Source organism: Megalobrama amblycephala, linkage group LG3 (genome assembly GCF_018812025.1).
Source record: "Megalobrama amblycephala isolate DHTTF-2021 linkage group LG3, ASM1881202v1, whole genome shotgun sequence".
NCBI classification, from domain to species: domain Eukaryota; kingdom Metazoa; phylum Chordata; class Actinopteri; order Cypriniformes; family Xenocyprididae; genus Megalobrama; species Megalobrama amblycephala.
In genome coordinates, this window is record NC_063046.1 from 58070841 (window position 1) to 58177561 (window position 106721).

Genomic DNA, 106721 nt, shown 5'->3' on the forward strand with positions numbered 1-106721 from the left:
CCCGACAGAACAGCTTTGGGATAAATTAGAGCGGAGACTGTGAGCCAGACCTTCTCACCAACATCACTGCCTGACCTCACAAATGTGCCTCTAGAAGAATGGTCAAAAATTTCCATACTAAACCTTGTGGAAAGCCTTCCCAGAAGAGTTGAGGCAGTTATAGCTGCAAAGGGTGGGCCAACTCCATATTAAACCCTACGGATTAAGAATGTGATGTCATTAAAGTTCATGTGCATGTAAAGGCAGGCGTCCCAAAACTTTTGGCAATATAGTGTATATAATAAACAGGCAAAGTGCCAAAACTATTATGTCCTGAAATAAAGCTGATGATGGCATTGATAAGCCTTCAGATGGATTTTGGTATAATGTGTAATAATATTGATATTGTGTGTTTGATGCTAATGGAATGTGATAATAATGACGTTTCCCTTTTTGGAAGAAAAAAAAAAAAAAGATCAGCCTAAACTTGACAGCACGTTAGTTAGACAAGTTAGCTAGCAGTCAATGAACTTAACTGAAGTTAAATGAATAAATGGATTATGAATTAAAATTCTCAAATGTGACTAATTTGGGAAAACAATGTTTCGTCATGATAGCCTTTACTCTCAGATCATGACACACAATCTTAAAATTAATGACATTTCTTATTTTTCAAACTGTCACTTGGATGTAGTAAATTGTATTATACTGTATATATTATAGTATTTACAACACTTTGTTAATGAATGCTACAGCATACTGAAGTATTAACTATAGTGAACTGCTAAACTGTTATAAATACTGTAGTATACTTTAGTTTTTATTACAGTAAACTGTAGTGTATATTGTAGTATAATATACCCTATAGTTGTAGAAAACTTAGTACAGTAATGTTTATATTACTATAGTTATTACCACAGCAACTATAGAATTTCCACAACAAATTTATTCAAGTACTTTAGTATTTACTATAAATTACTATAGTATTTTTTCATGATGCAATGACTGCAGTTTCAGGGACACCAATTGTTATTGTGCACATGAACGTCAAATAAATTGAAATGTGATTTCTAAGCAAGATTTATTCTGATTTTAACATTATTTAACAAGTTTACATTATAGATGGGAAGTTAAAAGATCTGGGAATAATAGGTATACTGTAAAACAAAAATACAAATAATAAATGGCTCAAAAAGTGAAGCTAGTAATGATATAATCTGTGTGCAGGTGCCACTTGGTTGATATTTGATGGTTTATATATATATATATATATATATATATATATATACACACACACACATGATAGATAGATAGATAGATAGATAGATAGATAGATAGATAGATAGATAGATAGATAGATAGATAGATAGATAGATAGATAGATAGATAGATAGATAGATAGATGGACAGACAGACAGACAGACAGACAGATAGACAGATAGATAGACAGACAGACAGACAGACAGACAGACAGACAGACAGACAGACAGATAGATAGATAGATAGATAGATAGATAGATAGATAGATAGATAGATAGATAGATAGATAGATAGATAGATAGATAGATAGATAGATAGATAGATGATAGGCCTGTATAATTAAACTAATTTCAAGTGTGAGCCACTGCATATAAAAATACAAATATGTGTATTTTATGAAAAGGTACTTTTGTAATATTTAAATATGTTTTAACGTAACTTTAATAATCATGTCAAATAGTAAATGGATCTTTATTTAAAGATGGAGTTATAAAAAATGAGTGCATACATATACACTGTGATTCAGTGAAAATGAAGAAGAGGCAAATGTTACTCATGTATTTAATCATCTTATAATAAATATATCATGTTTAAAGAAGACAGTTAGACATGAAGAGATTTTAAAAATACAGGACACGACAATACATTCTCAATTAAACCTTAATACTGTAATCAGTAACCTTAATTTATTGATAAAGACATTTCTGTAAAAATATGCTAGAGAAAAAAAATCAGGATGACTATAATTTAGGAAATTATAAATGGGTGAGAGAGACACACTAATCATCATAAACACAGTTTGCCGAGACTTGAAACTGTTTCAGAACAAACGCATAACTCACATTTGCTCTCTGTTCGGTACAATGTTACATCAAGAGCTGCTGGGAACATTTGGACATTTAGAGATGACACAAACTAAATGTTGATCAAAGCTGCAGATATTTATTAATGCAGCATGAGATAAATCAAATGAGGGAAGAGGGAAATGATATCTGGTATAAGACCGTCCCTCTTCGTACCCTTTCACTTAAAAGAAATTCAGTGCAAACTATGTTCATTTAACCTCACGCACATCTTATTGATTCCATCCCAACATAAAGTCAGTCAGGAAACTAGTGTATTGACGGTTTAACGGTTCAGGTATCCATAAAGTACAAACAGTACTGTAGTTATTAGACAAACGCATGACATTTTCTTAAGACTGATTTGTTTGACTGAAAGGCAATTTGAATGGCATAAAATCCCACTAAGCTGCCTCAATTAAATAGACATACTCCATTTAAAACCATTAACAGTGGTTTGGCTTGACTAGGTCCAGGATACTAACTGTAACAGTTACAAATCTCCTACATTTCCAGGCTCAGAATGTAATACTTCCCTCTGTCACGTGGCTAAAACGAAAATTAGAAACAAAAACACAATATATTAAGTTCAAAATCAATCATTTGGCCATTTCAAAACATCACATCCAAATGTAAAGAAAGGAAAATTGCATTTGAAATGCTAAAATAAGTCTTAAAGGGATAGTTCACGCAAAATGAAAATTCTCTCATCATTTATACACCCTCATGGATATGATTTTCCTTCTTCAGATGAACAAAAAAGATTATTTTTAGGAAAATAATCCATCTCTGTGAGTCCATATAGTGAAAGTGAATGGGTGTTGCTTGGTTGACGCTAGAAAAACCACATTGGATGAATCAATGACTTCTGAAGGGAAATGATTTGTGTGTGGAAGAAAAATACTAATATTTTTAACTAGAAATCATTGCTTCCGGCCTACTGTTATATGAGCGTTCATGAGAGGGACGTTGTGACACTTGATGGTCTTAAATGCATTGTGAAGTTTGCGCGAGATCTAACAGAAGCACGGAGAAACGCCACTTGTTGTGCGAGCTTCACAACACACTTACAACTATCGTTTCACTTCAGAAGACATTGGCTGGGGTCATGCATCATGATCACTGGGTGTGGTTTTTCACCCATCAATCAAGCGACACCCAATGGCATTATATGGACTCCTAGAGATGGATTATATTCTGAAAAATCTTTGTTGTGTTTATCTGAATTAAAAAAACATTGCAGTAAATGATGAGAGAATGGGTGAACTATTCCTTTAATTGTTTAGTATGTGTGACATCAGGCTATTCGTTCCATTTATTTTACTTCAAGTAACCTGTTATATTAAGGCAAAACCTTTCTAAATTCAATCTACAGTCTTGATCTGTAATACTAATGTGGCATCATCCATATTTATCAGTTTTAGGTCTATAACCAGAGCTAAGCGCTATCATCTACAGTCGGCAGCAGTACGCAGGGCACTGTTAAGAGACCGTCCATTCAGATCCCAACTGCAGTCTCAGCTGGCATAAGAAATAAAGATTAGAGTTAGAGAGAAATCCGTAAACCCACAAAGCACACCCTCGAAAGGTTTCATAACACATTTGAATATTAAATTAGCTGTAAGACCAAAGAAGTCGATGTTGGCACTTTCCATTTTAGCTCAGCAACTTCGGAGGGAGTGAAAACGTCTCTTCCAGTGTATCGCACATTAATCATTGCCGTTTTGCGGAAAATATTGAGAAATTTCACATCCTCTGACTGAAGACATTGATGTGGAAAATATTGCTTGATGCTAATGATGATAGAATTTTCATCCCATGAAAGTCCTGTCCAAACAATGGAAGGCCTGTCCTGACAGCCACTGGCTGCCCGTCGTATGACAAAATGAGCGCTTGCCGTACATGCATAAAGGAAGAGAAGAAAGCAAGGAGAGGTTTGTAGGACCAGTATCATTCCTGAGTTGAATCAAGCAGGGGTGGAGATCTCTATTCAAGCTTCTGCTGAAGTTTCTTCTGAAAGCAGACGGGCAGGATGGAGACAACAGCTAAAACGCCCAAGACGATAAGAGAGTTCCAGGACACGGCCTCGCCAGCCGTGGTCAGTTTGTACAGCGTCGTCCCTGCGTTTATCGCCACAAAGGATGGAGGAGCCACTCCTGTAGATCAGACAACAGCTATTAGATGATTCACTTGTCAAATGATAAAATTTAACTCTCTTTTAGAGCTGGACGATTAATCATTAAAAGATCGCAATCTTGATTCAAACACTTGATTTATTACATAAACAGTTTATACATAGAAAAAAAACATTTTTGATTCATCAAAATATCCAGCATTAGCAGCTATCTGACCTAAACTGGGTTCTGATTGGTTCATTGTATTCTAAACTTAATTGGCAATCAGTTGTTGAAGCTATTAAGGTGTGCTGACCCAAAAATCTTTTACAAACCTGGGCCAAGTTTAAACCAGTAACCAGCAACACAGCTGGCAAAGGGGCATGTCTGACTTTGACATGTATATATTGCAATTATTATGTAATCAAAATGAAAATTATTATTGCTGGTCTTCAATGATAATGTCAAGTTACTCTAATGTACTTGCACCAAAAAATAATAAGGATTTATGCTGATATCGTCCAAAACCACACTTTGCTAGGGGTGTTTTCAAACTTTTGGAGGGCAGTGTAAGTATTGGGATAAAAGTTTATAGTTCAGATATAAACACTGATGTCTACGGTAGCGAACAAAATAGAGCAAATCAACTTTTGAAAGTAATGACGCTTCAAATAACGATTGTATCAATTACATTGTTACACCAGTAGGTGGCAACAAGTGACTTTAAAATGTATGCATTGAATCATTCATTCAAGAGACTCCTTCAAAAACGCTGATTCATCTTGTAATGAAACAAGTGAAGTATTTATGAGTGAGTCATTGAATCATTCATTCTAAACGTTTTTAAAATAATTCATTCAGATCAATTACACATTTTAAATAGACTGAAGCAGTTAACATTTTGTCAGAACATTGTAAATTTCGTTATTGTTGTCTGTTGAGAATCATGCAAGAATCGCGATCTCTGTTTAAAACAAAAAAAACGTGATTCTCAATGTATCCAGAATTGTGCTGCTCTACTCTCTGGTGGTCTTCAGTTATTTTAGATGGAAAAACTGCAAGTTTTGAATTTGTTTTTTTGTTTTGTTTTTTGTACTTTATCGGAATGGTACAAAAATAGTGATCTTCGCAATCAAAAAATGATCAGCATAGTAAATTAACTGGAATATGGTGTACAATCTAAAATGCCTAAATATATATACAGATGCAAAACATAATAAAAGCAATTATGTCTGAAAATATTCTTATATTTTCTTCCCTAGTTGCTTAAAGGTGCCTTAGAATTAAAAATTGAATTTATCTTGGCATAGTCAAACAACAAGAGTTCAGTACATGGAAATGACAAACAGTGAGTCTCAAACTCCATTGTTTCCTCCTTCTTATATAAATCTCATTTGTTTAAAAGACCTCCGAAGAACAGGCGAATCTCAACATAACACCGACTGTTATGTAACAGTCGGGATCATTAATATGTACACCCCCAATATTTGCATATGCCAGCTCATGTTCAAGGCATTACACAAGGGCAGCCAGTATTAACGTCTGGATCTGTGCACAGCTGAATCATCAGACTAGGTAAGCAAGCAAGAACAATAGTGAAAAATGGCAGATGGAGCAATAATAACTGACATGATTCATGATAACATGATATTTTTAGTGATATTTGTAAATTGTCTTTCTAAATGTTTCGTTAGCATGTTGCTAATGTACTGTTAAATGTGGTTAAAGTTACCATTGTTTCTTACTGTATTCACGGAGACAAGAGCCCCAAAATAGGCAGTTAAAAAAATTAATTAAAAAAAATCTATGGGGTATTTTGAGCTGAAACTTCACAGACACATTCAGGGGACACCTTAGACTTATATTACATCTTGTAAAAAAACATTCGATGGCACCTTTAAAAGAAAATAATTGAACAAATTAAACCCTAATTGAGGAATACCAGAGGGTTACATTTTATATTGAAGTTTTTTTGGCTTTTAAATCCATATTTGTCAGATTTAAGAGCATCCAAGTTGACAAAATGTACTTTTAGCAGATTTAGGGTGTGTTCACACTTGTAGTTTGGTTCTCTTGGTTCTTTTGGTCTGGACCAAAAATTAAAATGGGTAACACTTTTTTGATAGTCCACAACAGACTACAAGTAACTTTGCAACTAGATGTCAACTTATTCTACTAACCCAAACCCTAACACCTGTCCCTAACCAAACAGCCTACTAATACTCTAATGAGAGTTAGTTGACATGTAGTTGCAAAGTTACTTAAAGTTAGGAGAATGTCTAAAGTGGACTATTGAAACAAAGTGTAATGAAATACATTTAGTCAAATACACTGCTTTTATGACGTATTTTGTGACAGAACATCCTAAACAATGCTGTGTGCTGGGCTAAATGCGCTTGTATGATGGTATTTTTACCAGCTGAGAACTTGTGAGGTGCTTATAAAATGTGTAAAGAAGTCAAAACAGCAGCAAAAATTCCTTCGTCACACACAAATGAAGATCTGCTTCAAGGGGATGCAGTTCAGACGCCTGTACCGGACTGTAATGGGCAACATCGCGACTGATATGAAAACAGGTATGCTCGAGCATTCTGTCCTTTTAAGGGTTGTATCTTGTGACATCACATCCTGTTTTTGGTTTGTTAGGATGTCTTTGGTCTGTATTGTGTTCATATTTCAGGCAAACCGCACCAGAGTTCGCTTGGAAGCGGTCCTAGAGCCACCTTTTCAGCAGTCTCGGCCCCGTTGTTTGGTGCGCACCAGGGTTCAGATGTCAGCGTTCACAATTATTCAAATGAACCACACTAAGAGAGCAATCGCACCAGAGTTTGTTTTAATCAAACCAAACCTGCCAAGTGTGAACACACCCTTAAAGTCAACATGATGCCATTTAAAAGCCATTTTACCTCAGTAATGTAATTTATTTCCATGTCTATTTGGAGGGACATGATATTATCTATTGGCATTTAACTGGATCATGTTCTGTAGATTCCTGAAACACCATCAATTTTCCAATGCTCTTGACTTTAAAAAATAAACAGGGTGAATTTTGATTGCAAGTTGACTCTGCATTCTTTCTCCTCCAACAAAATGGGCCAAAGTTGATGTCGTATACTCTTTATAATGAGAAAATGGCATCTGACAAATGCATCTTAAATGCAGCAACACCACACAAATGTGTGCAACTGTGAATCATTCTTTGTAAAAGTGATCTTGTTCGAAGATTAATCTTACCAAGAAAAGTGCCCAGGAAGAAGACCCCCAGAGGTACATTAATAACCGGTGAGGTGATGTTGATGAACCAGTTCGGAAGGAAGGGAGTTATTCTCAAAAAAATGATGTAATTAATGAGGTGCTCTCTGTGCTTGTCCACCTACAATGACATTAAACATCGGCTCAACATTACAGCCAGTCAATTTACATGCAAAAATGAAAGTTTATGATGTGAAAATGTCACCTGTTGAGACCATTTCTGAGCTCTCTCTGTGAGGTACTTGTAGACCATCGGCCTCCCGACTAAATAAGACAGCATATAGCAGAAAGACGCTCCGAGGCCTGAACACTGTAAAGCATAAAACAGACATAACTTTTCATACTGAGACAAAGTCTGGCAGACAGACAATTTTGAAAGGAATCTGCATACAAACAAGGAACTTACCAGACAGACGAGGAAGAGAGCTAGAGGAAAAGGGTAGAGATAACCAGACAGTATACTGAGGAATATGGAGCCTGGGATGGCAAACGTCTGAAGGCTGAGTAAGGCTTAGTTAAGGCCTTAACTAAATAGTGAATAAATACAGAGCAGGCTGGGACAAATCTGTTACATACTATAAATGATATTGAATCTAACAAACATGAATAACAAATACTCCAAGCAATTATTCTGCCAACAGGGTCTAAGCTAACTTGTTAGTAAAGATGTTGTGTGTTATTCTGTCGATCATCACACAAAATAATTTTGACCCATCCATCGGTTCGCAAAAACAAACCAAAAAAATGAGTGCAATAATGCACTTACAACTGAAGTCTAAAGACCTGATATACTCACAACAAAGTTTTTTTCCGTTCTTCGCTTAGGGGTAAAAAGAAGTTAGAAATATGTGACCAGTGGTTTACTGTTAGGGAACATCCCAACGCCGCCCACACTGCTGAGAGCGACGTTTAGACATTTATACAACTTTATACAAAAGATAATTTAAAAGCAAGCAGCTTTATAGTATTAAACATGAAAAACACTGTCTCTTTTGATTAGAATTTCAGCTTAATTCTTCTACTATAAAGCGGCTCCCCATTGTGTTCATGTTTTTACTCACGGACATCAGACCTTGAGGGACTGAACAGAAGAAATGAACTGGAGAAGACACCCATGTCAATAAAGGCCGAGCCTAAGAGCCACACCCACCTATTACATGATCGCCATGATTGCACCAATAGGAGTTTGAAGGTGTTTACCAGCATTTTCTGGAAAGTTTGCTTTGGCAAACTGTTTCAAAGTCCAGAAACAAACACCAAACAAACTTCGTTTTGGCCTGATTTTGTTCGAAATGACATCACACTGTTCATTCTTCAATTTCGCTTGAAGTAAATCAGGGCCTTTAGGGGAAAGACATTTCGGAAAGTTAAAAATTGGAATAATAAAGTTCCAATTGTTAGCTTCATTAGTTAACATGAAGTAACAGTTAAAAATACTTCTAAAGTATTTCTTAATTTTAGTTAATATTATTTTCACATTTATATCACACTTACATTACTGCATTAATAATACATTATTAAAATCAAAAGCTGTGTCTTTTAATATTATATACGGACCTAAACTAAAGTGAACTACCAACAAACAGCTGTATTTTATTAACTAACGTTAATAAAGATTAATAAATATTGTAACAAATTGAGTAACATTTTATTTTCAGTGTCCTTGTTACATGTAGTTACTATAGTAATAACTATAAATTTTGCATAATTACATGCAACTAACCCTAAACCAAACTTAATTCTATAGTAAGTACATGCAGTTAATTAGTATTACTCAGTACTTAAATGTAAAATTACAATGTAACAAAGACACCTCAAAATAAAGTGTGACCCAAATTGATTGCTCATTGTTAGTTATTGCATTAACTAATAAACCTTATTGTGAAGTATTACCAGAAATGTGTTATTTGGAGTGTCCTGTTAAAGGGGTAGTTGATTATTATTTCACTTTTTTAACTTTAGTTAGCGTGTAATGTTGCTGTTTGAGCATAAACAACATCTGCAAAGTTACGACGCTCAAAGTTCAACGCAAAGGGAGATATTTTCTTTCACAGAAATCACTTTTTAAGGACTACAACAAATGGCTGGTAGGGACTACAACAAGCTTCTTCCTGGGTTAGTGACATCACAAACCCTAAAATTTACATAAACCCCGCCCCTGAGAACACACAACAAAGGGGTGTGGCCATGTTGGGCTGCTTTAGAGAAGAGGAAGAGTTGTTGTAGTAGAGTGTTGTTGTCATGCCGTCATTTTACGTCAGACTGCTTCACAAAGGAGGGTCAATTCAACACTGGATTTGCACAAAAGATTAACATGACGGCACATGCTAGTCGATGAGTTGAATCAACTCCACAGCAACTACATAAATTTATCCACTAACCATTCAGAAACATCCAGTTTCATTCTAAAAGTTGTAACTTCTTCCTGAGTCTCTCCATCAGTGTCGACTCCGGTTTGAACAATGTAAGGCTGAACACCGTTACTGACAATCCTCATTTTGGCTGCGTGAGATTCTCCAGCTTTGTTGTTGTTGAGCTGTTAAAGCTCCGCCCTCTTCTGGAAAGGGGGCGGGGAGCAGCAGCTCATTTGCATTTAAAGGGACACACACAAAAATGGCGTGTTTTTGCTCACACCCAAATGGGGCAAATTTGACAAGCTATAATAAATGATCTGTGGGGTATTTTGAGCTGAAACTTCACAGACACATTCTGGGGACTCCAGAGACTTATATTACATCTTGTAAAAGGGCATTATAGGTCCCCTTTAGAGGTCAGAATACTGTTCTAAGTTGTAAGCTATTTTAATCACCAGTCCGATTCATAAATATTCAACATTTTCATTTGATTTACTGAAAGATCTGAATTAAATGAACAATTAATTCTCAAAATGTATATCGCTAGGTGGAATGTGAGGTCAACTACCAAATTTACAAGTCCCAAATTTCAGCTTGTTCTTTTCTCAATCAGTCCCTTGAAAAATCCAGATTACTCATGGCACAAAGGATACAAGATATATGTAGCAAAGTATGCTAAAAGCACTTGGGTGTAATATGTGTCCTTGTATTTAGACAGCACTGTGCCCAATGCCTTTGCATCATCCATGTCCTTAGGAATTTTGATTTTTCCCCTCTCGTCTCTGCAAGACATTAAGAAAAGCATCAAACCATAAAGCATCCATAAAAAACTCCTTCAGTACAGAAAACTACAGTCAGAAGGGGAGGCAGACTTACTCGCTCAGCTCTGGGAAATTTCTGAACACTAGATACATGACGCAAGCAGAACAGGCAAAGATAGAGACGAGGAGGAGGATTGACATGCGTGCAGAGGCTCCTCCTGGTGACTGGGCTCCTTAGAGAATAATTCAAAACACATCATGAATAACCTCTCAAATCATCTGTGCAATGTGTTGCATACATTTGCATCACTTGTTCACAGTCCTCAGGGAGATTCAGACCCGTGAGAGAGGTCCTATGTGGTGAGCTAGAGAACGCCAAAAATATGATAGTATGATTAGTATGATAATGTGACATCATCTTAAAGGAGCAGTGTGAATATTACTGACACCAAACTGGTTTACAAAAATAACTTTCTGAGGAAGATCTAGGTGGTTTACAGGCTCAATCCTTGCCCAAGTCATTGACATATATAATATATATTAAATATAAATAAAAAATTTTTTAAAATCAATTATTATCAGGCTGAAGATGTTTTTCACATTTAAATATTAAGTTTTTTATTAAATCCATCTTTTTTGTTGTTGTATGTGTGTTTAAAATAACCTGTTATACTATCAAGTAATATGTTTTATTTGTTCATACAAACCCGATTCCAAAAAAGTTGGGACACTGTACAAATTGTGAATAAATAAGGAATGCAATAATTTACAAACCTCATAAACTTAGATTTTATTCACAATAGAATATAGATAACATATCAAATGTTGAAAGTGAGACATTTTGAAATGTCATGCCAAATATTGGCTCATTTTGGATTTCATGAGATCTACACATTCCATAAAAGTTGGGACAGGTAGCAATAAGAGGCTGGAAAAGTTAAATGTTCATATAAGGAACAGCTGGAGGACCAATTTGCAACTTATTAGGTTGGGTGTGGGATTGGGTATAAAAAGAGCCTCTCAGAGTGGCAGTGTCTCTCAGAAGTCAAGATGGGCAGAGGATCACCAATTCCCCCAATGCTGAGGCGAAAAATAGTCGAGCAATATCAGAAAGGAGTTTCTCAGAGAAAAATTGCAAAGAGTTTGAAGTTATCATCATCTACAGTGCATAATATCATCCAAAGATTCAGAGAATCTGGAACAATCTCTGTGCGTAAGGGTCAAGGCCGGAAAACCATACTGGATGCCCGTGATCTTCGGGCTCTTAGACGGCACTGCATCACATACAGGAATGCTACTGTAATGGAAATCACAACATGGGCTCAGGAATACTTCCAGAAAACATTGTCGGTGAACACAATTCACCGTGCCATTCGCCGTTGCCGGCTAAAACTCTATAGGTCAAAAAAGAAGCCATATCTAAACATGATCCAGAAGCACAGGCTTTTCTCTGGGCCAAGGCTCATTTAAAATGGACTGTGGCAAAGTGGAAAACTTCTGTGGTCAGACGAATCAAAATTTGAAGTTCTTTTTGGAAAACTGGGATGCCATGTCATCCGGACTAAAGAGGACAAGGACAACCCAAGTTGTTATCAGCGCTCAGTTCAGAAGCCTGCATCTCTGATGGTATGGGGTTGCATGAGTGTGTGTGGCATGGGCAGCTTACACATCTGGAAAGGCACCATCAATGCTGAAAGGTATATCCAAGTTCTAGAACAACATATGCTCCCATCCAGACATGCGACAAAGAAGACCTAAGACAGTTGAGCAACTAGAAGCCTGTATTAGACAAGAATGGGACAATATTCCTATTCCTAAACTTGAGCAACTTGTCTCCTCAGTCCCCAGACGTTTGCAGACTGTTATAAAAAGAAGAGGGGATTCCACACAGTGGTAAACATGGCCTTTTCCCAACTTTTTTGAGATGTGTTGATGCCATGAAATTTAAAATCAACTTATTTTTCCCTTAAAATGATACATTTTCTCAGTTTAAACATTTGATATGTCATCTATGTTGTATTCTGAATAAAATATTGAAATTTGAAACTTCCACATCATTGCATTCTGTTTTTATTCACAATTTGTAGTGTCCCAACTTTTTTGGAATCGGGTTTGTATTCCTAGTCAGCATTAAAAGTTATCACATCAGACTCTCCGTTCACTCCAAATCATTACGAATCAGAAATGCTTGAAAAATACGATTCTTAGTTCAGTGAGAACAACTCAGACTAGGGGTGTAACGGTACACGTATTCTTACCGAAAATTTTCGGTACGTGTCTTTCGGTTCGGTACATCTTCCCTATTCTACTTACGGAAAAAAACAAAACTGGCGCCGCATTCGTTCCATAAGTTGAATAAGGAAGGCGTAGGACATACAGCGTAAAATGACCAATCGTTTCTCTAGATAAGACCCTTATTCCTCATCTGGTATCGTTTAAAGCCCTTTGAAGCTGCACTGAAACTGTAATTTTGACCTTCAACCGTCTGGAGGCCATTGAAGTCCACTATAAGGAGATTGTGCCCCAAAAAAACTAAATAACGACTTTTTAACAATATCTAGTGATTTCAAAACACTGCTTCAGGAAGCTTCAGAGCGTTATGAATCTTTTGTGTCGAATCAGCGGTTCGGAGCGCCAAAGTCACGTGATTTCAGCAGTTTGGCGGTTTGACACGCGATCCGAATCATGATTCGATACAAAAGATTCATAACGCTCTGAAGCTTCATGAAGCAGTGTTTTGAAATCGGCCATCACTAGATATTGTTAAAAAGTCATTTTGGTTTTAGAATATTAATAAATATTTTGTTTTCGCTTTATAATATTAATATTGAACCACTGTACTCACATGAACTGATTTAAATATGTTTTTAGTACATTAATGGATCTTGAGAGAGGAAATGTCATTGCTGGCTATGCAGACCTCACTGAGCCATCGGATTTCATCAAAAATATCTTAATTTGTGTTCTGAAGATGAATGAAGGTCTTACGGGTGTGGAACGGCATGAGGGTGAGTAATAAATGACTTTTTTTTTTTTCATTTTTGGGTGAACTAACCCTTTCAAATGTTTCAGCCAGTTTAACATCTATTGAATCAACAACAAAATTAAAGAAGTATTCTATAATATACAAAATTAGAATTTATCCAGTTAAGCATGTTTTGGATATAAAAATATGTGTATTTGATGTGCTTTATTTATTTTCAGAACGGCATTTAGGAATGTAATAAACAATTCATTAGGCAATTATTTATTCATATACATAAAAAGAAGCAGCTCTTTGCAAAAAAAAAAAAAAAAAATTTAAGTGACTTTAAATTATACATAAACCTTTTGGAAAAACACGCTGACAAACATGTAATGTACTTTCTTTCTCTCTATTATTTAATGTTGGTAATAATGTGACAATGTAAACCCTCTTGTTCTTGTGGCATTAAATTAAAAGAGAAGTTTTGATCAGTTAAGAGGCTGAACTCTGACTTAAAGCATGAGTAATGTGAAAGCAAACACATCATCAGAGTATTACACAACACATATGGTCAGATAAACAGTGACATTCACAGTCCATCTCAGTTTGCTGTACATGCCTTATTTCTTCCCTTGTAAGACACACTTTAAGATAAGAAATAACACAGAATCGATTAATATCGCTGAACTGTAGTATATTAATTTTATATTAGTCCTAGATATTCAAGTTCCAGCTGTCATATTTTCAAGTCGTGTTTAACAACAGTTTCTCAGCATATATATGAATTATTCCGACTCTGAATAATCGTGGAAAACGTACATAATAACTGTGTGAGACTGATATCAGTGTGAATGATTACCTTTATTAGTGTGGCTGGAGGGCCTCGGTTCCTGCTCGACCAGAGGACTGCTCTCGGGCTCACGGTTTCCGCCTCTCTTCTTGGCCATGATGATCTGTTTCAACTAAAGAAAATAACGAAGGCAGATCTCAGATGTTAACTGAGATCATATGTCAATGTAAAAAGCTAAACGCGAGGTTTCAGCCGGCGATCTCCTCCTACTTTCTCAGGATACCGGTGACCTGTGACTATCGTCCTCTTCCTCGGTGCTGTGCTGTTCAGTTCAGATGACACCGGCATTGTTCGAGCGCTACTGCCATCTAGTGTCAACAGAAACACCATGACTACAGGGATAATAACCACTAACTTACTGCAACAAGATCACTGTAACTACTTAACCCTCAACAGGCCTCTGGGACAAATGGGGGCACCCATAGGAAATTAATGGGAAATACTATAATTCAGAGCTATTTTTTATTATTATTTGTCCAATAATAAAAAATAAAAAAACAATAAATCAAACACAACGCAGATCATACATACACATAAATGAAGGGGTGAGCCACATTCACACACGCATATCCACAAAAGCATTGTATTGAAAGCCATTGAATTGCTCTGTCTCCTACTTTGTCTTTTCCTTATAGGTCATATTTGTCTATAAGTATATTTTGGCACAAATGTTTTTTAAAACATTCTACAAATGTAACTTGTGATAAAATCTAAAACTTAAGAGGTTCATTACAACACATATTTTTATACCATCATATTTTAATAGATGTCACCAGAGTCACCATATTTTTAGCTGTCTGAACTTTCTGAAATTATTTTGAATTATTACTGAAGTAAAATAAATATTAAATGTAACATAAAAATAAACATATTTTACATAAAAATATGGTACTTTTACAGGTACACTACCAGTCAAAACATTACTATTTTTAATGTTTTTGAATAAATACACTCATTAAGGCTGCATTTATTTCATAATGAATACAGAAAAAACAATAATACTGTGAAATATTATTACAATTTTAAATTAAGGTTTTGTATGTTAATATACTTTAAAATATAATTTATTTCTGTGATGCAAAGCTGAATTTTCAGCATCATTACTCCAGTCTTCAGTGTCACATGATCCTTCAGAAATCATTCTAATATGATGATTTGATACTCAGTTATTATCAATGTTGGAAACAGTTGTGCTGCTTAATATTATTTTATAACCTGTGATACTTTTTCAGGATTCACTGATGAATAAAAAGTTTAAAAATATCAGAATTTATTTAAAATAAAAATCTTTTGTAATAATATACACTACTGTTCAAAAGTTTTTTTTTAAAGAAATGAATACTTTTATTCAGCAAGGATGAGTTAAATTGATAAAAATTGATAGTAAAGATTTATATTGTTAGAAAAGATTTCTATTTTGAATAAATGCTGTTCTTTTTCTTTTATTCATTATAAATCTTTTATTATTATTTATTATAAGGTTCTATCTGCGTTCTGAGCAGTTCTGAGATATTGAGTTTCAAAATTGTTGTGTTCCACATAGCAAAAACTATATGGGGAACAAGTTTCTTTCATGTAAATGACAGAGACCCTAAATGTGTTCTAAATGTACTCAAAATCCTCTCAAATTTGTAAATAGGGATTTTTGGAACGGGATTTTTTTTAATTCTTCACTTGGAATTATAAAGTTCTATCTGGCAAAAAATTAATGGAAGCAATAATTTTCAAGAAACACAAACAGTTTGCTTATAATTTGTTTTAAAACATACAATTAGTGTTGTAACAATGTGTTGACATACATGAGAAAGTTAAATTTAATGGTTTTTATGGCATTTATTTTATATTCTAAATGAATTTTTTTTTTTCTTGTTCAAGTTAAAAGGCAGTGCTAAATCTTTTGTCCAGTGCAGATGTAAAATTTAGGTAGGAATATAGTGGGTAATTTAACACATTTCAACTCTTGTTTATAAACAGAAAGCAGCAACTGTAATTCATCTGACAGGACTTTATTCCACAGAAAGACGGACAGGTGAAAAGACTTTCTTTCTAGACATCAGTATGGCTGAAATAACATGCTGACGTTTATTGTTGTAATTAAGACCCCATCATATAAACTATTATTTATATGTATTTGACCTTTAAGGCTTAATATTGTACAATTTAAGACATTTTAAGACTAAAAAACTGCAAGAAAACAGACAATGCTTCAGCAAAGGTGTTTAACAAAGTTAAAAAAATGTTAAGAAAAATGTTTCACTGACTATATATAATTTAAAATATTTCACATTTAAAATATTTAAATTACTTCAACTATGCAACAACTCAGTTTTTACCAACAATGTAAAATTTAACATTTCATCTCACTTAATCTAGTATACACTTTAATCCAATGTGCAATAGCATAAAGCTTTATAGATATACAGCTCAATTCAACACAGGATGGATCAAGGTTAAAACATAACCTAATATACATAACTTTCCCTCGTATGACAATGACATGACTGGAAACAAGCAAATAGACTACAAAACCTGGATCTATCCTCTTAATAGCGCTGCTGGCTAACGTTAGCGTGTTGTCTAACTGAAAATAACTCCTCAGCAACAGATACAGCAAAACACACAAAAAGACTGGAATTCCCTGAAATTCCAAGTTAGAACCAAGTTAGAGTGCAACTTTGTAGAAAGAACCTTTTTGTTTTCTAAAATGTACACAACTTAAAAAAAGAAACATCACATAATGCAAATAAGTTTTCACAGAATATGAATATGTTAATAACTTAATTTTGACAACAATGTCAGATAGAACCTTCTAATTCCAAGGGGACGATTAGTTAAAGCACTGTGAACTAACATGAACAAACAATGAACAACTGTATTTTCATTAACTAACATTATTGAGCAAAACACATGAAGTAGCACTTCATTTTAACATTTACTCTCCTTTAACAATCAGAAGCAAAGCATGCTGGGAACTAGAAGTCTGTTGCAACCACTGATTGCAACTCATTTCATGAATGTGTGTATATGTGTGTGTACAATACATTTAAATGTGAACATGTATGTGCAATATATGTACACAATAAAGGATAAAACTGTGAAAATTACACAAAATGCTATTTTTGTCTTTATATTTTATATGTATCAGTACATATGTCACGTATGCTCTGAGACTTGCAGGTAAGATCCAAGTGCAGCTTTATTAAGGGAAATCCAAAATCGTAGTCACAGCCAGGCAAAGGGTCAAAAACCATAAATCCAGTCCATACAATAAGCAAGAAAACAAAACAAGACAGAGTGCTCAGAAGTGCATGTAACAATATTAACACTCGATAACAGAGAGAAACAAACTGGGTATAAATAGACAGACACTAACAACATAAGTGAGTCATTCCACGAAACCGGTACGATTTGGACTTAAACATTTTTAGATTTTTTACCAAAATGTATTACTTTTCTGAACACCCCACAACATTAATGACATATTTAACTTCCAGAAAAACATATTTTCCCATCTCAGGCATCAAATCCCTATTATTATTGGTCATTATTTTAAGTTATGGACACTATGGGAGCTCTCTGAATATTATTATAAAATGTATTTGTGATAAAATCAACATTTTCCTATTCATCAGATGTCCCTCACACTAATTCAGGAATTGCAAATATAAAAGTTACATAAAATCTCACACTTTTGCTATACTAAAGCCTGAAATGAGCACTTTTTGTGACAGCAACCTCATGATTTTGATCAAAGGCTTAACTTCAGAATTTGAACTAAAATCAGTATTCTTATGATTGTTCTGAACATTTCAGACAGAGTTCAACTAACTTTAAATTACTTTTTCATAAATTTAATAATAATAATAAAAATGCAGGTGTGACGGGGATAAGACTTTTTGCCCAAATTGGCCACTGCTCTAAATCTAGTGAATAAATGTAGAGCACATGGCATGCATGATATTAGGAAATCATGAATAATGTTGAAATAACAAAGATAATTTTCACAAGTAATAGTTTTCTATCTTTAATTGATGTAACAGGGTTGAGTCGTTAAGCTTGACAAACACTATTTCACAACATAATTTAGTTATAATTATTAAAGAAGGTGGTAACTTGCCTGTGTCTGCTCACAGTGTTGTTCAGAAGACTTATATGATGTCACTTCCTATTAATGATGTCACGTAAGTATCAGTTCATTACGGTTTGTGTAACGGGGTTGAGGGGTTACTGAGGTAGAGAACTAAATTATGTGATTTTAATGAATAATCATGAATTTACTTAGAAAAAAACATTACCAGCAAAAAAGCACAGATGGATATTTATGGGAATGGCAAAATGTATGGACTTTTTTCTCATTGTATTATTCATATCCCAAGTACACTTTCATAGAAGGCCTTGAGGGACATGACAAAATAGGTGGTGTCAACTGAAAAAACCAAAATAATTTCTAATATGAAGAAAAAAATGTATGTCATGTTTTTAAACATTATTAAAGGAAAACATTTCAAGTAATACAAAAAGCTTTTAAAAATATATTTTAGTGGCCCAATAGATAAAATAGAGAGGGACTCAAATCGTACCGGTTTCATGGAACGACTCAAGTGATGATTCCGGAACAAAGGATTATGGGAAATGGAGTCCTATGAGTGATGCAATAGTCCGGAGTGGAGTGTCCTCTGGTGGCTAACCAGGGCACTCCAACTGATGATCATAATATATCCATACATGGTCAATGCATATTGCAGTATATTGAAAAATATACGCACTATAGTTCCCATATATGGAAATGTATTATGTAATATATCGCATTATATTTTGCAGTATATTCGTATTTATTTTTGCTGCTTACAGCCCCGGCACAAGCGACTAAGACACACAAAGTAAAGTTTTAGTCACAAAGGCTCAGTTAAAATGTCCAAATGTGTCTCACAACAATTCCAAGAAGCATTTCTGGGTTCCAAAAAGTCAATAATGAGCAGCTTGCAAAAAATGCAAACATACAATTTTTCTTGTCCTACGAACCATTATGCAGGTGTTGTGGGTAACACATTACAAGTAACGCAGGTTATGTAATCAGATTACTTTTTTCAACTAACTAGTAAAGTAATGCATTACTTTTAAATTTATAACAAAATATCTGAGTTACCTTTTCAAATAAGTAACGCAAGTTACTTTGTTTTCCCATTTATTGACTGACAACTCTCCTGTCCTTGTGTTGAGAGTGCAGAGGGGTTTGTGTGCGCTGTGTAGACTAAATGAGAGCATAGATTTACTCATTTATTTCTGTGTCCTATTCTTCTGTATTCCAGAATTGCAGCACAGCTGAAAGGTTTGTTTGTTTAAACTGCGCCCTCTAATGTACAGGCGTGAATTTGCATTTCCTTCAGCCTGAGTCTTATTCATTTCACTTTTGGTGTGAAAGGGCCTTAAAGGAACACTCCACTTTTTTTGAAAATAGGATCATTTTCCAACTCCCCTACAGTTAAAGCTGTTGTCCGTACCTTTTTTTGTGTTCAAAATTTACAAAAATTATATAATGAGAATGTACAACATGAATCCATTTTCCAAACCATGTTTTTGTCTTACCCTGAATCATTATGGTACACTTATAATAAGTGTTTTTATATTCAGACTATTTCAGACCGGACTGGTAGGACCCGCCGCAGAGTATCACCGTAACTGCGTGACTCGCCATAGACATGCACAGAGAAAAGTAGCTCCGGCTACAATGTTCTTCCGTAAAACGCGTGCAGTTCTGTTTATTAACCGCTAGAGGGCCAAAAATCGCGGACTGCATCTTTAAACAGTTGAGTTTTACGAGTTTTCGAATCCATTCAGCCGATCTCCGGGTCTGGCGGTACCACTTTTAGCATAGTTCACTGAATCTGATGCGTAATATCATTGCGCCTGCTGCACTCATGATACGGCAGCTCCTTGATTATTATGCCGGAATGAGAGTATAGTTCCTAGCCAAATCGGCCTAGAAAATCGCAACTTTTAATTTTCCGTCAGTCTTAGTACATGATGTAACTGCAGAAGAGTCAAGTTTTAAAAAGAAAAAATATCTAAACTCTTTGGTCGCTCTCTTTTGAGTGAGATGCTAACGGTCTAATCAGATTCAATGAACTATGCTAAGCTATGCTAAAAGTGGTACCGCCAGACCCGGAGATCGGCTGAATGGATTCAAAAACGGTAAAACTCAACTGTTTAACTCTAGGGGAGCTGGAAAATGAGCCTTTTTCAAAAAAAAAAAAAAAAAAAATGGAGTGTTCCTTTAACATTTGCCAAAAATAGAACTTTTTTGTTGTTATAAAAAACAAACAAACAGGCCAGCCCAGATGAAAAAAAAGTAACGAAAAAAGTAATGTAACTCATTACTTTCCATAAAAAGTAACTAAGTAATGAAATTAGTTACTTTTCAGGAAGTAACACAATATTGTAATGCATTATTTTTAAGATATATAGATCATACCATATAATATGTTTTTTTTATTTCCCAGAACCTTACGTAAATTGGTTTTATTAAAGCAAAAAACTACAAATACAATGGTTAAACTATGGTAAGTGTAGTTAAACCATGGTAACCACGATCGTTTTACACTAACCATAGTTTAATTATGGTATTTGTAGTAAAACTGTGGTTATGGTAATCAATCCGCCAAAAATACTACACTTGGTTCATTTTCGTAAGGGTTATTATTGTTCTTTTAAGCTTTTTTAAACGTCCAATATATTAAGACGATTCTAAACACCGAAATTGTTATTGTGTACACACAACTACAGTCACCATGGAAACATGTATTGTATTGCGTTAAGTAGTTTGGAGCTCTTTTAGTGAAACGACAAAAACTACAACTCCCTACACGTCCTACTCGTGGAACGGAAATTCGCTGTGGAGAAATTGGCGCTGATCTATCCGGCCCATCTCGACTGCTCTTCCTTTCGCGCCGGTAGCAGAAGAATCGAGCGTCCATGTGCGCAGCGACCGGGACTTCATAGATCACTGAGCCTTCCGAATCCGAGCCAGACCGCGACCTTGTAATGGATCTCAACTCTTTGATCGAGGCCCTTCGGGGCACCATGGACGCAAATTTGCGTGAGGCCGCAGAGAGACAACTGAACGAGGTAAAGTGATCGAATGATGATGATGATGATGATGGTGGTGCGCCTCGGGCCTTGCGCAGCAGGAATGCTGAAGCTGTTATTTAACTTTATTAAAATGTATTTTTGAAACCATTTTGTTGGATTATAGCTCTTCAGTAATATGTAACATGAGTTGATAATGTATTAAAGGGTCGAAATCATATATTTTTTACGTTCTGTATCACGCGCTAGCAGCTCGTGTCCGTGTACTACGTCACCGCGATAATGGCTCGCGCAAATGTGATTGTGTTAAACAGACGATACGGCGCTTAAATGTAACATAGCTTTGAAAAGTTGATCGGAATGGAGAAGGTTGTGTACGTCTTAGTGTTTTGAGGTCGAGTGCTTAAATGTGTGAGCGTGTTGAAAGTGTTTATTTGGTGTGCGCGCGAATGTGCTAGCGCCCGAGATGCTAGGCGCTAGTGTCTCACGTGTCAACATGAGGCAGGAGGCTTCTTGTCATCTCGCGCTCTTTATAAAGCCCTTCAACAACTTAACTCTCATATTTTCTGTGGTCACACTTAAACCAGCACGCGGACAGGTTTCGATTCTTCTTAAGGTGTAAAATCGCTATTCTGGCACTATTTTAGGCCCGTTTCTTTAGCGAGCTGCGTCAGTATTTAAAAAGTACTGTGGTACCAAGATGTGTCAGATGGTGACATCATGATAATTTTATAAATATGTTAACATTAGTTAATGCTTTAGCTAACATGAGGCATGTTTTATTACGGCTTTTGTTAGGTAAAAATAGATCATTAATAAAAAAAATAATAGTTCATTTGTTAGTTCACAGAGCATTTACTAATGTTGATTAGAACAATGTGTTAGTAAATGGTTAATAGATGTAGAAACATTAATAATTATACGTTCATTTTAACTAATATACTATACGAAACCTTTATTGGAGAGTTACTGATTAAAAATACTGAATACTATGGATATACATGGTACTCCAGGGTATTTACCATGGTACATGTAGAGATGTGCAACGATTAATCGCGATTAATCGTTTGCAAAATAAAAGTCTGTTCACGTAATGTTGTGTATAATAATTATGTATATATAAATACACACACACATACGTGTATATATTTAAGAAATATGTGCATGTTTAAATAAATATATTTATATATAAATCTAACATTTTTCTTAAATATATACATGTATGTGTCTGTATTTACATATACATAATTATTATACACAGAACACATATTACGTAAACACAGACTTTTATTTTGCAAACGATTAATCGTTGCACATCCCTAGGTACATGTCATTAAGTCATAGTTTATTTTTAGGATAGTCATAATAGATGGTGGTTTCAGTTTTGGTTGCTACCTGAAGTCTTTTTGCATATGTAATTGTTACTTTAACTTTTTTTTACATAGCAGTACCTTGGTTTTGGGGGCATATCAATGGTAATACCATATGTTTTATGCCACTGTACAACTCTTTTTCTTCATACGTCATGGTATTATCATATAATGTGTGTGACGCAAGGATAGTTTTACTTTTAATAACTAGATGTATTGTAATAGCAATAAAAGATGTCATTGGGGCAATTGACACGTACTATGAAGATTCATTTGTCTCATTCACTAATATCGAGTGTCGTGTTTTTAATAACCAAGGCGTTGCTTTTGATTTCTGGAGTGTGTGTTGGTTTGTCACCACTCACTAGATATTTTTGGTAGATTTGTTAGTCAGTTAAATCCCTTTTTTGCTTGCTTTGCTTCATATGTCAGGATTAGTCAGCTATTAGGTTGTTAGTCAACTTTTATTGTGTGGTATCCAGGTGCTTGGGTTTGTTTATTAGGATTGCGAGACCTGCGAGTCTCATTTATTGGTAATCTGTATACAGTAGTTGTTACTTGAGCAACATGAGTAAGATAATACCTGAGCCCATAGACCTGCCAGGAAGCCCTTTGTTTTTGCCCAGTTTTCAACAGTTTTGTTAAGTTTAATGTGGATTTTGAAGAAGTCTCAACCAGGAGGCCGCAGGATGACTTAAAAGTATTTCAAATAGTAAATTATTATTAATATATTAAAATATTCTAGCTCTAATATAAATTAAACTGCAAGAAAACAGTGGCACTTTATTTTACAGTCCTATTCTGCATGTGCATTTACTTATAATAGTAATTACTACTGTAAAAAATAACTGTTGGTTTAACTTAAAGTTAGTTACCTGGTTGCCTTAAAATTGAGTTCATTGAAATTAAAAATTTGAGTTAATACAATGAAGGTGACTGGTTTAATCAACTCAAAATATTATGTTATCTGAACCACAATAATTATTGAAGTTGATTTGACAAAAGAAAAAAATATTTTGATAACAAATCATGAAAATAATTTTTTACAGTGTAGGTACTAACCCTGAACCTACCCCCAAACCTAACCCATAGATGCCTTATTACCTAGTACTTTCCTAATATGACCAATATTTTTATTGAAGAACATGCAGTTATGGAATACACTACTATTTTATTTGATATTTTGTTTATACATGGTGCATGTGATTTGATTTAGTCAGTCAGCCATTTAGTTAGTTTATAGTTACTTTATTTTAAAGCTGCAGTTCGTAACTTTTAGCGCTCTAGTGGTTAATAAACAGAACTGCATGCATCTTGCGGAAGAAAATACTACTTTCTGTTTATGTCTATGACAAGTCATGCTGATACTGGGTTAATCTGCAGCAGTGCAGACCAGTCTAAAATAGTCTGAATATAAACGCTTATTACAGGTGTACCGTAGTAATTCAGGATAAGACAAAAACACGGTTTGGAAAATGGATTCATGATTTACTCGCTCATTATATAAATGTTGTAAATTTTGATCTCACAAGTTACGGACTGCAGCTTTGTGTCCTTTTTAGTGTAATTATACACAAGTTGTGAGTAATATTAATTAACTACATGTACTTAGGATTAGGATTTGGTTTATGGTTAGTTGTAGACATCGACCGATATATCGTTTTCCAGATATTTTTCCCTTTATTTAAGCATTTTCCCAAAATCAGGTATCTGTTTTGTAACATTAGTGTCACAGATAAATGGCGCCACCTTGTGGCTGTTTTGACGATTGCGCACTCAAAACATTCTCAATTCTCAAAACAGCCACAAGATGGGGCCATTTATCGGTGAATCAGATATTACAAAACCGATAACTGATTATGGGAAAATGCTTAAATATCGAGTAAGTAAAGATCGCCTTTAAAGATGGAGATGAGGCAACAGTGGTGTTCAAAGGTACAATAACTAGCGTCCCTTAATTAATAAACTTTATTTAACATAACAGCCATTAATGCACAAATGAGATGTTACGTTAATGCTTACGTAGGTTAAACTTGGCTCAAAAATATAGAGACGAACTCACGGAGTCACGTTATCCGTCAGGTCCTGTCCCAATAAAGACGAAACTTTACATGAATTAAATAAAACAGCCATGAATGAGTGCATGTTGGAAATAAAAGTGTTGAATTTAATTCTCTCTGTTGTCTATGCTCATCATTAGTCTCGTGAAGTTATTCATTACCTGTTTGTTTTCCTTATCAATGATTTTATTTATAAAAGACACTTTAGTGACAGTGCACTCGAATTATTTTTGCACTTTCAGACTATTGATGTAGAAGTGTTTTGTATGTAAAGAGGGAGTGAAATTGCAAAAATTACAGTATTTATAAAGTGTTAAATAAAACAGTTTGTTCAGTTCAGTGCTGTTATAATTGTCAAAAACAAAATAAAACAAATATCAGTTCTATATATTAGTTTTCAGGCACATAAACATGCAATAATTGGTAATAGAAAATCAATATTGTTCGATCTCTAGTTGGTTGCATGTATTTATGCATAATTTATAGTTATGTCTATAGTAACTACATGTAATGTGGAACAAGCACACTGTGAAAGTGTTAGCATTTATTTCGTTTTATCTGTGTATCATTTTTTTTCTTGTATGCTTCTGCCAGACTGTAATGTCACTATTCTTTTTATCATTCTATTGTTTTTATTCAGCTATTACTGTCTTTAGTTTGGCATTAATTCACTTGCCCACCCACATTGCTCTGATCCATTCATACATGTATATATTTTTTTAATTAAGATGATTTTCTTAGGGCTTTACATGAATTCTTTTGACAGTACATCATTTAATTACAGGAGTAAATTAATAAAGTTATCAAGGTCATTTTGGAATTTTCGCAAATTAATTGTCATGCAATTTGGGGGCCTATGAGTCAAAAAGGTTGCGGTTTCCTGTGACACAGTCACTGTCTGAGCTGGCCGGGCTCCAGCGGCCCATGTGGACGGCAGGCTTGGATTCCTGTGTGCTGACGCTTTTGCTGGTCGGGTGAGAATGCTGTCATGGCATTTCGGGCTGCGTCCTTTTATTCAGAGATTGTTACGATGGAATCATCACAGGACATGTTATGGGGATAGTTCACCCAAAAATGAAATTTATCCCATGATTTACTCACCCTCAAGCCATCCTAGGTGTAAATGACTATCTTCTTTCAGACGAAGAAGTCTAAAACAAGAAATTTTAAAAGGAAATGTTGGGATATTTCTCTTTTAAAATTTCTCATTTTAGACTTCTAATTCGTGACCGGTGTTTTGGTTTGCTCTCTCCTCTGCGCTTCCACATGCGTCAGGTCAGAGATTACGCTTCCGCCCACAAATCGATGTGTTCGGTTGTTCGGAAACTAGTTTATTATAGTTAATAAAGTTTTAAATATGGATATTTTTCGTACAAAAACCCATCGCTTCGCTTCAGAAGGCCTTTATTAACCCCCTGGAGCCGTATGGATTATTTTTATGATGGATGGATGTATTTTTTGGGCTTCAAAATCTCGCCCTCATTCACTACCTTTCATAAAGCATGGAAGAGCCAGGATATTTTTAAATGCATCTCAGATTGTGTTTGTCTGAAAGAAGATACATATATACACCTAGGTTGGCTTAAGGGTGAGTAAATCATGGGATAATTTTCATTTTTGGGTGAACTATCCCTTTAATCTCGGGGCACTCTGTTTTTGAAAGAACATATTCAAAGGAGGGAAATCACATTGAGATGACTACAGTTTTTGATGCGTCACCATTTACGGTCAAGTTAACTAGATGTCAGTCGTTTTTTCCACAGAAATCTCAGCTGACTAGTGCGTTTTGTTTATTTATGGTGTTCCGTATCAGATACCAGAAGTAGATGTGGTGTTTGTTTGGAAATGAACTGGCAAGTGTTTGTTCATCAATGCAGCAATACAGGTCTATTTGTAAACCATTTACACTGGCAGTTTATACAAAGTCTGTTTCATGACGCACGCTGCAACGTTGCGCTTTGTACTGACCGAATTTCTGTGGTGTAACCAAACTGCAGCTGTATTTGGAAAATAAAGTGATTTCTCCATTTCCATACTGAATATTTCCTTTAATAAGAGCAATGAATTAATTTGGGAATTATCGCACAAGTCGTGCAACCTAAATCACTCTTACACCTAAATGGTTATTAATCTACACCAGGGTTATCATAATAAACTAAAACTATTAAAAACATTTAATTGAAATAATGCTGACACAATAAATTAACCATTATTTGAAAAATTAAGTGCAAATTAGAATTAAACTGAAATAAGTTTGTTGAAGCACTAAAATTAATTCGAAATAAACTAAAACTGAAATAAAAATAAACCTTTTTAATAGCATAATTTAAAAAATAAATAGTAAAATGACAAAAGCACATGACAAAATTACTAAAAATTAAACAAATTAATAAACTAAAAATAAAAGCTAATTCAAAATAGGAATTACATTACATGAACTGTAATAACACTGATCTACACAGAACTGTAGCTTAAATCATCCAGATTCAGTCAGACGTGTTAGGCAAGTGAAATTGTGCATTTATTACATTCTTGACTGTTTTTTCTCTCCACAGGGCCACAGCCAGGTGAACTTTGTGTCTACACTACTGCGGGTGACCATGTCGGACCAGTTGGATTTGCCTATAAGGCAAGCAGGTACGGTTACGACTCTTTAAGATCTACATCCTCGTCCCCTCCTCTGCAGAATTCAGTGTTACTCCGAATGCTACTGTCATACTATTCAAGATGTTCAGGCGGTGAACTGCACATTCACACCTCCTTCTCACTGTCACTCCGTGAGCGTCCCTGTTCCGCCTTTAGTATCAGATGTCATATGTTGACACAGAGCTGAGACATTCTGTCACTGTGTGTTTGAGTAACACACACACAGACTGCATACATTTGCCATTGAAGCCAGGGATGTAGTTATTACATTACATAGAAATTTCTCAGCTGTTCCAGGAATTTACATTAATAAATTAATTTGTCATTTAATATTACTACTTTTCAGTTGTATTTTTTTTGCTGGGTGACTGATTTGAAAAGTTAGTAATAAAATGAGCAATAAAATAACCCATTACATAGGAAAAAGTGGCAGGTGTATTATTTTTGGATTTGCACTACAAGACTTGAAGAGTTTATTTGCAAAAACATAATAAACTTTGTTCAAAGCGATTGCTGTATCATGCGCTCAATATGACCAGTCATTTCGCCATCATCACCCGGGAGTTGAAAGTGCACCTGAACAGCACGCGTCGCTATCTGCATTTAAATTAAACTCATTTAAGCCTTGCCAATTTAAACATTCGAGTGCAAGGCGCGAAAGAGAACTTAAGCGTGTGCTGTGAGAAGAATTGTGCACTCATCCGAAGCGCGCAAATACTAAGGTCTCCTTCAAGTCTTGTGCTTGAACGGACAAATTCACACAAAATTGTCAACAACCCGTCTTGGCGCGTATCCTAGCCAGCATAGTCGGTTATGTCTTAAGTGAACTTATACACTCGAAAGAACGCATGTGTTCAGTATCTGTACCGATCCGTGTATTATGAATGTGTCTGAATGTCTGAATGTGTTTTTAATGTTAATCAAACAACAAAACACAAGTAAATCACGCATTGCTGATGACTGAATTGTAACTTAATAATTAAAAAATGATTGATCTTTATTTAATTTATACAGTGAAGATTACAAGCAGTGTTGTTTTACATTTTATTAGCTACTTTATTCAGTTTCTGTACCTGAAAACTGGATGCATGAAAAAGCTTTATTTATTTGTATCTTTGCTTTCCTGTATTTGTGCCGTTTGATTATTTGTTCATGTTTTCTTTATTTTTGTTTGACAGTAGTAATCATTTACCTGAACATAGCACGTACCAAAACCGTGAGCCCACGCTGAACAAAAACTCCACTGTTTTGAGCGGTGTTGAGCATATTCTAACTAACTTAAATCCGTCTGATCTGCCATCATGTTCACATGATCAACAGATATGTCTGTGATTGGCTACAAAGCTCAACACTGCAAAAACACGTTGTAAATAGAAACCTTCACAGAACACTTACACAAACACAGGAGTGTTTTCAAGTGATTCATTGAAAGTTAATGATCAAGAAAATCGATGGTGGTTGCCAAAATATTTTCAATGCAGGAAAATCCCTGTTAAACTTTCTTTTCTGACTGCACAACATAACCACTATGAAGAAAAACATTACTGAGTTAGGAGGAGCGCGCTCAGTACATTCTTCAAATAGTTTGTGTCCTTAGTGTTGTAGAAGAACTTGATGGATACTATGTCGTTCTTGAGTGAGCTTTTTTTGTTCTTCGTCACAGGAAAAGCAAATGCAAAAGATCGTGGACCGAATCGTAACATCCAGTCATTTAAAACACAATTTACTGTAAAGTTGAATGTAATGGAATTTGTACTAATAAATCAAACGCAAGGCTGTACAATTAAATTATGTGACTCTTAAACTGCAAAAAGAAATATAAAGTCTATGCATGCATGTCTCTGTGTGAATGAGCGGCACGGTTTCATTTCTTTCTTTTTTTTAACCATGTTTTCAAGGAATTAGATTAGATTTGTTTTTCCAACTTATTTTAAGTCAAACAGCAAACCTCTGTTGTGCAACAGTTTATTTGACAAGAAATAAAAACAATTATGTTGTGAAGGAGTAAAAGTTTTATGAATTAATTTGATTATTTCTGTTTAAATGCAGAAACCAGAAAAAAAAAAGAAGAAAAAGAATTTGGGGAAAATGAAATTTGAGAAAAATAAAACGGATTTCTTAGAGATCCCTATTATACTGCTTATTTTAATAAATTATTAATTGGTAAAAGTTTTATTACAATTGATTAGACATGCTTTTTGATTGAGTATTTGGTTAAACCATTGAAACCCAGTCTAGAACAATTAAAACAGAAAGCACAATTTGGGAAATTATACACTGGATTTAATAGGACTCTTTCTGCACAAAGAAAATGGTAACCGTGAACCCAACTGTCAGGTGGTTGACAAGAAAAATTCTTCATACTCCACTCAGGGCTTTTATTTATTGCATTGCGCAGCATGTGACGACGATGCATCATCTGACTTAAATTTACTCCAATTAAATTGAAGTGGCTGGATGTGCTTGTCGTCACTGTATTAAGAGCTGCGCTCTGACCACCAATCCCTCATCATAGAATCAAACTAAAAATAATTAAAAGGGTAAGGGGGGACCACCTGACCACTGTTTGTCAGTTCAGTGATCACATGCCCAGTTGCAGATCATGGCGTAGATTCGGGGTAGAGGGAGGCATGAGAAGAGTTGCTGATTCAGCAGCAGCAGGCAGGATTACTCTCTTCCGGCTTTATGAACCCCGTCTGCCATGAGTCTGCTGTTTGATTGTCTCTGGTCTGACTCGTCCTCAATGTCAGCTAATTCTGGTTACGTATTCAGCACTTGCGCTGACATCTTTGTGTGCTTAAACCATTCACGGACTGTATTCCACGTACGTGGTCAGGCTGTCTGTGAGGAACGATCGTTAATTTTACAACCAGAAGAGGCGGAGTCTCCAGATGCTGCTTCTGTATTTTAATTTTTGTGGATTCAAATTTAACGGTTAAATTAAACGGTAGTAATCAAAAACCGTGTCTAATAAATTGAAATCATGAAATGTTTTATTTATCAATTTATTAAAAGTTTATCAAAAAATACACTTAAGGCCATACTTTTTTTTTTTTTTCCATATTCCATGTATTTTGATCTAACTTCTGGATTCTGTTTTAAAGTTAATTGAATTTCAATGATCAAACCAATTGAATTCATAAAACTTAATTTTTTTTTTTTTTTTTTTTTTGGACAATAATAGATAATAGATGGAAAATAATATGAAATGTTTTTGTTTTTTGTGATTTAATTTTTCTGGATTGATGATTTAATGAAAATTTACTTTCAAAAATGGTGGTAATTAAATGAAGGCATAATTTAATTTTATTACATTTTAATAGATTAAATGTTTTGTTTTGGCAAACAAAATGCTGCACAACAGAGGTTTACTATTAAAATGAAATTATTATTTTTTACTTTGAGAGGTACATTCTACTGTACAATTGTAATGTTGTTTTTTACAATTTCAAGTCAAACTTTTTTTAACAGGTTGTCATGAAGACCTTTGAGTGTTTGTGTATATATGTAAATGATATGATTATAGTTTTTCTCAAATAGAATAGTCGCAGCTCTGGAAATGAAGTTCATGTGTTCACATAGTGAGATGGCAGACGCTGAAAATACCAAGATCATCACACGCATCAGTATGTGTAGTTGACAAAACCACGTCATTCAGTCACACAGACGTGCAGACTTTATATTTAAATGGTCTTTTTGAAGTGTAACGTTCAGACTCGTGACCATATTGCAGTTTAATTAAATGTACAGCCCTACTTTTGATCTATTCATTCAAAATGTTCCAAATTCTGTGACATTCACCGTTACACAGTAAATTCCATTTTTATGATTTGGATTCCAAGTTTTCCAGATCGTGGAAATCATAGAGCCCTATGAGTGCCCTAATGTATGAGCGTATGTGGTGAATCTGTGTGAATGGAATTAAAGCGGCTCTCTGGCGAGGCCTCAAGTACACCTGCTGGGGTTTTTCAACAGATGCACAGCTGCATTGAGTTCCTGACATAGCTCAGGCTTTCTCGACATCATGTGGGCATTCAAGCATGTTAACCTCAGCCTTACTTTGTGTTAGCTGGGCTAGGTTTCAAGGCCAACAGGTTTTCAAATATGTTCAGAATGACGTGCTGTCATGCCACTTATATGTATTTTTCAGAATGCATTAAGGTGCGATCACATTTACTGTTGTTCTGTGTCTTTTTGTGGGCAAAATGCGATTTGATGTGTGAAGGTGATCAATTTCCCCACTCCAATTTCGCTTTGGGTTGTAAACGCGAACCGCCACACTGACCAACAGAACGTTGCCTGATTTGAAAGTGACTTCTGGGAGTTGTGCTTCATACATTAGACATTGGACCTTTTTGCCCAGCAAATATTGGCAAACATGATCGCACCTAATTGCTAATATTCCAATCCAAGCATAATCTTTGGGACTGAAGTGGCCTCAAGGGATTGACACTTATTTTTCCCCCAGGGAGCATGTGTGCTTCTCAGTTGAAACAATTTAGGAGCATTTTCAAAGAAATGATAATGTATCTAATAATGTGATATATTTTTTTTTTTTCCCTTTAATAAAGGGATACAAATAGACATTTCTAAGCTCATTCAAAAAGATGAGGGAGATACTCTTAGAACCATCTACAATATTAACACCAAGTAAATAATGTCATAAATCATCAACAGTAGATCATAAGCAATCGTTAGACATAAATGTGCAGTATTCCCTGATGGCGAACTGATCTAAAAACCGCGAGCCTGTAGGGTGCGCAGCAGTGCTGCGTTTTGACATTGAATGTGCAGCGCTCCTTTATTTAATAAAACCATAGCCTTTTGAAGTTTAACAGTCAGCTTAGACTGAATCGTGATTTCAACCCCATATTTAAGACCTCTTACAAAGATAATTAAGACATTTGTTACACCATTTGAGACCATTGAAACCCCCGGTTTCACAGACCAGGCTTAAGTCTAGTCCCAGACGAAAATGCATGTTTGAGCTGTTTTAACTGAAGGCAACTTGCACTGACATATCTTAAAATATGTCAGTGCAATTGTTTTGTCTCAAAATTCACACCAGTAATGTATTTTATAAGGCGTGTTTATGAAAGCTACTTAAATGGCCTAATCCTGGCTTAGTCGAAGCCCTGTCTGTGAAACCATGCCTAAATTTCGTTTTTTTTTTTAAGGACTTATTTTTATTCCTAAATGCATTTTACAAATGCGACTAAAATTCAGCCCTGGCCCTGCTGTCTCTGACCTCTGTCGTTGTCGTTCAGGTGTGATCTACCTGAAGAACATGGTGACACAGTACTGGAGTGAAGGAGATAGTGCAAACACTGAAGCGCCTACCAGTAACATCCCCGAAGAGGACAGGCAGTTCATTCGAGACAACATAGTGGAGGCCATCATCCAATCCCCAGAGCGCATCAGGTGACACACCGCTACGTGTGCACGGGGTGGGGAGGGATGAAGGATCACTTTCTTTTCTAACCCTTTTTTTCCTCCTCACTTTCACAGAGTGCAACTCACAACTTGCATTCACCACATGATCAAGCATGACTACCCCAGTAGATGGACAGCTATCGTGGACAAGATCGGCTTTTACCTGCAGTCTGACAACAGTGCATGCTGGCTGGGCATCCTGCTGTGCCTCTACCAGCTGGTGAAGAATTACGAGTAAGAGAGGCATGAAACACTCACAGGTGGTGTTCAAACTGAGCACTATTTCTGAGAAACCTGGCTTTGACACGGAGTGTCTGATTTGATTTTACAGTTGCTCCAGTCGTATTTGTTAGTGCATTCAGTTTCTGTTGTAACTACATTACACTTCACTAGGGCTGCACAATTAATCGAATTTAAACTGCACATGATTTGGCTAAGGCAGGAAATATATTTTGATTTTATTTAATTTTAATTTTAATGCGCAGCTTGTCAGTGAAGCACGGCTCTGTGATCAGTATGCTTTTCCGTCTGAAAGCCAGAGGGCGCTCTCACGCAGAAGTACGATAACTCGCCTCAATTTAGGAAATTCCTATGGGCGTCGTACTACCGTTTTAGCTGAATAAACAGAAGATTGAAACGCTTTGACTAATAAACACATGACTACAACAATATATCAATAGTAACAATAGTACTTTAAGTCTTCTCGGGTATTTAAATGGTGATAAAGTATATTTATACTTCAATGCTAATTGACGTAGCCTTTATCACTGTATAGAATACTATGTTGTGTGCCTTATTTTGTGTGAGAAGTCACATCATCTCAGAGAACGATGTTTTCAAACACTCAAACTGTCATTATTAAGTGAGTTAAACATGCTATTAAATGTGTTTTTTTTTTTTGTTAGACACGAGATTCGTAAATGCTTCTCGTGTTTGGAAAGGATTGACACGTATTGCTTTTTCAAATGTACATTTATAAGTGCCTTAAACATGCAGTGCTTTCAGATGGAGCAGCATTTACCACTGATCACAGAGCTGTGCTTTACTGACAAGCTGCGCATAAAAAAACAAAATTTGCAGCCTTTGCGATTTCACAATTGAATTAAGCCAGTCGGTTCAAGTGTGATTTCATGTTAATTGTGATTAATCGTGCAGCCCTAGTTTACGCTTTACAAGATTGTCAAATTGTGCTTTTCTATTTTAACCAAAATATTGACACCTGCGTCTTGAATAAGCCAATACCACATGTATCGGCTGTTCGGCCAAAGAAGAATTAAGTTAATGGCCAGAAATCCAAGTCATCTATTTGGGTTTAGCCACAACTGTTGTGACATTTTCTTGATAAAAGGATTTAAGGCATTTACATAATACTTTACATGCACTTTATTGAATTAATTTTGCATGTCGCTAGGACTGTCACAATTCTGAAATTTGGCTGACGATTAATAGTCAAAGAAATAAATGCAATTTATGATGATTGTCTGTTTTAGGGCTTTGCCGTACATTGTTTTACGTGCTTCGTTCATTCAATATTAATTTATTTCGTTCTATAAATAACTGAAACTCCCAACAAACATGTAGCCATACTCATTTTTGTATTTCATATTTTGTATATATTAGGGATGTCAAATGATTAATCGCGATTAATCGCATACAAACTAAAAGTTTGAGTTTGCACAATATATGCGTGAGTACTGTTATTAACGTATATGTAAATACATACAAATTAATGTATATATTTAAGAGATGTTATTTATGTACAAAATATTTTTATTTATATATAAATTATATAAAAATATAAATAAATACATGTAAATATTTCTCAAATATATACATGAATGTGTTTGTATTTATATATACATAATAATTACACACAGTACTCACATAAATTATGCAAACTCAAACTTTTATTTTGTATGCGATTAATCGTTTGACAGCCCTAATATATATATTGTAGCTGTAATTGTGTATCTCCCAAAAAAAAAAAAAGAAAAAAAAAAAAGACATCAAATCAGATTTCAAACCACATTTGATATGGGTTTGGTTTTTTTCTGTGTGAGCTGCGGCACTACCACCGGTTGTGGTGTCCTGTTGTAAATCTGTATTTTTAAAATTTAAAGGTATAAGAAGCCTGAGGAGCGCCAGCCGCTGGTCGCTGCCATGCAGATCTTCATGCCCATGCTGAAGGACCGATTCATACAGCTGCTGCCAGACCCCTCCGGCGACTCTGCCCTGGTTCAGAAACAGATCTTTAAGATCCTTTATGCTCTCTTCCAGGTACTACCATCATTTCTGTTATATTGAACCTGACAGTTTATCCAGAAAGTAGTTTTTTTTGGTTTGGGTTTCGCATTAATTGATTGGTCTTTTTACAGTACAACCTCCCACTGGAGCTGATTAATCGCCAGAATCTGACTGAGTGGATGGAGATTCTGAAGACTGTCGTGGACAGAGATGTTCCTCCAGTAAGGATGTGCTTCTGTTTATCATAATTTGTCATTTTTGCAAGTGATGTTCACATTTACACATTTGTCTTGTAACAAATTAATTCTCGGTTTTGGTCTAAACCGTTTTGAAGACAGTAATGTTTAGTTAGTAATGTTTTGGCTGTGTCGCCATCTATTTTGTGCACACATCGTGGATTAGCTAGGATCAGCTGTACTAATCGGGCTAGTTTGAATGTATCGATTTCAATCTTCATTATGATGAACTGAGATCTTTAAGATTTTCAGTTGACGCATGAACAAAACTTCATTTGTTGCGGTCCTGCCGACCAATAGTTGCAATAAGCTTTGTGCTTTGACAATTTGAAAGCTCAGACTTTTTCATATCAAAAATAACAATTTTATAATGAAATTTAATGGGTAAATGTCTTTGACACTCTAATGTTGTGTGACATTTAACTGATCATCTTTTCGTCTTTACTATTAGTTATAGAGCAAAATTAACATTAATGAACATCAGAGAAGGCATTTTAGAAAGAAACGACATCAATAAAACAGCTTAAATAAAATATGTAATGTTACATTTACCTCATGAAAGCCATTCAATGTCCATAGCTTGTTAGTCAGCTAGAAAACATCATTTTAAAGAGCATTTTGCTAAAGATACTCACTAATTTACATTATTACTTAATGTATGTTTTATTGCAGACACTATTTAAATGTTAAATGAATCAGAGTAGAAACAATTGTCATTAAAAAGTTGATATAAAAACTGCCTTGTGTGCAATTTAAGTGTTTATATACAACATTGTTTGAGTGTTAAAAGGGTTAGTTCACCCAAAAATGCTAATTATCCCATAATTGACTCACCCTCAAGCCATCCTAGGTGTGTATCTTTCTTCTTTCAGACGAACACAATCGGATATATTTAAAATATCCTGCCTCTTATAAGCTTTATAATGGTAGTGAATGGGGGTGGAGATTTTAAAACCCCAAAAAAAAGCATCCATCCATCATAAAAAATAATCCGTACGGCTTCAGCGGGTTGATAAACGCCTTCTGAAGTGAAGCGATGGGTTTTTAGTAAGAATACTATCCATATTTAAAACTTTATTAACTATAATAACTTAAATCTTTAGTTTTGGTTTCTGTAATAAGTGCATCACTATTTTTTGCCATTTGCGTTTGGGCTCACATGGGTGTTTTAGTGTAATGGAAGGGTAGGTTATAAAGTTCTCAAAGTGTCCGTCATTGGCTGTGGGTGGACGGTGTGCGTAGTGTCCGTCTGCGTTTAGTGCCGTCTCCGGTCTGTGTCTTACAGGCTGTGGGACGGTTCTCATGCCACACTCACAGCCACAGAGCCACTGGAGATCATAGTACTGGCCCAGTGACGTCTAAACGACAGTCCACCACTGACCAGCCTCCATAGTCTCCAACAAAAGCCAATAAACTCTACCTAAAGATCACAAATAGAAGTTCAGAATAACATACTAAGTTTGTTCAGTTTCACATACTTTTTAATAGTATGCAGTGTTCAGTTTCTTCTAAATTGCTGCTTTGTGGCTTTGCAGGAGACACTTCAGGTGGATGAAGACGAGAGGCCCGAGCAGCCCTGGTGGAAGTGCAAGAAGTGGGCGCTTCACATTCTCGCCCGGCTCTTCGAGAGGTACGGTACTAACATAACATCACTTCCTCCCAAGAGCGCTGCATATGAAGCTTTCGCAGATGACTCATGGTCCATTTGAATTTCAACCCACGCTGAGCAGTTGGAAACACTCGATTAGTTATTTTCAGCGGAAGGTCTTGTGTGTTTGAAACCGTTACTGGATTTTCATGCATGTTTTTTGCCCTAAGGTATGGCAGCCCTGGCAACACAACCAAAGAGTACACAGAGTTTGCAGAGCTTTTCCTCAAGGGTTATGCCGTGGCTGCACAGCAGGTAAACGGGAGACGTCAGTAGATTGTTCAGTGGGTTGTTGACATGACGTGTGCTGATAACTGATGAACTTTGTATCTGTTTGTTTCTGATAGGTACTGTTGAAGGTGTTGTATCAGTATAAGGAAAAGCAATACGTGGCTCCTAGAGTCTTGCAGCAGACACTGAATTACATCAACCAGGGAATCGCACATGCCGTCACCTGGAAGAACCTAAAGCCACACATACAAGTATGTAGATGTTTTACATGATGCAAAGCATTTGTTTGACTTGGTACAAATGAAAGGGTTTTTTCATAATGAAGTTCTTATGAAAAATTATGCAAAATAGACAGGTCTGGGCGATTAATCAATCTGAATATCAATATTTATATTTCTCTCAATCCTCTTCGCACACCTTGGCAATAGAATCGCCATTGGCTAGTAAATTTTTTTTTGTTTGTTTTTGTTTACTCGCCAGACAATATATGCTGAGTTCATGAAGAATAATCACGTTGTCAGCATTTGCTCAAACTGATTTGCTGAAAACAAAACGGGGACAGTAATAGATGAGCGCCAACCAATGAGATTGCCGCATGCACATTAGTTCCGCCCACTACCAGAGAAACGGCATATCTTCTGCTTGTTCTTAAAAGCTGAATAATTCCAAATGAACTGTTATTTTAACAGGAAAACACAAAAAAAATATATAATTTACATGTAGTTAAAAAAAAACTTATGTGCAGAAATGAATTTGTGAGGTTTTTCATAATTCTGTCACAAATTAACTAGCTAAATTAAATTGTGATGCTAACTAAATCATTGTGACTTAATTATTCAATATCTTTATCACTGCTTTGCGAGTAACAAGCCATGAGTGACTGCGTTGCAGTGATATTTACCGCATGGGTTCTTACCTAAAAACCTCCTTAACCATGTTAAAATTACCATAAAGCACTGCCTCATGTCACACACCTTATCAAAGTTCTTGTTGTGTCTGGTTTCAGGGAATCATTCAGGATGTGGTGTTCCCTCTCATGTGCTACACAGACAGTGATGAAGAGCTCTGGCAGGAAGACCCTTACGAGTACATCCGCATGAAATTTGGTTAGAGCACCACCATATTTATTTGAACCACCAAAAGATTCTTGCAGAGAAGACCAAAACCAGATGAATCTGCTCATGCTTTCTCTTTCTGCTTCCTCTTAGATGTTTTTGAAGACTTCATCTCCCCAACCACTGCAGCTCAGACGCTTCTCTTCACCGCTTGCAACAAAAGGAAGGAGGTGGGTGTTTGGAAGCGCCATCTGGCACTTTGAGGCCTATGATGTGACTGTTTGGCTGAATTTCGTGTATATCTTACTGCCAACACTCATGTATCCAATCAGCGCCCTGCTGCTCCAACAGTACTGTTAGAAGCTTCTGATGCCAGGTGGAAAGAGCTTGTCTGTCATCTCAAAGAACTGTGTGTCTCATTCAGATGAAGCTCTTTCCTTTCTTTGTAATGTGATATACATATACAAGGTTCAAGCACAAACTGCTTGTGTAGATGATAGTTATACAATGGCCATGTCTCTTTTCAAATATGATATGAGTCTTTAAGGGTGCTTTCACACCTGAGTGTTTGTTTTGGAACCTGGTGTGTTTTCTCCCTTGGTTCGGTTCATTTAGGCATATGTGAACACAGCAGTCACGCTTGGATCCGCACCAAAACAATCGCTCAGAGACAACATCGTTCATGCCGATTACAAACAAACTCTGGGGCGGTTCATTTGATATGTGAAAGCAATCCGACCCAATGAACCAAACAATATCATAATTCATAAAAGGAAATGTGTTATATAAAATGCAGCAGTGTCTGATTCTGTGAGTGAGCACATTAATTACCGCAGTTGAAAACCAAAGAGTGCCTCTTCATCTTAAAATGTTGTGTAATTGTGCTTCTCCGTGCAAGAATGCTGTCCCGACGAAGCCTTGATTCATGCTCTGCTGCATTATAACAGTCATATAGTGTTTGCGTGTGTCTTGGCACAGCCTACTAGACAGTGCTGGGAGATCCAGAGAGAGCATGTTTGAATTTACAGCAGCATTAATATGAATATAGTATATCCGTACTCGTACTTGTTCACTGAAGTTTAACGGAGACTCGCTTGCTTTCAGATCCTCAAATCTTTATGCAAAATGGAAATACTCATGGGATATTCTAACTTTTACGGATAAGGGATATAACTGTAAAATGTAAAATTTGCATGGAGGAAAACTCATCTCCAGACACATGAACTCTCTGGAGTCGGTAACGCGCCGGCGCGTTTTGCAGGATTTTTTTCACATTGCAGCAAAACAGACTTAAAATACTCCGTCATTTTTTGTCATAGAGACATAAGTAATATATCAATCGAAACTATAGAATATCTTCTTTTATTTGTGTACACTCAGAGTAAAAACAAAATGTTGTGCTTTTTGCAAAATAAAGAAAACTAACATGATGCGTGATCTCTCGTCTCCCTCTGAACAAAGTCCAATCTGATAGTTCTCAGAAAATGAACTGTAACTTAGTGAATACTAATGACACAAAAATGAGACTTATGTCTAAAAAAAAAAAAACGTTGAAATGTCAGGTTTTAAATTGTGGAAGTCAAATCGAAAACAAATATTCTATTTATGTAATCTGTATGAAAAGAGACACATATCAGACCACCGTGATTCAGCTCATTATCTGCTAATGCGGCCACGCCCACGGAGCGAGCGCTATTCAGACGCAAATTCTGAGGCATGTATACATCGTCTCAATTGTGTATTTATTGTCTTCAAAAGTGTTTTGCATAGCCATAGTTGGCGATCTCTGGAAGCCTGTTAGTTCCTGGATTGTCACATGGCCTTTTCTTCTTTAGGAGGCATTTGTGGACTAAAGGTGCACAGAGCACCCTCTGGCTGCAAGTATGAATTGAAAACACAGTATCCAGCGCTCGTAGTGATGACAATAAATATTGAATAAATATTACTCCTCTGTATAGAAAATTGACAAACATGAGAATACATCAATATTTCTCCAAATGTGCATGCTTTTAAGCTAAAAGGCTATATGAAATGCCATAGAGGTAACATAATTGTTCAGACACTTTGCATCACAGAAATACATTTTATAGTATATAATAGAATACCATTATTTTAAATTGTAATAATATTTCACAGTATTGCTGTTTTTCTATATGTGTGATATACACCATGATGAGCTTGAGACATGATCACAGAGGGTTTTTTCACAGCCTACCTGACTGAAAGGCCTCATTAATATGCAAGTCATTACAACTCATTATGTGATTCTTTTGTCTTCTCAGGTGTAAATGACCCATTATTCATGATTCACGCCTCCACGCATACTGTTTCTTGACAAAAAGTGTCTTACAAAATTTAAATCTCTCTATTGTTTTATATGAAGGAGTAGGCAGGATACTTTTTACATAATTTTGAAGCAGAAACTCTAGTCTACAACCTCCAATACCCAGAAGTCTTGTGTACACATATATAATATTATATTTTTGGCCTTATTTCAGTGACTTAAGTTTTTTTGTTTTTTCAGTAACCACTCATAAACATTATTCCTTCAAAAACACAAACATGTACATGTTCCTCGCATATTATGGTAGCCTAGTTTGTGGTGAATACAGTGTAATGACACTTGTGTCATCAATATGTTTATGAACAACTGAAAAAAAAACTTCTCCAGGCCCCAAATCAGCCTCAGACTCCAGAGGCCGTTAAACAGCAGCTGCCAGAGCTTGTGATAGGTCAAGCTGTGTTAAACTGAATGCTAGCAGGTTTGTTTGGAGATTAATGTGATCCGTTCTCATGTTTTGGATAACTTGGCTTGTGCACATTTCAGCTCGCCTTGTGTCCTCCGCTATACTTCAGATGCGTTTTGTTCATAGAAAAGCATTTTTCACACAGTAAAGTGACGTGACTGGCGGATGTTTTCACGCACAGCCTGCGGAAACAATCGAGTCATTTTTTGATTATTTTCATTATCGGTTAGTTTTTACAGCCCTAGTTTTTATTATAATTGGTAAAAATTACCTGACTAGAGTTTACACTTTCTTGATTCATTGATTTGAAACTCATCCAACCTCAGTTTGGACCTTGCATATTCATGCTCATGCTCCGTTTCTCAGGTGTGTAAGCATCCTAAGAGTTTGAGTTCCCGCCAGTTTTTTTTTAAATGTCAGTCGATTGGCTGTGGGTGGACGGTGTGCGTAGTGTCCGTCTGCGTTTAGTGCCATCTCCGGTCTGTGTCTTACAGGCTGTGGGATGGTTCTCACGCCACACTAACAGCCACAGAGCCACTGGAGATCATAGTACTGGCCCAGTGACGTCTAAACGACAGTCCACCACTGGCCAGCCTCCATACTCTCCTACAAAACCTACACATGACATGAATCATGAGATGTTTAGAATCATATGTTAACTTTCTTGTTGTATAACAGGTGCTGCAGAAGTCCATGGGCTTCTGTTATCAGATCCTCACTGAACCCGCCTCTGACCCCAGGAAAAAAGATGGCGCTCTTCATATGATCGGCTCGCTGGCTGAGATTCTTCTCAAGGTGATTTTGCATTATATATAACTTAGTTATTTTAATTGTTTTTTCTTATGTTTAAATTTAAAAATGCAGCCTAGAATAACCAATGCAGCTTTTTGAGTAGTTGTATTGATCATTTTTATTTTTTCAATCAGAGGAAGATCTACAAAGACCAGATGGAGTTCATGTTGCAGAATCACGTCTTTCCTCTGTTCCGCAGTGAGCTGGGTTACATGAGAGCCAGGGTGAGAGATGTGCTCTTTGCACTCACTAACTCTTACGTTATTAAAGAATAATTCAGTCTTGAGTGGTGCAAACACTGTCGACTTGTCTTACTTCATGGTAACTCTGCCCATAGGCCTGCTGGGTGCTTCATTACTTCTGTGAGGTCAAGTTCAAGAATGACCAGAACTTGCAGACAGCCCTCGAGCTTACCCGCTTGTGTCTGATCAACGACAATGAGATGCCTGTTAAAGTGGAGGCTGCCATCGCCCTCCAGGTCCTCATCAGCAATCAGGAGAAAGGTGCAGATTTCACTCATCTCTTTTTCTGTCTCCTGCCTCCATCTCCAGCATTTATTTGAAATGGTTTTGTTTTGTTCTTCCCATCAGCCAAAGATTACATCACCCCCCACATCCGGCCCGTGATGCAGGCCCTCCTCCAAATCGTGCGTGAGACTGAGAATGACGATCTTACCAACGTCATCCAGAAAATGATCTGCGAGTACAGTGAGGAGGTCACCCCAATCGCTGTGGAGATGACTCAGCACTTAGTAAGAACTGTTTTATGATTCATTTAAAATGGGGTCCATGCAGGTCCTTAAAGTCTTAAATTTAGTTTTATAAAATTTAGGGTTAGTTCACCCAAAAATGAAATTACTGTTATTAATTACTCATGTTGTTACCCTCATGTTATTCCAAACCCGCAAGACCTTTGTTCATCTTCAGAACACAAATTAAGATATTTTTGATGAAATTGAGGTTTTTTTTTATTTTTATTTTTTTTATCCCCCATTGAAAGCAACGCAATTATCACATTCAAGGTCCAGAAAAATAAAGGCATTGCTAAAATAATTAACGTGACTACAGTGGTTCAACATTCATGTTATAAAGTGACATTTTTTTTTTTTCTTTTTTTTTTTTTTGCGCAAAAACAAAAGTTGAATAAAACAATTGTTGAAAACAATTGAATCGTTTTTTTTTTTTTTTTTTTTTTTTTTTTTTTTTTTTTTGCACACAAAGTATTCTCGTCACTTCATAACATTTAAGGTTGAACCACTGTACTCATGTTGACTATTTTAACAATGTATTTACTTTTCTGGACCTTGAATGGTATAAAAAGTATTAAATATATTTTCAAGAGATCTTAAATTGGGACGAAAAAAGAGGAATCACAATATGGCTTAATGTGGTTATTAATTTCAGAAGGCAATTTAAACATGAACGCTGCATATTTGAAAGTAAAAACACATTGCTATTGCTCGTTCTACAGGCTCGCACTTGTATGGCATTTTATTTTCATATTATCTACATATAATAATAATAATAATAATAATAATAATAATAATATTGTAGTGTTTATAAGTGTATCGTTGCTTTGTGTACAGAGGTAACCGGGGTAACCGCTGTATTTCTGCTGTCCCATAAGTGGCATCTACTGTCAGAAATTGAATTTCAATTTTCATTCTGCCGTTTTTGTGAAGATCAACATCTGCAATTGGCTACAATAAACATATTTTTTAATAGACATCTTTGACGCTCTTCACCTATTGCTACACAGATACACATGGGAGCGTTTGAAAGCAGGCGTCTATCGGCGGATCCATCTGATCAGTGGATATATTAGGGATCCGCTGAGAATCGCTCCCCTGTGTATCTGTGTAAGCGCACTATGAAGAGCATCAAAGATGTCTATTTACAACATGTTTTTGAAGTGTTTTGAACCTGATCATTGTAGCCAATCACAGACGTATCTGTTGAGCACGTGAACACAATGGCCAATCAGAGGTGTTTAAGAATCCACTCAAAATGCTAGGGGAAAATGCTGGTATCGCATATTTTTAAAATTTCAGTACTGACTTGGTACCAAAGTCTGTACTTTTGACAACCCTAAAACTAAATCATATTTTTTACAAGAATATAAATCTAATAATTTATAATTTAACTCATCCCTTTTCTTAAAAATGGCTTAAAGCCTGAAGTGTTAGGGGTATATATAATATTTGTAAAAATCATCTCAAAAGTAAACATTCAAGCTCTGTTCCTCTCTCACAGGCCATGACCTTCAACCAAGTGATCCAGACGGGGCCTGATGAGGAAGGGGGTGATGATAAAGCCGTGACCGCTATGGGCATCCTCAACACCATTGACACACTGCTGAGTGTAGTGGAGGACCATAAAGAGGTGAGAAAATAGAAACATGGGCTGCAGAAGTTCCTCCTGTCTCTCTGGCCTGTAGCACACTGCTGAATTAGTTCCAGCCGCCCACAAACTCATACAAAAGCAGAACTGTCTTTAAATAGCCTTGTGGAAATCTATCCACATTTTATATTTATATAGCAGATGCCTTCTTTGCACTGTATACAATTTCATGCTAATCCCGTTGATATGAATTTGAACTGAATGCATGTTTTAAAATGTATGTCATTTATTTATGAAAGATAAGCCATGTGGAAATTAGGGAGAGATTGCACAATTATGCTTTCTTGAAGAACATTATATATATAGTATATATACCGTTCAGTATATAAATATCACTAATCACTATATAAAAGGCACAACTAAATCTGACATTTATTCACCTAAATTAGGTTATGTTCTATGGTCTGTAATTGGTAACAAATGGATTAAAAGGCCTGCTACTGTGCAATAACACTGCTGTTTGACTGATTTCAGATTACCCAGCAGTTAGAGGGCATTTGTCTGCAGGTGATCGGCACAGTCCTGCAGCAGCACGTTCTTGGTGAGTTTCGCACACTAGTGGGAGCCTGTTTTGTGTGACCTTTTGGGCTGTGTGTTCATTGTTTCGGGTTAATTTTCCCAGAGTTCTACGAGGAGATCCTGTCACTGGCCCACAGTCTGACGTGTCAGCAGGTGTCTCCTCAGATGTGGCAGCTGCTCCCTCTGGTCTATGAGGTCTTCCAACAAGACGGATTTGACTATTTCACAGGTAATGCAGAGACTAGTGTTACTTTGCGTGTTCAGTCAACGAACTGTAAACAATGTCAGGGAGATTATACAGTTTTCCGTTGATTAGGAAATGTGACGGTTTTTTACTACAAAAGGGGCCTATTATTCCCCTTTTCACAAGATGTAATAAGTCTCTTTAGTCCCCAAAAAGTTTCAGCTCAAAATACCCCACAGATCATTTATTATAGCTTGTCAAATTTTAATTTGGGTGTGAGCAAAAACACGCCGTTTTTGTTTGTGTCCCTTTAAATGTAAATGAGCTGCTGCTCCCGGCCCCCTTTCCTGAAGAGGGTGGAGCTTTAACAGCTCGCACTTCGGTTGCTCAACAACAACAAAGCTGGAGAATCTCACACAGCCAAAATGAGGATTGTCAGTAACGGTGTTCAGCCTTACATTGTTCAAACCGGAGTCGACACTGATGGAGAGACTCAGGAAGAAGTTACAACTTTTAGAATGAAACTGAATGTTTCTGAATGGTTAGTGGATAAATTTATGTAGTTGCTGTGGAGTTGATTCAACTCATCGACTAGCATGTGCCGTCATGTTGTGCAAATCCACCACTGAATTGACCCTAGTTTGTGAAGCAGTCCGGCGTAAAATGACGGCATGACAACAACACTCTACTACAACAACTCTTCCTCTTCTCTAAAGCAGCCCAACTTGGCCTCACCCCCTTTGTTGCGTGTTTCAGAGGACAGGGTTTATGTCAATTTTAGGGTTAGTGATGTCACTAATCCGGGAAGAAGCTCGTTGTAGTCCCTACCAGCCATTTGTTGTAGTCCTTAAGTGATTTCTATAAAAGAAAATATTGCATTGAACTTTGAGCGTCGTAAATTTGCTTTTGTTTATGCTCAAACAGCAACATTACACGCTAACTAAAGTTAAAGTAAAATCATAAGCAACCATCCCTTTAACTCCATAGATATTAAAGATTTGAGAGTAACAATTCATGTACCTTTTGTTTCAGATATGATGCCACTTCTCCATAACTACATCACAGTTGACACAGACACGCTCCTGTCCGACACCAAATACCTTGAAGTAATCTACAGTATGTGCAAAAAGGTACAGCAGTCCTTCTACTTTAATACAAACCAAAACAAGTCAGTTGCAATTGGTTTTATTTTTGCATGTACTAAGTAATATAAGGTAACTGCTTGTACTTTATTTGGATTAAGGTTAGGTTTAGGCTCAGCTTCAGGGTTAATATCCTGTTATTATAGTAAGTATGTTCTTGTAAAGCAGGACTGTAAAATAAAGTGCTACTGAAACGTCCTTGACTTTAAGAAAGTGTGGCAGAATGGCTTTGTGTGTTAATTAGACTGTGTGTGCGCCTAATCAGATTTTGTCAGGAGACCCAGGAGAGGACCCAGAATGCCATGCGGCCAAGCTCTTGGAGGTCATCATTCTACAGTGCAAAGGTCGTGGTATTGACCAGGTGTGTTTCTTGATCTTTTTATCCATGTTCAATTTGCCTTTCCAGTAGTGATATATGAAAATCAGGGGTGCAGAGAATTTTTTTTTTTCTAAAATGGCTAACCATCTTCTGCATAATAATATGACTAACACAGTAAGTTATTATAAATAATAATAAAAATCAAATGAATGTAAAATGTCATGGTCACTGAACTGTTACCAATTTCTTATGGCCTCAATTTTATTAGAAAACTATAACTTTTTTTTTTTTATATATATATAGAAAAATCATGTTCAAATGTGAGTCATAAATGATCCATCAGGCCTCTGAGGAATGTTTATTATTTGCTTATCTCTAAATCATCATTGTATTGCATTGTTTTAAACCTACAGAGAGATTTGATCATAAAACTAAGTACTTAAATATCATCCGACTAAGTCATTATTGGTAGATATTAAGTGATAACTGATGATTATGTGGATTTTCTGAAAGTAGTCTGTTATAAAAATGGAGTTATATATTACAAGCTATCAGAATTTCATCTTACTTTTTGGCCACAAATATCAGCAATTGGATACTGCTGCTCATTTTAGGCCTCTGAATAAAATTGAGGGTTTTTTTCTTAAGTATGAGCTCCATTTTCTCTTATCTTACTTTATAAGCATAAAAGCCTGATGTATCAAATATGATACTTAACAAAAACATTTTTAAATATTTTGTTTAAACTGTTCAAAAGATTAGATTTTTCTGACTGTTGTTTCACATTATAGAGTTAATTTGAGTTTGGTGTCCATTCCTGCAGGTGGTGCCCTTGTTTGTAACGACCGCTTTGGAGCGTTTGACGCGTGAAGTGAAGACCAGCGAGTTGAGGACCATGTGTCTGCAGGTGGCCATCGCTGCGCTCTATTACAGTCCTTCTCTGCTCCTCAACACGCTGGAAAATCTGCGCTTCCCCAACAACACCGAGCCCATCACCAACCACTTCATCTCCCAGTGGCTCAAAGACATCGACTGCTTCCTTGGGTACGCGCTTCATTCTGGGGTGACACCTGAAGAGCTGCTTGCTCTCAAACATTTCTCAGGGCAAGAGTAACATGCAATCGCTGTTGTTTGCAGGCTCCACGATCGAAAGATGTGCGTGTTAGGACTCTGCGCGCTCATGGATCTGGACCAGAGGCCACAGGCTGTTAATCAGGTTGCAGGTCAGCTCCTTCCTGCAGCCATCCTCCTGTTTAACGGCTTGAAGAGGGCCTACGCCTGCAGGGCTGAACACGAAAATGATGAGGATGAGGATGAAGAGGAAGGAGAGGAGGAAGAGGAGAATGGTGAATGAGTTTTTGACAAGTCTTTTATCTGTTGCAGCAGCATTTCAGTCTTCTGAATTAATGGTTTTAAGTTTTAATGAGATTGTGTGGTTTTTAAAATCAATTAACACTGCTTTTGTCATTTTTTTTTTTTTTACAAGATGGACAAAATTGACAATATTTTCAAGCAATGCTAACAGGCTGATATCTAGCTAGTTAGCAAAAGGACAGTCAAACATTTTATATTTAGTAAAAGTTTTTAAAATATTACAACATTTTCCATGTTTTATAGCGGTTGTACCAAATGACGTGACGTTTCGGGACATGCGTATGAGTAAGTGAAAACATGAATTTTTCAAATGGTTAAGAGAGTTAGTTACTTTGCTTCACGACTTTGAATGATGTCACATCCTGTCACATGATATTGACCGCATGACTCGATCCAAAATGATCCCTTTATATTGGTTACTCCGAACGACATCAATAAAATTCATTTTTCCGGACGTTCTTTCTCATAACAAAGCAACGACTTCTACACATAATTTTAATACCATAATTACAAATACAAATAATTTTAATTTGGTCGTTTAATCCGAATGACATTTTGACACTTTAAAATACCTTTTATATGTAGCAAAATATAATTAAAACCTTTTGGATTCAATAGAAAAGATCTAGTTGTACTACCTTACTTTGGATGTTATATCTTTGTTTTTTGTTTTTTTTATTATTATTAAGGCCTTTGGACAAAAAAAAATTACCCGTCACATCATTGACCCATATATATGTCCATCCAATTTGGATTCAAATATCATAATTGATGATTGTTGGCTCTCTGATCAAATAAAGAGTCAAACTTCTATTAAATCCAGTTAATCCATCACACAGGAAATGGAATCAAGTCGGGCGAATTGGTATTTTTGATATATTGATATTTTTCTCAATGTAATGAACTTGAATGTATAGTTTTGACATGAGGCTCATTGTGTTCTTGTGCAGCGGAGTTAGGCAGCGATGAAGATGACATAGATGAAGAAGGCCAGGAATACCTTGAAATGCTTGCTAAACAAGCAGGAGAGGATGGTGATGATGAAGACTGGGAGGAAGACGACGCAGAGGAGACCGCTCTCGAGGGTTACACGACCTCGGTGGACGACGAGGACAACCTCGTTGATGAATACCAGATCTTCAAAGCCATAATACAGAGTATGAGTTACAGTTTGTAGTAGGGCTGGGTATTGACACAATTTTCACGATTTGATTCGATTACTATTCACATGCTTTCGATTTACGATTATTTTGGATGTAGTATTTCAGTTACAGTACATGGGAAATTTTCTAGAGGAATAAATCTCTCAACTAATGCTGTAAACTACACACGGGAGTCAGTTGGTACTACTTTAGGTTAAAATTAACATATTTATATACAAACACTTAAGTTACACTCAGTGTTTTTATTATAAATAAAGTTTTGAATTACATAATCATATTTCTACTCCAATTCATTTTTTGAAATAGAAACATTTAAATTGCGGCTGTCATAACTGATTTATCCAAACATGCATTAAATATTGAAGAAAATTATAATATGTAACGGTGCATAGCTATATTTATCAGAATGTTGCTTTCTAGAGTTCACTTTTATAGCTGACTAATGAGTTTATGAATGTTTTTCTGAGGTAAATGTGACGTTACGTAACATTGTTTACATTGACGTTTTATTGACGTCTTTCCGAGGTTGAAACACTGATTGAGCGATTACACGAGACATGATACAGATTTCAGTAAGATGTACTGTATATTTTAACATACCTTCAGACGTTCATGCATGTTTATTTCACGCTGTAACTGGTATTAAAGCGGAGGAGAGGATGTTCACATGCGCTCGTGCCGCTTCTCTTTAACTGAGGCACTAAAGCGATCTCACGCCACATTAAACGGCACCAAAACGGTATTTATTTTTTGAATCTCATAAAATGAACGTCATTTGAAATCTGAGACTTTGCTTCATATCAGACGTAACAAAGCACAAAGATTATTGCGATTTATTGGATGGGAGGCGCTACATGTTCTGTTCATTCATCAACTGAAAACAGACTAGACTAATGGATTCTTGGGATTTAAGAATCGATTTCAGTTTGTAAAAATGAGAATCGATTAAAATTGAAAAATCTATATTTTTTTTTTTACCCAGCCCTAGTTTGTAGTATGTATGAAATAAATACTTTTAAAGAGTGTTTTACTGAGACTGCCCTCTTTCCTCTAGATGTCCAGGCCCGTGACCCAGCATGGTACCAGGCGCTCACACAATGTCTCGATGAGGAACAAAGAAAACAACTTCAGGATATTGCAACACTTGCAGACCAGCGGCGAGCAGCACATGGTGAGGCAAACAGCTGTTTGAGTAACTGATTGCGCAGCAATTTTTTTGTTCCCCTCTTGACATAATACCAAAATTACCAAAAATGTGGGTAGTTTCCTACCAAGTGTTGGACCCAAAACATGCTGAAAGGCTTGAAACTCTAAATATTCTTCCAAAATATTACCGGTTTGTTCAGCTTGCTGACTTCCCCCCCTTTTGTTTCTGATTTGTTTTTAGAATCAAAGATGATCGAGAAGCACGGAGGATATAAGTTCACAGTTCCCGTGGTGCCATCCAATTTCAACTTTGGTGGCAGCGCCCCTGGGATGAATTGAGTCCTCTCTTCCCCCTTCCCCTTTCTAACTGTGACTGAATGTAGTGAAATGAAAACACTTGTGTTGCTCCCTGAAGTAGTGGTTCCAGAACTGGTTCTTCTCTCTCACTCTTCAATCTGACTATCAAATTTAAACAGCACCAGAAGATGTGGGAAAGCAACCAAACGCAACCAATGCCTGGGAAAACAAACCAAGAACTTGAACGCTAAGCAAGTGGGGGGGAAATAAAGCTCTGAACAATGTTGTCTTATGGAATCCAAAAATTAAGAGCGATACTCAGCTCCCACACACATACGACGGGGGCTAATGAATTGAAATTGAGACATAATGTCAAATTCATTGTCACTGTATGGGCCAAAGGGCCTTTTCAAGATTATACCTCTGGCAGTAGTGTGTCAAAAGTTTTTCTTCATCAAAAAAAAAAAAAAAAATTCTCATATTGTACATAACTAGCCAAGGCACTTGATTTTTAAGTTGCCTGGTCAAACAACCAGAGGCATTTGTAAGGTGTCAACGTGTATTCAAATGTAGCATATTGGATACTTGTCATAGCACTATGTGATGCCTGATCTCTGTAAATTAATGACTAGCACTTTCATATTGTTCAGGTCTCTTAGCCTTCTGTATCAGACTGCAAATTTTTTAACTCAGTTAAAAACTATTTAAGATTTGGAACATTGTTACCTGGACGGTGACTTCTCCTATAACGGTTGGTGTTCAGAGGGCTTCAATAATAGTGTGTGGCAATCATTTGCTGCTTGTAATGATGATGATTTAGGCTCCAAACAAAATGCACTTGGTGTTCAATCTGGATAAAGATATTGTTACAAGCACTGTAAGTCATTTAAGTCATTGGAGCATGAATTGAGGAGGTCTCAAGCATTTGGTTGATGTATGGATGAACCATCAGTATACACAACATTAAAAAAACAAACAGCTTTAAATTTGAGAATCGGTTTGATTTGGTTCGCCTTCTCCAATAATTTCTTATTAGTTGTGTTTCTTCACTGTCAGGGTGATTGACTATTCTTGCAATATTATTAGGCCCCATGTGGGGAAAAACTGAAGCAAGCAGCAATTATGTGGCCAAGTACGCCAATACCATGCACGTTGTAAGGTTGAGAACAAAATTTATTTTAATGGGGTTTTTTTTTTTCATGAAACTGTGAAGGGTCCCTAAGGCATGGTCTTCTTGGTAATACCACCAAGACATCCTAACTTTCTTGAAAATAAACATTTTCAGGTTTTATGACTGTGTGAAAACAATCTGAGCCAGGGTTTTTCAAACTATTACTGGACATTATGGATGTCTCCCTTATTTAACGCTCCATGACCTGACTGGGGATGTCCAAAATGTGCAGTGCTGGTGGGGCTCCTTGAACATTTTCAAACTCCTTATCTGAGCAAACTTTGGGAAATTATTATAAGAGTAGCAAAAACTGGTGATTCCATTCAAAATGTTCATGCCATTGATTGCAATTTGTAATGCATTGCTCTGCATGCCTCCAGGAATACAAGGAGATAAGCAGCATGATTTAAAGGGTTAGTTCACCCAAAAATGAAAATTCTGTCATTAATGACTCACCCTCATGCCGTTCCATACCTGTAAGACCTTCGTTCATCTTCAGAACACAAGATACTTTTGATCTCAAGTCCAAGAGGTGTTTTTTTTATCCCCCATAGAAAGCAATATAATTACCACAATAAAGGTCCATGAGGGTGAGTAATTAATGACAGAAATTTCATTTTTGGGTGAACAAACCCTTTAAGACCAAGTTTTGATGGTTCTGTGGTGCCTGACTACTTAGATATCCTCAGGGCATTGTGACAGACAATTGCAAAATTTTACTTAAATACACCAAAGCATTAAAATATAGCCTTACTTACTGGTTGCCATCCCTACCTTCACATTTGTTGATGTGTTTCACCAGGGAACCTCATTCTTGGTCCTCGAGAGCCACAGAGTTTAGTTTCTGCTCTTAATTAAAAGCAACAACACTAAAGACAGAATCTGATTAGGTGATTCAATGCAAAATATAAAACTATATTATCGGCCGGCAATATATTCAATGTTGGATAAATAGTACATCAAACTTTACCTGCATACATACAGTACACTCTTGTAAAGCAATAAGTGTATTTATTATATTGCAAATCTCGGCTGCATGCTTAATTATATTGTCAAATGTAAAGTTGGATTGATAGTATATAGTACATTTGACATGAGTTTAAAAAAATCTGCCAGGTAGAACTAAACTGTAGGAAAGTGGCTCTCCAGGATCAGGAATGAGGATAACTGCATTATACCAAAATTGTTTTGGTTATTCAAAAAATGGCATCAAAAGCCATCTGTTTCTTCTGAATTCTCTACTACATGTTTGTGTAGGTCAGTACTCTAATGAAACACTGAAATAAGATGGTTTCATTTGCATTAGTGAAGTAATAATGCATAGTATCAAACTGATGAAGCAGCAGAACGAAACTAGGAAAGTGGCTATTCAGCATCAGGAATGAGGATCTGATCTATCAAAAAGTTTTAACTTTTGAGAGATGTTGCAAGATTATCTTACCTAAATGTGGAGAAAATTAGATAAGAGCTATAGGATGAGTTCAAAATGGCAGAAAATCTGCCATTTCAGGTTCACTGAACAGGTTCTGGAGAGATTAAGACTCAAAATGGCCACAATTAATGTCCTGTCCAATAAGAGTGCCATATTTCACAACCATTTTGTATTTGGTTCTAGAGCAGGGATGGGCAACTCCGGTCCTGGAGGGCCAGTGTCCTGCAGAGTTTATCTCCATCCCTGATAAAAACTCACTTGCCTATAACTTTCTACTAATCCTAAAGACCTTGATTAGCTGGTTCAGGTGTGTTTGATTAGGGTTGGAGCTAAACTCTGCTGGGCAGTGGCCCTCCAGGACTGAAGTTGTCCATCCCTGTTCTAGAGGCTGCCATAGACTCTCCAACACATATTACAGATACTGATAATTGCAAAAGGTTTGTGGCCGGACACCAATGAAAAGAGAAGTCTTGTGTTCCAAACTTGATTATTCGTAAGACTGACTGATTTGGGTTTTTTTGCTGTCTGGTACAAGAGCCAGACATTTATAATGGCTGGGCACTCACAGGCCTTTTTGTTCCTTCTTTTTTCATGGTTATGTGAATGAGCTTACTGTCTACAAACTTACTGTTAAAGTAATTTGAAGATGAGACCTGAGAAACAATCACAGGCCGCTTTTTAATAGAAGTCATTGAGTCAACTGGTATTCTGGGACTTATCCTTGAACACGCTATAGCCTGTGCATTAGAAAAATAGACTCAAGTGAATGGCAACAGCATTGTTTATGCCGCAGGGATTGGTGTTGTATATGTTTCAGATCCCTTTGTGTGTCAATACTTGTATGCAATGTGTTCAATGAATTAGTTGAAACAATTTCCCAAATGGTCATTTTACATCACATTTTGTTCTAGAATTATGCCACAAGAAAATTGTTTTCGTCTGATATCCACTCAGAAAATCTGACTTGTTGATAGATGTAATACAGTGATATAGTAGGACAAAAACTTTTAGACAAAGAGTTCCATATTTCATGCTTAATATTTGTAATAATAGCAGTGACAAACATCCCAACTGACCTAATGGAAACATTCTGCAAGATAAATGGAAAAAGCTTTTTAAGATTATAGTAATGTTCAAGAACAATTATCAAGTATCCAAAGACCAAGAGGCATTTTACATTGACTATCACATGGTAATAAAGACGAGCATCATTTCTAAGATATGGCTGAGGCTGTAGTCATGGAAGCATCTGCATCAATTTGCTTTTTCTTGCACTTGATGCCAAGGAGACTGCAGATCTTCATCAGCATCAGGTCTACGATCTCCTCTTCTTCAGAGGGCTGAGGGAAAAGAGATGAACATTAACTGGTTTAGAAAGGTGAAAAATTTAGCACAGCACTGGATTCATTGATTATGAGAGATTTACAGTGGGATGAAGTTGCTCTTCATTGAAAGCCACCAAAATCACAGATATAAAGAGATTGAGCACTACGAATGTCATAAAGATAATGCAGGATCCGATGAGGAAAGCACCCAGAACTGGATTGTAATCCAAAACCTGTAGGTAGAAGGAAATGATGCAATGAACAAAGTTCTTAAACAGACTGGCAGAGAGTAATTCAGTTGAAGGCCAGTATACTTACCTCATCATAGTTAAAGATACCTAGTTGCAGGCAAATAATGGTCTGTGCAGCCTCAAGCAGAGTTCTGTACGAGTAGAGCCTCCAACCGTACATCAAATTGCACTAATGGGATACAAAATTGAAACATTTCGGACAAACATAAATGTGAATTGCAATCATGTACATTGCCAGCCTAACACGTAAATGTCCTTGTGCATTTTCAAAATTGGCATGGCATTGGTTCTTGTGTCTTGCCACCAAACTGAATGTGTGTGATATGCAAATCAGAGCTATGATGGCAATCAAGGTTTCCAGCAAATAACTGGAACAACTTGCCTTTCAGTCTGTTCCTCATGCTATCGTGTGACTTAAGACGGGTTTTCAAACCTGTCCTGGAGGACCCCCAACCCTGCATATTTTGTATGTCTCCCTCATCTAACACACCTGATTCAACTCATCAGCTCATTAGTAGAGACAGCAAGGCCTGAAGTGGGTGTGTCAAATAAGGGTGACATACAAAATGTGCAGGGCTGGGGGTCCTCCAGGACAGGTTTGAAAACTCCTGAGAAGACTTGTACCATAAGTCAAGGTTCCTCAAATCTTGCCCTGGAGGGCCAATGCTCTACAGAATTTAGCTCCAACCCTGATCAAACACACCTGAACAGGGCAGCAAGCTAATCAAGGTCTTCAGGATCACTAGAAAATCACAGGGTTTGAGCTAAACTCTGCAGGGCAGTGGCCCTCCAGGACCGGATTTGAGGAACCCTGCCATAAGTAGTATGGACAAGCCCTGCACATTTTGTATGTCTCCCTTATTTGACACACCCACTTCAGGTCTTGCTGTCTCTACTAATGAGCTGATGAGTTGAATCAGGTGTGTTAGATGAGGGAGTCATACAAAAGGCTTACAAAAGGGTTGGGGGTCCTCCAGGACAGGTTTAAAAACCCTTGTTCCAGGAGCTTGTAGGCCAGTAGTGCCAAACTCACATCCAGGAGGATCCCAGTCCTGCAGAGTTTAGCTTCAACCCTAATTAAAGACACCTGGTCCAATTAACCAAGTCCTTCAGGATTACTTGAAAACTACATGGAGGTGTGTTGGAGCAGGGTTGGAGCTAAACTGCAGAACTATGGGCTTCCACTATAATCTGCTATTGGCCCTGATTATAGTCTATTTTCATGGTCTACATTCCACAAATTGCGAGAGAGTATGATACTCACAGCAATGGAATAGGCCAAAAACATGATGGTCATGACCACGATGAAGCCAGAGATATCTGTCCATGCTCGCTGCAGTGTAGAGGTGATCATGTGTAGCTTGGGGTTGAGTCTCAGTAGATGCCACAGCTTGATGGTGGCCAGCAGAACTAAGAAGGCTATCAGATAGCCCAGTACAGCATCTGCCGTGGCAGTCTCATAAAAACTGGCAAACCTGTTAGAGAAGCAGTTGTATTAATTGTGTTTCAAGTAGTTTCAAGTATAAAGTGTATGTTGTGTAGTATGTAGAAGTCTACTATTCCAATCTGAACATAGTGATTGATCTGTAAGAGTTTATGGCTTCCACTCACATGTCTTTGTTATTTTGGTAGTAGTCAATGTCCCGGTTACCCAGTATCGTCCTCTTGACAAACACAGATAATGCACTCCAACTTAGAATAATAATGGCCAATTCCAAAAGATTCCACTTGCTTCTGAAATATGTCCATTTCTGCTGCTTCATCAGTTTACCCTATAAAATCCAGAGGATATTGTCCATTATAGCTTCACTAATGCAAATACACCATCTTATTTTAGTGTTCTATGAAAGAGCTGACCTGCACAAACATGTAGTAGAGAATGAAGAGGAAATAGATGACCTCTGATGCCATAACAAATACATGAAAGCCACCAGTGGACTGATAAAGATGGACAGTCTGCACCTCACTACGATACTGAAATGCACCTGCAAAAACAAAATTACTGCGAGTCCAGACTTTGAGAACATGAGGATCTCATGAGAATTTAAAAAGGAGATGCCTCACCTACTCCTGTGGTCTCAAATATGAGAGTCACAATGCAGAAGAGGTTCACATTTGCATTATAAACTGTGAACTCCACAAAGACCGCCCGTGTATACACGTCCAGCCAGGTGTTGTTGAGAAGATACTGAAGAAGTCTGTTGGATGGGAAAGACAAAAATCAATTGTTCTAACTTCTACTTTGAAACTAGATTACATATTGTTACTAGGGCTGGGCGATATATCGCATGCGATTGTCACCCGCATTTCGTCAGTAAAGCCGGTTCCCTGATTACCGCTAAATCGCCATCACCTGCTTTCAAATGGAGCGCCATTTAATAGACAGAGCCGTAGATCACTGACAAGCTACGCAATATCACGTTCATTATCGCAGATGAATCGCCTTCGATAATGAACGCGATATTGCGTAGCTTGTCAGTGATCTACGGCTCTGTCTATTAAATGGCGCTCCTTTTGAAAGCAGGTGATGGCGATTTAGCGGTAATCAGGGAACCGGCTTTACTGACGAAATGTGTGTGACAATCGCATGCGATATATCGCCTAGCCCTAATTGTTACACGTTATGCTACCTGCTTGCATTCTTTTGATCCGGGCCGAGGTCCACCACAAATCCTCCACCCTTATAAAGGGCCAGTCCACCCCAAACAGGATTTGCCCGGAGTTTGGCCTGAGTTTGGTAGTGCCACGGTGTGAGTACAGCCTTAGAGCCATTCACATTTTTAGTCTGGTTCCAAGCTGGACCATAAGAGCTCATGTCCTCCGCTTCCCAGGAGTATGGGGCATGGCAATCAGGAATAGTGTACTGCATGGGCTTGGCAATTTTACAAGAGTCTTTTCTCACCCTAACCTGACGGAGTCGAGCGTTGCCAACAAGTTTTGAGTTTCCATCTGTTATGAAGCCTGAAATGTAACATACAACAAAGTGCATTTGGGTCTAGAGGTAAAATAAACAAGCAGTGTTTAACCTTGAAAAAGTAGACCAGAGGTTTTCAAACCTGTCCTGGAGGACCCCCATCCCCACATTTTGTATTTTTCCCTTATTTGACACACCCACTTCAGGTATTGCTGTCTCTACTAATGAGCTGATGAGTTGATTTAGGTGTGTTAGATGAGGGAGACATACAAAATGTACAGGGTTGGGGGTCCTCCAGGACAGGTTTGAAAACCCCTGAAGTAGACAATGTAGACAATACATATTTTAGGAATACCTGGATATTGCCCAAACAGATTACTGAGCAAGGAGGATTTTGCCCAGTTGAATATATTTTTGTGGTTCATACTCTCTGAAATGCCATTGCTGAAGCTCTGCCGGATGTGCTGAGTGAGGTAGTACGCATGTGGATCTCGCTGACCATATGCGACCAAAAGAAGCATCCACAGGAATCCCACATAAACTGCAATGTAAAAGGCTGTGTCAAACAAGCTGATCTTTCCATTAATGAAAGAGTAATTGTGTCTTTCTTACTGAGAATCTCCCGGATGAGTGCGAAAACTTTCTGCTCCTTGATCATGTTGTTTCTCATCCTTTCTATGTCGGTGGGAGGAGGAGGCTGATAGAAGCTACATGTGCTGTCTCTCCTGGCAATTCTGACTGCATCAGGATCATCTGTGGACAGGCGTTTCAGCTGAAGTTTTGCCACACAAATAACATGAATATCAAAGAAGATACTGTAAATTCACTCGTTACCTGTGTTGGGTAGAGTCCCATCAATCGTAACATCTCCATACTCTTCTTGATCAACAGTTTTGAGTACCAAAGCAAAAAAGACTGCAAAGCCCAATACCTAAAGAAAACAATACAAGGTCATCAAGTCTCAGTAGCGGACACTGTTATGTAACCACTAGTTGCACAGGAAGTGGTAATGTACAATACAGATAAATATACAATCATAAAATATAAAAAGGAAGGTCTCATGAATTGTCTTTCTTATTCCGTCTCTTACTTTTACAGGCTGAGTGATGAAAAGGCTTTCAAAGAATGACACCACCATTGAGATGAGCCAGCTAATGGAGCGATCCTTCCCATAGGTCAAGCCATAGATCATAGTGAAGTATGCTGAAACACCACTGGTGGCTACAACAAGAAACCAACCAATGAACACAAACCACCAGGGCAAGCCTTTCTGACAACACTTTTTGTTGTCTCCACTGCTGCCCTCTGTTGGGCTGGAGCCACGAGTATGCAGACCACTGGCAGAACAGGAGGAGACATGAGGTTCAAGTAGGTTCTTCATGCCTTGGACCTGCAACACAGCCCGGTTGTAGCTGCCTGGCTTAGAAAAGGATGAAGGCCCCAGCAGTTTCAGCTCTTTATCCACATTTTGGAGTTGTTTGTAGAGATACTGGCTGTAGATGCTGTGTTTTTCATTTCGCTCACAAACACTGCTCTCTGCGATAGGAACAAAAAAGATTGTTTCATATATAATAATGTATGTATGCTGAGCTCCATTCAAAGTCGTAGGAGGGAATACTCAAGTTTCCACTTCATACTGCATTCCAGACAACTAGGAACTTGGAATACTCTCCTACTTCCACTTGAAAATAAGCAATGGAATATTGACACTCACCAATTTCAGGGTTGATCTATCCAACCCAACTTTACAAATTCCGGTGGTTTTCTTACTGAAGTTTTAGTTGACATTCAAGTTTCACATTGTCTGGAACTAAGAAATATTATACAGGCTGGTATGCATGGACTCACCTTTCAGATTTACACCCCCAAGGGAAGCCACAAGAGTTTGCTCCTTTTTAGAAGAGTCAGTGTAAAACTCATTTCCAACTTGATTGTGTTGACAAATTATCTCTTCAACCAATGACAGCAGATTGTTAATATCTGTTTTGGTGGAGTCCAGTTCTATCCTTGGTACAGGTTTTCTCATGACCTTATAGAGTGAATGTGCTATTCGTTTGATGTCCTGAAAAAAAATATATAAAAAAGGTCATAAAACCACAATTGTTATGAGTGATATAGAACTATGCTGGGTCAAATTCTTGAGTAGGACTTGCCTTTATCACAGCATCAGGTGTGATATCCTTGTGATTATAGTGTGAAGGCTGATTTGGAGACACACGTCCAGTTTTGCCTTGCTTTGTGGGATCTATCTTTGATTGCTGCTTTGAAGACGATTCAGGCTTTTGCTCCCTTGAACGAGCATTTCTGAAGATGCTCACAATAAGGAGATTGATAGGAAACATGATAATGGAACTTTGGATGCCAATCATGACCTGTTGCCAGGTGAACTCAATCTGACCTGTAGCCCATGCAAGGATAGAAATCACATTGTTATGAAAGTAATTATGTTTTGAGTCAAGCAAAGGCTTTAAGTTATGTCTATAAGTGCTGTTTCCAGAATGTAAATGAGGGAAGTGATGACAATCCCAAAGGATATTGTACTCTCAAGTAACTTGCTGCAGATACCTTTACTACTCTACACCAAATCAAGGTCTAAGTACCAGTGCTACTGCCCTCAAATGTTAGTCTGGAGCCCTGCAGTGGTTCCCAAGGTCAGAAAAGTAAATAACAATGTTAGAAGAATGTTGTCTGTGATATATTTTCACTGCAAAACAACAAGAAATCACTGCAAGTTTTGAGAAAATTCTTGGTTCAAATGTTGACATATCTTACTAAGATGTGATTTTATAGATAGTTTATATTCTGCATCATCTGAAATGGGACACAGCTATGGATGGACATGTTCTACTTTGCTGATAAGAGCTTTCTAGTTGAAGAGATTGTTAGATTAATGTTTTATTGGCCATACCTAGGTCCATGGTCTGCTCCGAGGGGTCTGACGGGATACCCCAGAACATGATACTGGTCAACATGGTGCAGAGCAGCAGCGAAAAACAGCAGGAGACACGCTGTACTCGTGTGAAATTACTACTTGGGGGACGACTGATTACAGAGAACCAGATGTGACCATCACGGAAATCTTTTGCAGTCTTCATGAAGAACAAATTACTGTAACATTTGAAGACAATAAGTTGAGCATTAACGAGAAAATACTAAACATTTTGTACCACATTTTGTAAAAACTGTAATTCTTTTTGTTACCAAACATGTCCCAAACATTTTTGTCATCTGACAGCTACATACCTAAATCTTTTTAAGTCCATCTCCGTTGCAACAGGAAAAACTTTATCTAGTGTGCATTCTCCCAAGTCAATGGCCAACCACGAGCTGCACAGGAAGTGCCACTTCTGCCCAGTCTCCAGATCCTGTACCATTACTTTGTTAACATACCTGTAACAATTCCAAAGGGTCATATACAGGAAATACTGAAATTACACAGACGAAAACATGCCTCCCATATAATCTGACTGTATGACATATTTCCCATTCATTTTACCAAGAAGGATGCTGTCCTGAGTTGTCATGCCACAGCCTGATACTTTGTAGCTCTCCCAGTGAGAAAGGGGCTGTCAACAAGAACATATCCAGTCCTCCCCTTTCAAACACTGGCTTTTCAGGGTCAGTCAAATGATGAGGTTCGCTCTCTCCCTCTGTGCCCTGTAGAATCACTGTCACCTGGAACAATGTTATGGCAGAGTTAATTGCACACAAGTGTCCCTGAAAAAATGCTGCAACAATATATGGACAGCACTAACCTGAGAAGAAGTGGAGGCCCCACGACGATGTCCTGTGTTGATAGTCAACAAGTAACGATATTCAGCTAAGGGATCATTGTCCTCAAGTACTGTGACCTTCACCTGCATCTGCATCTACAAAGAACATCTGCACTTTAAAACATACTGTACATATACCACACTCAGGCATTCTACAGTAGTACATCTGTATACAAAAATTTAACTTAAAACTTAATGGAACACTCCACTTTTTTTGAAAATAGGCTAATTTTCCAACTCCCCTAGAGTTAAACAGTTGAGTTATACCGTTTTTGAATCCATTCAGCCGATCTCCGGGTCTGGCGGTACCACTTTTAGCATAGCTTAGCATAGTTCATTGAATCTGATTAGACCGTTAGCATCTCGCTCAAAAATGACCAAAGAGTTTCAATATTTTTCCTATTTTAAACTTGACTCTTCTGTAGTTACATCATGTACTAAAACTGACGGAAAATTAAAAGTTACGATTTTCTAGGCCGATATGGCTAGGAACTATACTCTCATTCCGGCGTAATAATCAAACAACTTTGCTGCTGTACCATGAGTGCAGCAGGCGCAGGTACTGCCAGACTCGGAGATCGGCTGAATGGATTCGAAAATGGTAAAACGCAACTGTTTAACTCTAGGGGAGATGGAAAATGAGCATGTTTTCCAAAAAATTGGAGTGTTCCTTTAAGTTGGCAGATTAACATCAAAGTTAAACAAAGAAGATTTTCTCATTAATAGTAATGTTAGTTTTTTATTTTTATTATTTTTTTCTTTCAATCAAAACATGGGATTATCTATAAGTATCTCAAATAGGATCTTCAAGAAAAACACGTTTCTAAAAGCAAACCTTGACTGCATCCTGAATGTCCTTTCTTCGTGCCCACATCACAACCAACAGGTAAGCCAGGATAATGGCACCTACAAAACACACCACCACTGGGTTGTTGACGAATGTGCTAAAGAGTTCAGCAGTGCGGGACACATCAACCACGTTGGGCATTACGAAGAAAGAGCTTCCAAAGAAGGTCAAATGGGTACATAGGCATTGAGTTACCAATGTTGTAGTACGAGGGCCAACCTGAAAGAAAAAGGTATGGCTCTAACCTCTGTATAAATTACATGCTTATTCAGTTTAAATGGATGTTCACACCAAGTTTAAATGGATGTTCACACCAAGAGTGACTGCACCAACAAAGCAATTAGAAGTCACTTATTAGAGTTGGCAATTTTCAATATCAGTGATTGTTGACAATGTAATATGGGCGTTTCCAGTGACCCAACAAAATATAAAGACTTTATGATATGAGGAGTGACACCTCAAAACCAACAGTACAGCCATTTGGTGACCTCCAGTGATAAAATCACTGTCAGTGATAATAGATATTAATAGATATTGGTGGTTCAGCTTACCCTACAGTCATCACCACTCCAATTGGCCTTCGTCTCATCCCAATACAAACAGTGAGCAGCAATGGTTGTGATGAAAACTGAGGCATTTGTCGAATTCACCCCCGCACCAACAACAGGCCTTACCAGAAGATAGTAAACGCCTACTTCTACTGTCATCTCCATAGGGTTAAGCACCCATGTGTACCTCTCCTCTGTGCCACAAAAATAAAATACTTTTCAATGTTTTGCAAACAGTATTTCATAAATTGAATTGTTGAATTGTTTATATTTTTAATAACCTTGAGAGTTGCCCCCTTGAGGCAGTTGGATCTGAGCCTCATAATATGTATCATTAGGGTAGTCCTGAAAACCCAGGAGCAACTGCAGGGGGGTCTCCTCTGAGGGGTCTAACTTGAAAACCAGAGATATATTGGGTGAAGTCACATTAATGACCACAGTGCTGAAGCTTCCCAATTCCAGAAGAGTTTGGTTAACCTCTGCCATCTCTGTCCTTGGTAGGAGAATCTAGGAAATGAAAAAGATAGATAAATTCTGGATGTTTTATATTTACAGTAGCCAAGCTTTTGGCCTCTCATGTTCATGGACACTTGCTGATAATCTCTTTTTACCTCAATCTCCTCAGTGAGATTTGCCACTGGAATCACAGAGCCATTCATTTTGGTAAGAGAAAGAGACCCCACTGATCCACTGATACGGTCACCCTCACACCATGAGAATGGATTTATTCCAAAACTTGTCATCTGTAATATGTTCAAGAGTAAATTAACATTACAGAAATCTAATATTTGAATCTCACCTTTCAGGTAAGTCTTAGTTTCAAGGTTGCCTGGAGGGGAGAGGTGTCCAAAGTACATCAACTGGTCACGGGGTACCTCAGGGGCCAGTGCTTGGCCCTTGACTAGATTAGACTAGATTGACTAGATTTCTAGATTAGACTATTGTAATGCACTTCTGGCTGGATGTCCAACGTGTCTTCACTGGCTTTCGGTTCAAGTCATTGATGCCTGAATACAGGCCAGCAATGGGCTAGGTATCCTCTTTATCTCACCTCCCTCTTACAAATTTACATCCCCTCCAGAAGCCTGAGGTTGGTGACTGAGTTGCACCTCATGGTACTATTGTAAAAAAGCACAACATCACTTTCCTAAACACTTTACTAGTTGAATGATCTCCACAGTCCTTCCCAGCCAAATTCCTTATAATATTCAAGAAACAGCTAAAACACAAAAACAAATATTTTCCTTGAGCACTGAACCATGTCTTGCTTAAGTTGACTATTTTGTTATTGTCGTCTTGGGATGAATCACATTTGTAAGTCACTTTTTTATGAAAGCAAAATGAATAAATGCGCACAACTCACCCGTACATCTACTGGTTCATCTGCAGACAGAACATTTGAGCCCAGAGACGGGAGCATAAAACTGGCAGAGCTGTTCTTCTGAATGTTAAAGTGCTGATTCTGAAGACCATCTGATGAAATTCTGAAAGAGCACAGCAGAATGATTCATCTTATTGCTTAGGCTGCAATGTCAAGACCCCATAAAGTGACCATCTTTACGCTTGTGTACAAATAATTTGTATTATTCTCTTACCTGTTGACATATAAACCAAAAACTGAAGTGCTCAGTATGATGGGCTCCTGGTTCACCTTTTTCCCAGCCAACAAGGCACTCTGAACATTGTCCACAGTGTTTAGTAAATGACTAGAGATCTCATTCTGTAACAGATGGGTATGAAAACAGCGTCAAGAATAATGGTTTTGAATCAGCACGTGGAGCAAGGCTCGAGTGTTGTGTAGTACCTGTTCAGATGTATTGGAGGAAACTTTGATGATGTTACTAACAGCATGAATTATTGGCATCGATGCTTGCAGTATCTTTTCAGAGCACTCCTCACCAGAATGCGTCAAAGAGACTAGGGACTCGCTGAGGTTTGTGAGCAGAGAACTTGCCTGTAACTGTAACCAGATGGATGAGTTAGATAAAGAGTATTACTACTAAGGTATTGCCATCTAAATACAGTCGGACTGTTACAAAGTACCTGCGCAGTGCCTGTCAGCTCATGACCTTGTGTGGTAAGGCCTGCAACCACATTAGCACTCATCTGCACCTCTGCTGGATTCTTTGGGGGGATGGAGCTTGTGGCAACACTCAAACTCAGCAACATCTGTTGTCTCAGCTTTAGTCAGAAGATACATACGGTATCTGGTTATTCAGAATTACAACAGAGGTGTAAAAGAAACACGGAATATAAAAATAAAATCATTACAGAATGTGCATATTCCCTATAGACTACCTCTTTTTTGACACTGTCATGCTGTTCTTCAGGTAATGCATCATTCAGTCTGTCGGACACAGTCTTGAACATCTGTGCCAGCGCTGCCCCATTGAGTCGACCTTGTTGCTGCAGCTGAGACACCTGATTGGAAACCAGTGCCTGAAGATCTCCAACTGTGTGCTTAGTACTGGTGTCCTTTACCTGGAATATGATGCACAATAATTTAATTTCTACAATTCTGTCGTTCTTTCGGTCTGTATGTCACTCTGTCATTTTATCTATCTGACTAAAACCGTGTATCCACCACAGGAACTTTCCCCAGGAACTAAGAACTTTGGGGTGGTACTCGGTGTGTTTCAACAACAGGGACCAGGGTCTAAATGAAGTTCTGGGTAAAAATTTCTCCCTCAGAATGTCCCTGCTCACGAGGTAGTACTTTTTCAAAGTTCAGGAATTGGTTGATTGACTCCATGCAGCATTTTGTGTCAACCACCATTTTTAAAAGTCTGTTGCGGTGCGTGTAGTAAGATTTGTTTGCTATTCGAATCAACAATGGAGTTTAAAAAATACGACTGATGGACTGACGACGAGGTTCAGGCTTTATTAAGCTTATATGCGGAGGACGAAATCCAGCGGGAACTGAAAAGTCGCGCACAGTCCTACATCACCTGACTTAATCTTCATGCTACTTTAGACCATGTAGGAAACCGCAGACAACAACAGGTCTTGGGGGTGGGGGGGAGTTCAGGGGAAAACATTTCTGGGACAAATTGTTCCGTGTAATTTCAGAGGAAACAAGACTTAAAGGTATAGTTCACCCAAAATTAAAATTTGATGTTTATCTGCTTATCCGTCATCAGAGTGCGTTTTCAGACCTCACACACCAGATGCTCAAGGCATTTGGACATAGTGGTGTATTAGAGGTAAAAAAAATTATAGTTCAGTTTCTCGCACAAACCGATCGTTTCATGTCTTAGGACATCAATGTGTCGTCACGAGCTGCAGGGTTTAATTTGGATTTGTCTGTGCATGTTTTTTGACTCTTATAGATTGTGTTGCCATTGACATGTATTATATGACTGAAGTTGGAGTTAAAAATCATCATTTGTGTTCTACTAAAGAAACAAAGTCTCCTACATCTTGGATGTCATGGGGGTAAGCAGATAAACATAAAATTTTCATTTTTGGGTGAACTATCCCTTTAATTCTCAGGAAATGGCTACATGGTCCCCATAACCTAGTACTAATATTGATTAACAAGAAAAAACTTATATAAACCTATAATTAATATAAACTTATATAAACTTTACATTACATCCATTGATAGATTCAACTGTGTTTAATAATGCTAAATAAAATATAAACATTAATTTTATTTTTGTTCATCACTATTGCCAATTTACATGTTCCCATTCATCACAATAACACATTATTATCATTTATTTATTTATTTTTTAAAAAAGGAATTTGTTTAAAAAAGTTGACTGGTTGACCAAAATTTTGCATTTATTGAATTTACCAAATTACAATGTCATAATTTACTTTCTATATAGTTTGTTATGATCATTGATTATTGTTCATTACTAACTACCAGAATTTACTCAGATATCTATTCATATTATGAAGCATAAATAATTATACAGATTCCAAACTTACTGTGTTCATGACATGAATTAGGGTCAAGGTCAGTAATGATAAAAAACTAAAATTACAGCCATATATTTAGGATTGTGGGTAATAATTTAAGAGCTGGTTATTGAAAAACAAGTATTTGTTATATTATCTGAATATTCATCCTTCTTTGCTGGTCCCTCACTGTGTAGTGGTTACAGATTTGGTATTTTTGGCCTGAAGTGGAAGAATATATTTTCTTGAAATTTGACAGTGATTTTTTTAATTTTTGAGGCACAAATGGCACAGTTATATAAGAATGAGCCATCTGTCTTTAATTCAGCTGAATGTTTGAAAAGATGTTCGTAAACAAATGAATTCAACTACAAACCCAAGTGGTTACAGTAGTGTCAGCAGTAACGCCTGCTGCGTTCTTAACAGTGATGTCCACCATCAGAATGTAGTTGTTATGTGCCTTCCCTAGAGGGAGATAAAGCGACTCCACTGTGGGCTCAGAGCCACAGTAAAAATAATTACCTGCAAAATAGGTCAAAGTACAAGAAGTTAATTTTTATATGGATAGGCTGACTTTACTTTTATCAGGAAGAGCCAAATGTAGAATAAAGATCACATTTCTCACCACTGGCGGTTTTGAAGCAGAACACACAGGGCCCAGCTCTGCAGAAAGATGGATCCACAGAGCAGCTAATCTTAAAGGGAGAGAGAACATCACCCACAGGAGGGCTAATGATGCAGGAGGGCGGACGCAAGACGATAGGGGGCGCTACAGTGTTGAGTGATTTGTCAGTAGTATGAGAAGATGGAGGCACAGTGGTCGGCAAAAGTGGCGGGACTTCTGTTGAGTCCTCAGTATTGGATGCACCAGCAATGGGAACAGTGTATCTAGCAGATCCAGATAAGCTGTCCTTGGTACCTAAGAGAAAACACAGATTTGGCATTAATCAATTGGGGTCTCAAATTTGATTGGTCACACAAATAATTTGAGGTTACACTCTATTTTAAGGTTGTTACAGTGTAATCACACAAATAAGTACTGAGTAATATTCATTAACAGTATATATGGTTTAAGGTTAGGTTTAGGATTGATTACATGTAATAATGCATAATTTATGGTTTTTACTATAGTACGTACATCACTGTAAACCCTAATGCTCAAAATAATGAATTGGTTTAAGTAGGGCAAACTCAAATTAAACAAATTAGTTCAATCAAATTAACTTTTATGAGTATGAAGAACTTTCTTTTTCATTTGAGTTCACGAAACTGACACATTTTAAGTAATCTGAATTGTTTCATTGTTTTAAGTTTCATGAACTTGTTGCTTTTAATTTGGACAAACTTAAATTTACCTGAAACTGGGCTGGGATTTCTATTTCCCTGCATGCTTTGCCCATGGCACTCGGAAGGCAGAATAAATGCTAAAATTAAGTGTTAAATAATGTTTTTGTTGTTGTTGTTGTTTTTGCACGAGATTAATGTTAAGTGGGGGATTTCGTAGTGTTTAATGCTTTGCTATCCCAATCTAGAAGAGTTTCTGTTATTTTGGGGTTACCATCATGGTGACAAGTGGAGCATGAGCTTAGTTTGAGAAAAGGTGTATGATACATTTTCTATATTGCCGTACTCTTTCAGTTTTATCAAAGCATTGTGTTACCAATTAACATTTGCTGAATTACCAAATTATAGCTAACTCAATTTCCATAACTAACAATATGTTAAGATTACATGATAATTTTAAGTTAATTTACTCAAAAATTTCAAGTCAAGAGCAATTAAAAAGTATGAGTACAAAACTGAAATCTGCCAGTTTTGCCTAATTAAACTTTGAATTTATTAACTTAAAAAAACTGGTGTAACTGTTTACCTCAAATATTTTGAGTTTTGCAAACTTATTCAGGTTTACAGAGTGACACTGTAAAATAATGTGTTACCTAATTTGGTGGTCGCAAAAAGTATTTGAGCACTTTAACCACAGTTGAAAGTATGAATATCACTGCATTAGATAATAATATTAACCAAGTGGCATTTATTTATAATTAAAGACAGCACAAATACTCTTTTCAAGCAAAAAACAGATTTGTAAGGTTTCAAGTGGAAAAATAACAGATTAAAATGAACAAAGAAAGTATTTGGGCACTTTCTGGTTGTACTAAGCCTGCGTGATCTTGAGGAGAACTGACTTTATACATCCACTTCAGCCATTATAACAGCATTTATTTAGAAATAACCAAATATGGTGTTTACAGGTGCTGCTTGTTTTGAAATGTAGTTATCTGTGCATTGAAATTCTTATATTTTTAAATGTGATTTCAGTCACTTTGGGGGCCACTCTATATTTACTCTTCAGAAGAATGGATACAATTTACAAGTAAAGTGACTCCTACCATAAACCACCACTGTGATGTCCTGCTTTGCTTTCTGTAGTGTGTCACTCTCTATGGTATAAGAGCTGCTGCCCTCTGCCTGCCATATCAATGGCTTTTTCATCGACTCGGAGTAACAGTATTTTAGCAAACCCTGTGGGAAGGTAATGTATCAGTTGTATTTTAATACACCATCCAAGCACATTATATTATGTTTAAAAAGACTAAGGTGGGTCCCTTGTGAAAAAGAAGTGAGATTAATTGTATTGAATGTGCACTTTTTAGTGTACTTCAAATTGTACAATTAGATTTTTGTTTTTTAAAATAAATCTGTACATGCAGATAATATTATAATGATATATTATATATATATCATAATAATAATAATGCTAATTAAATAAAAGGCCACTTAAAGAGAGTACACTTTCAATACTTAACACACTTAAGTACACTTTTAAAAATTACACCTTGTAATAAATTTCTAATAAAATAATAATAAAAATAAAAAGATTTTTTTCTAATAAAAAATATCTTATTTCTAACTTTTTTTCTCTGAATTGTGAGATGGAAACTCTTAATTTCAAGTTATAAAGTCAGAATTGCGAGAAAAAAATATATTCAGAATTGTAAGATATAAACTCATAAATTGCAAGTCATAAAGTAAGAATTACAATATATAAACATACAAAAATAAAGTCAGAATTGTGAGATATAAACTCTTAATTGCAAGTCATAAAGTCAGAATTATGAGATATAAACTTAAAAAAATAAAGTCAGAATTGCAAGATATAAACTTACAAATACAAAATTAGAATTGCGAGACATAAATGCACAAAAATAAAGTCAGAATTGTGAGATATATACTTGTAATTGCAAGTCTTAAAGTCAGAATTGCGAGATATAAACACAAAAATAAAGTCCAAATTCTCAAATTAAAAGTTTAAATTTGAAAAAAAAAAAAAATAATAATCTTTTGTCATGCTTTAGTGAAGTACATTTGTTTTAATGTGTTGGCACTTAATTATACTTAAGTACTTAAGTACCTAATTATAATTTTAACTACAGTGTTTTATTCAATATTACATTTATTTTAAATGTACTGAACTGCAACGTTATCATTACAAATGTGTAATTACAAATACATTTAAATACAAGTTTAAAAAGAAACAACATTACAGTAAATTATAGTCTAACATAAATGCTTTCGGCAGTACACTTTCACCATAATTCAACGAAATATAGAAGTAAGAAGTACTTAAGTAGGTCGAAAAAGCACTCTAAAGTTCAGCATTTAATATACATTTTACTATAATACATTTTCTAATAATTGCAATTAACATGCATTTAAGTGTCTGTTAAACATTACATTCAGTTCACACTTAAATATATTTATTTTTAAAGTATATTTTCCCATAATAAGTACTTATTTTAAAAGTATGCTAAAGTGTACTTCTTTTTCACAAGGGGTTACATGCAAAACTGGATTGATTTTCAGAGAGTTGTCATGGCATAACACAAAATAAAAACACTTACAGTAAAATCCTTAGTGCTCTCCAAGTACCAAACAATTTTTTGACATCCTTCACACTGGACCTGTAGCGTAACACTGTGAGCAACGTTCACTGGATTGCAGTTGGAGCAGCTAAAGAGAGAGAGGAGATGAAGTATAGTCCGGTTTCAAAGCAGCACAAATGACGACAAATCCAAGAATGCATTTTGATCAAATTAATACAATCAGTTACATTCTTACGTAAGAGTGAGCTTCATATTTTCCCTAGGAATGACAGTGATGCATCTGAATCCAGATTTTGAATGATCACTTGACTTAGTATGTACAGTATACACTGAGAAACTGTACACCGGTGGAAGACAAGCTGCCGGTATCTCATAATCTCTATTTTTCACTTCATCCGGACAGGGGCAAGTTTCACCTATGAAGAAAAGGGGGGGAAAAAAGAAACAACAACAGTTTCTTATGTGCTTTGAGGAATTAATGGATCAATTGGATGGTTATCATGGGACTGTTGTTCTAACTACAGACTTGATTAAAAAGATATCTTTCTCCACTGATGGCTATTCAAACGTATCCATGTATTCTGACTGAATAGATTGTAAGCAACATGAACCAATCATGCATAACATTATGACCACCTTCCTAATATTGTGTTGGTCTCCCTTTTGCTGCTAAAACAGCCCTGACCCGTCGAGGCATGGCCTCCACTAGACCATCAGACCAGGCCACCTTCTTCCATTGCTCCGTGGTCCAGTTCTGATGCTCACGTGTCCACCGTTGGCTCTTTCGGCGGTGGACAGGGGTCAGCATGGGCACCCTGACTGGTCTGTATTATATCTGACACCTTTCTATCAGAACCAGCATTAACTTCTTGAGCAATCTGAGCTACAGTAGCTCATCTGTTGGATCGGACCACACGGGCCAGCCTTCGCTCCCCACGTGCATCAATGAGCCTCGGCCGCCCATGACCCTGTCGCCGGTTCACCACTGTTCCACTGGATAAAACACATTATTTGTGATTTAACTATAGTGAAACTTACTGCATTTCCAGATAGCATTTTCATCTTCCAGTCCCTCAACATACAGCTTGACGCTGGTCGTGCCGATGTACGGGATTTCTGGATCAACAGTGATGTGCAGATTATTGTTTCTGGCAATTCTCACGTGCTCACCGATCTGTTGAAATTATAGATGTGTAATGGATGTGCAGCAATGTTCTGGGATCAATAAAAGTTAAACTATTGACAGCATCTGTGGCATCCAGAAAACAATTTCAATACCATCAGTTTGTAAAAAACAAACAAAAATGTGCATACAGTAATGCATTAACAGTGAAACTCTTTGGCGCAAGACCTTGCACTGGAATTATGCTAAATTACACATTATTTCGAAATACAGCCAACAAGTAAAGTTATCATTTAAACATTTACATGATATGTTCAAGGATATCAGAAAAGTATTTATAAGTTGATATAAAGGAAATCCAACCAAAGGAATTATGTCAGAAATGCATAACAAGATGTTCAAGTAATCCCACCACAAAAGAACAATTTAGATGACTTTACAGCTCAAATACAAGACTTTCATGAATTACTGTAAGCACGATTTACGTTTTTACACATTAATGATGTTGAAATTATGTTCAGTGGTAATTAACAAAATCTCTCATAGACCTCTCGAAATTGAGCTTAACTTGTATTGTATGCTTGTAATGAAGTGTATGTGTTTATGTGTTTGATCACATACTGTATCTCCATCTTGTTGGTTCACTGTTTCATTGTGACAATAAACTGTTGTGTTTCCACCGTCCGTTTCCATGCTTGAGAAGGAATTCTCTGCTCTGACCACAACATTTAATTTGCCTAAATGATAGGATAGAGAAATAATCAGATTGAAGAAGCTGCAAGTTATTTCAAGCTACGCTATCAAAATATACACTACCTGACCAAAAGTATGAAGATATTTTTTTCTTCATTATAATGTATGTTTTAAAGGCGACCTATAATGCCTCTTTTACAAGATGTAATATAAGTCTCTGGTGTCCCCAGAATGTGTCTGTGAAGTTTCAGCTCAAAATACCCCACAGATCATTTATTATAGCTTCAAATTTGCCCCTATTTGGGTGTGAGCAAAAACACACTATTTTTGTGTGTGTCTCTTTAAATGCAAATGAGGAGTATGTAAATGAAAAGTATGAATTAATGCAAATGTTTTAAAATTAAACATCCACTTTTGGCCATGCAAAGTATGTGTCTATCAAATGTGAGCACCTTGTATTGAGTTTGAGATGAGGAAAACCTGTGGACCTCCATGCAGCAACTCATGCATCTCAGAGGAGGTGTGATTGGCTCCAGACACCAGGAAATGCAGTTGCACTGGAGCCCCCCGAGCCAGAGTCACATTGACAGATAGGGCATGGACCGGACACTGCTCATGCTCAAGTTCCACGTCGGCTATGAGGCCTTCCACTGGCTCCACCAAGCACAGCTCCAAGACGGTGGAGCCATTTATTGCCGTCACCGCATTGAGAGCCACAAGAGTAAGCTGGTGACAGCCTGGTCCTAGCTGCTGCTGTACCTCTGGAGATACAGTGATGTTCTGGGGAACGATCCCTCTGATAGCAGATGCGGAGACCAGCTCTGTATTTCCATGCTGAATTTTGTAGGTTACATTTGTTCCTGGCGGAGGTAAACATTTATTTAGATTTTGTCAGTTTTTATCACTTATATTATGTCCTTTGAATCACAATACATATTTCTGTCATCTGGTGGGTGAAAAATTGTAGGTAAATGGATAATAAAATCCCACAGACTCCATGCCATATCTAGGGACAACAGTATCATAGACACTTGGTTGGGGGCCAGTAAGCAACTTGTTTCCACCATGAAATAATAAAAAAAGGCAATTGTGAATTTTTTTTTATCTCTTATTGCGAGTTATAGACATAGAAAAATAAAGTCAAAATTGAGAGATATAAACACAATTGTGAGGGAAAAAATAGTCAGCAATAGTCTGCTTGCAATTCAGACTTTATTTCTTGCAACTGCAAGTTTATATCTCACAACTGCGAGAAATAAAGGAAGAATTGCAAAATTCACATTTCTGACTTTTTTTCTTGCAGTTGCAAGTTTATAACTTTTGTTCTTTGAATTTTGAGATGGAAACTCTTAATCGCAAGTTATAAAGTCAGAATTGCAAGATATAAACTTACAAAAATTAAATCAGAATTGCGAGATATAAACTCGTAACTGCAAGTCATAAAGTCAGAATTGTGAGATATAAACACACAAAAATAAAGTCTGAATTGTGAGATATAAACTTGTAATTGCGATTCATAAAGTCAGAATTGCGAGATATAACTGTACAAAAATAAAGTCTGAATTGAGATAAAAACTCGTAATTCCGAGTCATAAAGTCAGAATTGCAAGATATAAATGTACAAAAGTAAAGTCTGAATTGAGAGATATAAACACACAAAAATAAAGTCTGAATTGTGAGATATAAACTCGTAATTCCGAGTCATAAAGTCAGAATTGCAAGATATAAATGCACAAAAATAAAATCTGAATTGAGATAAAAACTCGTAATTGCGAGTCATAAAGTCAGAATTGCGAGGCATAAATGCACAAAAAATGTCAAAATTGTAAGATATAAACTCATAACTGGAGTCATAAAGTCAGAATTGCGAGACAAACTTACAAAAATAAAGTCAGAATTGAGAGATATAAACTCGTAATTTCGAGTCATAAAGTCAAAATTGCGAGATATAAACTTACAAAAATAAAATCTGAAATGAGATAAAAACTCGTAATTCCGAGTCATAAAGTTAGAATTGCAAGATATAAATGTACAAAAGTAAAGTCTGAATTGAGAGATATAAACACACAAAAATAAAGTCTGAATTGTGAGATATAAACTCGTAATTCCGAGTCATAAAGTCAGAATTGCGAGGTATAAATGCACAAAAATAAAATCTGAATTGAAATAAAAACTCGTAATTGCGAGTCATAAAGTCAGAATTGCGAGGTATAAATGCACAAAAAAAAGTCAAAATTGTAAGATATAAACTCATAACTGGAGTCATAAAGTCAGAATTGCGAGACAAACTTAGCAAAATAAAGTCAGAACTGAGAGATATAAACTCGTAATTTCGAGTCATAAAGTCACAATTGCGAGATATAAACTTACAAAAATAAAATCTGAAATGAGATAAAAACTCGTAATTCCGAGTCATAAAGTTAGAATTGCAAGATATAAATGTACAAAAGTAAAGTCTGAATTGAGAGATATAAACACACAAAAATAAAGTCTGAATTGTGAGATATAAACTCGTAATTCCGAGTCATAAAGTCAGAATTGCAAGATATAAATGCACAAAAATAAAGTTTGAATTGAGATAAAAACTCGTAATTCCGAGTCATAAAGTCAGAATTGCGAGGTATAAATGCACAAAAATAAAATCTGAATTGAGATAAAAACTCGTAATTGCGAGTCATAAAGTCAGAATTGCGAGGTATAAATGCACAAAAAAAAGTCAAAATTGTAAGATATAAACTCATAACTGGAGTCATAAAGTCAGAATTGCGAGACAAACTTAGCAAAATAAAGTCAGAATTGAGAGATATAAACTCGTAATTTCGAGTCATAAAGTCACAATTGCGAGATATAAACTTACAAAAATAAAATCTGAAATGAGATAAAAACTCGTAATTCCGAGTCATAAAGTTAGAATTGCAAGATATAAATGTACAAAAGTAAAGTCTGAATTGAGAGATATAAACACACAAAAATAAAGTCTGAATTGTGAGATATAAACTCGTAATTCCGAGTCATAAAGTCAGAATTGCAAGATATAAATGCACAAAAATAAAGTCTGAATTGAGAGATATAAACTTACAAAAATAAAATCTGAAATGAGATAAAAACTCGTAATTCCGAGTCATAAAGTTAGAATTGCAAGATATAAATGTACAAAAGTAAAGTCTGAATTGAGAGATATAAACTTACAAAAATAAAATCTGAAATGAGATAAAAACTCGTAATTCCGAGTCATAAAGTTAGAATTGCAAGATATAAATGTACAAAAGTAAAGTCTGAATTGAGAGATATAAACTTACAAAAATAAAATCTGAAATGAGATAAAAACTCGTAATTCCGAGTCATAAAGTCAGAATTGCAAGATATAAATGCACAAAAATAAAGTTTGAATTGAGATAAAAACTCGTAATTCCGAGTCATAAAGTCAGAATTGCGAGGTATAAATGCACAAAAAAAGTCAAAATTGTAAGATATAAACTCATAACTGGAGTCATAAAGTCAGAATTGCGAGACAAACTTAGCAAAATAAAGTCAGAATTGAGAGATATAAACTCGTAATTTCGAGTCATAAAGTCACAATTGCGAGATATAAACTTACAAAAATAAAATCTGAAATGAGATAAAAACTCGTAATTCCGAGTCATAAAGTCAGAATTGCAAGATATAAATGTACAAAAGTAAAGTCTGAATTGAGAGATATAAACACACAAAAATAAAGTCTGAATTGTGAGATATAAACTCGTAATTCCGAGTCATAAAGTCAGAATTGCAAGATATAAATGCACAAAAATAAAGTTTGAATTGAGATAAAAACTCGTAATTCCGAGTCATAAAGTCAGAATTGCGAGGTATAAATGCACAAAAAAAAGTCAAAATTGTAAGATATAAACTCATAACTGGAGTCATAAAGTCAGAATTGCGAGACAAACTTACAAAAATAAAGTCAGAATTGAGAGATATAAACTCGTAATTTCGAGTCGTAAAGTCACAATTGCGAGATATAAACTTACAAAAATAAAGTCAGAATTGAGAGATATAAACACATTTGTGGAAAAAAATAGTCAGCAATAGTCTGCTTGCAGTTCTGACTTTATTTCTTGCAGTTGCAAGTTTATAACTTTTGTTCTCTGAATTGTGAGATGGAAACTCTTAATTGCAAGTTATAAAGTAAGAATTGCAAGATATAAACTTATAATATGCGATTCATAAAGTCAGAATTGTGAGATATAAACTCGTAATTTCAAGTCATAAAGTCAGAATTGCGAGACATAAACTTCCAAAAATAAAGTCAGAATTGTAAGATATAAACTCTTGAATGCAATTCATGAAGTCAGTATTGTGAGATATAAACTCGAGATTTCGAGTCATAAAGTCAGAATTGTAAGATATAAACTCCTGAATGCAATTCATAAAGTCAGAATTGTGAGATATAAACTCTTAATTTCAAGTCATAAAGTCAGAATTGCGAGATATGAACTTACAAAAATGAAGTCCGAATTGTAAGATATAAACTCCTAAATGCAATTCATAAAGTCAGAATTGCGAGATATGAACTTACAAAAATGAAGTCAGAATTGCGAGATATGAACTTACAAAAATGAAGTCAGAATTGCGAGATATGAACTTACAAAAATGAAGTCAGAATTGCGAGATATGAACTTACAAAAATGAAGTCAGAATTGTGTGATATAAACTCCTAAATGCAATTCATAAAGTCAGAATTGTGAGATATGAACGCACAAAAAAAAGTCAAAATTGTAAAATATAAACTCGCAATTGCAAGGAAAAAAGTCAGAAATGTGAGATAAAAAGTTGCTATTAACTATATTTTTTTATGCCATGGTGAAAACAAGCTTTCATAAATTACGTCAGAAAATAAATAAATAATAACAACATCAACAACTGTAAAACATTTCTTTTTACCTGCATCTAACTCCACTTGGATTTTTAGAGGGTTATCATAAAGTGCTTTGCAGTTCTTATAGTCTGTGGATTGATTCATGCTGTGGCACTTCATAGTCCCGAACTCTCCAAGAGGCTCCTGGATAGTGATGCTCTTGTGGGCTGTCACATGCCATTCACTAGTGCTGCACTCCACTGCCACAGTGTATACTCCAGCATGGCTGTACTTATGGACCACATTCTCCATCCTAAAAAGAGTTTCCACAGTCAATCATCAGTCAGTCAAGTTCCCTTCTGAAAAAGACGTGTGCTTAATTGTATTGAATGTACTCTTGTAGTGTACTTCAAATCTTAAAGGTATATTTTATACTTGAAAGTATAAAAAAAACTGTACTATACTAGATAATATAATATTAATCAAATAAAAGACCTCTAAAGTGCACTTAAAGAAAGTACATTTTCATGACTGTTTCTTAACACACTTAAGTACACTTTCTTGCACATTTTTCATGGCATTTTAATCAATCAGTGCTATTACGTTGCATCATGACATACAGAAGGGCGACACTCACTCCTCTGGACTGTAATTATCAATGATGTGTCCATCCCCAGCATTCAAAGTGCACGTGAGGTTGCCTTGAAATGGATGCAGCAACCACTTCACTGTAATGGTAATGTTGTCAAAGACAGCAGCCAGTTTGCTCATCAGCAGATGAAGAGCTGATAGCAAGACGTGCAGTATTTAGGGAAAAAAAAAAGTTCAAGATTAGAGTAGATGTTAAGAAATTTTTTAATGGGGAATTATTTAAACATGGCCAACTTTTGATTCATAAAAGTCTCTAGCGGTTAAAAAAAACTGCATGCATTTTGCGGAAGAACATTGTTTTGGTTGTGCTTTAAGCTCTGCATTTCTGTGCAGATGAATATGACCCGTCAAAATAGATAATAATGCTTTACAATAGGGTGGGCGATATACCGGTAGATACGATCAACTGGTAGAAATTTGTCAACCGGTGGAGATTTTGGGCTATCGTCTTGCAGTATTGCGGTTATGCTCACGTGACGTTTCTGTGTTGCGCGGTCACAAAAGCTTATCGTTTGCATGCGTTTTTAAGCACTGCGGTTTAAAAACAGTTAATTTTAAACCATTGAAGCACAATTAGCATCAAAAGACAACTCATTTAAGTATATGCATGAGCTCTCTGAGAGACACGCGACATGAAGTCGCTGCTCATAGAGCTCGTGAGGACTGAACTGAGTGCTTTTTGCCGCCTAATCGGGCTTAAACGGCTAAATACACATACCTATGTATCAAAGTGGCGTGTATTTGCAAGTAAACAGAGTAATTTATGTCTTACGTCAATGTAAATAGTTGATAAAGAACTGAGAAATTGAGAAAGAACAATGCACGAATATAATGGGACCGTTCAGTTGGTCTTAAAGGGACAGCATCCAAATTTACCTGCTGTCATTAATGCTAATCAAACAACAACAAAAAAAGAGAAAGTATCTCACTGCTTTTGACTGAATCACTTTTGTAAATGTAATAAGAATGAATGTATATTTAATTTACACTGTAAAGACTATGCAGTGTTTGTTTAAACATTTGATTACTTTATATATTTTATGTAGTATTTCTAGTACTTGATGTTTTTTTAGGTAGATCTATTTCATTTGTGTCTTTGTTCTGATGTAGTTTGCTTTCTTTGCTCTTTCTTTATCACTGTTTATTTGTCTGCAGTAAGCTGGAGAGTTTTTTTTAGGATAGTATTAGTTTTGGTCCCACTTTATATTAAGTGGCCTTAACTACTATGTACTTACATCAAAAAATAAGTACAATGTACTTATTGGGTTCATATTGAATTGCAATTATAAATGTAATTACAGAAATTAATTACAGATGTAATTACATGCAGGTGTTTTTTTAAAATACAAGCACAATGTAAAAACATGTATGTACACAATAAGTGCATTGTATCAAATGATTAATTTAAATGTAAGTACATAGTAGTTAAGGCCACTTAATATAAAGTGGGACCTTAGTTTTTTAAATGATATTGAAAATGATAAGAATTATGAAATTTCAGTGTATTTTTATATTATAAAAACCTTGTTTAAAGCAAAAATAACTATATATCGTGAAATAAAATTTATCATATAGTGATATAAGATTTTGGTCATATCGCCCACCCCTACTTTACAATAAACTCTGTTAGAGAGTTACATAAGGCATTTCATCTGTTCACTAAAATACCTTTCTAACCTGTTGAGTAATAAAAACACCATCATCTCCGCCAACATTTCAAATCCCTTCAGTACTCATTATCTCCAAAAAGCCAAGCCAATGTTGATTCTTGTTTTATTACGAGCTCTGTCGCGTTCTCTTTTTGCCAACAGACTCTTCTTTGTTTGGCGTTTGTTTTAAACAGGTGATTCCCCAGAGGATCGAGATTTAGCTACTCCATGTCAACCTTTCTCACTCGTTGTGACAACTAACCTATGCCACTCCCACACCAGACATGTGTCAAAGTAGCCGGAGAATCTTTTCTCTATTTACGGATATGACAAGATACGCACAGGCGAGTGACATGTACGTAATTTCCCGCCAACAAAACACTAAAATATAAACACTTATAATAGGCTTACCATAGTGAACCAGGGTATGACAAAAACACGTTTTGGAAGAAGGACTGACAATGTATTGACTCATTATTTAAATTTAGTTCATTTTGTTACATAGTGTACCTTTAAGTATTGCTTGTGTAACTTAAATGTTCTTTCGACCGACAAGTCTAAATAAATGGAGGATTGTGCAACAGATAAGATGACAGAATCCATGCAATCAGTCACGTACTGGGGTAATAAACAAAGTGTCTAAAGGCCACAGTGTGTAATACATAAGAGACAATAATGCACCATATTATCAACATCAGATACGTTGCTTTTTCATTTAATGTTACATCATGTTTCATACTAGGTGGGGACAAAAGAGTTCTGACCATCTTTGCAATGATATTCCACTGACAAGTAGCTTCCCAGTGCAGGGCACGGCTCTCCAAAAGATGATATATCGGCAGCAGCCTGACACACCTGCAGCCCGTGGCAGTGCTCTTAACAGAAAACAAGAAACAGAACAGTTTTACATTCAGTGTGCAAATAATCACTAACATTAATCACTATATGCTGCTGAATGCACAATTGTACATGCTCAAATAAACTATTGTGTGAGTAATACCACTGTAAATATTGAACTCGTGCATACAGTTGGGCATAATTTCCTTTTTATGGCTAAGAAGCATGTAATCTGATAGTTGCCGAGTATGTGCTTTTGTAAATGATGAAGAAGCTTTTTGCGCTTTATTGCCCTTCATGGTTTCTGTGTCACAAAAAAGAACGCTTTGCAAAGTCCATATGTTCCCCATTAATAATAAACTGTATACGTTTGGGAGTGGTTGCATGAAACACTTGCAAATATATAATAAATCATCCCCCGGTTTCACAGACAAGGTTTAAGACTAATCTCAGACTAAAATGCATGTTTGAGCTGTTTTAACTGAAAGCAACTTGCACTGACATATGTTAAAATATGTCAGTGTCATTTTTGTGTCTCAAGATGCACACCAGTGATGTTTGTTTCTTAGGCACATTTATAAAATCAACTTAAATATCCTAAGTGAACTAAGACCTAATCCTGGCTTAATCTAAGCCCTGTCTGTGAAACCGGGCCTAAAAGTTACAAATGGACTTTATTGTTAATGGCACTTTCCATAAATACAGTGAGGTTAAAAGGTATGTAACTCTTTAAAAAAAAAAAAAAAAAAGACTTTTTAACACTTTGCTGTTGATTGTAAACCTCAGGTCAAACAAAATATTTTATGAGCTGCTGAAATTTCAGACTTTTTATATGACGTTTGGAATTTTCACAAACATGTTTCCAAAATTTAAGATGTCTAAATACAGTTTAAAATGCTGATATGTGTGATTTAGGAATAAACAGTAAATAAGCATAAAAGTCAAAAAGACAAAACTTAATAAATAAATTCATTACGATCAATAGATATGAGAATGGATAACAGTTACCAGATAACACAGTTTTTTTGTGTGTAGTGTTTTGATAAACTTATATTTCCCAGAAACATATTTGTTTATTTTGCGTTAAAATAACTTGGGTAACAGAGTTGAATGATTAATCTTAATGGATGCGGTAAGAAACAATTTGAAGTCATGTGACACCTAAATACCTTGGGTAACAGAGTTGAATGGTTGATCTTAATGGATGCGGTAAGAAACAATTTGAAGTCACATGACACCTAAATAACTTTGTATAACAGAGTTGAATGGTTGATCTTAATGGATGCGGTAAGAAACTATTTGAAGTCTTGTGACACACCTAAATAACTTGGCTAACAGAGTTGAATGGTTGATCTTAATGGATGTGGTAAGAAACAATTTGAAGTCACGTGACACCTAAATAACTTGGGTAACAGAGTTGAATGATTGATCTTAATGGATGCGGTAAGAAACAATTTGAAGTCACATGACACCTAAATAACTTTGTATAACAGAGTTGAATGGTTGAACTTCATACAGATGTAGATGCGGTAAGAATCAATTTGAAGTCACGTGACACCAAAATAACTTGGGTAACAGAGTTGAACGATTGATCTTAATGGATGTGGTAAGAAACAATTTGAAGTCACGTGACACAAAAATACCTTGGGTAACAGAGTTGAATGGTTGATCTTCATGGATGCGGTAAGAATCAATTTGAAGTCATGTGACACCAAAATAACTTGGGTAACAGAGTTGAATGGTTAATCTTAATGGATGCGGTAAGAATCAATTTGAAGTCACGTGACACCTAAATAACTTGGGTAACAGAGTTGAATGGTTGATCTTCATGGATGCGGTAAGAAACAATTTGAAGTCACATGACACCTTAATAACTTTGTATAACAGAGTTGAATGGTTGATCTTCATGGATGCGGTAAGAATCAATTTGAAGTCATGTGACACCAAAATAACTTGGGTAACAGAGTTGAATGGTTAATCTTAATGGATGCGGTAAGAAACAATTTGAAGTCACGTGACACCTAAATAACTTGGGTAACAGAGTTGAATGATTGATCTTAATGGATGCGGTAAGAAACAATTTGAAGTCACATGACACCTAAATAACTTTGTATAACAGAGTTGAATGGTTGAACTTCATACAGATGTAGATGCGGTAAGAATCAATTTGAAGTCACGTGACACCAAAATAACTTGGGTAACAGAGTTGAACGATTGATCTTAATGGATGTGGTAAGAAACAATTTGAAGTCACGTGACACAAAAATACCTTGGGTAACAGAGTTGAATGGTTGATCTTCATGGATGCGGTAAGAATCAATTTGAAGTCATGTGACACCAAAATAACTTGGGTAACAGAGTTGAATGGTTAATCTTAATGGATGCGGTAAGAATCAATTTGAAGTCACGTGACACCTAAATAACTTGGGTAACAGAGTTGAATGGTTGATCTTCATGGATGCGGTAAGAAACAATTTGAAGTCACATGACACCTTAATAACTTTGTATAACAGAGTTGAATGGTTGAACTTCATAGATGCGGTAAGAATCAATTTGAAGAATCATTTCAAATCAACTTCAGACCATATACTTGCCAACAATAAAATGGGAAAATGATCTCTCAATAGCTCCTGATGCCAACTTCTGGACCCAAATCTGCAAAAACATCTATCTTATGTCCAAAAATGCTAATCTTCAATTAATACAATACAAAACACTTCACAGAACACATTACACGGGCAATAGATTAGCTAAAATGGATTTTACATCAGAAATTTGCACACATTGCAGTCAGAAATCCACAGATACATACATCCATGCAACCTGGCACTGCACTCCCATCAAACAGTTTTGGGAAGAGGTAACACAGTCACTATCCACTTTAGTGGATTGCCACATCCCACTATCGCCCTCTCTCTGCTTGCTAGGGGACCTCACAATAATTAATGATAAATCTATAAACTTTAAAATTCTCCTAATAGCTCTAACCATCGCCAAGAAAACTATCCTCATGAACTGGAAAACTCGCAACAACATACACATTAACCACTGGAAAAATCTCCTTACTGACTTCATTACATTTGAATATACATCTCACTCCTATAATTATTCATCTGAAACCGACCTCTGTCATCCAACACTTTCTGACCTCTTACAACTCTGAATCCCTTCTCTATCCTCAACTTCAACTCCTCCCACCTTATAATCAAACCACAGATATTACTGCATTGCTGTTATTGTTGTCATCATTGTCATTATTTTTATACTTTCATTAATGTTAATGTTATGATTGCTATTATTGTTTGTTGTTACCATTGTCATTATTGTTTTATTTATTGTTGCTCTTATCACTCTTATCATTGCCATTGTCATCATCATTGTCATCATCAACAGCATCATCATCATCATTATTATTATTATTATTATTATTATTATTATTGCTATTTTGGAATAACTAACCTGGTTTTCATTGTCAATACCACTATATTTAAAACATTGGATTATTTCCAATCCCCCCCTAATCTTCTCGTGTTTTTAATGCACCACAACGTAGAAGAGAAAATATATATACATACATTGAAAAACCTCACAAACACTCAGGCAGGTGAGACAGGCGAGAAGTGGTTCACTGGGACAGCAGCTCTGTCCCAGGTTGACACACTCACACAATGTCCCCCTTCTTTTAATGCACCTTAGACACTACACATAACATAAAAAAAAAAAAAAAAAAAAGGACATAGGTACCGAAAAGATGCAGGGGGGAGGTCTATATTATATTATATTATATTATATTATATTATATTATATTATATTATATTATATTATATTATATTATATCACTAGCTGAAATTAATTGATTCATTGAGAGTGGTGTGACAATGGTAATCATTACATCGGACGGACAAAAAAAAAAAAAAAAAAAAAAAAAAAAATTTGACTAATGCCAGAATAGTGATGGTGGGTGAGTGGTGGTAATAGTGATGACAATGGTAATAAATGGGCACACACACACACATACATACACACACACACACATCACACTTATATATTTACACCTTTTTTTGTTCACTTCTGTAATTATGGGACTACTAGATTGTTGGTCATTGCACTATTAGAGTCTGTACATCTGTCTGTCTGTCTGTTAATAAAAAAAAAATAAATAAATAAAATCGCAATTGAGAAATAAAAAAAAAAAAAAAAAAGAATCAATTTGAAGTCACGTGACACCAAAATAACTTTGGTAACAGAGTTGAATGGTTGATCTTAATGGATGAGGTAAGAATCAATTTGAAGTCACGTGACACCTAAATAACTTGGGTAACAGAGTTGAATGGTTGATCTTCATGGATGCGGTAAGAAACAATTTGAAGTCACGTGACACCTAAATAACTTGGGTAACAGAGTTGAATGGTTGATCTTCATGGATGCGGTAAGAAACAATTTGAAGTCACATGACACCTAAATAACTTTGTATAACAGAGTTGAATGGTTGAACTTCATAGATGCGGTAAGAATCAATTTGAAGTCACGTGACACCAAAATAACTTGGGTAACAGAGTTGAATGATTGATCTTAATGGATGTGGTAAGAAACAATTTGAAGTCACGTGACACCAAAATAACTTGGGTAACAGAGTTGAATGATTGATCTTAATGGATGTGGTAAGAATCAATTTGAAGTCACGTGACACCTAAATAACTTGGGTAACAGAGTTGAATGGTTGACCTTAATCAATGTGGTAAGAAACTATTTGAAGTCTTGTGACACCTAAATAACTTGGGTAACAGAGTTGAATGGTTAATCTTAATGGATGCAGTAAGAAATAATTTGAGGTCATGTGACACCTAAGTGTAACCTATTCATGGAAAGTGTCATATAATAGTTGCAGTGGATGTACCTGACACTGTATCTACTATATCCACCCAGCTGCACTCGTCCTGCGGTGGAGATACATGTGAGGGAGCGTGGTTGGGCCTGCAGTAATGCACCGCCTTCCTGCCATAGAAGCTGTCATCAATCTCTATCACTTGACCGGAGCCACACTGAAGCGTAGCGTTATGATCAGCACAGGCTAAAGAGCGCCCAGACTCTAAAAAATATTGATCGATAATCAACTCAGGTTGAAACCAAATCAAACAGAGAAGTTAGTGAGAAAAATATTTGGTTACACTTTATTTTGATGGTCCACTTTAGACATTCTATTAACTACAAGTAACTTTGCAACGACGTGTCAACTAACACTCATTAGAGTATTAGTAGACTGTAGTTGGAAGCTTGTTTCCGACACTGAATAAAAATAAAAAAGGTAATTGCGACTTTTTATCTCACAATTTTGACTTTTTTCTCAGAATTGCATGATATAAACTTGCAGTTGTGAGTTATAAAGTCAGAATTGCATGATATAAAGTTAAAATTGAGTGATATAAAGTCAGAATTGTGAGTTATAAACACGCAATTGCAAGAAAAAAGTCAGAATTGTGAGTTTACATCGATCAGGCATAACATTATGACCACTTTCCTAATATTGTGTTGGTCCTCCTTTTGCTGCCAAAACAGCCCTGACCCGTCGAGGCATGGACTCCTCTAGACCCCTGAAGGTGTGCTGTGGTATCTGACACCAAGATGTTAGCAGCAGATCCTTTAAGTCCTGTAAGTTGCGAGGTGGAGCCTCCACGGATTGGACTTGTTTGTTCAGCACGTCTCACAGATGCTCGATTGGATTGAGATCAACTTTGAGGACAAAATGTTCACTTGCTGCCTAATATGTCCCACCCACTAACAGGTGCCGTGATGAAGAGATAATCAGTGTGATTCACTTAACCTGTCAGTGCTCATAATGTTATGCCTGATCGGCCTATGAAATTCTGAGAAAAGAAGTCAGAATTGGGAGATGTAAACTTGCAATTGTGAGAATTTTTATTTTATTTTTTTTTTCAGTGGAGGAAACAAGCTTCAGCAGACTGTTAGGGTTTGGGTTTGTAAGATAAGCTGACACATACTTGCAAAGTTACTTATAGTCCGTACAATGTCTGTTGGGGAGCATCAAAATAAACTGTTACCAAATATTTTTTTATAAAAAAAGAAACCAACCAAACTCGCAGATGAAGTAGAGCTCCTGGCTACAGTTACTGTTGGTTTCCCACTGAAATCCAGAATTTCTTCTGATGTAGCCACAGGATGCATTCAGCGAGGGCTCTTGGAGCCAGTTGGAATAACTAACATCCGAACCATCCAACCAGGACAAGGGACCTGAGAACAAAAGGTAACAAAAAAAACAACAACAACAACAACAAATATTTACAATTTTTATTCTTGTTTAGATCATAATGGAGAATAATCAAGCTGCTATTTTGAGTAAAAAGACATTTTGTTAATAATATTTCAATATAAAAAACCAGTGTGAAATAAATAACCAATAGAACTTAAATTCAGGGTAGTGCCTTATTTTAGTCCGCAGTTTTCCTGCAGAATTGGGCTACTTTTACACTGTTGCCGCATGTTTTACATATTTAGACCCTGAATAATGAATTTTACCAGGGGAACCCTGCCAAAAACACAGATATTACCCCCTGGAACTTGATTTTTAGTGGGGGACCCCCTGAAATGGTATTGGGCTAGTTTTGGGCTAGTTGTGAGTAGCGATTGGGCGGGTTTTGTTGTGAAAACCTTGCAACCCTGATGTAAATGCCCATCTCTGGAAGCATAGATGCCATGCTTTTGAAAAAGCAACATGCGCCAAACATCTATCTAAAATTTAAAAACCAGTTGTCCAACAATGGAGTACATTTAATGTCATGTTTTTACTCCAAACTCACTTCATAATGTCAGTTGAGTGTTTGAAACTTCCTTTTGTGATCTAATGTGGCTTCATATCACAGAATGAGGCAGAAATAAAGGCTTGAAGAACACAGGTGTTTACTCTTTATCGTATGTTTATTGTCTTCATATTTCACCAGTCAAAACACCTCTATCTGCGTTTTATTCTGCTAAAATGATAGCTGGGTGTCTTTGTCAATACAAGGGATTTCCTGAAAGTTTTATGACTTCTATGAGTTTCATTTTTGGACTTTCTGCGTGAGGGCGCCCTCCGGCTATGAGTATGAATGAAACAGACATTACATGCGTGCACTCACTAATAATGTTCACATCACCCTATTTTGGGTAAAAATAGGAAAAAATAATACTCCTCTCTAGAGAAATTTGAAGTAAACATATGCAAATCCATATATTTTTCTTCAGTGTAAAGAAGTGTACAGACAGGTTTTTTTCTCTTAGTGCATGCATAAGGTTTCCTGACAAAAAATACGATTTTTTATCATAATAAATTAATATTTTATAAAAAAAAACTTACACCTTTCTAATTATTTAGAGTTATAGGTCCCCTGCAGTGAAATAGTGTTATTACAATAGTAATATTCTTATTAATATTCTTATTAATATTTTTATTTAGACATAATAATAAATAATATTAATAATTAGTCATATTGATATATAAAAACAACATTTTTGTGTGCAGCCCCACAAACAAGCACAACAAACCTGGTGTTCTTTATAATTTCTTTCATTTTAAAAATCACATTTTAAATCACAATTTATCTAGAAAAATTGCAATTAGATTCTTTCCCCAAGTTGTGCAGCCCTACATCTATCTCTCAAAGACTTGCTTTATGGTGTCTAACCTGACTAAGGTATGGTTTCCTCACTATAAACCAAATTCAAAACTTCTCACAATTATTGCATTTGTGTCAGAAATCAGATAAGATGACCCAAATTTGTTTTGAGTAAGTCTTAGGATGTGTTAAGAGGGATTTGACCTGAATTTGACAAATTTACAATTAAAAATTTGGTCCCAAACCTAGGGAGTGATAGCAACCCTGTTACTACAAATATATATCCTTTTTGCCAATACAAATATCTACCCTGTTGTGATATATCAACTAAAAAACTCAATTTTTCCAGTACACCATGATGATAACTGAGCATTCTACTCTTCTATCTATAGGTGCTGGATATAAACAGCACAACAAAAGACTATACTCCCTTTTGCTTGATGCCTACAACAGCCATCCATAGAAACAGAGACAAAACTAGCACAAAAGGAGACATGGCAATAAAGAATGTGTCTTTGTAGAGCCAGAGATTGGAGTCAAGCCACAGACCCATTAACAACCGGCTGCTCTGTAGAGATAACAGATAGCTGGCAATAATGGTGTTAATGTTACAGTGTAGGTGCATGATTGAAAAATTGTTTATCTGTACATGAAACACAGCTGACAAGAGAGATAAGACATTTTAACAGTCAGTGAGTGTTCTGTCAGCTTATTCTGATAAAGCATCACTGACAAGCAGGGTCCAAATACATACATATATATATATATATATATATATATATATATATATATATATATATATATATATATATATATATATATATATATATATATATATATATATATATATATCCTGTGAAAAAAGTTTTCAAATTGGACATTGCTCTACCATAGAAAGGGTACTTCAAACCCTTTTAGTGAGCTCAATTTTTGTGATATCAACTTCAAATTTGGAACACAACCTGATTAGATATATGGCGTTGATTTTCTAGCAATTTTAGCATCCACATTTTTTTGTAAAAAATCTTATAAAATTTAAAATGTTTAGTTTAGTACATTTGCTTTACAGTAAACATAAACTTCTATAACTTTTTATTTAATTAAAAAAAAAAATGCAACAATCTGCACTGTCAGAATTATTCATGCTCAAAAAGGGAGTTAACAGGCTAATGGTGCATCTTCTAATTAATAAGAGCCTATTTATATTTTATTTAGTCACCAGAGCCTAGATAAATTTTCAAAGCTGTTATAAAAGGCAATCCATCAACAACATATGTCTTGAGAAGCATAGCCAGGAAACTTTAGAAATATACCTTCAGTGGCAGCAGAGTCCAGAGTGAGGTTGGTGGAAGCAGGCGCGAGTCCTATCCACCAATCCTGCTCCGTCTGCAGGTGTTTTTGGAGAAATTGCTGGGTTTCATCATTCTGGATGAAGGCCAGGTGCCCACCGCCCCGCTCACACCAAGCCTGAGCGCTGAGGAAACTGCGCTGCAGAGCCACAAACTCATAGCAGGAGCTCTCAAAGGCCAGCTGGTGCTCTGGACAGAAAAGTACCTCCTCATCATCACTCCAGATCGAGATGACATGAAAACTCACTATTAGAAACAGAGTGTAGAGAATGTGATTGTCCATCTTCTTCCTTCACCCTGTACATGAACAGACGCAGCCTGAACCCTGTGTATTTAAAGGCCACTGACGTCCGCCACCCCCCAAAAAATGATGCCGTCAATAGACTTGTTCAACAACAATGGTTTGACTGCTTGATGGCTGGCCTTTGTGATGTACTCTTAGATGCATTAACACAAAGCATCTCACTGTATTGTGCCCCTCAGGCCCCTGTGTAAATAACACTGAACAGAAGCATTGATGTCTACATCCACAGCCTGGGCAGAGAGAGATAAGACAAGTGTTGAATCCAAAAACAAAGCTGGCATCTGATCATCAATTACAAAAATCTTTAAACAGCTTCACAGCTCAAACAATACAGAAGAATTTCTGTTAGTTGAATTTATAAAATTATAAGCTTCACATTTCTTCTTTTAAATCCTCCAATAATTGGCACCATTCACTTCTAATGTAGGTGCCTCATTAGAAGTCCATTTTCAGTCCATTCTTTTGTGGCAATCAACATTATACCAAATATAGAAATAAAATACTTTGTTCTTCATTCAGTATGCTCCTGATGGTCTCAGTGCTGTGAATGCTGTAATCTATTTTAGCAACATTTCTTTATTCTCGAATATATAGTAATGTACAATGGCTTTACAGCAATCAACATTCATTATTATAATTTACCGTCCCACTGACTCTGATAAACTGGGAAGATATGTTTAGGTTGCACTTAATTGGGAGTCCAGATCTTGGGCCCTATTTTAACGATCTAAGCACATGGTCTGAAGCGCATGGTGCAGGTGCACTTAGGGCGTGTCCGAATCCTTAGTTTAATGACGGAAAAATTGTTGGCGCGCCAGGCATATGGTCCAAAAGGGTTGCACCTAGTCTCTTAATGAGTCATGGGTGTGTTTTGGGTGTAATGTGTAATAAACTAAATAAATCAGTCTCATCTCCCATTCCCTTTAAAAGCCAGGTGCACTTGCACCATGGTGGATTCGCTATTTACATGGTGGAATTTGCAATCGGAAAGACTGAACGCTTCTCCAGAGAGGAATCCTTTTATTCCTCTGCTGCACACTAAGTGCACACAAACCATCCATGTGTGTGTAACAAGCAGAGTGTGCGTCCTTTTAAATAACAACAACAAAAAGAACCTGCACCATTGACTTTAGACCAGGTTTCAGTTGGTCAATGGCGCTGTCATTTTCAGTTGCCTCAAAATAGCAACACGCCAACAATGCACCTGAACACACCTTGTTTTCAGACCAGCACGCCCATGAGCAAACAGATGGGCACGAGTGCATTAGCTATTTAAACAACATGGCACTGGACATGAAAACAATTTCTGCGTCGGGTTGAAACTAGCTAAAAACACTTGCATCACGCTTGTCGTCGCATTGTGCCGGGTGTAGGATAGGGCCCCTCTTGTTCATTTAGAAACGTTTTACTTTTTTTGCCTAAAGATTAAGTACAATTAGTGTGCGACTAACGTCATGCATCAAGTTTCTTGGATGATTTTTGGCTTGAATAGTGCCCCATCTCTCCAACAGCTTGGAGAACATTTCAGCATTAAAGAGGAGAATGAAGTCTTGATTAAACTTGGATTAGTTACAATATATCAATGAGGAGAAGCATTCACCTACACACTAGTTTAGAAAATTACTCAAACACCTGTTATGCCATTTTAGAGGTTCCTTATTTTGTTTTGGAGGTCTCCTTCAATAGGTTTACATGCATCCAATTTAAAAAAAAACAACTTTAATTTACTCTTAATATACATTGCTTTTTCATCTGAAAACGGTTCGGTTTAATATTCACACTGTGTCTGAAATAAAATACTTCCCTACTATATAGTATGAGAAAAACAGTATGCCAACAGAGTATTTTAAAAAAACAGTACGCGAAAAGTACCAGGATTTCCTAATACTTCCCTCGAGATTTTGAAGTGTGCATTCGATGGACACTTTACTATCCCATGAGGCCACAGGAGAGGATTTATGAATGGCAGTGAAGCAACGCAACAGATGCTGGTAGGTCACGTGACAATAACAAGATGGTGGATGAAGTACATCTGAATTTCACCACCATATTCATACTATATAGAATATACTTTTTTAACAGTCGTGTAACCGATTCTACTCGACCTGCTCTGAGCTGGATTCGAACCGCCATCTCTGGCATGGGAGGCAGGTGCGCTAACAAGAACACTAAAGACCACAGTCTCTAGCGTGCCTCTTGAGATCAGGGTAGTGAAGTTGCTTTTACTAACTCAATTCCGTTACACTCACCCTTCTAAACCTCACTCCCATCCGGGTCACGGCACCAAATGTAACTGGTCCTACTCAACCCGCTCCAAACAGGATTCGAACAGGCTTCTCCAGCATGGGAGGTGGGCTCGTTAACAAAGATACTAAAGACCGCACTCTCTAGCATCAGTCGCTAGCTCCACTGAAAACAGCATCTTCTTGACATGTCGACAACACAAACCAAACTCTCCTCAGCTACAACTACAGTGTTTGAGGACGGGTCAAATTAAATGTTGTTCACAGGCAGCCAGTTAAGACCACAGGCTGGCATTATGCAAATTTGTTACATTGTTACGTAGGTATGTAACAGGAAGTGAGACTGGAAAATAATATATTTAATACACTATATTGCCAAAAGTTTTGGGACGCCTGCCTTTACATGCACATGAACTTTAATGACATCCCATTCTTAATCCGTAGGGTTTAATATGGAGTTGGCCCACCCTTTGCAGCTATAACAACCTCAACTCTTCTGGAAAGGCTTTCCACAAGGTTTAGGAGTGTGTTTATGGGAATTTTTGACCATTCTTCTAGAAGCGCATTTGTGAGGTCAGGCAGTGATGTTGGTGAGAAGGCCTGGCTCACAGTCTCCGCTCTAATTCATCCCAAAGGTGTTCTGTCAAGTTGAGGTCAGGACTCTGTGCAGGCCAGTCAAGCTCCTCCACACCAAACTCACTCATCCATGTCTTTATGGACCTTGCTTTGTGGGGCCATCCCCAAACTGTTCCCACAAAGTTGGGAAAAACATGAAATTGTCCAAAATGTATTGGTATGCTGAAACATTAAGAGTTCCTTTCACTGGAACTGAGGGTCCAAGCCCAACCTCTGAAAAACAACCCCACACCATAATCCCCCTCCACCAAACTTTACACTTGGCACAATGCAGTCAGGCAAGTACCGTTCTCCTGGCAACCGCCAAACCCAGACTCGTCCATCGGATTGCCAGACAGAGAAGTGTGATTCATCACTCCAGAGAACACGTCTCCACTGCTCTAGAGTCCAGTAGTGGTGTGCTTTACACCACTGCATCCAAAGCTTTGCATTGCATTTGGTGATGTAAGGCTTGGATGCAGCTGCTCGGCCATGGAAACCCATTCCATGAAGCTCTCTACTCACTGTTCTTGAGCTAATCTGAAGGCCACATGAAGTTTGGAGGTCTGTAGCTATTGACTCAGCTGAAAGTTGGCGACATATGTTGACCACGCTCTGTGATTTTACGTGGCCGAACACTTTGTGGCTGAGTAGCTGTTGTTCCCAATTGCTTCCACTTTCTTATGATACCACTAACAGTTGACCATGAATTTAGTAATGAAGGAAATTTCACGAATGGACTTATTGCACAGGTGGCAACCTATCACAGTACCACGCTTGAATTCACTGAGCTCCTGAGAGCGACCCATTCTTTCACAAACGTTTGTAGAAGCAGTCTGCATGCCTAGTGCTTGATTTTATATACCTGTGGCCATGGAAGTGATTGGAACATTGTCCCAATACTTTTGGCATTATAGTGTATCTCATGCAAATATTATTATCATTAAAAAAATAAATCATATTCATTAACTAACAACTGACAATCAACAAATGACAAATAACATTGCTGGCACACGACTAAACCCTTGTATCAAAACTGTTTTCTTTTAGGTAAAAGTGCATTGATATTTGCGTATGCTTCTGGCAAGTTCCGTTTATTTGTTTTTTCATGCAGGTACATTGATAATACAATTTACCTTCATTCATGCCCCATGGTGTTTATATAGTTAGTGCTGTTAGTGCTAGACAGGCAACACTCAAAGCCATAAGTACTACACATTGAATTTTTAAATACTTTTGAATTCATTTGTTTATTAGATCTGTGAATGTCTACACATTAGGTTTATTATTAAATCTTTGAAATGAGAACAGACTGCTTTTTACAAGTAAGAGTGTCAGCTGTGTCCAATTGTAACTTCACATCTGTAGCCTACAGAAACAATATCTGATTAATCTGAAGCATATAAAAGCTCCACTAACACATTGAAATGTTCAACTTCTGTGAACTTGCCCTAATTTACAATGCCGTGTAACGTCAGAGGAACTCTTCAACTGTTATGCAATGATTCAGAAGTGTAGCCTACCAGATATGTATCGTGTGTTATAAGCGTGTGGCAATACAGATAGGCTATGTCACAGAGTGCTAAGCTTCTGCTCGGAATGTTGTCGTTTTTCTGGAGAAACAGAGTGGAGACACCGGAGCCGCTCAAAGCAGACGTGACAGGTAAAGTTTCTGCAGTGAACATTTTCATGTAAAGTAAGAAACGAGCTAGATTGTGTCGAGCTATTTAAGACGTTAGCTTCTCAGCAAGAGCAATATAAAACAGAGGGTTTTGATTCAGAAATGTTTGTGTGTGTTTTTAAGAATGCACAATTGTGAAAGAACTTGTACACTGTTTTTTCTATTACCGAGCAGGAATGCGAGCATTTGTACTAATGACTCGTCGGAGTCGTTCTTCTGTAGTGGATCTTTTCAATGAATCGGTTGAACCGGTTCACAATACCCAACTCACTGGCTCATCCGAGAACCGTTCGAACATGACTTGTTAGTAGCCCACTTTAGTTAGTAGCCTTGTTAGTTATAATCTAAGAACCAGTGAGTGAGCTGTAAAAGCATTTGGAGTTTTATGTTACAAATAAAACGTGGGCTACCAGAAATAGGCACATTTTGTTTGTTTTTGTAAAATACGTATAGCCAAGATATAGGAAAAAAAAGAGATGGTTTTAGTATTTGCATCTTATTTAAACATGCAAAAACTTTTATGGGTAACAGTATGCAGATGTGTCTACATGGCAGGTGAAAAAAAGTACATTTCTGTACCTAAAGTGCTCTATTTTCGTGCACTAATTTTGCAATATCATCTTAACATCTAGGGGTACTCATGGTATTTTGAGACAGCATGCAATATGAACTAAAATGTGCTTTTATATACTATCTATGTATTTAAAAAATGTAGCCTATTTAGATACCACTTGTAGCAAATTTGAACCCATAGTGTACTAAAAGTGGTAACTAAATATATTTTTGTTAAATACAGAGATGGTATATTGAAAACACATTTTAAGTTCATATTTCATGATGTCTTAAAATAGCACAGTTGAGTACACTTAAATGTTCTTAAGATTGTCTTAAGAAGTACTAAAGAAGAATTTTAATATATTAAGTACAAAATTAGAGCACAAAAATAGAGCACTTTAAGTATATTATAGAAATGTACTTTTTTTCACCTGGGTATTTGTGAAATATGGCCTTGTTTTAAATTATTTTAAATATCTTATCTATACTTTCTGTTAAAGCCATTGCTACACATAATGTCATCTTAATTAAAATGTAAAAATAAATAATAATAATAATATAATAATAAAAACGTTTAAAATTGCAATTCCAGGTGAAGAACTACACTACCTACTGATCTGGAAAAAAAACCCTCTTTTGACAACTACCAACAACATTTAGGAAGACAAATAAAACAATACAATGAAAAAATTTCACTTTTAGAAACATGCAATCAAATACTGATGAATAGGCAAAGATTGCTTGCAAAAGAGTTGGAAATTGGCATGTGTAAGATAATCTTATCAGCCTGACTTTTCTTTCCCTGTTTCTCCCTGTTTTCTCTCTCCTGGTCTTTAAGGCTGCAAATGTAGAACGGAGAAGAGTTGTTATATTTTCATCACACATCTGTTTTTAATGTACACATGTATATGTGTGTGTGTTTCTTGGAAAGCAGCCAAGGCTAGGAAAGAGGGCCATAAGGCTGCTCTGGGAACTTGACCGGAAGCTGACCATATTTAGACTTGTTTTTCTATATGTACCACATTCCTATATCATGAAAGTTCTCATTGGACAGTTGCTACACCACCCCTTGAACATGTATAAAAGCCATGTACAGAAGTAAGATTGGGAGAAGGTTTTGTGAATGGATTGGCTTCATGTTCATGACTCTTTTCCCATAAGCCTATGCATTCAATGAGTGAAAAAGACAAACTGAGAATGAGGCACGACTAGGGACAATAAACGGAGGTTAAAATAATCTCCCTAACCTAACCTAACCTCCCTGAATTGACGTACTTCTCATAGATTTGCTGAACTCCTCATTACACTACGTTAACCTCAATGGCCTGCTCAGGGTTCACACACTGAAGCGTCTGCTTTTTTTTCAGGCTCCATCCCACCATGGCTTCAGGGGACACTTTTGCGCAATGGTCCTGGTCTATTCTCAGTTGGTAACACTTCATACAAGCATTGGTTTGATGGAATGGCACTCATTCACAGTTTCACCTTTAAAGATGGTACGTCGGGTGCATGTGCCATTGTACTATATATAGGAAAGTGTTTATAGAGTAGTGGATGCACCATAAACAATAAAACTGTCAAATGTTTCAGGGGATGTATTTTACAGGAGTAAATTCTTGAAGAGTGAAACGTTCAAAAAGAACATTGCTGCCAATAGGATCGTTGTGTCTGAATTCGGGACCATGGTGTACCCAGATCCCTGCAAGAATATATTCTCCAAGTAAAAAAGATAATTCCTTCTGGACCTTTTTAATTTTGTATTAAGAGTCCAATAATAATAAAAAAATGACCTAAATAATTGCTTCATATTGCTTTATAGAGCCTTCAGTTACCTGCTGAACGCCATTCCGGATTTCACAGATAATAATCTCATTAACATCATAAGATATGGTGAAGATTATTACGCGTCATCAGAAGTGAACTACATTAACAAAATTGACCCTATGACACTCGAAACTTTAGGAAGAGTGAGTAATTATTTTATTTGTTTGTTTTACCAACTGCATCTCAAGATGTTTTTGTCAAGTCACTGCTGATAAATTGTCCTTTCTTATCTTTTCAGACGAACTACAGAAACCATATCGCCATCAACTTGGCAACCGCACACCCTCACTATGATGATGAAGGGAACACGTACAACATGGGCACAGCCATTATGAACTTCGGCAGACCGAAATATGTTATTTTCAAGGTGCCCGCCAATGCCTCAGGTAACCCGAGAAATATATACCATTCCTTAGACCAGGGGTCACCATTCCTGCTCCTGAAGGGCCGGTGTCTCTGCAGAGTTTAGCTCCAACCCTAATCATACACACCTGAAGCAGCTAATTAAGGTCCTACTAAGCATACTAGAAACTTCCAGGAAAGCGTGCTGATGCAAGTTGGAGCTAAACTCTGCAGGACACCGGCCCTCCAGGAACAAGTTTGGGGACCCCTGCCTTAGACCATGTTAAATTCTTAAGGCCCGTTCATAGCAAGAATGATAACTATAAAGATAACTATATTAGCGTCCCCATCCATGCTTTATATCATTCCGTTTATTATAAGCATGCGCTGCAGTTTTGTCGTTTGCCACTTCAAACGCTCAAGCTCTTCAAAGCAGGGTGGATTCTGATTGGCTGTCAATCATTCATCAGCTGGAAAAAAATGATATTGTTCCTCTGTGCTGTTATCATTAAAGTTGTGGTGTGGACTCTGCTATTCTTTTACATTTACAACCATTTTAAAAACTATATTCGTAACGTAGTAGTTATCGTCCTTGGTGTAAACAGGCCTTTAAGCTTGTTTTTGTTTTACGTTTTTAATTTTTTAAATGGTACCAAACATTTGTCGCAATTGCTATATGAACACAAAAATTGTAGATGTGTTTAGAAAAGACTAAATGGTCATTAAAAAATAGTGAACTGGCAAAAAAAATAATGGCAATTTCTATATGTAAAGTTTTTAGTTTATAAAACATGAAAAACAAAAAGGTCCATTGAAAAAGTGCTGAAGATAGTCCAAGATAGACGGAAAGTTTTGCTCTCTGTTTTCTTTTCTTTCTTTCTTTCTTTTTGTGCACAGTCACAAATTTGTTAATGTACTTTGGTACTATTTTGTTGTCACTTTATATGAAAAACTGCAGCAAAGTTTTTTTGTGTGCGAATTCTTCTTTTTGTTTTTCAGAAAAAAATAGTCACACTTGTGATCTTCAGGGACAAAAATGACCGGCACAGAAAATGAAGGGAAATTTAAAAAATCTGAAAAAATACACAGCAGTTTTTTGGGGTACAATCTACAAAGGCATGATTAAGTAGTCTTCAATAATGTCTAAATATATATCCAAATGCAAAACCTAATAAAAGTAAGTAATTATGTCTGAATATACTCTTATAATTGGCTAGTGAATTCACAGCCCTATATATATATATACATACATACATATACAGTGGGTACGGAAAGTATTCAGACCCCCTTCAATTTTTCACTCTTTGTTATATTGCAGCCATTTGCAAAAATCATTTAAGTTCATTTTTTTTCCCTCATTAATGTACACACAGCACCCCATATTGACAGAATAACACAGAATTGTTGACATTTTTGCAGATTTATTAAAAAAGAAAAACTGAAATATCACATGGTCCTAAGTATTCAGACCCTTTGCTCAGTATTTAGTAGAAGCACCCTTTTGATCTAATACAGCCATGAGTCTTTTAGGGAAAGATGCAACAAGTTTTTCACACCTGGATTTGGGGATCCTCTGCCATTCCTCCTTGCAGATCCACTCCAGTTCTGTCAGGTTGGATGGTAAACGTTGGTGGACAGCCATTTTTTGGTCTCTCCAGAGATGCTCAATTGGGTTTAAGTCAGGGCTCTGGCTGGGCCATTCAAGAACAGTCATGGAGTTGTTGTGAAGCCACTCCTTCGTTATTTTAGCTGTGTGCTTAGGGTCATTGTCTTGTTGGAAGCTAAACCTTCGGCCCAGTCTGAGGTCCTGAGCACTCTGGAGAAGGTTTTCGTCCAGGATATCCCTGTACTTGGCCGCATTCATCTTTCCCTCGATTGCAACCAGTCGTTCTGTCCCTGCAGCTGAAAAACACCCCCACAGCATGATGCTGCCACCACCATACTTCACTGTTGGGACTGTATTGGACAGGTGATGAGCAGTGCCTGGTTTTCTCCACACATACCGCTTAGAATTAAGGCCAAAAAGTTCTATCTTGGTCTCATCAGACCAGAGAATCTTATTTCTCACCATCTTGGAATCCTTCAGGCGTTTTTTAGCCATCTCCATGCAGGCTTTCATGTGTCTTGCACTGAGGAGAGGCTTCCGTCGGGCCACTCTGCCATAAACCTCCGACTGGTGGAGGGCTGCAGTGATGGTTGACTTTCTACAACTTTCTCCCATCTCCCGACTGCATCTCTGGAGCTCAGCCACAGTGATCTTTGGGTTCTTCTTTACCTCTCTCACCAAGGCTCTTCTCCCCCGATAGCTCAGTTTGGCCGGACGGCCAGCTCTAGGAAGGGTTCTGGTCGTCCCAAACGTCTTCCATTTAAGGATTATGGAGGCCACTGTGCTCTTAGGAACCTTAAGTGCAGCAGAAATTTTTTTGTAACCTTGGCCAGATCTGTGCCTTGCCACAATTCTGTCTCTGAGCTCTTCAGGCAGTTCCTTTGACCTCATGATTCTCATTTGCTCTGACATGCACTGTGAGCTGTAAGGTCATATATAGACAGGTGTGTGGCTTTCCCAATCAAGTCCAATCAGTATAATCAAACACAGCTGGACTCAAATGAAGGTGTAGAACCATCTCAAGGATGATCAGAAGAAATGGACAGCACCTGAGTTAAATATATGAGTGTCACAGCAAAGGGTCTGAACAATTCTGTGTTTTTCTGTCAATATGGGGTGCTGTGTGTACATTAATGAGGAAAAAAAATGAACTTAAATGATTTTAGCAAATGGCTGCAATATAACAAAGAGTGAAAAATTTAAGGGGGTCTGAATACTTTCCGTACCCACTGTATATAATATATATATATATAAATAAATATATATACGGTTACCACACAATACAAATATTAAAGCCAAAAATATGTATAAATGCAACTTTCATGAATTAAACTTTCACCAATAGCCTTCCCTCTGCCTGAAAAAAATTGTCCCTGACCGTGAACATCAACAGAAGTTACATTATTATGCCATTAGATGCCAAAGACTGACTTTATGAGTGTGTCAGTCAGTAGCAAAGACTTTTACATTGAAAAGACTGAATTGTTGTGAACACAGAACAAGACGCAACTGACAAATGCTTTGACTAGCGCTGTCAGTCACGGGAAAACCCCTTAACTGTTAAAAGGACAAGATAATACATCGGACATTTAAATAGATTTTTCATAGTTTCATAATTTATTTTATTATGAACTTAGGACTGACCTGAAGGAAAATGCTAAATCTGAATGCAGGTAATAAACTCGCTCATTCGATCTTTTTCTCATAATACTCTTCTACATAATGCAGTAAGCTTCAATGAACAATATCAATTGAGAACAAACAGTTTACGTCGCTAAGAGTGGTTGCTAAGGGTGTTGTGTAGTGACACACAGAACTGTTGGGTGAAGCGGTCATAGCCGCGTTTTATCGTAAATATTACACAGCTATTGACCAATCAGAATCAAGGACAGGAACTAATATAGGGAGATACAGGCATCTAATGGCACCTATCTGTCTTCCGTGCATTGGATTTGAAATACATTTGCTCTATTTTTAATTTAAACACTGTATTAATTGATAATACAAATTCTAATATTTGTATTATTTTATATAGAAATAAATGGTTCATAATTTATAGGTAAATATTGTCTAGTACCATGAAATCCACTCAAAATACGAAATATTAAAGAATAAAAATTATAGAATGAAGTACATTCATTTCATTAAAAAAAAATAAAAAAATGTTATGCTTATTGTCTCCGGTCTGTTTTAACAGCCAAGGATCTCCCTAAGAGAGGAATACTATAGATGGGCCATATTTCAGAAAGAACACCTTCACAATGTATGCAATTCTTATTACAGATAAAGGGAATAATGAGCCAGCCCTGAGGAAGGTGGAACAAGTTTGCTCCATTCCTTTCCGCTCCTCCTTGTACCCAAGCTACTTCCACAGCTTTGGCATGACGGAGAACTACATTATCTTTGTGGAGCAGGCGTTCAAGCTGGATATCCTAAAACTGGCCACAGCTTACTTCAGAGATGTCAACTGGGGCAGTTGCCTGAAATTCGACAAAGATGACATTGTGAGCAAAACTTCTGGTTTGTTTTTTTGCTTCACCATCTAAAATAGTACTTCATCCATTCATTTGCATGCTTCAATAACTGTTCAGAATAGTCTAATAACTATTGGTTTTGATCACCACATAGACACTGATCCATCTGATCAATAGGAAGACTGGGAAAACTGTGAGCACAAAGTACTACGCAGACCCATTTGTGGTCTTCCATCACATCAATGCTTATGAGGAAGATGGCCATGTCGTCTTTGACTTGATTACATACCAGGACAGCAATCTGTACAATATGTTCTATATACACAACATGAAGCAAGATGTCGCAAAGTTTATAGAGACCAACAAGGACTTCTCTCGACCAACATGCCAGCGGTTTGTCCTTCCTCTCAACATAGACAAGGTAAAACAGGAAATATAAAGTGAAAAAGGACTGAATTACATAAGGCATCATTCTGCAAATAAAAATTCATTACTCATTATGGATGAGCTGTAGCAAGAAAACTCTTCAGCATTTTTCTGTAAAAAAATTATGAAGTGTATCAAAAACACTGAATGGAATCAAACTGAACTGTGACCAAATTATTGATTCCAAATGCATTTAGAGTTGCATCAAAGTCCATTTAAGGCAAGTCATTTCACTTGGCGGCCATTTTGATTTGTTAACCAAGCTTACGATTAAATATCATATTTGAAATCACCAATGAAATCTGACAACAACTGTCTCATAAATTTTGTTTCAAAACACTCAAATCATGACGAAAAACTGCAATTTGGACCAGCCAATGTGCATGTGCAGTTGTAAGCACGAATCTCAGAACACTGACTGTTTCTAAAGCAACCGGAGCTTCTAGAGGCAGCTGCAGTGATGCAATGACTTTACCAATTGGCGATTGGCTCTTTTATTTAGAAGGCAGGACTTATTCCGCCATATTGTGCATTGCACTTTCTCCCATTCATAGTAAAATGAGTGCACCATCTTTGCATACCTAAATTCTTTGATTTGATTTGTCATAAGATAACAAACCTTTTCTCTTGTGATCTCAGGAAGCTCCGCCAGACACCAACCTGGTCAAGCTGCAGGACACAACAGCCACAGCAGTGCTACAGAAGGATGGCTCAATCTACTGCACGCCTGATACTATTTTTGAGGGTGATTCCTAAATTCAGAACTTTATTCATTCTTTTATCTTTTTTTCTCTCATGTTGACCTATGTTTCTTGTATGATCACAGGTTTAGAATTACCAGGTATCAACTACAAATTCAATGGTAAGAAGTACAGGTACTTCTTTGGCACCAGGGTGGATTGGTCACCCTATCCAAGCAAGGTAAATATTTCTAGCATTCTGGACCTAAAAAACCGTAAACCTTAACCTTGTTTTAACCTATAAGACCACATTGACATTTTCTCTTGTTGTATAGATCGCAAAAGTGGACATAGTTACCAGGACACATAAAGTGTGGACAGAGGAGGAATGTTACCCATCCGAGCCAGTGTTTGTGGCATCTCCTGATGCTGTTGAAGAAGATGATGGTGAGTATTTTATGGAAATATAGGACATTTTTGCAAAATATGAATAATGTTTCTGCATAATGCTGACTGAAAGAATAAAAGATTTGAAAACAGTTCAGTCTTGAAACTCTAGATGGCGCAGGTCCTTTACATGTAATGTGCTATCAATCACATCATTACTGCATGGCACAAGCTGATTGGCCTCTGCTGATCCTGCAGCCAATGAGATTACTTGCTCAACATTTTAATAGTCTGGTTCAGTGTTTGCTGTAGGCTGGTCCTCATCAGAGTGCCTCTGAACCCCTCCACCTCCCCCAGCTCCACCTGCCTAAATCTGTTTTACACCGATCAGGCATTACATTATGAGCACTGACAGGTGAGGTGAATCACACTGATTATCTCTTCATCACGGCACCTGTTAGAGGGTGGGATATATTAGGCAGCAAGTGAACATTTTGTCCTCAAACTTAATGTGTTAGAAGCAGGAAAAATGGGAGCTAAACGACATCTCCAAAACTGCAGCTCTTGTGGGGTGTTCCTGGTCTGCAGTGGTCAGTATCTATCAAAAGTGGTCCAAGGAAGGAACAGTGGTGAACCGGCTGAACAGTGGTGAACTGATGAATCACGTTTTTTTTTACATCACATGGATGGTCTGATGCGTCGCTTACCTGGGGAACACATGGCACTAGGATGCACTATGGGAAGAAGGCAAGCCGGTGGAGGCAGTGTGATGCTTTGGACAATGTTCTGCTGGGAAACCATGGGTCCTGCCTTCCATGTGGATGTTACTTTGACACGTACCACCTACCTAAGCATTGTTGCAGACCATGTACACCCTTCCATGGTGGCTGTGGCCTCTTTCAGCAGGATAATGCTCCTGTCACAAAGCAACAATGGTTCAGGAATGGTTTGAGGAGCACAACAACAAGTTTGAGGTGTTGACTTGGCCTCCAAATTCTCCAGATCTCAATCCAATCGAGCATCTGTGGGATGTGCTGAACAAACAAGTCCGATCCATGGAGGCTCCACCTCACAACTTACAGGACTTAAAGGATCTGCTGCTAACATCTTGGTGTCAGATACCACAGCACACCTTCAGGGGTCTAGTGGAGTCCATGCCTCGACGGGTCAGGGCTGTTTTGGCAGCAAAAGTGGGACCAACACAATATTAAAAAGGTGCTCATAATGTTATGCCTGACAAACTCTATTCATGCAGCAGCAGCATGTCTGGGTATCTGTTAGCAGTAGCAAGTCTATACTTGCTCTTTGGCAGCATCAGCATAACAGATTTAGTCGATTTTTAATCCAAAATATATTAACATGCTAAAACTGTTCAGATTGTTGTCATGACTGAAATCTATTTGAATCAACTACAAGTTTATTTTTCTGTGTTATTTGTGTGCAAGGCCTAAAACTAACTTTTTGCCACACCTGCCAATGGCCGGTGACTTTAATTATTATATTATTTTTTTACCAGCCATGAAACATAGATTGATTAACATTAAAAACACAGACAGCAGCAGGAATATTAGGCTGCTGTCACTTTATTACAAATGCACGGATCCAATATACTGTTACACATGCATTTTATTTCTCAACTGTTTTCATTGCACACAGAAAACTTCCCACACAGTGCACAAGTAACGAATTGAGTTCCCTTTCTTTCATCTTCTTGAGCTTGAGCACCATTCATGTTTGTTCACTTTCATGTTCTCGTTAGAGTACATAAAATATTACCCGCCAAAATGACACCGTTTCATATACTCACCATTCTGTTTGGGTGGCACATGAAGATGCTGCCTATGAGCCTACCATTACGATTAGGCAGCTCACTATAAAACAAAAGCTTTTGTAATTATGCTGTCTTGACACAACATACAGTAAGTGATTTTTCTTAATTTTCAGGTATTATCCTGTCTTCTGTGGTTTCATTCAACCCCCAAAAGCCACCTTTCCTTGTGGTCCTGGACGCTAAGTCCTTTAAAGAGATCGCTCGCGCTACCATTGATGCTGCTGTTCATATGGACCTGCATGGGCTTTTCATCCATGAGAAGTCTACCTAAAATGGACATTTATTAGAGTTGAGGATTTAAAGAATAATTCTTATTTGTTTATTTTTGTATATACAAAATATAAAAAGAAAAATCAGTATATTATTACATTATATATTATTGTGAATTATATTTTACAAACATTATGTAAAACAGGCTATTGTTACATTGTAACATGATTATATAAAATGATCTCTCCTTAATTGTTTGTGACAATTAAGTAAATCTTAAGTGAAAAAAGCTTAAAGCGGTAAATCTTGTAATTTTTTTCTTATCTAGCCCTTTAATAAACCTGGCACTTTAAAAATATGTATTGTCTTGTCACAGAGTTAAAATGTTTCTCATTTGTAAGCCCCTTTGGATAAAAGCATCTGCTAAATGAATGATCATTTGTATAATAATTTTATAGACATCATGTAAACATGCTATATTGTGATGCATGCAATTTAAATGACTAATAAGATGATCTGTCCTTAAATGTTCATTTAGCATAAATCTGTAAAACATTCTTTTACTGTAATTTTGTGTATTATGGTGCCATTGAAGAGAAATATTTCTTTAGTATGGACTGTTCATTGCATCTTTTGAATTGTTTTCATGTTTATGTTTCATGTACAGTATTAGTCTCTATACATTCTGATGAACATGTGCCTAATAACTTCACCTAATTTCTCTCATTTACTGAACACAGATCCTACATTGAAACAGAAAAAAACTAAACAGAAAACAGAAATATGAAGTTTGCTGAAATATTCAATCTATATTTAGCTTCTGTATACTGAAAATTCACCACTGACCACCAACTATAAATATTTCTCTTTAAATTCACTAATATAATATTCACAGTTCGAAATAAATATAAAAACATGACGTTTTATGTATATTTGACACACATTAGGACATTTTTCTTGTTTATAAAAATAATGTAAACCTATAAACTGACGTTAAAATTATAGAAAGGCTTTAAATGAATTTTTAATATCACAGATTTGTACAACCTCAAGTGGTCTTTACAGATCAAGCACCGTATTTTTAAATCCAGACTTGAACTGTCAGAAATAAAAGGCTATATTTTTGGTCTGTTACTTGTTTCTAAGGACGACACTGCCACCAAGTGACCATTCATGAGTGTGATTTTAGTTGATTATAGTTGACTACTTTTCCCAAGCCTGGCATCAACAATGCAAGAATATAGAATATAGAATATAGAATATAGAATATAGAATAAAAGGGAATAAAGAGCAGCCAGTTACTTCTAATGCTGATTATGCAATGACTTTGGACTAATGTTGAGAGTAAAGTTCAGAAGGAGCAATGTACAGTTTCTATATAATTAGTTGATTTCTAATCACAAATCTGATAGGACTCAGCCAATGGTGTATTTCAATCTCACATGTGTGGGTCGTTGCCAAAGCGTCACTATGTGTTTGCTAAGGTCTCTTCAAATCTCCCTTCATGCAGGTTCTTCCTTGAATGTGAGTCTATAGGATTTTTTCATTTACCCGGTAAGAGTCTGATTGAGTAAAAGTAGCAGCACATCTTTGCTCAGCAAGCCGCATGATTTGAGCCATTATTCATATCATTCATAAGTTATTCAAGTCACCAAATTTTAATAGGCCTACTTTGAATGGGTCCAAGTACCCCAATTACCTATTAGTTTTTCAGTTGAAACATCAGAATTTATTGTGTCATGTAACCAAGCTGTGATATATGGTGTGAGATCTTTTCATACAGATTGAGGTTATACAGTGCATACTCTGTTTCAGTCTCCTTGAAAGCACTCTTATCTTTTAATAAGATGTTTCCTAAGACTTTATCATACAATTATGATAAGGTCTTAGGCAGTAAATGTTTTACTTGTGCTCAGAGAAAACAAAAGGCAGATTGAATGGATTAGTTTTTACCAGTTACTAAATCATAAATACAGACCGTAGATAGAATGGAAGGATGTTTCACAACAAATCATTGTGAACAAGTCTTTAATTCTTCAACAGTTTTGCTTATGTTTGAAAACGTTATTTCTGTAGCTGTTCTCTGAATATTTAAAACATCCAGTTTTTTAAATGTTTATGCAAACATTAAGGAAACATTCCATTTTATCATTCTTTAAACATTATGGGAATGTTACTTTTGAATGTTCTCTGTTTGTTCTGAAACAAGTAGTAACATTTAAAAAAATAACTTTGAATGAACATTCTATTAACGTTACTGGAAGAATGTTTCTTC

General features: G+C 36.6%; 4 protein-coding genes and 2 non-coding genes across 7 annotated transcripts; 4 read left to right on the top strand and 2 right to left on the bottom strand.

Annotated features, from left to right (window-relative positions):
- Nucleotides 1-1786: 1786 nt before the first annotated feature.
- On the bottom strand, nucleotides 1787-14671 carry tmem41b (transmembrane protein 41B). The gene is made up of 7 exons (XM_048186212.1): nucleotides 14387-14671; nucleotides 10678-10795; nucleotides 10455-10583; nucleotides 7854-7947; nucleotides 7653-7757; nucleotides 7430-7568; nucleotides 1787-4237 (listed from the first exon to the last, which is right to left on the bottom strand). Exons 1-7 carry the CDS (start codon nucleotides 14472-14474, stop codon nucleotides 4068-4070), a joined length of 843 nt encoding a protein of 280 aa, XP_048042169.1. The 5' UTR covers nucleotides 14475-14671; the 3' UTR covers nucleotides 1787-4067.
- A 6568-nt stretch (nucleotides 14672-21239) lies between these two features.
- Nucleotides 21240-51454, top strand: ipo7 (importin 7). Of its 2 annotated transcripts, XM_048186213.1 has the most exons (26): nucleotides 21240-21502; nucleotides 27449-27530; nucleotides 32807-32960; nucleotides 33048-33206; nucleotides 35093-35249; nucleotides 35348-35437; nucleotides 36988-37082; nucleotides 37271-37355; nucleotides 37448-37582; nucleotides 38338-38437; nucleotides 38540-38616; nucleotides 41812-41928; nucleotides 42060-42149; nucleotides 42263-42428; nucleotides 42516-42676; nucleotides 44178-44306; nucleotides 44799-44865; nucleotides 44947-45072; nucleotides 46060-46157; nucleotides 46435-46530; nucleotides 47312-47532; nucleotides 47626-47834; nucleotides 48106-48147; nucleotides 48813-49019; nucleotides 50080-50196; nucleotides 50413-51454. In XM_048186213.1, exons 1-26 carry the CDS (start codon nucleotides 21419-21421, stop codon nucleotides 50508-50510), a joined length of 3162 nt encoding a protein of 1053 aa, XP_048042170.1. In that variant the 5' UTR covers nucleotides 21240-21418; the 3' UTR covers nucleotides 50511-51454. The 2 variants fall into 2 exon arrangements, with proteins under 2 accessions (XP_048042170.1, XP_048042171.1); XM_048186214.1 differs by lacking the exon at nucleotides 48106-48147 and having other exon boundaries at nucleotides 21243-21502.
- LOC125265943 lies at nucleotides 36677-36857 on the top strand. Its single transcript, XR_007184377.1, has one exon. It is a non-coding gene; the product is annotated as a small nucleolar RNA SNORA23 (small nucleolar RNA).
- Nucleotides 41567-41747, top strand: LOC125265942. Its single transcript, XR_007184376.1, has one exon. It is a non-coding gene; the product is annotated as a small nucleolar RNA SNORA23 (small nucleolar RNA).
- A 2408-nt stretch (nucleotides 51455-53862) lies between the features above and the next one.
- pkd1l2a (polycystic kidney disease 1 like 2a) lies at nucleotides 53863-89551 on the bottom strand. Its single transcript, XM_048183327.1, has 41 exons — nucleotides 89233-89551; nucleotides 86400-86558; nucleotides 85207-85398; nucleotides 80237-80347; nucleotides 77810-77957; nucleotides 77259-77485; nucleotides 72788-73195; nucleotides 72264-72379; nucleotides 71558-71693; nucleotides 70755-70935; nucleotides 70538-70646; nucleotides 69026-69158; nucleotides 67261-67554; nucleotides 67012-67157; nucleotides 65028-65210; nucleotides 64773-64910; nucleotides 64534-64689; nucleotides 64325-64449; nucleotides 64093-64213; nucleotides 63341-63472; nucleotides 63011-63236; nucleotides 62733-62923; nucleotides 62170-62400; nucleotides 61317-61430; nucleotides 61058-61236; nucleotides 60805-60951; nucleotides 60470-60669; nucleotides 59715-59959; nucleotides 59410-59623; nucleotides 58652-59097; nucleotides 58396-58492; nucleotides 58174-58314; nucleotides 57917-58102; nucleotides 57278-57608; nucleotides 56712-56845; nucleotides 56505-56632; nucleotides 56259-56419; nucleotides 55912-56122; nucleotides 54715-54816; nucleotides 54498-54629; nucleotides 53863-54411 (listed from the first exon to the last, which is right to left on the bottom strand). Exons 1-41 carry the CDS (start codon nucleotides 89549-89551, stop codon nucleotides 54286-54288), a joined length of 7476 nt encoding a protein of 2491 aa, XP_048039284.1. The 3' UTR covers nucleotides 53863-54285.
- Nucleotides 89552-93825: 4274 nt separating this feature from the next.
- Nucleotides 93826-105058, top strand: bco1l (beta-carotene oxygenase 1, like). The gene is made up of 11 exons (XM_048186215.1): nucleotides 93826-94093; nucleotides 96034-96162; nucleotides 96257-96386; nucleotides 96486-96633; nucleotides 96729-96876; nucleotides 100722-100942; nucleotides 101067-101333; nucleotides 101978-102083; nucleotides 102165-102259; nucleotides 102354-102465; nucleotides 104350-105058. The coding sequence occupies exons 1-11, from the start codon at nucleotides 94000-94002 to the stop codon at nucleotides 104505-104507; spliced, it is 1608 nt and encodes a 535-aa protein (XP_048042172.1). The 5' UTR covers nucleotides 93826-93999; the 3' UTR covers nucleotides 104508-105058.
- Nucleotides 105059-106721: the final 1663 nt, after the last annotated feature.

Bases quoted from the DNA above. Each gene is read 5' to 3' on its own strand.
- pkd1l2a (XM_048183327.1), bottom strand. From the start codon at position 89,551: ATGGACAATCACATTCTCTACACTCTGTTTCTAATAGTGAGTTTTCAT. The intron at 86,559-89,232 runs GTATATTTCTAA...TTTTGTTCTCAG, and splicing joins GGACTCTGCTGCCACTGAAG to GTCCCTTGTCCTGGTTGGAT. The intron at 69,159-70,537 runs GTAAGTGTTTTT...ACCTTCCCACAG, and splicing joins AGAGCACTAAGGATTTTACT to GGTTTGCTAAAATACTGTTA.
- bco1l (XM_048186215.1), top strand. From the start codon at position 94,000: ATGTCACAGAGTGCTAAGCTTCTGCTCGGAATGTTGTCGTTTTTCTGG. The intron at 100,943-101,066 runs GTGAGCAAAACT...ATCACCACATAG, and splicing joins AATTCGACAAAGATGACATT to ACACTGATCCATCTGATCAA. The intron at 101,334-101,977 runs GTAAAACAGGAA...TTGTGATCTCAG, and splicing joins TTCCTCTCAACATAGACAAG to GAAGCTCCGCCAGACACCAA.
- tmem41b (XM_048186212.1), bottom strand. From the start codon at position 14,474: ATGGCCAAGAAGAGAGGCGGAAACCGTGAGCCCGAGAGCAGTCCTCTG. The intron at 10,584-10,677 runs GTAAGTCTGCCT...AATGTCTTGCAG, and splicing joins AATTTCCCAGAGCTGAGCGA to AGACGAGAGGGGAAAAATCA. The intron at 7,569-7,652 runs GTGACATTTTCA...ATGTCATTGTAG, and splicing joins CTCAGAAATGGTCTCAACAG to GTGGACAAGCACAGAGAGCA.
- ipo7 (XM_048186213.1), top strand. From the start codon at position 21,419: ATGGATCTCAACTCTTTGATCGAGGCCCTTCGGGGCACCATGGACGCA. The intron at 35,250-35,347 runs GTACTACCATCA...GTCTTTTTACAG, and splicing joins TCCTTTATGCTCTCTTCCAG to TACAACCTCCCACTGGAGCT. The intron at 44,307-44,798 runs GTGAGAAAATAG...GACTGATTTCAG, and splicing joins TAGTGGAGGACCATAAAGAG to ATTACCCAGCAGTTAGAGGG.